The following is a 121896-nucleotide window of genomic DNA, read 5'->3' as shown; positions in this document are numbered from 1 at the left end:
CGGAGACTAATTTTGACTCATTAGTACCACTTCTTCAATAATTTGGTTAATGATGTAAAACAACTTTTATTAATTTAAAAAAAATATTTTTAAAGTATATTAGCAAGAAAATTCTACGCTTATGTTATACGAACTTGTTATACCTAACCTCTAGATACAGTAGTCCGGTCACAGCTTACTTGGTGATATTGCTTTGTTCAAGCCTATCTGCATAAGTAACATCTACTCCTTAGTTTGAAGGATGAGTGGGGCAGAGTATCAGTGTTCAGGCAGCACATAACATCTCAGCCTCCAAGATTGCTTGTTAATATTTCTTACAGCACCAACATCTATGGGGTGGTGACCACTAACTATCAGTACCCCATTGGTACATGTTACCAAATATACATGTTACCTGCTTTATAGTAGTAATTTAATTGACATTGAACCTTCAAAACAAAATACGAGGTCAAAAGACGATTGCTTAAAGTGTATCAACCAGTAACAAAAGATTTGGGAACAAAATTTGCATCATTACCTTAAGGCTCTCAAAAGTGAAGTGATTATTGAAGGATTAACAAGAATATGTGAGCTACAATCAGATCCCGGTTCGACCCAAATGAATTTCATAAATTTATCCAAATGTACAAAAATAATGTTATCATACCTTGTTAAATATGATAATATAATTTGTTGGATTTTTGGTTTAAAGTTTAAAATAAAAAAAATATTCCCAAAATATATAATATATTTTTGCACTATCTACTTTCGTATTTAATTACTAAAGCTACGTTATATAAAAATCAGCGTACCAAATATTTTAAGCGATAGAAGAAAAAGCCAAAATATATTTTAATCATTATCGATCCAAATAATGAAAACATTAATAACAATAAATGTAAATTAATTCGATACAAATCACACAAAACACGAACAAATACCGAACACAAATAGTTGAAATCGACAAATAATTAATAGTGTATAGTAAATAACGACTGAAAAATCGTTCAGTCAAGGAAAAACAATTAAAACAAAAATAGCTCGTGCCGAAAACTCATCCACTTGAAACGATGTGTAATCGGCGCTTTATAGCTCGTTACGTTTTATTACTTATCCTTTTGACTAAATAATATAAACTCAAATTTATATATTATACAGAAACATGCGAATTCGTTACTGACAACATTGTTGAGAATTTAACTAACTTTGCAAAAATTTTATATTGTCTGATAATTTTATCCCTTTATGGTTGGTTGATTGGTTGAAATCCAATAAATTATATCAGCGTGATGCGCGAGCTGAAGACATGCTAGAAAGACATTTAAAGATATATTTATAAAGTGTGTGTCAATAATAATAGGAAGGAGGAAAACTTTGAAATGTTTTAACATCAGTTTTCATAACGAAGCAAATCCGAAGAGTATCACGATTCACGACGCTATTTAAAACATTACAATAACAACAACGATCGAAATTTAAGTCTCCATAAAACATTCTCACGTTAAAATCGTAATTGTTTATGGATATAAGACTAATATTTATTTGCATATAAATTACTTAAACGATTTCTTTGTTTAAGAACTGAAGTAATAAATTATCGAATGGCCAACGAACTTTGACTCTGATTTATCATTGTATAAAAATATCTATAAAAATTCGGAATTATTGCCATGCGGTTTGAGTTAACAATAATAAATTCTATGTTCTAATCCTAATGTCTGGCAAGGGTATATTAGTCTATAATAATGGCAATTAATCCTTCAAGGAAATGCCGTATATCATTTCTTTCCTAACAGATCGTCTAGTAAATCTTGATTGCTCATATTAGCGTCTCCGAGCAAATTTGTTTTGGATTCGATACGAGAATTTTTCCTACTGGACAGAGAACGTTTTCTAGCTATTGGTACATTTTCAGTGAAAACTTGTTCAGATAACATTTTAAAACTATTATTCAACTCTGTTAATGTTTCAGTTGGTATATCTCCGCTTCCATTTACGATCTGATTCAGTTTATCCACAGCTTGTAGCTGTTCAACTATTTTGTCGCCTGCGTATTTAGATTGACTAAATTGTTTCATATGAACATCAATAACTTTGCTGCTTTTTTCAATATCTTGTATGATATCTTTGCAATATTTTTCGATAGGTTTTGCTACTGTCTTCTTATCAACGATACTTATATCACGTTTTAAGTGTACTTTATCGCCTTCATCGCCAGTACTATAATTGTTCCCTTCCGAATATGAATTATCATAGAACGAAACCGTAGAATTCCTTCTTCCTCGAGATTTTGGTCTTTCTGTTGGAAGTTCTTCAACGATTTGCTCTTCAATCGATTCCTCAGTTGACATTCTCCTTAAAGCGCTCGATTTTCTTGAACATGGCTCTTCGTTATTCTTTATTTTATTCATAAGATCCAGTTTCATAGCTTCCATTCTTTTTTGCATTTCATCTGGTGTAGAATTTTTTAAATTATCGTCAATGATTGTTAAATCGGCCATGCCGTCTTGTACAGTTTTTGCAAGTTCTATAATTCCATCTGAATTTTTAGAACTTTTTCTTACTGGATTGGGCGTAGTGCGATTACTTGTTGAAGATCGACTGGAAATGTATCTTGAGCGTGGTTCAGTTGAAGAACTAGTATCTTCCTCGTGAGACAACGAACTACTGACGTTACGTGAATTTTCACATAACTTGGCAAGTATATTTTGTTCCGTTTGAATAATCTGAAACATAAAAGTAAAATAAATTTATTAAAATATTATATTAGAGTATTAATTGTTAAAATATGTGTATAAAGAAAAGATGTATTGTTGTTTTTAAAAAAAAAAACATTTAGACATGACTCACGAAGTAAATGCTCCACTCTAAGCTAGGTAAAAATAAATTAAAGAGCTTAAATCGTGTTCACTACAAAGTAGACATTCATTTTCAATTTCATTTAATACATCCAAGCTTCCTCACGATGTTTTGCCAACATTATTTTGTAAAACATTCTGTGAAAACCGTCGCGAAATATTAACATACAAAACCACAAATACACATTTTTAAGAGTATCATACATTGGCTCTTTCATCATTTCGATTTGTCGCTGCTTTTCCTGTTTTACTAACGGGTCGAGCCAAGTTCATAACAGACGGTACTTTAGTAGGTGATTTACCACCCCTACTGGCCGCAGTGCTGAGCATTTTTTCTTTCATCTGAAAAGATATGTTCAAGAACTTTATTTTTTTTTTACTAATCACATGTCAATATGTAACCCAAAATTAAAAAAAAAAATATTGACTCATTTAAAGAGAATAGTTAGCTTGACATTAAAAACGTTAAACAGTAAACCATACAAACATTTCTTTCATTAACCAATTAAAAAAGAAAAATATTCATCTTTTAAATAATGTTAAGTTTAAAACGGAAAAAGCTGAGATCGACCAAAATTGATTTTAAGTCCAATTTCAAATAGATGAGGAATTATTTTTAGGTTTTCATGTAGGATATACTAAATATTACTTGTGAGATGACGTCCGACAGAGAAGTATGATGAAAATTGGGATAAGGGCAGGAGGATGATGATGATGGTATAATCATAAATAGTTAAGCGTAATTCGTATAAAAACGTAAGCATTGAATTTTGAACCATATACTGTGAAATAGTTGTTAATTTAAGTTTAATTAAATTTGTAAAATGCATGCTATATCTATAAAATCAATAATCTGAAGTGCCTTCATAATATAGATTACACTATCGGCTTCCTACCTCTATAATAGTGGACAGCTTATCAGCGTTGGTGATAGCTAGGTCCAGGTCGTGTCTCGTGTCTTTATGTTTGTTTATTTCAGCTTGTAACTGATGTTTAAAGTTCTTAGCCTCTAGCGCTATTCTTCTTTGCAGCATGCTTATTGTTTCGTTCTGTTGTTGAACTTTCGCCGTTAAATCTGCTACTTGACTCTGAAGTTTTTCACGATCAAGAAGATTTCTAGAAAATAAAGTATTCAATTAACTGCGATGTTAAAGTTACGATTTTATAACGCTCAGGTATATTGTGGTCACTTGTACGGCAGATAAGATAGCCCATTCCGTATGCTGTTCGTTATGTCTGTTTGTTTGCAAACATCGACCGTTTCCGTTATTAACTTCCGTTACTAAAATAGTTCTGGCACATTGCTGCGCATGTTTTGCGGTTATAACATTCTGATTTTTTTCACTAAGCTGCAGGACTTTCCTATGCTTTAAATGATTAAAGTTACTCCGTTTACTAAGAATTTTATAGATATGGTCCGTATTAAATTTATTTGTATCTGAATTGGTTTTACTATTTATTATAATTTACCCATATATACACAAATATACTATGGTACTTAGTAATAATGGTAACTCATAAATTCATTCATCATTACCTGTCCTTACTCAAATCTAATAAATGCTGGTGATCATCTCTTAGCTGTTGCAGCTGTATGTCTTTCTCTTTTAACTTCATCGTCGCTTCCTTGAACTGCTGCTTCAACTGTTTATATTTACTTTGCTGAATTCTCATCTCTTCATTGTGAGAGTTTAGCACCTGAGGCAGTTCTGCGTTGGAGTTTTCGTATCTGATAAAGTTTACATTTTAAATATCTAAATTAAAGGTTTGGTCAAATACATTTTCGTCGTGTTTATTCGTTCATTTTAATGTGTCGTTGTACTACTTTCAAAATGGAACGTTATAACTTTATGTTATTAAATATTTTTTTATCTTGGCTTATTTTTTTTATGTGAAATTAAAGCATACATGTTGGAAATTGGAATTGTATAAAGAGACGATTTGAACTGATTCGATTTTTCACAAAATACCAAGAGCAATCTGCAAAACAAATGACTGGTAATGTTCATTAAACACCAATCATCATAATGTTCTTATTTTGAAAACGCGAAGCTAGTTTCCCTGTAGGTATATTAGATTTATTCTTAATTAACGTTCAAAATGAAGATAATGTTTTCGAGATATGGTATTTTTAGTACCTTTACCTCATTTGGTCCCTAATAAGATTCGAATGGAATGCAAACAAGTTTTACTTAAAAATGTCGTTGCTTAAGAGCCTTTTCCCGAGAACATACAAAAGAAACCTCGCAGATTCCTTTTAAAAATTCCAATCTGTAAATGCTGTTTAATTTTCTCATGCTAATTTACAAAAAATCCAACTTGCTGTTCCATTTTCTCATTCATAACGTTTATATACAAAATGTTATATTACATTTAGCAACTACAAATAACTTATTCGAAAGGTAAAAAATAATACCTCTGTAAGGCTATGTCTTGTTTCTTTTGTAAAGCTCGAAGCACTTTATTCTCATTACTTAGCTCCTGTAACAAAACATTAATTTATTAATCGATTACTATTGTTATATTTGTTAAAGAAGTAACATAATATCGGTGTAAACTAATCTGTTAATATTAACAAATGTAACATAAAAATCGATTATCACTGACATGTAAAATCTTAGACGATTGAGTTCTTCTGTAATCTTTATAACGCTTTTACAATATATAAAACTTATAAATGTACTTTTTTCTCGTTTGTTTTCTTTTCATTTTAGTCTCTATAATATTTTAAAATCCTGAATGATTACTCATTTGAATTATCATAATTCACGATACAACCACATAAAGTAATTTACTGTATTTCCATTAATTAATTAGTTTAATGAGGTTAATTTAATCAAATTATATTCCGGTTAAATATAAATATGTTATAGTGAAATTAAATACATAAAAATATATTGCCTCTGTTTTGATTTAGACGGTGAGTAACCTAGAATAATTTCCAGCACACGAGAATCTTAAATCCTGGGGCTCAGGCTTTAGGCTGTGCTTAATAAATATTTTTTCATTAAAAGGTACACGTCTTTATAAAACAGAGTTGTGTATATCTATTCTTTTTAATGAAATAAAACAGAATAAAAATGAGCTACCAACTTTTAATGTAAGTATGAATATAAAAATAATAATACCTTTTAATATTAATAGCCTTACTTGTAAATGATAATGGGCGTCAGCAAGCTGATTTTGTAATTGTTTGACTCTGTGCGTCTTTGCAGATAAAACACGTTGGGTTACATATTTATCTCCCTTGTTAATAGATTGATTCGACATATCCAGTATTGGGTTCAAACGCTTGCGTTTGTTAAGCAAATTGAGCCGAGAATTGCTGCTGTATACGCTCTCTAGGGAATTTCTGTAATTAAAATTATCTTGTTATCGTTAGATAAGTTACAAGCTGTTTTTAGGTCACGAAAATAGCCTACTAAAAATTTTATATGGCTGGAGTTTATAGTAGTATATATATTTATCGTCTATGTAGTTTCGTCTCCAATAAATATTCTCACTTATTATAAATACTATACTCGTACAACGTATTCGTATCGTAATTCGTAAGCTGTAGTAACGTCACAGTTGCAAGTTTTTGTGTCCTTAGTTTAACCTTCTCACCATAACTTAAATTATAAGCATTTTTTATGTAGCGCAAGAAGAGCTTTTACTGTCACGGACTCTAACAGTACCCGTACCAATGGAACTATTTATTAGATAAGATAGTTATTTTCAATAGAAAATACCGCAATTTTAATTAATCACAGAACCAAATGACCATTAACAAAAGTTATAATTAGTGCGAAGATTGCTAGTAGATTCGCAAAACAAATTTTTTGGGGCATAAATTGACTTCGACTCATAATGTAAGGTAAGGCACAAGTGGATGGAAAACATAAGGCTTATCACTATATATTTTAAGTGTCTGAAATTGTGCGTGAAACACAATTACAAATCACACATAATATTTAGTGAGTGTTTTTTTTAAATAACAAAACAAACCTCTGATCCCTACGTTTTTCTTCCGGCACGAGACTCAACACTGACATTATTTATATTAAAAAAAAAAATCCATTTTCTAAAAGAAAATAGACGATCTCAAAATAGTAATAAATATTTCTACGATTTGTTGTGGACTGTTACCATGGTAACCGAGTCGTAATCGATACCATGATAATGTATACTCTTTGCTCATTCTTTTTCCTTTAAAAAAATAAATTCGAGCATAAATATACTTATATTTTTTTTTTATTTTATAAATTTATATTAAAAAAAAAGTATGATATGGTGAATGATATTTTGATTAAGGGAAATATTAAAGGCGTGCAACCCTTAAGCCGTAAGCCCTTTTTTAAGTCAGTTATATTCGTAGGTATGCAAACAGCACATTATTTAATTAAATACGTTTCTCTCATACTGAAAAATATCTCCATAAAACTTTACAAATAAAACAAGCATATGCTTACATGCGTCCGATGTCTGAATTAAATTATAGTGTTAACGAATAGCATCAAAAGTATAATAAATAAGAAACGCTATTAGATCGGGAAAGCGTTTCTTAAAATATGTCTTTTTTTTATGTAATATGTAGGTGGATCGGCAAATAGGTCAGCTGATGTTAAGTGGTCACCACCGCCCATAGACATTGGCGCTGTTGGAAATATTAACCATCCCTTACTTCGCCAATGCGCCACCGACGTTGGGAACTTATGTCCCTTGTACCTGTAGTTACTGGCTCACTTATACTGTAACACAAAAATACTAAGTATTGCTATTTGGCGACAGAAAATAAAACGGGTAAATAAAACACATCTAAAAATAAAACATAATATACTTAATCAACAGTAACTGTACATAGTACCAACATACATTTATTTACATTTCTTATATATTTCAGATATTTTAATTTTCTATTTATACATATTTTTGGGCGAAATGTAATAAAATCGACGATTGTGAAGACTAAAGAAGTAACAATTTTGTTATAAATATTTTTAAACTAAAAACGTTAAACGTCTTTTAAAGTGAAAATAACGAGGTAGTATCTTTATAGAATTTAATATTTTATAGTTGTACTATATATCAATGACAATTCATATATTATAGACAAGATATATCTTGAGGATGCGGATACACTATGTTCGTGAAATGTCGTTGAACTGCTCCAGCGAAGCGGCTTTTTTTGCGAACAATCACAGCTGTTGGAGTACTGATGCTGTTTAAAAATCGAACGCGTTTTCCTAGAAGATACCCATACACTCTTGACTTGAAAATAATCGGATTTTAATACTCAGAAAATATATATATATAAGAACATCGTGACTGAGTGAAATTCGAGTAAGGAGTTGGAATGTGGATGACGTAGCAATCTTATACAGCAGTTAGTTATCTGGTGGTAGAAGGATACCGTTTTCAATAAAGCAGTTGCACGTGCACGGAACTTATTCGTTAAGAAACATAGTGAACAGGCACCGTTAAAAATTGATATATTGACGTCATATTTAGTAAATAAATAAAAATATTGGATTTTGAGTTATGTTAAGAGGTATTACAGTTTCGCCACTCTCACATAAATAATAAATATTTTAATATAATTCCATATTTAAATTTGTCTCTAAAATATGGGTTCATTCATAAATATTTTTGGTCATATTTAAATTAACCCATGGTTACTAATCATGACTACGGACAAACATCTAGACTGGAACGTTTTTTGTTACCATAGAACAGATCCATAATTACTAAGTCGTAAACTAATCGACCTAGTAGTACGTAATAGCTCGTGAATGTCCCACAGCTGGGCAAAGAACTCCTCCCCTTCTAAAGGATGCTTAGTGGTTACCCGACACATGCAAGTTCCGAGCACAATATGAATTATTGGAGCCACACAACTCATAAAAGTTATTAAGATTCTTAAGAGACAGTGACAGTAACTATGTCACGTAATGTAGTAAATGTCTTTAAAATATCCACAACTGCATACTAGTGTTGTGAGTTGGAGCATTTCAGCGCAAGACGGTACATTTATAGTCACAAGGAAATCTGTATTCCTAGTCGGATATGAAACCGCCCTGTCAACTCGACCAAACCCAAGTATATTGTATACACACTTGTATAGCCTCAGCATTATAGAAAAAAACAATAGCGATCGTATCTACATCTCATAGTCGTTTCTGTGATATCTTTTTTTTTTTGAGTTTTTGATACATAGTACATCTACATTTTTGTTTTGAGTTTGTTTTAACGTCTTTTATAACAACAGTCAAAGAAATAATTTGGTCAAAATCCATCCAATATAATAGAACGCTCTACAATATACACTGAATTACATTCAGCGATCACATTAACTTGTACCAACGTTTGATCCAATCAAAATATTAAATTATTGGTATTCAATAATTGGTAAAAAACATTTCGGATAATATTTGAGTTTTTTATTTCTAAAAAACACTAAAATCTTCTTCAACGCTTGTATTATAACAAGGCCAACGAAAGCGAAATAAAACAGAGAGTACTATATATATTTTATAGTTATTCATTATCTATCATTCAGTGTGGAATTATAAAATAAATAGGTGTTTAATCTTTAAGCTAAAGAGTGTAAGGGTCATTTTACACTGAGATATAAATATTGAAAGTTATTGTAACGATTACATTTATAAACCCGAGTTTAAGCAAACAAAAAACACTACAATTGATTTCCATCAATATTCAGGAATGATTGGATCAAACATTGTCATCAAATATTGGACTAAACATTTGCTCAAAATATTTTTTAAACGTTTTCACACTTTCGGTACAGCGTCTCTATTCTGTTTCTCCCACAATCTATAATACAATGAAGATTTATTGCTTATTAGGTCAGCGTGTTTTCCTCTCTCTGATATTGAACCATTTTCTAGAACAAATATTTCGTCAGCGTCTGCAACGGTCGACAACCGGTGGGCGATACATATCGACGTTCTGCCGACCGTGGCCGCTTTTAGGGCTTGGAGAATTGCCTGAAATGTATAATATAGTTTTTAATCTAAAGATCGACGAGGTGACTCCGTGTCGGGAATAATATTAGATATGTATGTTTAAAAGCCGTTTAATTGATTAAATTTTGATTTCAAGGTCATCGAAGATTTTTTGGTTAGGCCAAAGGAGCAAATTATATCGGAGCAGAGAGACAACCTCTAAAGTTAATCTTCGAAAAACATCGAATTCAATACCCGCCCCCCATCAAACGGAGGCAGGCAAACGACAAGGGCGACATAATTAGGTATAACGCAAAGCAAACGTTGTCTCATAGAAACATATCAAAGCCACGAGAAAATGAGTTTCCATGAGTTCGTCCGTGTGTACGTCCACACGGGCGAAGGGGTCGCGAGTACGCACGTGCTCGGTGAGCGAGTCGAGGCTGGAGGTGGCCTCGTCGAACACGACGACGGGCGCGTCCTTGAGGATGGCGCGCGCGATGGCCACGCGCTGCTTCTCGCCGCCCGACAGCTTCAGCCCGCGCTCGCCCACCTGCGTCGCGTAGCCCTGCGCACGCGCCGCGGGGAGTGTCAGACTAGTCAACTTTTTCTACATCCACTCGGCCGGGCATCGAACCCGGGACCGGAGTGGCGTACCCGCGAAGACCGGTGTACGCTCTACTCGATCGCGGAGGTCTTCGATATAATATTATATTTTAACAGTTTTATACGAATTATATTTTAAAAAAATTTAAAAAATTGAACGTTACAAAAATGATCACTCTTATAAACCTTCGGCCAAGTAACGACAGATTCGTGCAATTCGGCCATTTTGCTCGCCCTGAACACCTCCTCCTCGCTCTTGGAGAGGTCGCCGTAGTGCAGGTTGTGGAGAATGGTGTCGTGGAATAGAACACAGTCCTGAAATTATGCATCCAATTATTATAGAGCAGCTGCCCGATGACGTCACTGTAATACAGTCACTAACATTGCATTTATAAAATGACTAAACCGTTTACAGCAACTCCATAAGTCAAACTAGAGTCACCATTTAAATAAATGAGTCATATTTAAAAAAAAATACTGTATAAATAATACAAAAAAACTGTAATTTTTCTGTACAAACATCAACTCTTATTCAAAATATATATTATTAAGACAACATACTATAAATGTGCTAAATAATCTGATCATATCAGCCCAAAAAGTAGGAGTAAATTAGAATAAATTTCCAAGAACTGAAATTCTATACGAACGTTAGTTGACTTTTTGAACGGCTAATTTAGCATCTTATAAGAAAAACTGTAAGATTTCTTTATGTCGATAATTGGATGCTTTACATTTTTTGTTTAAGCTATTTTTAACATAAAGCTTATCCATTTAGCAAAAAAATCCAGAGAGTTGTTTTTGCGCACTTTGACCTTGCATATAATATATATATAATATATATTTTTTGCACACAGGATCAATGAATACTTTATAAATTTTATAGTAATGGTATTGTTGATGTAAATTTTCAGATTCTTGGAAATTCGTGCAAGAACGTATATTTGGACCGGACTAAAATCCTTACACTCAAAGTATTAATTTCATATAATATCCGTTTTTATTTTTATTTAATAATCGTGTGGCACGTAGTTTTACGTGATTTAAATTTAGTTTTGCATACTTGCGGTACAATAGCGATGGCCTTTCGCAAGCTAGCGAGGTCTACATCTTTGATGTCTTGTCCCCCTATCTTGATATATCCGGATTGAGGCTCGAAGAATCTGAACAGGAGTCGCACCATCGTCGATTTGCTGAAACATATATTATTTAAAGCGCTTCATACTGACCAACGTTATAGTAAACTGTATCATTCCTAAAATTATATATATATATGTATAAATATAATGTTTGGTAGTCAAACAATAAATATCAGAAATATTTGTAGGCAAATGTTCTCAGGATTTATATTTTTCTTTACAAAAGCAAACCCACTTGAACACTCCCTGATTGTAGAAGGTAGTTGCCTAATCGGACCATGACCACGAAAGAATAAAGAAGATAGTTTATTTTAAATCTCATATATGTAATCAGACTGGCAAATTGGCCACCTGATGGTAAGTGGTCGCCACTCCCCCTAAACTTTGGTACTGTATGATATATCAATCATTCCTCATAGCACTAATGCACCACTAACATTGAGAGTTACAATACAGCGATACTTAGTATTGGCGGTAGAACATATGATGAGAGGTACCTACTAGACGGACTAGCACTAGGCCCTAACATCAAATCAAAAACACTGTATAGTCTACTACACACACACACACGTGTTCCACAATATCCCCTACTAAGGTTTCCGACTCACCCACTTCCCGATCCCCCGACGATCCCAATCTTCTTACCGGCCGGTATACTGAAGGTCAGATTGTTCAAAATCGGCTTCCCATTTATATATTTGAAGCTAACGTCTTTGAACTCAATGGACGCAGTTTTCGTGTCCACGTTAAGCTTCGGTGCTCTTTCTTTTTCCTGCAAGGTATTCAATAATTATACGACTTAAGAAATAAACAACCGATTAAATCCTTTAATATATTATGGACACGGTTCAATTGAATTATATTATAATGGCAAAAACTGGTAGTTCAACAAAAAAGTAAAAATTAAATACTCTGGGTATAATATTACCAAATTCATTAGAACTGCATATAAACAAATAAAATAAGTTTTTAAACTAAGCATTTCAAGCGTACATAATGTATCACGTGGTATTATTAAAATATTGTGCAACAATTTCCCGACACAGGTATGTCGGAGACGGCGTACCGCGACGGAGGAGGTGAGCGTCATGAGCGTGAACATGGTGTGCATGTCCTGCAGCGCCTGCCGCACCTCGCGGTACACGGAGCCCAGGAAGCCCAGCGGCACCGACAGCTGGAACACCAGCGCGTTCACCATCACCAGGTCGCCCACCGACATGCCGCCTGCGCCGCGACCGGTAACCAATTATATAATGTTTCTATTTTTTAATTTAAGGAAATATGTGGAACAATATGAGCCGAGATGGCCCAGTGGTTAGAACGCGTGCATCTTAACCGATGATTTCGGGTTCAAACCCAGGCAGGCACCACTAAATTTTCATGTGCTTAATTTGTGTTTATAATTCATCTCGTGCTCGGCGGTGAAGGAAAACATCGTGAGGAAACCTGCATGTGTCTAATTTCAACGAAATTCTGCCACATGTGTATTCCGCCAACCCGCATTGGAGCAGCGTGGTGGAATATGATCCAAACCTTCTCCTCAAAGGGAGAGGAGGCCTTTATCCCAGCAGTGGGACATTTACGGGCTGCTAATGCTAATGCTAATGTGGAACAAAAAAAATACCGAACATTATACGAGACTATCTAGTATTCTATTTTTTGAACCTGTTATTGTTTCCTTTTCATAAGTTAAAGTTACCTTGAGCGATTTTATTGGCCGCCATTATCATTATAAAGCTGAGTCCCGTGCTGAATATGGCGTGCTGGCCGAAGTTCAGTAGGGCCAAACTTGACGCCGTTTTCAAAGACGCTTCCTCGTACTTTTGCAAACTCTCGTCGTACTTCTTCAGTTCGTAGGCTTCGTTATTGAAATACTGAAAGAATATCACAAATTGGATCACTTCCCACTCGGATAAAAAAATATAATATTTTCACAGGTCACTCAAAATAGAGCTGAGATGTCCCAGTTCAAGCCCAGTCGAGCAAAATTGACTTTCCGCGTACCTAATTTGCGTATCTAATTCACCTCGTGCCCCGCGGGGAAGGAAAACATCGCGAGGAACTAGCACGTATCTAATTCGAATGAAATTTAAATAATAATAATAATAAAAATGCGAGCTCCTCAGAGGCCTCGGCGCGTCAGTCCCACCTTGACGGTCTCGTAGTTGATGAGCGAGTCGACGGCCTTGTTCCCCGCCTCGTTCTCGGCGCGGTTCATGTGCACGCGGAACTGCGTGCGCCATTGCGTCACGCCCAGCGTGAACGCCGCGTACACGCCCACGCAGCTCACCGCCACGCCTGAGGCCGACTTTGGGGTGGGTACCATCGCACTAGGTACACTACACTACACTTGTGCCCGGTGGGTAGTGGACGGTCCCCATCGGAGACATTATTTCATCCCCAATTTTAAGGGATGGCTTTTCATGGGCACTGGAGTGACTGCCCTATACTTATATACGAAATCCTTAATACGACGGATTTAGAGTAGGCATGTTCATCAGACAGTATGAAAACCGAGCGTATCATCTTTTTTATAACTACGATGATGTCATCTCAGCCGTATCTGAACATTATAAACGATCTTAAATTTAATTACAACTATCGAAGCAACATAATTATTTACCAATGGTAGGCTATACATCGATTGACTCGATATACTACCCTAGAAGAGTTTATACAGTTCATACCGGCACAATACAATCTAAAGTAAAGCGCGTCAAGTTTGTGCATGTCCGAGCACGCTTGGTCGGACTATTTATGATATTCAGCCTACTCTAAATCTGTAATTAATACCGATTTCCATAATTCAAACATGTAAAAATTACGAACTTCGTTATAAGATTTTTATTTCTTAGTTCCCTATATCCTATAAGACCAACCAGTTTAGGCTGTATGTTTAATATCAATCAGTCATTTTAAAATTTTATAAAGTAGATATGTACTCTATTCCAACCATAATAGGAGAAAAGCCAAATAAACAACATTTGACAGCAAATTGACGCGATATCAAGCGAGAGCTTGATTAATCTATGATATTCACAATGGATTTGCACAAACATGCCGTTTTGAACGTCGGCGATATTGTTATAGAAATATTGGAAATAAAATTAAAGTGCATAAATTTTGTATTATAAATAAATACACATTAATTATAAACACTTAGCAAATTAATTAATTTACTTCTAAGCAAATGGCGTGAAATACGAAATTTAAGGTTTGTTTATCTTTATTCCTACTTCGATTGGAATAGTCTAAAGTAAGATATGAACAGTACAAGATGTATCTGCTAAAACAGAAACTTTAATTTAATTTAGTATTATTAAAAATTGACTTATATATATATATATATATATATATATATTTAAAATAAGATAACAAAATTATCTTTTTGAACAAAATGTCTTCCAAAATACATATAGGTCATATAACGCACCTGCGAAAGCGAGTCCTCCCTTGAGACCCAGGATCATGGACACCAAAGTCAGTTCAAATATAGTAGGCACGATATTGAACACCATAGCTGATAACACGAAGTTTATGGCTCTAGAACCTCGGTCTATAGTCTGAAAATCAATTGAAAAAAAACTGTAAAACAGAATAAATACCTTTTATTTTAAATAAGATGTGCCATTTATTACCTGGACCTACCATGATTACGTCAACAATTGCTGATAATTTTGTAAATTATAAAGGAATTTTTATTTATTAAAAGACTTGCTATCTTTTTAACTTTACAAATAAGAAAGTAATAGCAATATCGTGACTTAAGACTTGTGACGTCATATTACTATTTATGTGAATAAATTCGATTACTGATAAAAAAATATTTTTGCTTCACTATTTTTTGTAAATGTTTAATTTATACAAATAACTTCACTGCGATTCGACTTCTAATATTTTACTGCTATATAAAATGACTCTATTTTACTTTGCGTAGCTGCAAGGCAACTAAAGAAAAGCGTGCTTGTACATAAGATCAATTTGACAACATGTGCCTTGGACATATTTTTAAAATAAAATAAAAAGTTATTTTATGCGGTTTAGAGTGAACTGACCCACGACTATTTCACAGACAGTAAGGTACGTAGGTAAGTAAGGACAAGGAACGGTATGAATATTGCTCAAAGTTTTAGATATTTTATTTACTTGAATAACTACCTACATCGGAACTACTACGGATGTTTTCTTTAGAGTTTCGTCCTCATACGTCGAGGTTCCCTTAAATTGAGGGTCTGTTTGTACATACTAATGTGATACTAATTTATCCTGCTTACAACTTTAATATGTGTAAATAGAACAATTTCTACGAGCAGTAACATTCGACGCGAGTGTAACCGCGCAGAACAGTTAATAATAAAGTCGTTGTCACAGATACAACTTGCAAGTCACACAACTTAAATATAGAATTACCTTCGATAAAGCACCAGTCTGCCTGCCTAAGTGAAAACTGAGATCCAAGTTGTGTAGATGTGTGAATACATTGCAAGCTAACTTCCTGATCGAATGTTGAGCGACTTTCGCGAACACGGCATTCCTCAATTCATTGAATCCTGCAGCTGTAGCTCGGGCTATGCCATCTGAAAAGAAAACATATATTTTTTTAATCTATGACACTTTTCCATTTATAAATCTATTAAAGATCATTTTTTGAACAGATAAGTCTATTAAATTCCATCTACTGTATTTTGATTAGGTAAAATTTTTCAATGTTATTGTACAGACAATAAAAGTGCATTGATAAAAACATTTAATACTTACAGCCCACCAATAAGCTAAAGGCAGTGGTACCCAAAGCCTGAGGTACAGTTGCCATCCCTAATAAAGCATCACCGGTTGGTGTTGTCGTCAACAGATTTACTTCATCCACGGCATATTTGAACAAAAATGGAACTGTTACATTCATCACTTTAGCACCAAACAGGAGTGAAAGGGACAGCATGACTCTTTTTCTTATCATTTCATTGTCCTGAAATAAGGCAAATATTTGCAGTAGCATTAAAATATATCACTGATGTATTATTTGTTTTATTAAAGTGGAAATATTTTGGCAAATATGATTTGTTTAAACAAAGCAATATTGCTCAAAGCAACTCTAATAAGCTATATGAAGTGCCACCTTTGCAGATGGAACCATTTTTTACCTTTTAATGTGTAATATTTATTACCTTAGGCCAGACATAAGCCAGCATGCCCCTAACCATGTCCGTCCCAGTAACCGGCTTCGCACCACCCAGGCTAATATCTTCTCGATCCAAAACAGAAGCGCCTGGATGAAAGCAGTCTCTCTTTTGGATCCCTAGGACGGGGAGACCATATCAGGATATTTTCAGGATAAGGGTTAATAAATGAATGGAAAAGGTGCAAGCGGAGAAATCATTTCAGGAGAGACTGTATCAACCAGGCATAAATAAAACACAAAACAAGTAACAAATTAATTACAAATAATATGCAAATCACATACACATATTCAAGGAAAAATGATAAATTGTGTATTACTATAAATATGCAAAAAAAAAATTACAGTGCACATGTTCTACATTAAAGTTTGATTATTTAACTGAGCATTCATTTGACAATGAATAAGTGTTACAAGATATAATGTAATGAACAAACTAGTCATCAAGAATACTATAAGTGAACTATTAAAACAAGATAATGAAATAGATTTACAGATAAGCATAGTATGTAAAATTTGGTTTTATAATTAATATTGTTTAGGGTGATTAGGTGGAAAATTCGGTATTTTCTTTGAATAGCAAATCATTAATGGCAGATAGCAGAACAAAGTATTTAACTAATCAACAATTAAACAGTTTATAAGTAATACTGCAAGTCAATACAAAGATTTTAATCAATGAGGAGTAGAAAATCATATTATTTTTACTACTTACAAGATAAAGCAATATTAGCATTAGAAATCATGATAATATTAAGAAAAACACAAGCAATTTTGGAAAATATTGAACATAAACAAAAGTTATATCATTTCATAACTCTAATACGAAATCTTTTTTGTTTTTATTTTAACAATTTTATTTACATTTATTTACATTCTTGAAATTTTAAGTGTAATATTGACAAACAGTAATTCAAGGTCAACAATTAATTACGCAACGCTATGTAAACGAATCATAGGTATATTTTTTTAATAACTAACAAATTGATATACAAGGATCTTTTATATTTACTAAATTACTTACCAACTGGAATTTTTCCAGTCTTCGGTTTATTAGCCAAAACTGCCGCTAAAACATTTTTCGCGGAATCTGGACCACCAGGGTTGCTTGGTGGGGAAGAAGAGTAACACTAGAGAAGAAATAAATATTTAGAGCGATAATGACAGAAAAATTGGTTCGATCATAAAATATATCAAAGCTCCAGAACATTATCATACCCTGAAATGGCTCGTAACAGCACATTGTTTAAAAGTTATGTTAAAATAAGGCTTATTGAGAATCACTGATTTTTTATTCGAAAATATTTTTCCAAATTTAACATGATTTTTTAATATTTTATTAAATTTATTATTAGTCAATAGCGCTGCGGCCATTGTCACTCAACCTCCGACGGATGACAAATGTCAAAAAATGTGTGTTTAAATTTTGACTTCTGAGATAAAATAAATGTCAAAATAAAGACAATGTTGCCTGTTTTTTTTTGGTTTGTTGTCTAAATTATTCATTTCATCGCAATCGTTTCTGAAATATAAAATATGTATACTTCATTATTGTTATAATATATTTTAAAGTTAACTTAAAAATAAAAGTGTATTTAATTTTAAATTTGCCGGTACAATTTATAGCAATAACTTTAAAGAATATTCGTATCTAAAATATATTTATTAAATATTGTATTTAATGTAAAGAAACAAAACAGTGTCTTGTTAAGTAATTGTGTATATTTTTAGATATTTGCAAGAATACGTAATAGATATACAAATATAATAGTAAAACATACATAGTCTCGATGTTTTACTTATATGATTATGGTACCTACTATATTATAGGTCTCTTATAGTAACAAGGGTAAAAAAAACGAAACTGATTCTAAGAAATATACTAACATTTAATAAACTTCTCTAATATTTTAACATACTGACACATAAGATTTGTACAATTTTCTAAAGTAAAACACTTACTAAAATTGCTTAATTTACTAAGAGCAGCTTGAATATTTACAAGTCTATCATTGACCATTGGCTTTATAAATTCTATTAGGACTCTATCATTAGAACAAATAGCAGCGGAATATATTAATCTACTTATATCTACATTTTTGTCATAGTAATATTTAATGACCATTAATAGACCATAAAAATTAAAACTTAGGCCTCTTAAATCAATATACAAATCCTTATTCAGTCCGTGGTTATTGATAAATGCTAATTGATCATTAGAAAGTTTTATACCTACTGCATTCAAAAATATATTAATTTTATCAAATTGAAACGATACAAAATCTATATCATTTGAAGGTAAATAAAATCCATACTCTGTGATCAATTTTAAGTTATGACTGTCTCCATAACATATAAAAACTTGTGTATATGGATCAAAATTATTTTTTGTGTATATAGAAAATCTTACATCAGAAAATATACTCTCATCTATTTTAGTAACGGGAATTACACCTACTTCTTTATTTATCATGAGTTTTGTTTCGTTTCTCGCACTTGGACTATGGTTTATCATATCTAAATAAGGACATAAAGATATTTTAGTATTATCATTAATCAGAGATAAAATGGAATTATTAATATTTTGTAAGTCAATCACTTTTGTTAAGTCCATATAGACACATCTTGTATTAACAGTAAAATAGGCCCATTCATAATGGGATATTGAATAATAAGATTTAAACTTTTGAAGAGTATTACATAAGGTATTTTTTAAAATTTCATCAAAAATATGAAATGAATGTTCAATTATATTTGTTTGCTTAGTAATCACATCTAATATTTCATCATCAATATGTTTTTTTATCTCTATTGGCAAAAAATATGGTACTGTATACACTTTTGGCAAACTCTCCAAATAAATGTACCATTTACATTCATTTCCTTGAGATTTTAAGTATACTAGATAAAATGCCATAAGCGATTGAAATGACACTTTGTAATTGTATTTTAGTAAACAAGGAATTTTGTTTTCTAAAAAAATACTACAAAATACAACATCCATTAATAAGCTAGTTACGTTAATAGTTAAATTAAGCGGCAGGTTCATTAGCTCTTCTCCCGCCATTATTTTCTTTTTGGTTAGAACTCCCCGACCGGTGTCACTGAAAACGGCCAATACAAGTTTCTTATTGTAGCGAACTCCATTTTGCTTTAGCCAAGAATTCAATAATATTAAATCCTTTTCGTTATTGCAAGAGTAAAAGTTGAGCAAATTCTTGTGGCGCCTCTTTCTTTGTGTTCTTCCCATCTTGTTTTTATTAGAAGACGGCTTTAATTTTATTTTAATTGACTTCTACTTGTTTTCGTAATTACTGTTGATTCAGTCATTGTTAAACAATGAGCATAAAACGCAGTTACAGATATTATTTTCCATTTTAATTTGATTTATGCCTTGCAGGTGTAAAAATCCAAAACATTAATGAAGAAGTCTTATTCTATTAGTAATTAATTTTAAAAACATTTAGGAAATATAATTCAACTGACAGTGACAATAACAACCATGGCATTTGACATGTGGCTGTTAATCAATATTCAATAATAGATGATAAATGCTAATATTAAATTATTAAGTCACATGTACATTTTAAGCAAAAGTAAAACCAATTAATAAGTAAATTAAACGATAAAAGACATTGCAGATTCAAAAATTTTCGGCCTATTAAAAACATATTGGGTTATACCTTACGGAAAGGACATAACATAAATTTGTCTTACTCTTAAATTATGCCCGTCTAACTTTTATTGCTCTCATAATGAGAGTTAGGAATAGAAATTGAGCATTATAATAATTTGTTCTGCACAGGTAGCTCGATCTTCATGATACCCTTAAACAATGGTATCGTATTATATTTTCTTCTTTACATGAATATGCTCAATAAACCGTTTTCAAAATAAAAATGTACAAATTTATTAACTTAGTGTTACGGCTTTACGCAAACCTGTCTGATTAGGTACGACATCCACCATCATATTCACAGTACATACACAGTACAGTACGTATGTCTATAAGCAGTAGTGATCATTTACCATCGGCTAGCCCATTCGTTGGATTTCGTGTATCAAATAAAAAAACGACTTTTGAAAATGTTAATTTTAGACATTAATCAAAGTGTGTATTTTTCAGCTACAAATCCGTTGTGATCTACCGAGTTTCTTCTATTACTTTACTATTAGTATAATGGTCCTTTGAATTAATTTTTAGCTCCTGCAGCGCCATCTAAATTTCATACAATTTTAGGGACATTTTTTTATACACCAAGATATATCTCCTTACACTCTATTTAAAGTTTTAACAGCTAACCTAACTAAACTGTCAGTAGTGTCAGTTCAAAAGTTAACGGCTTTGTTTAGTTTTCGAAGCTTAATATTCAACTGTTTTTTTGTTTATTTAATTGAACTTGGTGTTCTAAATTTGAGTTATTATATAATCATTTGTTTAAAATTATGTCTCAACAGCAGACGAAAAATTGTATAACGCTTCGGGGTTCAGCACAAATATTGTGTGAATATTTAAGTACGTTAAGTTATACATTATTTGAACAATAACTGAACTTCTGCATCAACAGTCTGTGTAATTTATAATTTGTAATATAATTAACCCATAATTATTGTAGTGTACACAGATCTATAATAAAATATCTATTACATATGAACATTACATTTAAAGAAGGCTCTTTATTTTTACAGATTATGCCATAAATTCAGTACTATTTCAACGAGGTTTATATCCACCGGAAACGTTTAAGGCGGCTCAACAATACGGAATTACTTTACTCCTTTCTGAAGATCCACAAATCAAGAATTTTCTTACAAATCTATTAACTCAAAGTGAAGGTAAATTCATTATTTCAATATTACGTATATTAGCAACCATTATTAATTGTGCTACCTATAGATTATTTATTGTATTTTTTTTTTCTCTAAAGTTATATTACACAAATTATGTACTGTTTAAATGCCACTGTCACATAACTTAATGTTTAACTTAATATACACAAAAGAAAGTTATTTTATAGGTATTTATTGTTTTCGAAAATAGTAAACAATGAATTTTTATTGCTTACAGAATGGATATTAAACAAAAAAGTAAGTAAACTCTCTCTAGTAATATTAAATGTAGCCAATAAAGAAATTTTGGAATGTTGGGATTTCAACGTCCAATATGAAGAAGGTGATGTAGCATTATCTAAGGAAAAAAATGAGACCGTCGGTAGTAAAGATTTGAAGAAAATACAACAGGAAATAAGAGATGTTATGTTGCAAGTTGCGGCCACAATATCATATTTACCTTTCCTAGATTGTAGATGTTCATTTGATGTTCTAGTACATGCTAAGACGGACTGTGACATACCAGAGAAATGGGCAGAAGCCGAGCCTGTTGCTATAGTTAATGCTCAAAATGTACAATTAAAAACATTTTCAACGAGTCTACATAAAATGGAAACAGTAGTTAGTTATAAACTTGTTGATTAGAATGTAGTCTGTGTAATATAGTCCATAAGGTTTTGTAATTTTATTTAGTAGTTTTTTTAAATAAGCGTTTATAATAATAATCAAAAATTTTAACATTTGATTAAAATAATTTAAATAAATTTCGCAGGCAGTATAAATATAATAATGATATATATCTTAATATATATTTATGATGTATAAGGACTTCTACTTGTAACCCCTCTTGATACTCAAGGTGCGAATTATGTTATGAATTCCAAAGTATTGCCACATAATCTGTAGTGGCTACCACAGAGCTCCAGGTAAAAATATATGTAGGTTCTAGACATTATATGTCAGATTCTTAATGAATGTAAAATAAGTTTATGAAAATTAGAAAAGGAACTTTACAAAACAGAAGTTATTTATTTCATGTTCTGATGTTTGGATGGATAGATATATGAGACTCTAATCACGGCAGTACAGTCCAGATTATAGTATGGAATAAAACATAGGTTACTTTTTACCCCCTAATAATGGCAACTCCAAAACCTTGCTCACATCCAGGCCGAAACTAGTATAATTTTCTATGTATAATTCGAATCTAAATTATACACTTATTCAATATGCTTAATTATGTGGATATGTAGCATAATTCGCCCTTTGAGCGCGACGAATGTAATAAATTAACAAATAGTCCAATTTGGAAACAGCTCATTATAATATATATTTTTGAACATTGTAGTAATTTTGTTCTATAAGTTTATCTTTTGATTTTCATTTTATACATCCTATTTTAACTTTTAGACCGTTTTGTTTTGAAATAAAGATTGTAATTGTTTGGTAAGTTTTAAGGGTAAATGTTACAATGTTTAACATGTAGCTAGCATTCTTGTAGTAGTTTGTATTCAGTAAACTAGGATGGTTCATTGAAAATATTGCTAATTTCTGTAGATACATCTGTAAATACTTAATATTTTATAAAAAAATGTCGAAAGTAATTGTAATTGCATACATTTTTCACAATCAAATGTTGCCAATTTTATAAATTTGGAGTTGAGGTATAGCTCGAAAGAGTTAATTATAGATAACATATTTAATCTGTGGTAAGTTTTTGTTTGTCTTTATCCATAACTGATGCAAGTCTAAATAGATTAGGCAAATACAAATTTCAATAAATCATTAAATTTAGCATGCTTTCGTCGACCAAAAATGTTTATCAGCTAATCTTACAGTAAATAATCAAGAACTATAGGTTTGATTAAAAAATAATCATTCTTTACAAAGATGTTTATTTTCTTGATTGGTTAATATTGGATTAAATAATTCGCTGTACGTTATAATATGCGCAGTTTCATATAATCTTATACATTATATTCCGTTTTTTACTACGATCATATACATGCACGTCAAGAGTCAAGACCCGTTTAAACGGGCAAAGATAAACGGTATGATCGCAGTTAAATTTTAGAACATAATGTATGACTGAAAAAGATGTCAATACATTCTCACCTTGTCTTTGTTTTTTGGAATGTATTTATGTTCAAACATTTTATAAAATGCGTTCAAATTATTTATCAGTTATCCTGTTGTATTAATTGTCCGTTCGTTTTAAGCACTTTATGTCTAGACGTTTTTGCAACGTAAAATTTGATATGGTTACCAATTTTATTTTTATTTGATATTTTCAGCATTTGAATGAATAAATACATCATGTTCTTAATTTTTATGCTTTAACAGTGTAGTTTGTATTCAAAACAATTATAGTTCACCAACTGTTGCAAAACCGAATGCTGATAAATGTAAGATCCTTCTTAAATTTATCAATATTCGAGTCGTTTCACCTCTCTCTGTTTGTGTAGTTTTTTTTTAATTTGAAACTTCTAGGGATGCTTTGTCGATGGTTTTAAATATAAACATAAGATTCTAGTTTAATTATTGTTCATGAACTGTGATAGTACAATAAGTGTAGCGATATCGATTTTGCAATTCATTTTGTAGAAGTTATTTTATCTAACTTAATTCTTAGTATCGATTGCAAATATAGTTTGATATAAAAACGTCTTATTATTTATTATTTACAAATTACTGACCCCTACTATATAATTATTAGATTATTAGTGACATTATTTCTAAGTAGGTCCTAATGACTATGTCCTTCAATTTCACACGGTTTCGAAGCGCTGCACTGCTATCTTGTAAGGACTCGCTTTGTATCTAACTCGTGAAATCTATTGTATTATGTAATAATTATAATAGACCGTTTTGCATTACACTGTTAGACATTTCACGATCGTTTTCGTTTTTGAGTGACAAGTAGGTATATCCTTACAGAAAAGCATTACCGAGTCTGATTAAAAAAAAATACAATTATATCTAAAAAAAACAATTTCAAAGTTTCTATAGTTGTTGTTACAACTGATACCTATTTAATGATTTCCGATATAACGACTATTTTTCCTTTACTAAATTTACTATTTAAAAATACTGTGCTGGGATGCCTCGTTGGTCTTGTAACTAGCTTATAAACTCTGTCACTCGCTAACGCGCACTTGATTTCAAACCGAAACAATCATGAGTGATTAGGTATTTTTGCCGAGAGATTATCAGTAGCAGCTCGTAGTTTGGAAGTTAGCAGTATTAGCGTTCTTTTGCCTCGCAAAAACGCAAGGTTTTAAGCCTGGATATATATATAGCCATACGTCCCATCAGATTATGAGAGGGGTATAATAAGCTCTGCGCAGTTGATATAGTGTCCGTTGAGGTTGACCACCTTGACAATAATACTAAAAACTTCCATGCTTGGGGGCGAAGATAAATGAGAAATAAAAATACAAGTAGCTAGAGGTAAGTAGATGCTACCCACTTTTTTGCTTAAAAGTGGAATCAAAATTTAATATCATTTTTCATTCATATTTATTATAACAAAGCACTTATGAAATAGCCTATAAGAGTACAATAAATAATGTTTTTTCAGAAAATAATACTGTACAAAAATTGTTAATACAACTTAACATTTTAGTAATGTGATAAGCCTTAACTATAAAGGAGGTCTTAATTTATTGTTTTCTTAATAAGCCTCTATAAAAATAAATTATGAAAAACCTACTCGTGGAAAATCGTATGTATAATTTAAAAAAAGAAATCTCAATTCTCTTGTGTAATGTACCAAAATGTTATTAAATATCTTAAATAAAGTACATCAAATAGAAAATAGTGATTAAGATCCTGTGCTAAACTGCCAAAGCGTTCGTTATAGACTTCGTTCAATAAGGGCCTAACTCCTACATAATATGTAGGTTACATTGCATTACATTGTTATTACGTATCATTGAAATATAAAGTGCGATAAAGTGTAAAGTAATATAATACATTCATTGTTTCTACATGTTGTAAAGGTCTCATTTTATAGAAATGTCCGTAATTTTTCACTATACCCACAATTTTAAGTTTATTTTCGTAGGAACAGATATATTTTTCAGATACTGATCAGTTATTATATAATTTTTTTTTACAATGACGGGAATATATCTGATTCAAATTTTTTTATTAAAAAATTGTATATTTATATATAGTTAGGAGATAATTTAAAAAGCCGATTATGTAATATTAATTCCTGTACATACGCAACTACAAACTAAAGTATATTTATATACAGACATCTATTAAAAGTTTATTTTTAATTAATTTGTATAAAGTTACAATCGAAGTCAAATTTATTCCAAAAAGAATGTCTCCTATTTTAATGAAATAATAATCGAAAATGTACTTAAACAGAATAACATATTATCAACTCACGTTTTATTTATACAAATTAATTTTAAATGAAATAAATGTACTGTCTTTTGTAATATTTCCATAAATAAAATAAATATATATTAAGCAGATCTCCCGTCTTCACGTAAAGGCCACGAATCAAGGCACTATCAGCCTAGTTATCTTTCATAGTGTTTTTCACACATTCCAAATTATTTTTTAAATTTATTTACCAAAGAGGTTTAACATGTATGTATTGAGTGTTTTAATTAATTTATTTTCAGCCTCAAAAAGTTGTATATATTAGCAAACAGTAATTACGATATTACAGTGTTGTGTCAATTAAAAAAAAAAAATCTAATTAAAACAAATTAAATTCACAAGATTCCATCTTAATATCTACACACACATGAATTACGGAATTTTGATACATAATATGTATCTGAAGCAGTATTTTGAAATCTACAGGCTCGATACTTATCGATATTTTGTTCGGGGAGAAATTACTATAAAAATGAAAACGAATATAAAATGACTTCTTGAGGCTTATTATACATATATATGGCGTATCAAAATCAAATCGTATTATTCGATATAACTCCAATTTTATAGATATACACAATAATTTTAAAATCGTATACATTTAACTTTTACTAATTTCTTTGAATATTAAGCTAAACATATTTTAAATGCGGGAATGCTTTACAGTATAACTACTATATTTTATCGACCAGTTCGTTCCCTTTCGTCGTTTCGCTTTCTGACATTTACCAAAGTCGCTCTCCTAAACCTGAAAATAATAAGAAAAATATTTTTGAAAATTAACTAAAATAACACCAACAAAAAATGTAATATGGCACCAGTATTCCAATTTGTAATTATTAAATATGTACATTTAACCAAAAACGGACTATAAAAGCCATTTTATTAAAAAGTTAAGATTCTAGTAGTCTTGTGTAGCTTTGTAAATGGTCAATGTATTTCAAATGTAAAACCACGATTGATTTTGAAATTTGACAATATACGCTTAAATATATATACGCTGTGGCATCATTAAAATAAAATGGCGCCAAATTTTAACCACTAAAATCTTATCCTTGTATTAGATTATGAAATGCATAGAAATAATATTTTTTCATGCATGGTTATTTGCTAGTTATCTCACAACAAATACTTAGTAAGTTTTATTGATTGCGAACCCATAGACAATCCAAGCATGCTTCCCAAAACATTAGTGAAAGTGATGAAGCATTAGTATATGATGTTAGAGAAATGAAAAAATGTAACTTCAACAAAAGAATAATGAAAAATTGGTTACATTTTTCCACGTGATGAAATGAGTGCGGTCAGCGAAGATTTAGGTGAATAACAAGAATAAAATTTTGAATAAAAATACATACCATTTTCCGTTTATTCCACAGTATTTTCAATTTCTAAGGATTAAGGAGAGTGCAAATGAAAAAAAAAAACAAAATAAATTATCGCCTCTCTGTTAATTCCAACACTCATTCTTTTATTGTGATTTTGGTATATTTATTACATTAAATAACACTGCGTCTTAGTATTTGTTGTGAGACTACAAATTAATTAGGAGAAATGACGTCAAAAACTGCAATAAATTATCATCTGTCGCAACTAGGCTTTGTTTTAAAATTTGATAGACTTTTCTAGAACAATATAACGTCACTTAACCTCAATGTAATGCCCTATAATCCTCAAACTGAATTAAAATAAATAGTCCCTTTTCTAGTTTAATTACATAATATAAATAATGAACTTAAACGAGAACTTTATACAAAAATGAATTATTTAACTATAAAAACCGTGTAATGAATAAATAGGTTCGGTCCCACATAGCGAGTTGATTTGACGTAAGTACATTTAATATCTGAAAGTTAACAGAAAAATACATTTCGCTATATCCACAACCATCCTTCCAACATTCCACACTCGTATTAAAATTATACATACATTTATTTATATAGTCCTATCTAGGGTTTATGTATTAAAACTGCTATTTGACTAGGTGGAGTATAACGATTTTCTGTGTAGTTTTTAAATGGCTCTACTTTTGTTTTTACTTCGCTATATTAAAAACATAAAATAAGTAAATAGTTTTTGATGAGGCCGATACGCTCTGAAAACTTTTTATCACGATAATATTAAGGCAATTATTTTGTTCATTGATATCTTGGCGTTATTTAATTTTTCGGATATTAATACTGTGACAAAAAGGTAACAAGTACGTAATCAACTGATTTACTAGACTATGGTTTCAGTTAAATTTCATATGATAAACGAGTGGATATTTTCTTCATTAAAGGGTAATTAAAAATCTTATCCTAATAGATATGTACAAAACTTGCAAGTCTCTTTATCAGAATAATATTACCTACTACAATGTGTTATCAAACCTTAGAGTTAATAACAATATAAAAATCGCAAAATTACAAATATGTGTAAAATATTTACAACTTTGAATATAGAACGAAACAGTTTTTTTTATTAATATAATGGGCTCATTAATTGTTTGCGAATTTTTCCCTTAATAAATAAAAAATCATTATAAAGGCTATTTCAATTGCCTTTTTTTATAGTGTTTAGTAATAATTTAGTATTTGTGCTAGTAAAAATACTTAAAAATATAATCTCACTGGGCCAGCTATTTATATACAACATTTAAAAATTTCTAATGTAATTTAAAGCTTTCGCTAAAAAGTTTATTAATCAGTGGCAAAAGAATGTTGAACGCATTAGTAATGGAACCTGCATGTCTTCTCGTCATAAGCGCGAGACACATGAGCTTCAAAAAAATAAAACAAAAATGGCCATGCAAACAGCTGGCCCTATTAACAAACGTTGCAACTTTAAAAACGCTCTAATATATTGAAGCATTTCGCTATTTTAGCTACAAAAATCTGTGGACTAAGAAAATATTATACTAATGCAATAAATAAAATTACTTTTTAATAGAATAGGAATAAACGTGACTGGAAATAATTGCGTGACAGGAATATATTCTAAGTCCAACAGTGAGCAGTCATAGACATATATCACGGAATGTACAATGCGTATACTATTTTCGGACCAAAAAGGAGTGAACCAATTAGTTGTCTAGGATCTCTCTTTCGCGCGGTTTTCTAACATTATTTACCTATCACATGCTATATGTCTATGACGCGGCGTGTCCGAACGGTGCTAAAATTTAAAATTGGAACGAGGTGGGTAATGCGCCGGCGCTACGCTGGCTAACAGTAGTAGGACGTTGAGAGGCCCAGTTTGCATGTGTAGGAATGATACATACTGCTCCTGTTCGACACGTCCTTGTTTTCGCACCGTTGCCCATTGAAGCCTTCCGGACACCTGGAAATAAGAAATAATTTATTATTTACAAACGAAAATTGCTTCAATTTTAACTAAAATAGGTGGTAATAACTATTTTCTAACTTCGTTGAAAATATATTTGTACTTACTTGCAAGCTTGTTCCTGAACAACTTCAAAAAATAAACAAGTGCCTCCGTTGAGACAGTAAGAGGCTGGATCGGGCATTGGACATGGGGCACCAGGTGCTGTAAATTAAATGTTAATAATGTACATACTATAATTTATTTTTATATAAGGCATGAAATAATATATAAATAATAATTTCGATATGTCTATTACATTGGAAAGCATTTAGGGTATTCAAGCCTTAAATATATATTTTATATCTTTTGTAAAACCTTGTTTAGTAAACACAAAACTATTTATACAATTCGCAGAGCAACTACTCTGCGAGGTTTTTTCGGATTTCAATATTACAACTCTGCCGTAAATCCTAGCGTGATAGTTATACCTTGCTCGAAAATTGGGACTACTATCTTAAAAAAAAAACTTTTGAAATCGGACGAACGGACAATCCTAGGTGTAAAATACTACACTTCATCGATTGTTGGTGTAAAGTTCCATAGACAAAAAAACGAATAATGCCGATATTTATTAGAATACTCATATAATGTATATTCATCATGGGTAACTCATTCTATCGGCCTTTATATGATTGTTTATTAACATTCTCGGAATATTCTGTGAACTGTTCCCGTATGTCAGTAAACTGAACCGGTATTTAGAGTCGGTAACAATAGCACATGATACCTTCTGGTTTCCAGTTACTACTAAAAGCTGTTAATCGACAGCTACTTTAGTTTTTTATAGTGTAAGAGGTTTTTTGCATAAACATTTTAATTAATTATTTTATTTAATGCTACCGAATAAATAATTTCTGGTCGTCTAAGTAATACAATGTGATATAAATAATCATAGTTAGAACATTTTATAAAATTTTATAATTTTTAAAATTTTAAATATAATATGTACAACATATTTCTCACGTCTATTAGAGATTAATCGTTCGATTAAAAACTAAATAAGTATTAAAAATTATAAGAACAAATAAATAATAAAATATTTGTATATATATGTACTTATAAGATATTGCGACTACTATATGTTGCTTACGTGTATCTGGAGCTGCTGTGACTTGTGGTAAGACGCTAACATTAGCACTTGCTATCGCTGGCGGTCCTACTGCGCCTTGGGCCCTACACTCGTACGTCGCGGCGTCATCACGACGCGCATGCCTTATCACTAGTACCGAGCGCCTCCTGAAACAGATTTATTTACATTAAACTAACTTTTTACGTACGATGATCCAAAATGTTTTATTAGATATTTCCACTACTACTGCAAAAATATTTGGAGAAACTAGTTAAAATATAATTTCATATTGATTTTCAAATCGAAACATAGAAGTTAATAAGTAATCGTTACTTCATTCTCATCAATTATCATCAAACAAACAAAGTCTGTTATTTGTTTCTGTTAAATCACCAATCAGAAGTCAGACATCTGGTGATGTTGTTTAATACGTAACGCTTCATCAGCAAACGACCCGTGAAATAGCTGTTCGTATCACTTCATTACAATTATCCCATACAATTATCATTTCGCTCTACCCCTTTATGAATAAGGACCATTTTGTCTCCAGAAAGATCTATATCACCTTAGGTCAATGACAGTCTGTGTCTGCTATTAATGCAACGTAATATGTTTGCTGTAATTGACCGTTGCACATTCCTAATATAAGCACCACATGAACATTGTCTCATTGTTGGTATTGCACCACGACAATTTCTTTTTAGATCAAGATCAGCGGCTTATTATAGACAAATGAATTAGGTCGTTACAATAGATATGACGGAATTTTGTGCAGTTTTTCCTAGAAAACAGCTTGCTCTAGATTATTTTATGAATTTTAAAAAATAAAACGTGATTCAGTTTCAGATGAGTAAACATTTTTAGATTTAAATTCGGTAATATTGGTAAATTAACAGGATAAAGATGTTTATAGTAAAGTGGAAAATTTCTGGTATGAATAATTGGAAGGCATGCTTAAAGTTCTAGTACTTTTTAACTGCACAACATTATACATATACATATTATAAAATATAAATTTAATTTTTCTTTATGAAAGCGGATATTATAAGAGCTTTCGAATTAATATATTATCAATAAAGTGAATGTCTACCGCGGTAAGTATAAGATTTACTAATATCAGACTTCAAATTTAATTATATTTTCTAGATATTTTTAACGTCATCAATCTTTTTTTTGCATCCCGCTTCATTAATACATTCTGATAGTACATTACCTGAATAGAATTTCATTAATTTTGGATATGGATTGACTAAAACGGTACTAGGACATCAATGTAATCTATCGACTTTAACACAATCGAATTGAGTTAGTTGAGTACCTGTAATTTTGCACCCGGAATCTTCTTAAAGCGATATCGGCAACGGGCTTGCCATCCTTGTACCAAGATATATGTGGCGGTGGACGGGCGCTTGCTCGACACTCGAGCCTCACCCGTTTTCCCTGCATTGCCAGCACCGACTGCATTGGTTCTATTCTTGCTGGACTACCTGTTAAGAGAGAATTTTGTCTTAGTTTAAAAAATACAATTATTAATTAATTATAACTTTACGGCAGATATGTCAAGAATTTTGTTCTTGATTTATTTCTATTTAGATCAAGGACGATGCGTATCAAGACTTATAGCATATTTAAGTAAGACAGTGGCACGGGCGTTCCTGCTTCAATTTATTGAAAAGTGTTGTTTTTCGCAGTAGTGATCCCACTACTTTGTCTTTATTTCATTAACATCAGCGTTTTAGGTGCTTTGTATATTTAGCCTTGTAAATTAGTTAGACTTAAGTGTCACGTTTTATACGATAATTTATCCGAGTTCTCAGAAAACATTTCACAAGAAAAAGTTCGTTTATTTATCACTTTCAGTGTGTACCCATTGTTTACCTTCACTTGCCAAAACCAAAATGCCGTCACTAAATCTAAAGAAAATATACTACCGTGCGTAGTACGAGAAAATTTCCACTTTCGTTTCTCACCTCGCACTTAAAACGAGTCGCCTTCAAAAGTCCCGAACTAAAAATAATTCCCTGTCATTAGGCCAATGGCCTTATTATTTCATCTGACGAGTAACATATGTAAGAACCGAAATAACCTGTATTATCTAAGCAGGAGTCATTGGACAGGCCATCCTGGGTGACAAAAATTTGGCTTCGTTTCAGTGTATGATAATGAAGAAAATTAACAGGTTTTAATTAATCGAAAATATATTGAAAATTAAATAGTCCTTAGATTAATATTTTATTTTAAATGTGCCACTAATTTAAAGTTGAATTATTAACAGATAATTGATGTCTTTGCTTGTCAATATTTCATCATCATCATCAGCCCGCATTCATCCACTGCTGGACATAGGCCTCTCCAAATGCGCGCCACTGTGGTCTTTCTTCGGCAATATTTACCCATATTAAATTAACCAACTTATAATTCCACTCAGCACTGACGGCAATAGTATTTTTTATTGAGTTATACATTTTAATTAGGAGAATAATGCTTTTAACGATTAAAATTTTATTAAATAATCTCAAACTTACGATATGGAATATAAATACACATTAAGAATAGTAAGCGAAATCTATTTTGGCCATCATTTGTTTTATTAGACTAGTTAAAAAAGGCAATAATTTCAATATTTTAATTAATATTAAAGTATATTCAGAACGTTTACTTTTAAATTATTTTTTAATAATTTACCAAATGAATGACTATTTTATATGGAATTCACGAAGCTTTTGTTATTGGAATGATATTTCCCACGCATTTCAATTCATGAAAAGTTCGCTAACTCATAGATTACGCCCACATAAAGAGAGTTAAAGGTCAAAATAGTTAGTTCAATGCCAATTATATGACGTAAGCCCATTGAGGCTGTACTACGATACGTCCATTCATAACTACCTCTAAAACAGAATTTCTTCCCTTGCCAATACTATCGCCTACGTATGAAGTAGATAAAAATATGAATGAAATTCCGTAATCGTTTTGGTATACGAAATACTGAGGCGTTGAAAGTTTGCGTGTTTTATGAGCTCCGGAAACAACGTATACAAATAATAATATAAAGTATTTCAGGTAAGAAGTTTCTTAATTCTTCATATTTAAATAGCAACATGAGGACACAGGCTAAATAATAAAAAATGATGTATTGTAGGACAAAAATCGAGATCTTAAACATGCAAAATATCCCTGTAGAATCATTTTGACTAAAATAAATAATGCCAGAAAATTAAGCTTATTAGTCAATCGAAGTTGACATTTTCATTTGTAACATTTAAGTAGTCCTTCATTACGCATGGGCGATCTGTTTCATCATGCGGTGAAAAATTTACTCACAATTTTTGGAAGCCAATTATCTCGCAGTTGTCATCAGGCAACTCGTCACGCCATTATAAATAGATGCTACATCCTGAGCGGAAACCAAATTGGTACGAGCAGGTAACCTGGACGACGTCCAAGATCATTCGTAACACGATTAAGGACTGGCGACTGTCATTCAGAGATTCGATATTTTCGGTGAAGTTTTAGAATAATTGCCGTGAGTACGTTCACTAATTACGTACTTCAATTTATGTGGCGACGAACTCTTGGTAATGTATGATGTCATTTGAACTGACATACACATAAACTTTGTTTTCGTACATAATAAAATAAAATTAAACTTGATTTTAACGACTGTCTAGCTATAATTACACAAGTGTTGGATGGTCAAGGAAACTTTATCCTGTATTTATTGGATGTTCTGACAAATGTGTATCCCCCAATCTGAATTGAAGCAGCACATTAGATTAAGTTATAATCCTTCTCTCTAACTGTGGCACATACCCTCATTTTATAATGATTTTCAACAAACGTTTTTTTTCCTTTAATTAGATTTTGTACTACAAAGCAGTATTATGTGTTTGTCGTAACTGACTTCAAAGTCGGAATAAATAGTCGCTTTAAATATAAAAAGGTGATTATTATTTTCAAGCAAAAACTTAGTATAATATTTTAATTTTTATTAATTATATTTTCCTACGTTTTCATGCTACTCGCCCAAATAACATTTACACCAGACATAATCTTTATAGTTATGCAAATGATAGCGATAAAATTTACTCGAAATAACTTAATGTTTTTAAAGCAGTCAATGGATCTTGATTGCGCAATTTTAGTAATATCAACATTTGTTTTTACCCCATCTTCATAGAATATTTAAGAGATATGTCCCAATATAAATTTGACGTTAAATGTTAAAGAATCATATTTTTTAATATAAAATGTAATTTAACTTTACTCATCTTGTTCACGTCGGTTTCTAACATCACGTGCAGAATTATAAATTACAATTAAATATAAATCTACTACCAGTTCGATATTTAGGTTTTAACGAAAATAACGGATAAGAAGTCAGTATTTACTATTTTATACATATTTGCTATAGTGCGAGAATATGTTTTTATTCAAAATTAAAAATCTACGGAAATTTATAATAAACTCGAATACATTTTCATTGGATATTTTGCGGAATCCCTTAAGTATACAAAACCATATCATAGAAACTAAAACACGAGAATTTTATTCCACATTCCAGTAACCTTAAGAATTCAAAATCAGATCAATTATGTCTACGACCTCATTGGAGTATTTAAATTGCCAATGTATTTTATAGACACTAGTCAGAAATTACTTTATTGGAAATTATTCTAACGCCAAAGTTCAGGACAGACGAGGAAATAGGCCTTCTGATTTTGTCACGTAGACTCGTACTAAATGTGTGTCACTGCAAAAAGTATATTGAAAAACTCATTTCTTCACTATTCTTTTGTCGTCGATGCGCCAACCAATCGATTTAAGATCTAAATACACTTGTTCTCGTAATTACATAATAACACTGACTCAGTCACCCTTCAAACCGGACACAGCAACAGAGTATTGATATTTGGCTGTTGGTTAATCGAGTTTGAGTTGTTCGAGAATTGGGTACCACCCACCCATTAGACAGACCTACAAAAAGTACTATCTACAATCTCTTAATATTTAGAATTTTCAATAACGAATAATTTGAAAACTCCACATGTACATGTAAGATGTATTATATCTTATCGATAGGCGAAAAATAGATGATTATAAAACATAAAGGGTAATCGTGGTTCAAAACGTAGATGGCGCTAGTGAGTCGAAATATAAATATCCCAGTAGCAATTAAAGACAGACGGTCGGGAGGATTGAAAATAAACTAACGTTACTCGCTTCGTTTGAACATTTGTTGCTATAAGAAGTGTCTATTGTTTACGATCTTTAAATGAAAATAAATTGTATCATATAAGTGGATTTCTTTTTAGATCTTTTATGTAATCTGTCTGTAATGCTCTCTTAGCATAGACAAAACCATATGAATGTATGATTACCAAGACCGCTAAAGTTTATTTTCAAGTGTTACATTGAAATGTCAAGATTATCTGAACTTATTTTAATAAGTTTGTTGATGGTCTTGAATGTTACTATATTAGAAATTTCATATTGAATACAGACGGAAAAAAAAGTTTTCCGATTAGGTAAAATTATGACCTTATTAAATATGTAGACAATACAAGAACTAGACTTCAACAAGCCATTTTGTTTAAATAAAAAATATCTTCACAGCCAATTATTTTGGTGCTATTTAAAATTCTTGTATTATATTGTTCATATATAATACATTATACGATCTTCCTATTATTACATAAATCCCCTAATTTATTATCCTACGAATGATGATTCAGAGAATGTTGTAAGCAATGTATTTTACTAAACGAGTGCAGGTGAATTTCCTTATGTTTTCTTTCGCTACGATTCAACCTCAGCTAAATAATTTATTAATATCTTGGATTCCATATTAGTAATAAACTTTGCAAAAAGTTAATAAACTATAGTCAATATTAAAAATAGTCATTTTTGATCTGAAAACTTAAAACATTCGAATTAGCTGCAAGTTCTTATTAAATCACAATACACTGACTAATAAATCAAAGAAATCATTCCCAAAACCATAATAAAGACAGTCGATCCGAAATCGCGGATCGCGTACAAAGACCGATTAAAAGCCGTACGCCGGTCGAGGCTGAGCGCTATACCAGTTTGTTTACGCTACGTAGTAGCGGGTCGCGGGGGTAGGGGGGAATTCTACTACTACGCCCGATGGTTTCGTTTTTTTACCGCATTCGGGTTACCTTTTGATTCGCTCACTTTTTTCGTTATCGCCCAGTTTGGTGCTGGCGACTCCATAAACAGTTATACTTGAGAGGCAACCCCGCTGAATTGTTTTTAAACGACGTTGGCTGCGCGGTGTGCGTGCACAGACGTGTATAATGCGTTCGGGGAAATCAGGTGCGGTTTACTTAATCCGATATTTGTGTCTGTATTGATACACAATTTTGGGATAACTTTTAGGGTACTGTATTTGGGAACCCTTATAGGTACCTTTCTTTGTGCAACATAATTTTCTCTAATCAAGTATAAATCTAACAAAGAATAAAGATGTGATGTGTGTCATCCACTCGAGATTGCATTTTTTTTATCAAAAACATTACACCAGTTTATTTTGTAATTTATCAAATTAAGTCTTTTGAAGATCCATCTCGTAATTTTCTCACATATTATATTCATTTTAATAATTTGTCTCTATTTCAAAACTTTATGTTATTTTGTAGAAAATGTAAAAAATTGAATGACTCTTTTATACCTATACTCTGTTTACCATTACACACGGTTATAATTGTCGCAACAGTTTTTATAATATTTAATTACGTCCATAGTAAACGTAATTTTTAATTTTATTCGATAAGAAATGGAATATTTCTAAGATTTCCATTATATTATAATGTAATTATAAAATGAAACAAATTCATAAAGCGAGTCTACGAGTTTGAAGTCTACAGAACTACATAACAATATTTAATCAATCTAAAAGGAATTCGATTTTGAATTTCGCCGCACGTTAATCATGCGAGCGGTCTGCAGTCGGCAAAATCAATACGATCTTTTGTTCGTCCCCACATGGCTCGCTACGATAAGCGCATCGCAATATCCCATTCCGTCTGAAGACAGTAAAAGTAACCATTTATTTGTTTTTCTCTTTTCTGTTATGTCTAAATTCAGACTTTCCTTATTCCACGTAGTCATGACGATAAAAACGTTCAAGTTTGCAGGATTAACTCAACGTTGCAAATATTCATGAAAATTTTAGATTGATTTCACGTTTAGGTACAGTTACAAAATAAATTTCATTAAAATGCTATTTAGGTGACATTGTAGATGTATTTCTTTAATTTTTAGACAATTACTTATGTAAAAATAATGATTGAAAGTTTCTACCTTGACATAAATGTTAGCCACCCCGTTTTTCAAAAAATTTACCCAAATTATTTATGAATTATATTCTTGACGTAAGCGTCAAGAAATATTCGAGTATACAGTTGAATTTAATGAGTAGGTATATTACCAATAATAACTTATTTTCCGTTTGCAATTATTGTTACTACTTAAGTGCAATAAAGCTTCTAAGTTTTTCATTAAATTAAAAACATATTTAAACTGCTTTTGCATGTAAATGTGAATTCTTCGCATGGTCATGCGAATTCAAAGAGACAATTATGACCTATCAAATTTAGTATGAAACGTGAAACATTCAATGTTAACTACTCGCTTCGGGCTGTGTTTAAATATTTATAGGCCATGCGTGGTAGCGATGTTTGAAATAATTCGATTATACGAGATGAAAAAAATATATATTAAAAAGTTCAAGCACCTAAATGCGAAAGAATAAATAAGCTTCAAATACTCCTCGTCTTATTTATTTTTTTATATTATAGTTTCGTTGAAATGATGGATAAATAATTGTTTGACAAACCGAAAAATGTCTGGCAGATCTTTATGCAATTTTTTTTTCGTTCGAGATTAGACCGTGATTCAGGTGGCATTATGCACAGAAATTGGATTCCAGTAATTTTTCGCAAAAGTTGCGTGATAGACGGGACGTTAGCCGTTTTAGGAAATATTTTAAGAGTTCGATGACTTTTGTTTAGAGGTCGTGGCCGTTGCTATGCCCAATTTTGCAGGATGAAAGTTATTTAAAAAATTATATTTGATACCATCGATCAGTCGCTATGCCAAAAAAAAAGTGTCAAAATTAGGCGGAGGTAACACGTGGTTTATTAACATAGGTGTTGATTACCAACTGTTATAAAATATTTCAATAAAATAGTAGGTACATATTCAATCATCCGTTGCGTTATTGAAAAGAAAGACACGTTGTCACCTGGACTTTTTTAATGAAATACAACCCACGACGCTGGTAAGCGTAATTAATGTTTATTTATACATGTTGAAAACGTACGAACAGATCTCAATGATTTTCGTCAGGGTTTACGGAAAGTCCCAACAAATATAAGTAATGTGCTTTAATCAGGCATAATATAAGACTATTTTCCTCCGTAAATGTAACTTTATATCATACAAAAGAAATATTTGGAGAATTTCAACCCTCGTAACACACATATCAATATTGTAAGTAACAATTGTATGTCATTTTAAAACAAATTTAAAATGGAGCTATTCAAATTATGTCATCTGTAAACAAACATAAGGCGGCGAAGAAATCAAAAGGACCGAAGTATTTTCAAAGCATACAGCAACAATTGTTACTGAAAGACAATTTTATACACAACTTACGCCTATTTGCACAGCGATTGATCACAAAACGAGAGCTACCGTTTGTTTAATTTCCCGATACTTAAATGGATTGGGCATATTATAACAAGCGAGATGATGATATAGATGAAGCAAAAGAAAGAGAGGGATAGAATATAGAAACACTTGAGACCACAGCGGTCCGTGATGAAAGAACGAGCGGAATACCAATGAGGTGGTGTGACAATGCTAAGGAATCCACACAACAAGTGGGTTAAAAGGTGACTCTTACATGTATTACTGTAATTAGAGGTATGTTGGCATAATGCAAATGGAGATGGCGATTCCATTATGCGAAGAGGAATTTTCGAATAAATATCGACAATGGAATGCAATCCAATTCATTGTACTGTTAGATGCACTCATGATCACTAGCTTGTAGCATTGTACCATTTTGTGATATTTGAATTTAGTAAATATCGTATGAGTAATAGATTAGATTTATTCAAATAATTTTAAGTTAATATTACATACGCTGTTCGAAAAATATTTAAGAAATTTAACCGTCCAAAATTATGTTGTATGTTCTTTTGTGATCTAATTGAATAAGTAAAATAATAGTATTTATTAAATATATCCAGAGTTAAAACTGTAAGTGTAAGTTTATAATAATTGATATAAAAAACTGACAAAAAATAAATTATTAGAAAATCCAGTTGTAAAAATATTTAAAAGAAATACTCTACTATAAATTCAAATTAAAGCATATCCCTTAATCACATTTAAATGTAGACGGTTCTTTTAAATTCGGCCCACATGCAGTGGCGGTATTTGTCGCTGGTCTTAAATCGATACGATCGCTTTAATTGTGGTCCGATTAACGTCGATTATGGTCATCGCAAAAACAAACGAAAACTGTGTAATTAGACCTCTCCGCCTGTTACCGTTCGGAAATATTTTAATTACTAAGTCAATGTGACTGCAAGAAGTATCTGATGGTAAAAGTTTAGCTGAATCTGCTATTTGCTGAATTGAAATGATGGTGATGGCAGCTCGCAATTTGGTGTATATTTTAAATATATCAAATTCAATATCAAAGTTAGGCTTTTTATAGTATGGTTTCTAAAAAGTTTTACCATAATATTATTTTAGCCGCCTCGTTGGTCTAGCGGCAGTCCTTCTGCCTCGAGTTTACTTGAAAGGTATTTATGATAACAAAATCACAATAGCGGCTCTGAATTAGGCAGTTGATCATGTTACGCTTCCTTGCCTCATTTAGTAGGTAAATCCGTTTGTCTTGCTCTTGATCTCTTTCTGGTAATATTATCCTGTCTAATATTTGCTCAGGATGACTTTAAGTTAACTGTAACTGGATCCCGTACATGAATTGTTTTGTCTATAAAACTGTTTGACAGCTTCGCATAGTTATACCTGAAGACACTTTAAAATTTTTAATCGAAGAATCAAAATGCATCGAAATGTCGCTAAAGTATGTCTTTCTATAGAAAATACTAAAACACGGGCAATGGAAATCGTGACAGTAAAAATTATTCAATTAGATTTGAGTGAAGCATCATTTAAGATAATCTTATTATTGGATGATATTAAATGAATATAACAAAACGATGTTCAATTAATGGTATTCGTTGTCTTCCCTCAACATTTTATCAAAGTTCGCGCCGACGGATTGACGTTGATGATATTAGGCGCATAGCTTCATGCATACAAGGGAATTTATCCACGACACCGAAGCGTCGCGAATCGAATACAAAGTCTGATGAAAACGAAAGCCTAATACGAATTGCATACAAACATCGGCTACTGTAATTTACGATATCAACTGCACCTGCTTGGTAATGACTGAGGTCATTTATTAGATTTAAATTTTAATTATTTCATTGTCATTTTAACCTACTTATGTAGTATAGGTAGTTGTCTCTCCTGTTTGACTTCTGTGTATGAGATCGTAATGTTAGTTGAATTTATATGTATTGAAAGTCCATTTGTTTTGGTCTATAAATTTATTGTTTATATTTTACATTATATTGATTGTTATATTCACATTACAGCTGATATGCTGTATAATATTTTATAACGTCATTATTTATTGTAAAATGTATGTTATATTTACTTTTAAAATTTAACTCTATTGAACATTATTTTGTAATAAATCAGTCCTCAGTTCAGATTTCAAGTGGTAAAAAGGAGGTTAATCGTAATTTATATAACCTCTTTTACTTTCAACGTCTAACCGATCTAGGTTGTCTTCTAAATTCAAATGATTTTGTTCTCGATATCTTAAAATCATTTTTCTTCTGTAAGATATTTCGCGCTATAAAACAATAAAATAAATAAGGATCACTTCCCATTTTAAATACGATCATATGCATGTATTCATAGTAGTTTTAACGTACCTACTAACACAAACAAAACGTTTTATCCTAAACATGTTATCTCCGAACTCTTAAATCAAAGATTAGGATCTTTGGGAGCAGACAAAACAAAACATGCAAAAAGCAATGGACAATAAAATTAAGATACTGTTAACGCAAAAAGAAATCAGCTAGCCTTGTCGGCAGCGCCGCCGTCCGAAAACTTAGGAATTCTTTAGGTAATAAATTGCAGTTTTCATTAAAATTGCTTGTTTAATTAAGCGTATTATCAAATACTAATTGACGTATTATAATTCATTAAAATAAATAAAATATTTCAATTTTTAATGCTCTTCACATTTTTTGGTTGGTTTTTATTACAATAATATAACTATATGTTTAAAATTATTATTTAAAACAGTTTTAATGAGCAAAGAATAAAATTTTCAGTGAAGGTGTGTAATTTAATAAAAATAATAGGGTCGCGTAAATCGACCGAATGCAAATTTTTCCAACCCGAAAAATTTAAACTTTCGCCGGCTTTTTTCGACATCTCATTGTTTTTGCGGAGCATTTACGGAATTCAACCATTTACATAAATACCGAGGTCTTTGTACAGCGTCGCAGGCGCCGACAACCGATGGGTCGCATTCACACGGTGCCTTGGAAATGGTGATCACGTTTACTTTTAGGGTTCTCTCAGGCATCCCATCTTGTCACTCGTAAACTTAGTCAACAAGAGCCTACCGGAACATTAGCTGAGCGCGTTCATATCTAAATTATAGCATTTAATTTTTATTTATAATTGTAATTCTCCTAATAGTCATTGAAATAACAAACAAGAATACAATTTCGAGATACGTACTTTTAAATCGGAATGATACAGGATTAAATAAAAGAAAAGCTTACAACAGGTAAGTAGTACCGCTTTTTTACCAATTCAATTATAAAGATATGACAATTCAGTTCAGTTAAATAAATATTAATACTGCATGAAAAGCAAAGAACAATAACTTCAGCTTGTTATCATCTATAAATAGTATTTTATTGTTTTATGATAGTCGGCTGTAATGAAGCATATATGTAAGTCGTCTTTACGGTAATACCTAATTATTTTTTGTGCGTCTCATATCAGAAGATCGAAGGTGCAAATTACGTACTAGGTTTTAGAAATTCTTTAAATGTATTTGCACAGATTATATAAATAAATGTATAATTTGTATATTTATAAGTTTTATAGATACTCTAAACAAAAATCTAATTGGATGTGTTTCTGTAATCTCAATACAATCGATACCGATCTCTGGAAGGAGCCCGCATGGGTCATTAATCTTGCCAGCCATGGCGCCATTTTTTCACTGACCCTAACACCCCGATCTCTAATACAAAAATTATACATTAATTCTGTCTGTCCATAATCCTTCGCAAATCAGACAATATTCTTTCAGATGTAATAAAATAATTACAAAATTACTTTTTAGTTTAGTCATTAGACTAGATCACGATAGAATAGTCTTAATTTTGTTTTCTTATCACTAGTTTTATAATATGGCCAAATAATCAACTTTAAATAACATAATCTAATATGTATACTATATAAATATTCAGGAGATCTTGGACAGGCGTACTGGGTTACTTCGTATTAGAGCCTGTACATTCCCTCTGACCAATTTCAATTATTACCTACATATCAATTTCTTTATATTTATACATTTGTGATGAAATGTTTTAATTTTTTTTTGAGTTTTATACCAATTATGTTGTAAGATTATTAAATCATATAATCAAGTATGGCTTGAATGTAAAATTAATCAATTTTCATTATTAAATTGTACGTTTAATAAGTTAATCGAATACAAAATATAATTAATTAAAGTGTGATTTTGAAAGGCTGTTATACAATTCAAAATTTTTAAGTTACTGCCGTTTCGGAATGTGGATTCTACCAAGAAGAACCGACAAGGAAGTTAATGATACAAGTATGTTAATTCAATTAAATTTTATTTAAAATAGCTATTACATGGTTTACATAGGTTTCAATAAAAGCTTAAAGAATATTTAACAATAATTCTCTAAGCAAACGCCACGAAACAAGCAAATGTCTTAGACGTAAAAAATAAATGCCTCCAGAAAGCGATGCTACTATAAAGAATGAGCCGCAAAAACCATTGCAAATTCCTTAATAAATCTGAACACGTAAACTATGCCTTCGGACCTTGTGTTAAAGGCCTTAGTACCAGAAAATAGAATTTTAAATTTGGTAATTAGATTCTGACAGGTTGAAAACTGTAAAGGAGCCGACTGTCAAAAACTCGGCGCCAGTGCAAACGCGTCGTAAATAAAACATAACGTATAACAATAAAAATGTGATATTTTTGATTTAGCACAGTTTGGCTTATACCCTTTCTAGACTTTAAAATGTTTTGAAGTTCGAAACAAACATGGGTGTCGGGGATTAAGGCAGTTTCAGGAGATTATTTGAAATTTAACATTAGTAATAGGCTGTGATAAAGTTTATTGTTCACAATATAAAAAAAAAATTGTATCTAAATATCGTTTATGTAACAGAAAGTACCAAAGCTAGAAAAGTCTTCGTTCAATTTAAGAGAAAGAGTACTTCTCTAAGTGTTAATTGCCTGCGTATTTTAACTATTTCAAATCCGTAACCTTAGCTAAGTCATATATCGTATTGAATATCCCGACTCGTTTCGTTTTTTTGTTTCTAAAAACATTTTTACGTATTTTATTTTTAAAAGATTTACACATTCTGGCGCGTCTAGACGGCTGTAAATTCACTAGTATTTTTTTTATATACATACTATGGATTATATTTCCTACTGCTTTGACATAATTTTAGTGCTCCTGTTTAAGATCTCATAAATATTATAAAACACGAAAGATTGAGACGGTCACATATAAGAGGTGATTATTGTTGATTATTCGGATTTTATTTATGTTTTTTATCGAGGAATGCTCGACATTTATCGGATTACGGAGTCCACCATCGCGTCGATGACATTCAAAGATATTTTTCTAAGTGGTAATGATGTATGAAATCATTTAAAACAGGTGCGACCGATTAATTTATTACTTTTCTGTTCGCCTTGTAACTTATTAGATTTTACATTCGTAATAAGAATATTTAAAATATGTCGCCTATTATTTAAATGCCTGTGTCTTTTCGTCTATCCGTTTGTGTCAGGTTTATATATATTTAAAAACTAACATGTCAAATAAAAAAGTCAGTAAAAAGACAAAAACCAAGGGCGATACGGAACCTCTTATCTGAATCACACTCGTTCCGTTTGTTATATCTCATAAAATCGACCTAAACCTAATTATAAAAATAGTCCTACTTTGATGATCACAATTAATAATCTGAAATCATTTTTTTTTAATGAACACTTATTCCTAATAAACCAGAGTATGCACTTGCTCTTACATTTGGCACAGTTGCAACTTCATATCGTTTTATTGAAGCGTAAATTTGAAGACGTTTTATCATTACGTAAAGTATGATTCACGTAAATGAAAGATTTAAACTGAACGCCGGCGAATATTGAAAAGTTTAGTCATATTTACATATGAAGGAAAGAATGCCACCACTGGGTTGAAATAATTCATAAGGATTGCGAAATTTTATATCAAGTCAGTGATTTATTTATTTTTTAATATTCAACAATAAGTTTGTTATACAAAATTGAACCTTAATTGATCCTAGATATTGATAACGCCTGCATATTCAAATATCACAAGGAGGCTTAAGTGCTCATTGACCTATGCTTTCAAATAACTGCAGTTTTAAAATGTTTTTGTGATGAATCTGTTGAGTTCGAAACTTATCAACGTAGGTATACCATACCTAGTGTATAAGTACTCGATAATCTAGCACGTGTTTTATCTCAGGAACTAAATTTGGTTTCCACGACGTATCACACACAGGAGCTCAGCCTGACAATATTTTTGGCTAAGAAATATCTACGTAATAAAGTCCATGACATTTTAATCTAAAAAAATATTATTGTACACGGAGTTTCATGAGTAATATCAAATATAATAAGAAAACATTTACTTTTGACTTAATAATTTAAATTATAATAAATTACTAATCTTCCAAAACATATATTTTTACGTAAAAACGAAAACAGTCATAACTAAGCATTAAACTAATCCACTCACAGAAGATATAAAATTTCAATAACACTGCAAGGAGAGAAAAAGTATTAATTACATTTAATTCGTATTACGCATATTTAAAACAAAACTATTTTGGTGGAGTCGATGCGTCATGGTATGACAATATAAATGTACTGGTAGTGATACCTTTTATTTCTTAGACTTTGGAGGACCTTGTGCAGGTCGACCTGGGTATAAACTATTCCTTAAGTATTATATTTTTAAGCAACAGTAGAGGCTATTCATAGTGGGACGAGTGAGCCGGTGTAATTATAGGTACAAGAGCCGTAGTTTCCTAGTTTCCATGTATAAATTCAACTACAACTTGACCCATTTGACTGATCGTCTTATTAATGTTAACTTTAAAAATAGCGCTATAAATATATAGGTATATTTATTTTTCAATTAGTTTTTGCTAATTATTTCCTTAATCTAAACTGAAAACTGATTCAACAAAGAGAAACAATTGCAATGAGCCTCTGCAACCGTTTATGTGTACTAGCTTGGCTGAATGGCTCGACAATTACTTTGTGTACTAAATAATTACCGAATCAAATGTTTGTATTCATGATTATGACCATCGTTACATACGAGGAACAATAACATTTTTACAATAGTAAATATATTTAACGAGAACAATTTTATTTTTATTTGTTATTGGTAGAATGTCGAGCAAATTGACCAAATGTTGGGAAGTGGTGGAATGTTGGTTCTCTAACGTTGGCAACGTTAGAGAAATTAATCACTAAAAACGTTGGCAATGCGTTGGCAATCCCTACATTTAAGTGCTATGACTAGTAATTACATATAAAAAGGTGATTCGAAATTGACACTTAACTTAAACTGTAAAAGATCGATTTATATTTATATTATATATATTGGACAACATCACATACATTACTCTGATCCCAATGTAAGTAGCTAAAGCAATTAGAAGTAACGACGGTACCACAAACACCCAGACCCAAGGCAACATAGAAAACTAACGAACTTTTTCTATCGACTCGGCCGGGCATCGAACCCGGGATCTCGGAGTGGCGTAGCCATGAAAACCGATGTACACGCTACTCGACCAAGGAGGTCGTCAAAATCTTTACATATTTTTGACAAAATGTTGTGATCACCCTTCATTGATCACCTTTCATATCTAAACAAACCAATTTAGCTGATTCATATTCGCATAACTAGCGGTTGGGTATAATCATACAATTGTGATACACAGACAGGGTGGCACCTCACCCTTACAACGGGTGAATTCCTTAAATGACCATTTCGTTTTATTACAACCAAATTAAGGTCAATATTACATTAAATCCTTTTTAGCTTTAATAATAATAAAATAATCAAACGCTATAATTGTACGAGAACTGTATAAAATTAACGATTTCAAACAATTTCCAATTCCTTCAAATATTGTTTATATGAAATATTTTTTACAAGCAAAGAACCATTGATGCACTGTGCGTTTTCGAATCTCATTCACAATTTTCTGTTCCGAGTCACTCATATCCGTCGAATAGCTTAAGTCGCGTAGAAAATATATTTTTAGAGATTGCTTCTTTTTACGTCTCGACGAGGTATTTTCGTTGCAAAGTTTCGAGACAAATGGAGAAAATACGGAATTCAGCGTTGCTCTCAGATTAATTTCTATATCGTTCAAATAATAAAAATCAACGGTATTGAGTTTTATTTTGCGTTCCTAATTTGAACATAACTTTTTAAATAACTATATAAGATCATAGATCTTGTAATATCATACACGACAGAATATCAAATTGCAAGACGAAATTATTGATTTTCACTTTCAATATTATCGAACATTTATATAACGTGTATTTGATGTTAATTTAAACGTCTAAAATAATGTCAAATTTTCTCAAAATATTCTATATTAATTTAATCTAAATTAATCCGAAATAATCACTATAGCTAAGATTATTTTTTTTAGTTCTACAACAATTTTCTCTGCTAAAATTATCATCTTGTATTGCTAATATTACATATATCAGTAATTTTATACTTTATTCATATGACACAGAATACCTGGCTATTAGCCTAATGTACAAATCCGAGTAATCACATCAGCCTGGCGGAAATATAATATATATTATATTATACAAGTTACATAACTGAGGTGGTTTTTCTCCCAGGTATGGGAAATAGCGTGTTATTACTATATTTTATATATTTAAAACAATCGTTGACAAAGTTAAGTTTTAATAGCATCTATTTAATAGCGCCGCGTATTATCCTCATTTTGATTCCGCTGAGAGTATTTATTTTTACGCAATCCGAGAAATTGGGATAAATGTGCCGACAACGTAAAAAGCTTATAATTTGTCGTGTAAGTTGTACAACCGTGACATATACAGCTGGCGAGAGCCTCTTGACCCGAAATTTTATACGATTCGAAGAATCACTACTGAAAAAGATTAAAATTTTTATTCGAAAAGACTAAAATGGGATGATTTGATAGTGCATTAAATGTACATACATGTCGCATACTTAATTATGTAGTTTAATTATTTTTAATGTTGAATTACGGGTGTTGACTCGTTCAATTAATTTTAATCTTACGACTTGTCAATGAAATTAAGATGAATTTGCGTATAAATGCAAATTCTTTTTGACCGATGCTGACATTTAAGTGAAATATTAAAATACTCGTCGTATTTTAATATTTCGTTACGTTACGAACTTAATTTATACTTTGACAATTCATCTCAAACATCGTCTAAGAATTAAAATAAATGGTTTATGTACTCAGTCGTTTCCGGTGAAATAAAATTGTAGTCACAAAACCTAGCCTAGATCCATGTGTGTCGTAAGGGCTGCTGGTAACTTTTTGGTATTAAGTCAATCTGTCACTACTACAGCAACCTGTTTAGTTTAGCTTATACTCTGATGGTTAAAGTTAGCCAAATTCTTCTCCTAAATTCCTAACAGCAATAAGGCTTTATAATGAAGCTAAATTATTTGTACAAGAAAATTATTGTGCCTATTGTGAATCTTATATGAACTAGACAAAAGCATTAAATATAGTGCTTCTAATTTCAAACATATATATGTTTTTTCTTCTTCAAAAAAAAAAGTCCTATGTCACAATATTAATTTCAAACTAAATTGAGATAACAATTAACGATCCGGTTGATCGTGCGGAGTTTTCATTATACACCACAGGTCTTCATCCAGTGGAATCAGACATAATACAACTAAAATCAGAATTACGTATGAAAAAATAAGAAACTGTAAGAAACTGCTCGCGTTTAGTAGATACTAAACACGAGCACATAACACCTGAATCCGGCACTGAAATCTAGACAGATGTTAATGTCTGACGCATTATCGAACAAACACGTAATACTTAAGTGGTGTTCCTGAAAACCGTCTGTAAGAGGACACCCACTCGTCCCCATTTGTATGAAAGCATGTAATGTCTCAATCCGAATACGTGCTATGGGAAAAAAGAAAGAGATGAGGTACAGTCAACAGAACAATTGATATTCGATTTTTATTTTGCTATTTGTTAATCTCAAATCGATGACAGCTGTGATTATTACACTAGTTCATAGTTTAAGAGTTTTCTTTTCTCAACGTCAAATTGTCAATAAACTTGTAAAAAATTGAATTAATTGTGTATAATTTTTTAACTAAATTAATTGCAGTATTGTTTGTTAAGAATTTTTGAAAGTTTCATTCTAGCTGTGTGGGAATTAATCAAGATATTCACTAATTGTGTAAAAATATGCTAGTAATTTGCCAAAAGTATTTATATTGATAATAAAATAAATATATTTTATTTATTTTAAAGAATTGTTTTTTTTTTTATATTGAACTTGATACTGGTGATACTAAATTTTATTTATAATCTAATATTTGAATTAAGACACTTTTGGTTTAATTACACGAGGTAAGATATTAAACATTTAATAAAATACCGTATATACAGTAAAAAAATTATTACTCTAAATTTAATTATAGAATTATATTGTACCGTCAAAAGTTCGATGTACGAACATGAGTTTTCTTTTCAAAATCTGTTATATTTTAAAACCTACAGTTATAACAGTTATATCGTTTGTGGTCAACTGTTGTTCAAATGAAAATATAGCAAAGGAAACATCGTTAACGTTACGAAATTATGTTACACATCCTCTTTGATATTATGTGGTGTCGAAACATTCAGTTCTTGAAAGATAAAAATATAAATCCTTCGGTTATGTTTATCGCCTTATTAACGCGTTTATGTAACGTCCTGGTCTTATATTGTATTTGATTAATGATGAAGTATTTTTATATTACATAAGTTGTCTATCAACTTAATGCCAATTAATATTTCACTTGAATTAAATTCTATTGAACACTTAGTTCCAAATTTAGGATTGTATATAATTATTTTTGTTTAAATAACTCTCTTTGTCCTTATTTTTATTGCGATTAACTGACACTAATAGTCACATCTTTAAAAAAATATATAAATATGTTATTTTGCTCTTTATAACGATGGCCTCGTGAAGCCTCCAATTTTAGATAAATTATTTAGTACATATAGTACTTACTAGAAATATATATTGAGCTCCTTGAAAATAAATAGGAATATGACGAAGTTTTAATCATAAAACAGACGGAATTCAATACTGACATATATATTTAGATATATGTCAGTATTGAATTCATTATTGCGAGTAGACCTAGTTTGAATCTAAGACATAATAATTTATGCATTAAACGTTATAGAAAAATATAAATTATACTAATTATTTATAAGCAAAATCGCCATTTAGTTGAGAATATGAAAACACTCTGATGACAATTCTAACATTAAATCTAGTTCAGCTGCTGACGGTACACGGCGCGCCGTCTCGCCTCGCTATTTCTAGCGCGCCCGCCCAACCAAGTTTATTGACTCGAGTCGACTCCTCTACCCGGATTTACCACATACTTCAGTTTCATATCGATACTTTGAATGAAAAGCGATGATGAATGATTCTTTGCCGACCGTCATGTGTCAAAATCGTTTGTATTTCAATTGTATACCATTACTCGGGTAAAGATTGTAAAATTGAGAGACACGTGTTTCGTTTGTTAGTCAAAACGCCCATACATTTACGTTTATCTGGTATGACTATGGTTAGTAATATTGGAAATATTTGTCATAATATCAGTGTAATAATTTGCACTTAAGTGGCTCATTTGAAAGTGCATATCTACATACCTTTTTCATAAAATATGTTATGAAAAAGGTATGTAGATTTTGTACTATATATTATAATAACTATACCAGTTTATGAGCGAGCTTATGTTTATGACTGAGATTTCAGATTCAATTACAATTTCTCTCAACCTCAATCAAACTTTCACTTTTGACGTTGAAATATTAGCGTATTCACTAAATCTAGTGTCTTAGTGGCATTGTCGAAATAATCTTTGTATATTGGGAACGATGTAAATAAAAAAAAACTATGAAAAAAATAGTTGTAGTCTTCATTTGTTATTTTGATAGCTCACTTCAAATGAGATTTTTCATTAAGCTAAAAGTAAATTGTTTATTTTGTGGTCATTTCACCATGCAATTCAAAAATATTATCTGTAGTTGGTTCAGTTTATTTACTTTAACTTTGTTATAAAAGTATTACGTCTGTTATATAAAGTTTTATTTACTCTTTATTAGTATTATTGTCTATTGTGCAGATGACTGAGACAACTTCTTATGTAGAAGAACAAACAATTGACCTCATTCTATGCACTGAAAAGTCATAATAAAGATATACTAAATCGATATGGAATTTTTAAAGAGTCTTTTGATAATAAAATACATTTTTTTATGTTATTATAATATTTCGCTTCAAGCTACTCTCTAAGTCATTATAGTATTTACAAAGTCCTTTCTATATTCCTATCTTTTAAAAAATATTATCTAAATAATATAAAAAAATATTATAAAATATTATCTAAAGAGTATTTTTTGTGCTGACGTTATACGTTACGTGATCTTATAGTTGACACTCAAATATAATTTTAACTAGGACTTGTGAATCGCTAAGTTATAAATATTTTAAACGAGATACTTGATGTTAACATCGACAAGTGATTGCGGAATGTAGTTCTTATTCAGAAAAAAACTGCCAAGAAAACTTAAGAGGCTACCCTTTTAAAATCGATTTACTTCAAATGACGTTAATGTTAAGTTTTATTATCCTGTCGGAGAAATTAACTGCTGACTTCACAATTTCTCAGGATCAGTAACTAGTGTATCCGATACTCTAAACTCGGTCTAGTACCTATCATAATATTAAATAATATATATCAGATATATAAGGGATTATATCGTAACTATCAATAAAATAAACAAAGCTAGGCCGGTCTAAAAGTCCAATTAAGTACCGTTTACACCGCGTCGGTTGCGCACGCGCCGGCAGATGCGCGCGCCATCTGCCGCGAGATCCCGTTTTTACCTTTAATTCGTTTGTTTTGCCCTTGGAAATAATTATGTACGGACAGCGGGTTTGACTGTGAACTTTATAAATGAAATGTACATGATTAAATTGTATTTTCATTTGCTAAATACAAAACTGTTATTTATTTTCTTTAGCCGTAGTTCAATATTTATTTTTTGATAAAATATGTAATCATTCTCAATAAGTACTAAGTTCCTCGCGACTTCATCTTCAATTTGTTCCAATAAATCGTTGTATTTATTAAGGTCCCAAGGCTATATAGTCAATGTAAAATGTCATCGCGATAGATTCAGTGGTTTAGCCGTAATAAGAAAACAGACAGGATTATTTTCGCCTATGTACTATAAATGCAAAAATACCCTCTAAATTAATTAATATTGAATATATTAAAATATAAAATGAATATAATAACACAACGTTCGTTGGTTATGCCGTTGTCTGTACATGCAGCAAGGTGTCTGCCGGCGTGTCTAGCAATGGATGAAATTAATAGCCTGAACTACTTACATATAGCGCTGATATTATACAAGTTAAATTATAATTGTCATTGAAGTTTTATTGCGTTATTAATAAAATGATTACTTTTTAATTCTATGCTATGTTACGTAATTTTTTGCATACATACATTCTGCCTAAAAATAATACTTATAAACATTATAATAATACGTATCGCGTATGTTTTATGGTGATATTATACATGTCAAATTGTTACTTCCTATATTTTTACATCATCTTCTTACATCTTACATTCTAGTGAACCCACGCATGTCTGTCAGAAACGGACATGCGTGCAACACACTAAAGTTTAGTAGTAGCTTTACATTTAATAAAGTAGTATAATTACGAATCAAAGGACTTCTAAGAGGCTTCTTTTTTAATTTAACGCAATTTCCTAAATTTTATAGGTAATAATTGTAATGAAGATATATATTTTTTTAAATCTATAATATACAGACTGTAAAAATAGTAAAGTACATTAAGTTCCAATTGAGGTAATATTTTTGAAAACTTTATATCGACCTTATTAAACACGAACAAATGTTACAGTTTGTATCAGTAGCGATATCTGTACGTGCAGAGCAAGGTGTCTCCGCCGCGTCTAGTTCAAAGAAATAATGTTAACTAGATTAAAATCATTAACACGGATACTTGCGTCTTTTATATCTTCGGTTTTTAATTAATGTTTATATTGAGTCGTATTCACGCGATTGATAAAGGCCATGCGATACAGTCAAGGTAAATACCTACTACTTTAAGGAGTCTGTTATAGATTTTTTTGTTACGAAATCTGCATTTTTAGGAAAAAGTCATATTAGATCCTTTAATTTTTTAACATTGAGACTTCACCATGCTCTTTATAAAATGCGTTATCCTATTAGATTTTATCAAAGAGAGGGAATGGATGGGGAAACTGTAATTGCTACACTTGTGCACAATAACTTCTGCGCAGTTTGCTAATCCTTGTCGAGAATGCCGTGGTCGGAGTAAGTAAGGACAGGAAGAAAAATTTAAACATTAAAATCATATATGAGCAATAAATATTTAGCAGTATTAACAACAAACATTTTTTTTCAGTTTTTTTATTTTCATATATTCACGAAATGTCTAAAATTGAACCCAAAACAATGCCAACTTTATTAAGATAAAAAAAAGATACATTATTAAATATAACTTAAAATTCAGTTAAAAAGTGGTTTCGCGTAAAATGTATCGGAATTTTTACAGAGTATAAAATTAAATTACGCAATAACATTCTATTTTTAAAATTATCATAAAAGCTGATAATAATTTATTTATTTCTTCATAAATAATTGAGTCTTTTATTCAAAGCCAATATCTTATATACATTATGTTATTTGAAGAGCAATAAAAACATATAAATAAATAAAGTCCCTTCAGAAGAGCTTAACTAGCGTAATAGTATAAACTTATAAATAATATTAAAAGTGCTGTTAAAACTTGAGTGTGCTCATGAATTTATACTTTAGGCAAGTTTATATTAAACACGCGAGCGATTGCGGAAGCGTTTTTTAAATTTAACATTTGATATATCGTTACAATGAAGTTATATCATATATGTTTTCAAATAGTCGAAAAAATACCAAATAACTCAAATCAAATAGCAAACTAATTTTAAAATAAATAGAAGGCTTTGCAAGATATAGCGAAGGAGTTGAATTTAATAATATTAAAACAAATTAAGTCTAGCCTGGCGAATGTATAAGCGCTTTATTAGAAAAATGTATCAAAGTTTAAAGGTGTAATCCTATATTGATCATACTTATTAATTGTTTGTTTTTAATGGCATGGAAAGAATTTTTTTTTGTGTCAAAGGGCATGACAAATGCCATGACAAATGCCATACTGAGTGTTCTCTGCTGATAGGCCTATACAGGTGACACATTTAGTTTCGTCTCATACGAGATTCACTAACGCATAAACAATAGTCGGTTTGTGAACACTTCCAGCTTTTAGGATCTTTAGTATTATATTTCTGTTAGCCAGGCCAAGGCCTCCCCGCCAACGCCGTCACCATGAAAAGGCATTAACTGAGTTAATTAGTGTTAACAACCGGTGCAAGCGGTTTTTGTCCGCCATTGTTTCAGCCTGTCTCGCTCGGTTCCCACGTCCCGTGCGACGTTACACATTAAATATTTTTTATGTTAATCTCATTTTTTGTTTATCTATTTTTTCTCGTTTGAGAAGGCCGCGAGGAAAATGTGATGCCGATGATGTATCGACTTGTACGACATTTTCATTGTATGTTTATTCGAATTAGGAATTATAATTTTAATCGTATCCACTATTCAGTTTTAGCAGTCTTCATTTCAAATGCGCCATTTAGTCTGCCCTTGTAACTGATAATTTTATTGCTTAATTTCACAGTGTTCTATGATATATTTTATGATTCAATTTATTAAACGCTCATCATAAAACTTAATTTCTAAAAAGAAAATAATATCTGTATCTGATCATATAACGATGAAATATAAAAAGGACTTGGGTGCATTTTGATATCAACGATTGCATCACCATGAATTATCATTAAACTATTCCTATTAGTTACATCATTAAGTTGTCCCTTTTTTTCTTAACAGTATAATCTTGCAGAATAACAAAATTTGAATCAACAGCACTTTTGCACAAGATGAGCCGTCTCGTTCTTATTGCCTATGCCCCGTCTCACTCTTGAGGTGTAGAATTATTTTCTAGTTCGCGTATTTAGGTGCGGACGCCACTAGATTAGTTTGGAGGTAGGTCAAGGGCGAAGCTTGTATGTTGTTGCCAACAAATACTTACCACTGATACGCTATGATGTGTTCGGCTGTTACAAAATATTCATATTTTAGGTACTTTTTTTTAAATTAGATTAATTTAAAGAATTTGTACTCGTAAAATCGTATAGCTCGAAAAATTATTTACTTTTTTGGAAAGGTGATAAACACCATAAGTTTACTTACTTTAATTTCAACAGAGACAATCTGTGCCTGAATAAATATATGACGGTCCATTATATTTGAAAAAAATTAAAGTGTGAACAATCTTACTAATATTACAAATGTAAAAGGATGGATGAATGTCCATCAGAATGTCAGAACAACCATTTAGATGAAATTTGGCGCACATAGATTATAGTCTCGAATAGCACACAAGTTACTTTTTATCCAGGATTTTACCTAACAACTACTCGCTTTCATACGCAGGCGGAATCTAGTGTATTATATAAAAAAAAAAAATAATGAAATATATTATCATCATCAATCATAAGATATTGTTCGTGTTTTAATGGAACGTAGTAATCTAAAAATGTATATTCAATAAAAGTGGGCGACCTAAATTTTTCCAATTTCTCGTGTACTATCTCGACTAAGAGCCGAGATGGCCCAGTGGTTAGAACGCGTGCATCTTAACCGATGATTTCGGGTTCAAACCCAGGCAGGCACCACTTAATTTTCATGTGCTTAATTTTTGTTTATAATTCATCTCATGCTCGGCGGTGAAGGAAAACATCGTGAGGAAACCCGCATGTGTCTAATTTCATCGAAATTCTGCCACATGTGTATTCCGCCAACCCGCATTGGAGCAGCGTGGTGGAATATGCTCCAAACCTTCTCCTCAAAGGGACAGAAGGCCTTTATCCCAGCAGTGGGACATTTACGGGCTGCTAATGCTAAAAAATGCTAATCTCGACTAATGCTCGATATTCATCAATAGCAAATTGGGGAAGTTTTACAAAAAAGGGTTAGGATACATCTACGTATATTTCTTGTGTCGTATCTTGTAAACAATCTTGTAAACCTGGAGACATTTTTTGAACAATAAATTAATAAAAAATACATAATATTCGATCCAATATACAATATTATTATCGCGTATCTTAATATGGAGTTTATATAATATATTAAATAGACCATTAAAATATATCACTTTTAGAACTGTAATAAAATGATCGTTTAGAGACTATGCAAATTTTATTCCAATGAAGTACTCATGCTTCGCACATAACTTAATTACTTGGAATAGTATTTTTTTGCAATTAAATAGTAATTGATTTTGTTTTATTGTTTTATTGTTACAACATAATATCGGCTATTAGTACTATTATACCTTTAACGACAATGCGTATCGTTTAATATTAAACATTTATATCTCTGATGTAAATATCCAAGTAGGTATACGGTAAAGCAACAGTCCGTTGGTAGCCCACTATACATTTTTTAAGAAAAGTATTTGTAGCTTTTTTCATCACTCCAAGGTTAAAGGGCAAGGTAAGTCTTTGGACTAGTCCGTCTGGGTAAGTCCCACTCACTCATCAGATATTCTACCACCAAACAGCAATACGTAGATTTTTTATGTTCCGGTTTAAAGGGTCAGTAAGCCAGTGTAACTCTGCAGTTACAAAAGCACAAGGGACATAATATCTTAGCTCCCAAGGTTGGTTGGTGTGATGTTAGGAATGGTTAATATTTCTTACAGTACCAAATTCTATGGGCGGTGAACATTTACCATCAGATGGCCCTACTTGCCCGTTCGCCGTTATTACATAAAAAATATCATACTAACATCCGACACATAAATTTGGAGCACGAGTTTAAATATTAACTCAAATTAAGTCCATGAAAAATCTGTAGTGTTTGCCCAGATTTCAAATCAAAGTCTCCGGTTATGATCTACATGTCATATCCACTCTACTCACATATCTGCTCTCTTATATCATATTATCTATCGTATCAAGTTTCCGAGTCCTGTCACAGAGATGCTAATGAAGTAATTAGTGCATACTTAAATCTTTGTCTCTGTAACTTAAGTCTTATTGTTTCATGTTACGGGTACTGTATTTCTGGCTCAGATAGATTTAAAATTGTATGCTATATATATATATATATATATATATATATATATATATATATATATATATATACACATAACACTGTACTTTACATATATATATATATATATATATATATATATATATATATATATATATATATGTGTAAAGTACAGTGTTATGTGCATTTATAAGGGCTTAAGAAAACAGAAAGTAAATGTGGATTTACGAATTGGTTACAGATCGGAGTCTAGACTGGAGTGTGAATAAATTGACTGTCTGGGTTTTGAATTAACTCTAATTTTATGAAAGATCTGAAAAATGATCTAGTTCAAGTAGAGATTACTCATCAGTAAGAAACATGAATACGAAATGGCAATAGACAACAGCATCAAAATGTCGTAGCGTTCTGTCTTAACTATACTAATAATACATGATTCGATCTGTTATTTCAATTCGACGTAGCATAGTGGAAAAGTATAATTAATTTGGTTTTCCATCAAAGTTCAGCGACCTACCGCTTACAATTTTAATGCCTATCATAAAACGTCCTCGGCGAGACTGATTAAAGACGCAATACGCGTTTAACGGCCTCAGTGGAGACGACCGATATATTTTCGTTTATTTTGCCTCACTTGCGTAAATTTCAACACAAATCCGTCTATAATGGCCTGCCCGTTTGATGGTTAAATGAACACACCCCAAAATAAAACTTCATGGCGCTATTATAGAACGATCGTTTTGGACTTATATATCGGATATATAGTCCCCTCCGTGTAAACATAATCTATGCCTCAGTCATTGTCTTTCAAATAAACGCTGTGTTTGTCCTAAGTTTATTCGAATTTATCCTAAGTTTTGTAATACGAAATTGTAATTATTGTTTTTCAAATAACAATCATCTTTCCTCTGTTTAGATCAAACTTCCAGCATAGTATAGTACATACTATAATACTATCATCTGGATATCTTCAAAGCAAGTGTAAAAAAATATGTAAGCAAGCGACGTACATTTAAAACTTCATCGATACTTCAGACATAACATCACTGACCTAAAATACTTTTCTCAGACCCTTAAATTATTTGGTAGTTATTTTGTATTATTATATATATTTTCATTATTACATTTATTAAAACAGATATATATATATATATATATAAAGAAATTATTCACGTTAGAAATATTATCCATTCTTTACAATCCACCACTAAAGATGAGATCCAAAAAAATATTGTGATCAGACCTATCTGAAGAAGTTTAATTGGATAAAAAAATAATAATTATAAATTATATTATTTCATTGAAGAATATAAATGTGACTGTTATGAAAATGATTTAAGACAAAAGTTACGAGTATATATAAGGATCTAGCTAATGCCTTGTAAACTATCGTCAAACAGGTTTTCGGCTAAAGTATTATCCGCGCTAAATTCAATTTTCTTTGAGAAGTTGATATGACATGAATTTCCATCCAATAGGCTGTTTGACTGGTTTTTAAAATCCATTTTATATTATTTAGGAAGTGAGGTTAAGGAACCCAGTAAAAGTTGTGTTTTTTAATTCTAGTACATATTTGCTGAAAAATATCAAATTAAAAATTCAATATTTAAATAGCGCGCGAAAATGCTACTTTGATAATATGGCGCTGCAATGGGGTCGATGACGTCACTTGCCTGTATTGTAATCTGTGGCACATAAAATCAGTAGCGTTTTGTGTCACGTGACAAACGTTTAAAAAAATGCATTTTTATTTATGGATTTTTGAATAAATAAATTGTTATTTTCAACTTTCGTTAACAAATAACCATTTTTAAACTCATAATATATATAATGATTACAATAATTGACACTTTATTTTTCGTATTGTCAAATAGCCTATTGTGAACAAAAGTGTAACAATACACAGTATACGTATCAACATTGACATCGTCTATTAATCTCAAAAATATGTTCGAACATCTATATATAGTAACATATTATAGAGGAGAAAATCTTCTGACATTCTAAATATACTCAAGCTCATAATGAAAATCAAAATTATTACAGACATTAAAGTAACATAAATAATGTAATATTCGTTTAAGAACGTTCTTAAATAAAGACGCCTGGTCCCAAATGGGGTTTTAAAGATGGTTTGATTGATCGTTATATTTTATTATGTAATGAAAGTAATAATATTTTAATATGTTACTCGTATATGGTCGTGTTGATTTATAGTTTTTCGATATGACAGCATTTGGTCGGTATTGAAATCTCAAATTTATAATAAAACTTTAACTTTATTTAGAGAAAAGAGAATTTAACTTTCGCAATGGAATAAATAAATCAGTATGAAATAAAATTTCCATTGGCATATAACTTAAAACTTTGATTAAACATAAAATGACCATATTAGGTACTACAACTTTTTTTATATTTACTAGATAACTAATTTTGATACTCTCAAATCATTTAACGAAAATACTTACCTTATATAATTCAATTTTATTTCAATTTCACATATTTTGGGCTCTATTTGTTGGTTAAAAATCATCTAGAATACCATGACGAGAAAGGTCTCGTCATTCAAATTGTAACAAGTCTAGTATCCGTTCATATGAACGGTCCTAATGTCCGTTGTTTGCAAATGAACTAGAAATAATTCAATCTTAGAGTAACAAAATAAAACAAATTCTAAAACAAAATATCTCGTCTTATTGCCTGCACTGGTAGGTCTGTTTGTTTTTTTTTTGTTAGCGTTCTCACCACCATTCTACGCAGTAATCATTTTCCGTTTTTTTTAAGCCCTAGGTTTGTATAATTATTAATAATAATATGTATACATTTAAAAAGAATCTTAAAAAGCAACAACTATGAATGAAAATGTACACAATTTATTATTGATAAGTCAATAATAATTACGTCATAAGTACGCCTGTTTCAGCCGCCTCTTAACTGTAATCGGTTCGTTAGTGATGTGCGTAAACACTCGATAATTTCAAGTGGAGCTACGAGTTGATGACAGTTATCGATAACTTTTTACGATGTACTTGAAAGCGTTTCGAATGAAGGTCAATATTATTTAGTATGTACTATTTTAATACTGACGTTAAGTCTGAAAGTTACTAAAATATATATGTTTTAATAAGAATTTTTTTTTACATTACTATGAAAATTAAGAAAACATTTATGTAACTTGATTGGTATACAGTTAAAATAAAGTTAGTTTTATACAATATCATAATCCCATTTTCCTTTTAAATAAGTATTTTAATCTTGATCAAAGTCGTAAAAACATTTGCACCTTTAATGAAAGGAAATTATAAATAAACCGAAATCTTTTCCGCTTCAACGTATAAACACATTGACACGTGATTTTGAAGAAATAAACATTTTTATCAACAGTAACATATTGTGACAAATTAATTTATGAAAAAAAGTTTAGGTTTATTGACCTATATCAAACAGTTAGGAGTGTGATTCTGTAAGAATTCACTTCGTATCTTAACTCTTGAAATGTTGATACTATTTTTTTTATGGCATTGGTTTGCGGACGAGCACATGGGCCACCGCCCATATACAAAGGCGCTGTAAGAAATATTAACTATTCCTTACATCACCTATGCGCCACCAACCTTGGGAACCAAGATGTTATGTCCCTTGTGCCTGTGATTACACTGGCTCACTCACCCTTCTAACCGGAACACAGCAATACAGAGAACTGTTATTTGGCGGTAGAATATCTGATGAGTGGGTGGTACCTACCCACACAGGCGTGCACAAAACCCTACCACCATACTATATTTATTACTAGTCATTTTGATATGTGTATTCTATAGATTTTGTAATGATTATATTTAATTAAGCATCTCAAAACTGACGCTCGTGTTAGATATGAATAATGTGATGATACGAGTGAGGTTCTATTTTATTTTAACGGGATAGTTCTGCAGTATCTTTTTCTCCTCCGTTTGTTAACCTTTTTCTAAATATGTTTTGCAATAGTGACGAGCTTTAGTGTTACCACAAAAAAAAATGTTCGCAATTTGCGAATTCAAATATGTGTTACTCTAATTTTAATAATAATAATAATGGTCGAATTTTATCTACTAAGCGAATGTACAAAATTCATTGTTTTAGTATAAACAATAAACTTAATAATTAATTTTATTACAATTACATACATCGCTTATGGTAGCCCTACAAAGCATTCCGATAATTGTAGCCGTTTTATGTAATCGACAAATAAACAAGCCGAACGCTATTAATTTTAATCATCCCACACAGATGGGTTCCTGCGTTGGTCTTCGAGTAATCCCATAAAATGTGGAGCAAAGCCACAAACAAGAAACAATAATTAACCTATATTTAGCAAATCAATCTACCTTTCGTTCTGGAAATAGTGAAGACGGCGTTAGTGGTAATTTTTATACTCGACGATATGTACACAAAAGTTATAGTAGCTATCGGAATATACCAGTGACGGAATAGAGATTGCACCTGCGTCGCTCAAACACTGTGTTGTGTACTGTAATATTTTCGACTCATTTAAGCAGCCTACGCTGTGAATAGCCGCCGTGTTCAAAATCAGTTAGGAGATAATGATATAATTGCAAATAAATATTTTCTGATTACTGTCTTTATTAAAAATGATAGCGAAATTAAATCTAGTAAGCTCATTGATGCTAAAGATTCATTTATGGAAATGATTTGACGTCTTAGTATTATACAATACTATTCTAAAATCAAGATAATGTAGATATATTTTTGTCATAGTCTAAAAGAATATTAATTTTATATCATTAATGGTAACACTTAGTTTAAGCCCATATATGATGAGTGAATGGTACCCAGCCATTCACCCATCATATATTATAAGGCAATACTTAGTATTTATGTTCTGGTTTCAGGGGTGGGTACCAGCAAAACGGTAAATAATATCTTAGTTCCGTAGGTTTATAGCGCATTCTAGATGTAAGGGATGATATTATTTGCAGTATCTATGGGCGAAGAAGAACAAGTCCATGACCACGACCACGATGACGGTAACCTCAGGGGCCTATGTACCAACCTGCCTACCAATTTTAAATAAATAAAATATAAAAATAATTGAAACTCTATATAAATAACTGTGTTTATGAATTCTCCAAGACGATATATTTAGAACATAATATTAACAATCTTGTATTACGTATAAAATGTATATTTAAGATCCAAAGTAAATATTAATTCTAACCATACTTTTATTGCAGTGCAAATTGATTTCCACGTCTTTATCGGAAACGTTTAAATTCACAATCCGCAAGCAAGCGATATTTTGCAACTGGTAAACTTTGGAAACTTTCCAATACTATCCGATAAAAAGATTGTCCGTTCTTTCAAAAAAATACTTTTTGTTTCAACCATTATAGATCAAATACTTATTTTTGTATTTATTTTAATATATAGGCATATAAAACGGAACTTTGAAATTTTAAAAGTAAATTATATTCTATAGATATTTAAATATAACTTTTAGGTGTAATACAACTTACACAGGTGTTTGTTTAGTAAACTTTAATGTCGTTATAATAAATAAATGCGGCTTATTTACGTCGTAAAATTAATCGATTTATCGATAGCGTTTTGACATCTCTAGCAGGTGCTGTGTAACTGCGATATCTGTAGCGCCATTTTAATAAAGGCACAGTAGGCAGATGGTCAACCGATGATCACGTTTGCATGTAAACATTGTAATTGGTAAAAACTATTTGATTATACAATTTTAATAATCAACTACATTTGGTCTTTGGACTTTTAATGGGTCCAACAGTTTTAATCCGTAATCTTTCGTATCTCTCCCGGGAAATTCTGAAAACTGACTTTTGGTCGTTATTATAGGCAACACTTGATCGTGTTCAGAGGTAAGTTCGAGCTTGTTTCTACAGAACAGCCCTATTGGACTTGGCAAACACAAATCAAGCAAAATTAAAGTGTTTTTTTTTGTTCCATATTGAAGCGTACACTTTCTTATTGATAATAATCAACACTCGGTGGTCGGTCGGTGGAGTTTTGATTCCGGTGATCAGCAATAAATACATCGGACCTGAGAAGAACCGGCGAAAGAAACTCAGTAGTATTTTGATTAAAGTTATATAAACACACTTATATATACTTTTTTTGGTGTGTTATTAAAAATGTTAAGACTGAAGTTTTATGAGACTCGCGTATAGGGTGACATGCAAACAACAATGAAGTTGCTCGCTAATCCGCCAATTAAGTGTTAAGGCACTTGAAATAAACAACTTCACACCTTATCTTATTGTACTATGTTTATTTATTTTACTAAATTTATACAAAGTTAAATTGTGAAGGAGTGTTATAGTAGTAAAAAAGAAGATATTTAGTTTATATCTTAATAAATCTTAATAATTATTATAACTATTACTAAAGTAAATTATTATTATTTTATTGTAATTTTTTGCGTGAAATAAAAAAAAAATTACTACAGCGAAGAAGTAGCCCTTCTCACACGGGATCATAAGTACACGCAACTGTTTATAAATTTTGAATTTTAGTCTTTTAAGGTTTATTTATAAAACGTATCCTTAAGACTTATCAGTATAGACGTAGAGCCCTTAGTGTATAAGCGTCATGTTGTGACTGCTAGCTTGTTTGTGTGTTTTTTTGAGTTTTTTACTACAGACCGGAAATGTGCCGAGTCAGTCGGCCGTTGCTAATGACTATGGCGCTTGCCGTCGATTCGTTAACGCCTTGTATTATTATTCTAGTTTAAATTAAGTGCTTCGTTTTGCTATGAGTATTGTTTATTTCTTTATATTTATAGTCATATCAATACTTGTGTCATAGCATCAGCAAGACTGATATTATTTATTACAAGTAAAAAATCGATTCGAAAATGTATTTATTATATGTAACATTCAGTTATTATATATTGATTTTAAAAGTTTTTTTAGATACTGTATTTATTCAGAAATCGACAATGTGGTTGAAATATAAAATATTTTTTCATAAATATAGACTATACTGAATCTAACGCGACAATAATTATCATTAAATAGTATAAAAATCGTTCTCAAAGATAATATTCCCGAGCATAACTGGTTGCGGGTGTTTAAATTTTGATTTTTTTAAATGTGTATTTCTAAAAACAAGTCATGGATTATTTTATATGAACATAATTCTTTATATTTGTATTAAATTATCTCATAAATTAGTCTCACATTTTTTCCGATTTACAATTGTCTCAAGTCACACTTGAGTTCTCAAGATGTCGGCGGGTCGATTAATTAATTTCTAATCCTATCCACAGTCGGTAGTAACGAAATCGATAGTCGATGCGGTAGACCGTGGCGCATCACTTTTTGTAAGCTATGAAACAGCAATAGAACTAGCTTTCGCCTTTCGGTGTAAGTTATACATTACATGAAATTTTAGTCACTTATTAGAGAAAAGAGGTTATATTTCAATCAATGATCAGTGAATTATTATTATATAAAATGCAGATATTATACGACAAAAATTAATACACCACGTAAGCTGCAATATGTCACAGTAAAAACGTTGGTCCTGCTTGTCATCTCACTCCGGTCGAACTATACATATGAGTGAGGAAATGAATGAATTTTGTCTGCTGTACCGTCGTCGGGTACAAAGACCGTGCGATCTTATATGCTTCATCTTTCCATTTAATGGATATTTTACTAACCGGAAAAAAGCAGTATTTTCCCGGAAAAAACATCCGTATACACATAAAGCTGAATTTATAAACACCTTCTTTTTATAGCCAGCCGGTTATAGTATTTAATAATACGTTTGTGTACTTGGGAAGTTCTTAGAAATCTATTAAGGAAAATATATTTAAATAATTTGTCGAAGACTGCTTTATGTACAAGTTTTATATCTAGTTCACGATCTATTTTATATATTTCAATAAAATTTATTAACTTATCTTAAATTAACGTATTATTTTATTCAAGTTTTAATTGGTTTAAGAAAATATATAACTTTACATCTAACACGTTTATAACAGTTACTGGACAATATTTAGTACTGTATAAAAAAATAAAAAAATATAGAAACCGTTGCTTTGAGATATATCATCACATAGGAAATACAAATAAAAATACTTAACAGCTCATTGCTTATTAATTTTTATACAATGGGAAACTGCAAGTCCAACGCTGACTAAGTCCCGTTGTCGTTGTTTTGTAACACAATATATAAAATAAATAAATATTGGACAACATCATTACATCACATACATTATTCTGATCCCAATGTAAGTAACTAAAGCACTTGTGTTATGGAAAATCAGAAGTAACGACGGTACCACATACACCCAGACCCAAAACAACATAGAAAACTAATGAACTTTTTCTACATCGACTCGTCCGGGAATCGAACCTGGGACCTCGGAGTGGCGTACACACTTCTCGGCCACGGAGGTCGTCCTCAATATAAAGAAATTTAATACAATAAATGGATTTGAAGCTAGTAGATTGTAAATCAATTTTAATATTCGTTGAATTAAAATTGACGTTTCGAGCAGAATATAAAAACAACCAAATAAAACGTCAAATAATCGTAACGTAAAGTATCCTCTCATTACTAATCCCGCTGTACATTATCCTTGTAATCCTATACACCAGTTCAAAGTAAACAACAACCTCTCCAAATCTCCAAGGCGACTTCAACTAGCCCTGAGTACGTAGGTGATGAGTTACGCCTGTCTATAAATACAGACATACACGTATCCAGTCTATAATTAACCCTCACTCATTGGAATGAGTAACCGAGCTATTGTTAACTCACTTGTCAAATGAAATCGCCAAGAGTTTTTGTTAGCTTTGAACAATTGTATGAAGTTGCTTACTTTCAAGTAAATTTTGGCAAAGAAATATACAATATCGGTCAAGCTTTCAGGGCTACTTAAAACCGAGTACTTACTCGTACGGTGAAAACAGATTATTAAAGTTCTGTATGCTAGATCTGAGGAACTATATGACATTCTTATTCTTTAAATGTGTAGTCAAAATCCAAGGCGTTTGCGTTTAATGAAGTTTTACTATATTATGATCATCTGGATAAATTATCCATTAAGTCTATGCTATCTATATCGTATTTATTTAGCAGTTCATTATCCCTAGATTATTGACCGACCAGAGGACTATATACAGGCTTTTAATATGAGTGTATAAGAAAGAGTAACGTAACTGTCTGTTAAAGTCCCACGCCTGGGCAAATGGGCAAAGGTTCTTTTTTTGACGAGAAAGTTTGGAGTTTCTCCGTGCCATCATCTGCTACGTGCAGGTATCCTCACAATGTTTTACTTATGAGATTAATTATAAATATAAAATGAACCAAATGATTTCAGTGGTGCTCTGTTTGAACTCAGAATCGGCTTAGATTAACATCTAGTAATCTCTGGGCCATCACGGTTTGTTTGTATAAAAGACAACAAAAAAATTTGAAGATATAAATTGTAGAGAATCACCTTAAGTAGGTTATCATATCGATTATTATCATATCAAATGCTTGGGCGTTATACTACTCGTATAGTAGATTCGGCGTAAAGATGGATTGGTATTTATTATGGAAAATGGCAATTAGCATATTTATTAATTCCCACTGCCCGATTAAGTTAACGAATTGACTTCAATATAGTAAAAAAATGATCTTGATATAATTAGTAGGTAAAATTGACAGTAAATTATGGAGAACAATGCTTTTATTAATAAACTAATTGTTTTGTTCATTATTTGTTTTGTTTTGACTTTTGTAAGCATAGTAATTCATAAAAACCAAATCTAAACAGTCTTTATTCAAGTAGGCTCATAAAAGCACTTTTAATTTCGTTTCTCAGTGTTGAGTTAAATGTAAAGCTGTCACCGGTTCGGTAAGTAGATTCTACCTGGAAGCACCGGCAAGAAACTCAGTAGTCACTTTTCCACTATTTTAATTACAGAGTATGTCAGTAATGTACAATTACATTTTTACACCTCGAAATAAATAAATATTAGGTCCACGCTTTTTATCTTTACACGTTAGATAAATAATAGATAACAGGATTTTTATTGTTGAAATTTTGATTGGTGAGCCAGTGTAATTCCCGTGTACAATACAGTTAAGGTGCAAGTTGCAGCATTATTATTAAACGTCGTGGTTCCAGCGAAATATTATTTATCTCAAACTCGTAAAACCCGAATCGGTAGTCAATCTGTAAGAAATGTGTGTACCAATAACCAATCAACAATTATACGTTATCTATACATATAATAATTGTCATAGATCGAATGGTCTGTACGTTTAACATGTGGAAAAACTTTTAGCGGTTAATTATGAAAATAAAATAATCGAAATTTAATTTCTCTTTACGATTATTGATTTAAACATTATATGCGTTTTTTTTGTGTTCATACTAAATTATTTTATTACATAGAAAGTACAGTACATCGCCTACTATTGTGACCTGGGCCCCAATTCGGTTAATAAATTAATAGTTTATCGCAATCGAATATAAACGTAATCATTGCCGTTCAGCCAGTTGCGAATACCAATTCTACAAAAGCAACGATTCAGTTGCGGTTCGGTCAAAGTTTGATCGGAATTTAGTCGGGATCGTAACGTAGCCGATATAAATACTGGTCCTCAGTTACGATTAGGCTGAGGTTAATTTTGGTAAAAAATAGTCAATGATGGGTCGGAATAGAATCGGGAACGTATCATAACTGTTATGAGTATTAGTAGAATCGTCCCCCTGGTATCAGACGGACTTAGACATCCTAAATGTACGAGCGATCTGTTAAATTAAATAATTGGTCTGACAGAACTGTATCACAGAGTTGGTACATAGATTCAACTCGAGGCTAACAATTTCATTAGATGCCGTATTGACACAACACGTACGTTTGAGATCTCTTATTAATATAATTTCTGATAGACGATACTGCGTGTTAAACTAAGTTCGTAAAATATAGAGTAATAAACCGTTTAACACGAAAGGTGTTGAAAACGGCTAGGTTAACAAGGTAATGGGGTAATTTACAAATTGATGTATTATATCGGTCGTCGAATAGTTCAAGGATATTTAAGTTGAGTGGCTTAGAAGGGCCTTTAAGTTGACTGCACAGTTTTTGTGCTGATTTTTAAAAGAGTGCCGTATTGATATTGATTAGTTAATCACTAGTAGTTACTAGTAGTCTCATTGATTCATTATATAGTTTCCTGTGACTTCAATGATATTACAATAAAATGGAAACCCTGATATGATGTTGGATCATAATTTGGAATCAGCCGGAAAGACACACCCAAAATATTTTTAATTGATTTAAAATAAATGCCTAAAAATTCGATGTTGGTGTATTGCTGTCCTATTTCAATTATTTTAACCTGACGTTTTCATTGAAACGTCAGAAACGTAATAAGAAGTCATTATTTATTCTGTGCGGCGTCTTTGTAATGGTTGCAATGTTTATTATTACAATTAATATGTTCTTATAATGAAATATTGTAATAAAAACAATATAAATTTAATTCAATTTTATATAATGACATAATATATTTTTATAATTTGCCAAAATTTTGTAATTACATTATTGCTTTTTAAATTATCTATCAATTTTTTTTTTAAATTACTTCGATTCGGAAATTTCTCGTAGATGTAACGGATAGTAACCAGCAAGTAACTCATTAGTTATTAAAAGACTCTCATTTCAGTGGCCATAAAAACTTCACGTCACGGTTATCCACGTGTCTGTTTAACTAAGATGGTGGTATTAAAAATAAAGGTATAAAGTTAAATGGTGCATATGGAAATCAATTTAATTGATTGATAAATATTATTAACTGAAAATGTGTTGATTGTATGAAATATAATTATGAAAATGAAGTATGATGAAATATAATATATCTATACTATCTATACTTCTATACTAGTATTATAAAAATGAAAGTTTCTCTGTCTGTCTGTCGCTCTTTCACTATCAAACCAATGAACCGAATTTGACGAAAGTTGGTATGAGGCTAACTAGAACCATAAGGAAGGACATTGGCTACTTTTTTTCCTAACACATGAGAATCAATCCCCCTAAAACGCGAGCAAAGCCGCGGGCTACCACTAGAATAATCAAAAATCAATTACGAATATTATATATATTTTTATTTAGATTAGAATAATTTCAATGAACACATCGTTCAATATATAAATATTAAAATGTAAAAAGTGTGCGTATCTGCTCAAATTCAACATTTATCCGAAGCGTTACTTCCCTTGTATTCAATAGCAAAAAAACTAAATTTCGAATATTATTTGAAATATTTTTTTGAAGTCATACGTAGTCGTGAGATTGTATTAGTATCGAGGGAGGCTGTACAGATCCGTCGCAAATGGCTATCAATGATCGTTCTCACGTTGCTGAATCATAAAGTGATCAGCTCATATTGAGTATGACTGTCTTCTGATTTATCATTATGTAGTATGATTTGAATGCCGTTTATATTCAAATGATGCAGAGTAAGTTCGTATATTTAGAATTAGAATATGTATTATTCTTGACGTTGCTTTGCTTGGATGCTTCGCGTTATTACATAGGCTAATTTTTATTATTATTATTAATCATTGATAAATAAAGCATATTACTCAATTTTATTTTACATTAGCAGCCCGTAAATGTCCCACTGCTGGGATAAAGGCCTCCTCTCCTTTGAGGAGAAGGTTTGGAGCATATTCCACCACGCTGCTCCAATGCGGGTTGGCGGAATCCACATGTGGCAGAATTTCGTTGAAATTAGACACATGCAGGTTTCCTCACGATGTTTTCCTTCACCGCCGAGCACGAGATGAATTATAAACACAAATTAAGCACATGAAAATTCAGTGGTGCCTGCCTGGGTTTGAACCCGAAATCATCGGTTAAGATGCACGCGTTCTAACCACTGGGCCATCTCGGCTCATATTACTCAATACAAGATATTACTCAATACAAGATTGTATTAAAGATAAAAAGCATGGACTTAGTATTTGCTGATTTGTAGGCAGTATATACATATATAAAATATTAATTATTCTTTACTGATTTTTGTTCTTCCCGGTAGAATCTACATTCCGAACCGGGGATAGCTTTACATTTAATTCAACACTGTGACATGACGATTCAAAAGTGGTTTAATGAGCCTACTTTAATAAAGAATATGATTTTATTTGCCTACGAGTAAATATATCTTTTGACATTTAATGTACTTTGATTTGAAGTGCTTTAAATGAGTTCGAAATGAAGTTTAACTAAGTGTTCCATATAGAACACTAAATGATTTTATTCGTTGTAAAATGGACCCCCTCACGGTAAGTATTCACATAAAAGCCGTTCAATCTTCTATATCAAATTAATACATGTTTTCTTTCGTATTCTATATGCTTGCGTACAGTACAGTTCGATTGAGTTGAAAGTTTGTAATAGTTGTTTTTGGCACTGCCGTGAAGGGATCTGGTATGTTATTATTACTAAATATATATCGATCATATCGTCAATGGATAAGAAGAAACTTTAAAGCGCCAAAATGGTTCATTCTGAAAATTAGGTTTGCTGAATTTTAAACCATATTTGCCACAAGTACAATTCTGGTACTTCAGTTATCTTTCTTTCGACTGCCAATATGACATTCTTTTGGTGGATTTGATCTAAGGCATCAATTCTCAAGTGTGATTGCCGATTTGCGCATATATATTTCAGAAATATATCAGCCATCACAAGTGCACGCAAATATATTGCACAAAAATGTCAGCTATCACAAGTGCACACTCATGTCCACTGGTTTGAACCCAAGATCTCCTGCGCTCCTCTCATAGTTTAGCCTCTAGACTCATATTGGGTAATTTTTTTATTATATAGCTTGGTGGGCGGGCAAATGGGCCACCTGTAAGAAATATTAACCATCCGTTACATGTCCAATGAGCCACTGACCTTGGAAATTAAGATGTTATATCCCTGTGTCCGTTGGTTTACTGGCTTACTCAACCTTCAAACTGGAATCTGAATCTAGAATGTCTGCTGAGTGGTACAGTGTGAGGTATCAGATAATCTTTTTAACAAAAGTAATTGATTTTGTAATACATCACATTTATTGATACGTGTCATAAGTCATCAGCATGAAATACATCACTTCTATGTACTTAGTATACTTATATGATTTTGAATTCTCAGAAAACGGCGCACGGCGTCGTGGCGCCAACATTCCGAGTATTAGTCAAATAAACAAATGATGTTCAGGATACAGAACTATTATCTACGATATCATAGTACAGAAGTTCCATTAGTGGGACAATCTATGACGTCATCTTGGCATCATTTAAAATAACTTGAGTATTAATTTTACATAACAAGCTGATCATTCAATGACTACGACGACTGATTCGTAAAAATAAATCGCTTTGTTTTTGTTATGATTTAGTGAATAAAAGTAAAATAAAATGTAAAACAACCTTTAAATGTATCGTAGTAGTGTTCTATGCCTCTTATTTTGGAGGGTAGGATCGAAGCTCATTCCTTAATGTGATAGATTTACGTCCAACTATCGAGGAAGTCGTTCTTCAGCCGTGTGACATTTACAGTTCATTAATGACCTTTCAGTTTAGATACTAGTTTCAATTAAGATGCGTGAGAAGAAACGTGTTAAGTGTAAACGTAACACCGTCTTGACCTTGGTTGACTCGAAAACAAATTTGAAATGTATAGATTTACGCGAGCTTCGTGGAATCCACCGGCTCACAATACGTTGACCTACGTTGTTTACATTATGTAAATAAAAATTGCATATAAACTAAATTTTTCACAGCTCTAGAATATTTACGACCGTCTACATAGGTTTACATGTCTATTTTATTTTCTAGGTGTTTTCGTTATAGACGGAAAACTTCTTTGTTAATTAATACGTTACTCAGGAAATTATATATATTTGTTTAACGATTTCGTTTTAGTTAATATCTACCTTTTGACTTTTTTCATCATTTTTTCTTTTTTTTTTAAATTAATGAAAAGTTTTGTCGTCGATTTTTATATTAGGTACTCTTTTCAGAAACACCTTAAATAACCACGGAATAAGAATTTGTCTTCGTTAAACATAACATTATCACCAAAAAAAGATGGTTCGAGTTGACGCTTATTTACGAATAGAAATAACAACCAACACTTTTTTAGGAAATATTATATAATTTAATTAGAAATAATAACAACGAATATTAACTTCAGATCCTACAGCAGAAGACAGAGCTATGAATCAAATTTATAACTTATTATTAAGATTTTAAGTAAAAAAACGATTAATTTTTTTTAAACATTTTTTGATTATAGCTGTCTAATTTCACAAAACGATCATGAAAACTAGCAACACTTTTTTTTAATCTAGGAATAGCTAAGCAAATTTTAGTTCAGTAAAATGTATACTTTAATTATTTTGTTCATAAGATAAAGTAAAGCGCGAGTATTATATGTAATGTTTATTTTTTTAAATTTCATTTTTGCCAGCTGGGTAGAGATTTTTTTCAATGACACGTAAGATAGAAAAGACACGAAGGAGGTTGGTTGGTGTATAAACTTTAAAGCGGCCCTTTATCGGTGATATTGACATTAGACGTTTATATATGAATAAATCGGAACTAATTAATTCGTATTGAGTTATCTATGTAAAGTAACCATAAACCTTAATTAAAATCATAAAATGGCTATTAGTAGCTTAATGTGATTTGCTTACATCGAAATTGTGAAAAAGTTTAATTATTTATGAATATAAAGTAATTTTAACTTTAAAATGAACGAACGCTAACAAAATACTATAACGGCTTTTGGTTGTAGTTCAAAATGAATAATTCCAGTTTTAAAGAGTTATATAGAGTTTATTTTTTCATATAAACATAAAATTATTATATTATTGTTAGTGGTCTTTAGAATGTTTAATAAATATTGCTTTTGAAAATTTTGAAACGGAACACAGTCCTGCTAATGTTATATTAAAGATAAACATTTTTCATCTCGAAACGGAAATCTGTCTAGTTTTACACGCAAAAGTCTTTTTGCACATATTTCTCGGTATGGATGAAAGGTTGTCAGTTTGTTTACTACGCCCGAGTCTAGACAAGTGCGTTATTTAGTCTAGACTCGAAAGATACACAGGAAGCGATGAAATTAAATATCAACGCTTGCCATCTCGCATGACAAAGGTATCAAAATTAGTGCATCCGGTACGACTTAAATATTGAAATTACTTTTTTTTATTGCAACTAAAGAGTTTGTACATATATTATGTATTTAATATTTTCTATTAAATAATTTTAAATTTGGAAATTATTATAATGACTTTTTAAACTCTTAAGTTAGTAAGCTAGTAAGGAATTAGTGCTGTGTTCCGGTATAAAAGCCGTGTGAGTCTACTAGGGATAACATCTCACGACACCAATGTTTATAGGCAGTGGTGACCGCTTAACATTAGGTCAGTCCGCCTAAAAATGCAAAAAAAATAAATCGCAAATCGTATTTGTGACTCAATGCATGTGATCTTTGTAAATTTGTTACAATCGATTAGGTACGACTTTAATTAAAAAAAAAAAAACAAAAATATAGTTTGACCTTGCTGTGTCACATTTTTAAATGTTTTCTTAATGTTCGTCACATCGTTATTACGCGACGAAAACGCTAAAAAGGTTAATGAGTTTTCCTTACATTTATGTTTCTGCGTAGGAAGTTGCATTAAATTCGTAGAAGTTAAATCGAATCTGTGTGTCATATGTCATCGAATATATGTGTATTATGTAATAAATTACTTTTATATCTGCTTTATTTATACTAATACATACCTAAATGATTTTGTTATTTTTAATCAAGTTAAGAAGAAATGTACGAGTCAAATTTAGTTAATTTAAAAGGTATATTATATAAAATATTTTATACAATGATATATAGCAGTGTTGTATAAAACAGTATTTTTTTTAAGTAAAACCTTATTAAAGCAATTGGTGCGTATATAATTTATAAGCAATTAAACAAAAAAAAAAAAAACTAAGTATACCCTTATATATACCTTTGTATGTATATTATATCGATATATATTTCGTAATGTCATATAATTGTATATAAAGTACAGAGAATGATTTTACAATTTATAATTATTTTAATATGTTCCTCATCTTAAGTTAAGAACTATAGCGGTGGACGTAACGTATACAAATATATTAATATTTTTAGTGGATTATCTGTGGACAGTGGGCCTGGCAGTATACACGTCAATGATTTTAAATGATGCCTTATTGATTTTAAGACTTTTTGCGTACGTTTGTTAGGGAGTTGTTAATCTATAATAATTATATCAGTGGACCTGTAAATGATTTTATTCGCATAATTAGCAAATTTTAATTGATCCATTCGTATCCTGATATAATGTCGAATTCGTAAATTTTTGTTTGTGAAAAATTGTTATTTCTCAATCGATGTACTTTTGCTAAAAGTGAGTATATGCATATACAAGTAGCCTTAGATTAAATATCAAGATAGAGCGTCGCACTACAAAATAACTACTACTTGGCTTAGCTACGTTTGACACTCGCCAATCGTCATACCACTTTACTAGTGAGCGTGTTCTTAGTGGTCAATTGTTGGCCAAAATTTTTCGATGCGTTCTTGACTTCCTATCCAGATATATACATAACCAAAGCATGTATGTCTGTATTTTAACGTCTCAGTGATTTACTATCAAGAATTAACGGTAGCAGTTCGGAGTATCGTAGTTGGCAGTGTGTAAACTTTCGTGTTTCCTAAAGCAAGTAAAACCGTTGCTACTTCGCGTGCTCTCTACTTGATTATATCAGATTACAACATATATTTTTTAATCAATCCCCGATTATTATCAAGTAAAGTTTAAATTTGAATATGAAAAATTTGCTCTTTACTCCCAACGAATTTTCCAAGCATACAATTTATGTTTACCATAATTGATCCCCTGATCGATGCTTAAGGAAAATGTTATGAGGCCACAGTCATCAGTCGAACGGACTACATGCTTTCTAAGGCAAATGAGTTAAATCCTAGGTTTTTTAAACTAGCCACTTCACCGAAACAGTCGTTGCGTCAAAATAAAAATAGACTAAACAAAATAAAACCCTGATTTTCCTTAACACTCAAAACGACTTGCAGACACAACGCGGGCAAAGCAACAAGAAATATAGTTACAAATACAAAGTTGTAAATATATAAATATTAACGAGGTATTGAGAAACCACGATTTTTTACCCATGTGTCAGTTTCTTATTGCATGGGCCATACTCTACGTGGCATGGCCGAGGTCAAGACATATTAGGTTATGACCAGGCTATGTGACGCGCCTGCGCAATGAAGCTCACATCTAGGCTAAGGGGAAGTCTTTGTATTTACTACTTATCGAGTATACTTTTAATGTCTTTACAATATATTGATTTAAATTTTCTTGTTAAATATATACGCTCTAATGAATTTATCTGAAGTATGTATTTTTTTTTTCGAGATTGCTTTGTGGTGACCTATGTTATATACCTAATTCATGAGATCTAGATATAATTAATACAAGTATAACGGGTTAAGAAACACTTTCAAAATATTTTAATTATTAGTAGAGATACATTACATGCGTTTTATTATTTTTATATATTTATATTTAAAGGTACTTGCAGGCACTTCTCAATCTATTTATAAATATTTCATCCCAGTTTTACGTAGTTTATTATTCTGTAAGAATACACTAGAAACTTATCGCTAAATACGATTATGAAATATCAAAAAGTGATATGCGTCTATAATAATTACGAAATTTAACGGATAACGAACGAAGCACCGTATTAATTTAATTTAATTTCAATAATGTCACGAGTGACATAGTAATTTCTACCTACCTCTATTGGTGTAGTTCTTTGTAACCCTCTTTGACGTAAACAAACTCAATAAACATTTATTTATATTACATTCATGTATACACATACAGCAAATAAATGACAATTATTAAAGTTGTCTCTAATTTAATTGACTATGGAAAGATTAGTACGAAGTCGGCTGGCTCGTTATGACAAGTGATGACATCTTTAACGGGCTACTTTATATGATCGACAGATACCGAGTCCAGTTCTTTCTGTGTCTAAGCCGAGAGAATATCGAATGTTAGAGGAGGTTAAATTAAAGGAAAACTTGACTATCGCCCTCTCTCTCTTTATTTTTCTAAAAAAATTTCTAAAGTGTCAAATTGAAAGTTGTACACCAATGAATTGTATTGATTTGTGATTAGAGAATGGTAAATAATGACGTTTCTAATATATATATTTGTATTTGTAAACTATGCGTGTAAAACAATATATTGTTGATTAAATAAATGTTTATTAATATAGTTTCATTATTAATTTGCCGATATGTTCATAACATTAAAATCAAATTTGTTATAAGTATTTTGCGCTCATTCCACGATGATGTGAACTGTTGCCTGACAATTATGTCGTGCGAATCTCGTTACATGAAGTTTTTAGAATTAAAAGGTAAAGTGTTATTAAATAATACAAACGCGTTTCTGTATAAGAATATAATATAGTGTATCTACTTTTAAACCTTCTATTAGAGCTTCGTGTATTCATCATAATTTATCGCCTTTGCGAAACATGACAGAATACTTCGAGAGGCATGATGAGGATGATGTCGTCCAATTTGTGAACTCTCTATTCCCTCACTCCCATAATCCGATGGGACGATAAATCCGACGCAACCAGAAATAATTCAGTATCAGGACCAACAACGGCTTTTACTTACACGAATTCGTGTACATTCGTACACGCTTCCAACTTCCAGACTCTGGACGGTTGCTCAGAATTATTCGATGGAAAAATTGAACTAATTTTTTCGGCTCGACACCGATTTTGGACCCAGAATTTCGGGATCTCCAGCCTTACATCTCGCCACTAGACAAACAAGGCAAGCGGATAGTATTATATGGAACAAAGTTACGTACAAACAAAAAAATGACGTCTTACAATTAAGCTATGATAAATTGTTCATATTTTAATAAAATATCAATATTAATCCTTATATGAATAGTACAAAGAAGGTACGCTATGCAGAATTGTTACTACGTATTCTATCTATAAGGCAAGGTATTTATACTTTAGTCATATCTTTCCCGTGTTCCCAACGATATTTTCTCACACAACGTGACATAACATACTAAACATCTCATTTATAAACGATCGTTTAATAAAATTATTCCGGTTCGTAAAATTGTATTTTGTGTAAAGTTTAAATCATACAGAATTAATTAATTAATTTTGATTGTTATCTTGTGAAGAAAGACTTCTGGTCAGAAGGTTTTGTGTGACGTAATCCCCTCTTTGACAAGTAGACCATCAAGGAATCGTCATCATTATACTAGTTCTAAATTTAAGGCTATGATCTAGAGGACGAAAACTAAGTTTATCCGTTTTACCAATCAGATACATTTGAATTAGTATAGCGTGTAAGATAATTATATATTATGAAGACTTTGTCCGGTTGAAATATGATTTTTTTTTTTGCTTCTCACCCATTCAAATAAAGACAAAAAGTTTCATCGAAATCAGTCCAACCGTTTAGGAGATTAGTAACATACACACGAACAGAAGAATTATATAAAGTAATAAGCTATAAACTATATATATATATCGAATCAAATCAAATCAAAATATACTTAATTCAAGTAGGCTTTTACAAGCACTTTTGAATCGTCATATAACGAACTATATTATGGGGCGCTACCACCGGTTGGAATGTAGATTCTACCGAGAAGAACCGGCAAGAAACTCAGTAGTTTTCAACATCTAAAAATACAGTCATGTTAGCATTTGCATTAGCAGCCTGTAAATTTTCCCACTGCTGGGCTAAAGGCCTCCTCTAACTTTGAGGAGAAGGTTTGGAGCATATTCCACCACGCTGCTCCAATGCGGGTTGGCAGAATACACATGTGGCAGATTTTCGTTGAAATTAGACACATACAGGTTTCCTCACGATGTTTTCCTTCACCGCCGAGCACGAGATGATTTTAACACAAATTAAGCACATGAGAACTCAGTGGTGCCTGCCTGGGTTTGAACCCAAAATCGTCAGTTTGCACACGTTCAAGCCACTGGGCCATCTCGGCTCTCAGTCATGTTAGTTAAATACAATTATATATGTATGTAATATAAATATATAGTATATAAATTTTCTTTTGTCTTTTATCACCTTTTACCATATATCAATATCTTATTTGGGATTAAAATTAAATTTTTAAATATGAAATTCTGTAAAATGTGTATCAACCGACATCGTTAAAGCAGCTTGTTGGAAAAAGCTCTAATCGTCCTCTTCAAAAGGAGAGGAGGCTTTAGCCCAGCACTGGGACATTTACATGCTATTACTATTCGCCAGTCTGCCTAACTATATTTAACTAAATGAAAAGATCAGTTATAGATTTCCAATTTATGTTACTCTTATTTATTTCAAAGTTTGTAATTGCCTGGCGACGAAATGTCACCAATTAATCTACTAGAATTAATTTAATATGCATTTTTAACAAGACTCAGTCTTAACTTGGATTAGGTGCGTGTGACTGGTGACTCGATACGTTATTTTGTAGGTCAAACGGAATATTCCTAAGCGATTTAGTTGCCTCGTTGGTTTAGTGGATAGCTTATAAAGAAAGAGATTACGAAAATCTAGATTCAAATTCTGGATTGAGACTGAGAAGTTTTCACTGTAAAGACGAGTATTACATATTGGTAGGGTTTTGTACAAGCTCGCCTGGGTAGGTACCACCCACTTATCAGTAGTCTACCACCAAACAGCAATACTCAATCCGATTTAAACGATGAGTGAATCAGTGTCCCTATTGGTTCATATAACATATTTGCTTCTAAGGTTGGTGGCGCATTGGCGATGTAAGAATGGTTAATAAATCTTACAGCGCCAACGTCTGTGGGCGTTGGTGACCACTTACCATCAGTTGGCCCCTTAGGTAGGTAGCTACCTACAACATATTTTTAAAAAATCTCTTCATTTATTTTTTAATTCATCTGTTCGCACGAGTAAAGAGTAGTTATTAATATTTCTTTGTTGTGTAACGAACTAATTATCTTAATTAAGTTTATAACTTTGAAATTGCCCTTTATTCCGACCTTGGCTTTAAACCCCGGACCTTTCTAAGCACCACTAGACCTCTCCACATACGGCTCAATAATCGTTATCATCTAATATGGCTATAGCATCTTTTTATACCGACTAGTGTTCTGCCATACATTCGATCCCAGCCCGTTACAGGCCGACAAAGTTACGAATACATATGAAATTATTAAATTTCAACCTTAAATGAAATAAAATAAGGTTCAAATTTATAAAATATTTGAATTATAGTAATTGTGCTGCAAGAACGGTTTGTTTTTAGGTTGTACGGAGCATCGAAGCCTGCGTCTGGTGATTATATGGCGTAGAAATAGTATATGAATCTCTTTGCTGTGGCATATAGGGCTATTAATCCTGAGTACTATACTATAGCCAAATCATGGGTTCTGTTAATACAAAAAAAAAACCGAATTCTTCCATAAAATAGTCAATAGGAACCCGTACTTCAACAGTTGGTATCGTTTCATTGCCGTGTCTCGGAAAGCTAGAAACATAAAAAAGTATTGGAAGTGTACATGTGTGGCGCACACACAGCTGCACTACAATATCCCGTGCGCAGGTGCCAAGTCTCCGAGATCGGCCCGCCGTGGCTCGAATTCGCTCAGAAGGACAACATTATTTATTTAACATGAAGATATGTTATACAAGTGTATAATCTCGCTGTCCCAGTTAGTGTTCCGGAAGGTCTAAATAGTATAATAGATAACAACACAGCGATAAAGCATTGCGATCTTTAGTTATTTGCAACAATGTCAATTGTAATTTGAAGAAAAAGTCGCATGCATTTATTGACATGATTATAAAGATTTATCCTTCTAACTATGCCTTGGAAAATATTTTATAAGTCAGTAATAAGACTGTAAGCTACTAGTAGGAACAGTTTATAAAATCAAAATAGTGAATAAACTCAGAATATCCCAGATATTGTTTATTAATATTCATGTTATTGCTTCTTCTTTTATTTTAGTTAATGTCTAACTTATGTTCTGAAATCAGCTCTGAAAATTAGCATTCCATAAAGAACTATAAATATTCTCACTATTATTCAATTTTGATATATCTGTTTGTTGTTATAAATCCGATTCATTATATTTCTTGCAGAAAATTCTATTACGTGATTTATAGTAACCATATAATTTTACAACGCAATTGAAATAAAATATATTATATTAATATATTTAATTTGTATGTTAGGCGCTATCAGACGGTATAAAAATAAGGTTAACTTTTAAAACACTTGTATAGTATCAACTTAAAACTGTCCACCGTATCTCTTAAATTGACGTAACATTAAATGATTTAACAAGCTCGAATTGAAATAATTTCTAATTAAAATAGATACGTTCGCTTAAAATAGTAGATATAATAAAAAGTAAGGAAGTCGGTGATTCTTTCTCAGCCCTGACGTATTTATAAGCAATTCTTCGTAAAAGCCGTTCGGTTTTTCAAATGAATTAAAGAGGTGGATCGTCGACGTATTTTATATTACGCATTAAAACCGTCTGAATACGAGGCGTGCTACTAAACTTTTTTCTTTAATATTGTCCAAAAGGAACCGTCGTGCCGAGTGATATGCGACACGTGGTGCGCCCACAGCGAAACGTCACAATCGCCACGTTAATACTCATCGCAAAATAAACTCTAACAGGTGAATTACAAGGTCGATATATGTTTGCCAGCAACACCGGTCTCTGAACTCTGAAAATAATATTTCAGTTTGGGCCACTGGCGTTACGTAACCAATGTTATAATTATAAAGTTAGGACGCGGTTGTAAGGAAGATGGCGATTCCAACTTTGGGGAATTGACTTGTTAAGTGGTTCCTTCGCAGCGTCTATTACATTTATTGCAAAAATTTATAATAACTTGTATATTCATGATTGTATAATATAAAATATTACAGAATCATAACTTACTTAATAATACCTCAGATAATTGGCTCGTCCCGACTTCGGTTGGGTTAAAATCATACAAAGTTACCACTACCATTTTCTCCCTTCAAGTTGAAATTTCCAAAAGTTCCATCTATGCAAGCAGCATTATAAAGTAAATATGCGTTCTAAATTTTAGGTTTCTAAGCTCATTAGTTTTGGAAAATCGTTGATAGTGTCGCAATAAATGATTTTATTTTAAATATAAAATTCTATACGACTTTGTTAGGGATATGTCCTTCCTGATTATAAAAGCCAGGAGTTTTTGACAAACATGTGTTCCAAATTCAAAATTAATGTATTTAGTAGTAAGAATTAATAAATATTTAGTATCTAGAAACGAAAGGAACTAAATGTCAGTTAGAATATATTAATCATTGGACTTTATGCATCTAATTTATTCAAGTACTATGTATCGCCCTAACATTACATCAGCATTTCTAAAGGTTACAAAGTATCTGGCGTGAATTAATTTAAGGTATTTATGTCAAAATCCTATGTAATTATCAACGAATAGTTTTTTTTGCATGTCACTTATTTAACTTAAGCACATAAAAAACATGTAACTTGATTTGAATTATGGCATCAAATATAATGGGTTGAGATCAAGTATCGCTCTTAACTTGTTTGCGAAGCCTCCTTGGCTTCATCGCGGAACACAAGACGAGTTAAATATTTAATTATCGTAATCGCACTGTTCAAAGACTGGATGATCTATGATAGCGCCATACATACAGACGTAATGACATTAATTTTCGAATCAATAGAAAAACATCGAGTCCTGATATGGTGATGGCGCCATTCAGCCCGATCTGGCGGTGTCGATCTGTGTGCTACGTGCCGTGGCTGTTATATGTGCATTTATACATATGTATTGTGTATTTAATTTGGTTTCGAATTGTATATATCATTAAAAGCGTAACACGAGCGAGTCTTCGTATTATTTAATATTTATTTCAATAGTAAAAGAAACTCATTACTGAGTACGTTTTACTAGACAGATTTTTTCATCTTGTTGTTAAGTTTTAATGTTCCACTACTAGGGCATAACATCGTTATGCTGGTTAGAGGTTATTCCACCATGCTGATCCAATGGTGGATGGTATCCACCGATGAATATATTCGATTTTCGCGAAGGTTGTCTTTACTGCCGAGCACGAGATGAATTATAAACGCAAATTAAGGACAAGAAAATTCAGTAGTGTTTGCACGCATTTGAACCCTTAATTTACGGTTAAAACTCACGTATTATAAGAAGCTTTATATTAGCTGGTTATTCTAGAAAATTCGATAATTGTATCAATATCATCCTTTAGAAATGTAGATTGTACGGAGAGCAATTGACATTAAAGTCAACACTTACCCTTTATACTGCTGATTAATATATATTCCTTTATATTAACAATTAATTAAATGTTGGTATATTGCAATTAATTACATGCACGTGATTAAAGGTTTTCTAAATTACAAAAGGTCTTAAGGCGGTGCTCCTTTACATATATAAATAATAGACAATATACTTAATGTAACTTTTAATTCGATTGCGGTAAAGCTTTACTGATTGTTTGTGAGCGCGCGAAGGTTTTTTACAAATTGCGCGAGGCGTTTTTACAAATTTTAAACCATGCTAACGAGATCGCGGGCCAGAACCATTTAAATGATTTTAGATATACACAATGTCACTAGAGATTAAAATGCAATAACTTCATAAAGTATCTTTCATGTGAAAATTAGCCATAATTTATCAGAAGTTGACATTTAGTACCTATATAGTTTTTCTTTTAACGATTAAATTAAAATACAGTCGAATTAAAAATCAGCCCGTGCTTCGGTTAGTTTTAATATTAAATAAAAAATACTTTACAAGTTCATAAAACATTTCTCGTATCTTTTAAATTTATCAGTGACATATCGAAGCGAAGTTAATATCGACCTTTAATCAAATTGGAAGTGATCCCGCCGTTTTGCGGTACTTTCTTTTAACATTATATTCGGTAGACATTTTCACTTATTCGACCGCACCTACCAATTAATTCTAAATGTCATATGAATTGGGTTTTTTTACGCTTGGCGTAGTTTAAAGAAGCACGGCGGTTAGTAGAGCGATTAAATCATAACCCGACACGACCGGAGAGTGTTTACGCGCAGGACAGAATAGCTTTATATTCTATTCCAACCATAATAGACAAAAAGCCAAATAAACAACATTTTCATTTTGACATCAAATTGACGCGATATCATCGGTCGAGAGCTTGATTAATGATATTCACTATGGATTTAAATGCGTTTCATATATTTTGAAATTCAAATACAAATCAGCAGCTGTGCAGAATTACACTACTGAAGCTTATTGTTTAATATTTCAACGCTTACCTTTAACCTTAGCTTACTCGCTCACGCTGTCGTCTATGACATATAACTGTGCCCTCGACATTTGCAATGTGGTAAATTTTACCGAAATCGTCATCAGTCGGTCACAAGTTACACAATATCTCGTCCGTAGGTTATCATTTGCGTTCATTAAATTTATGAACGGGAATTAGAGTGATAAAGATATGTCTTTACCGATATTGTGTTGCCAGAATTAACATTTGACGTATGTATTGACGTGGGACAGATTGACCTGACTGTTTTTGTTTAATTAGGTTAAGCGATGTTTTTATTTGAAGGAGTGTTGGTAGCTCGAGGAATAAATTATAGTTTTAATTAATTTAATTATATTATATACAATAAACGCTGGTTCTTCTTCGTTCGTACGTTTAAATATTGTTATTCCGATGATAATAATAATAATGTATGTTTATGAAAAATTATATGGTTGATCTAGGATATAATAGATCAGACACTGGCTATCTTAAATAGGCTAATTTTATACCTGTGTCAGACATAATTAGTAATCTCCCGAAAGTAGAAATTATCGAAATACATCAGAAGTATCGCCTACATTATATGATGTAGAAACTTTGTTGCTGGCACACGTATGAAGGCTGCTGGGGGTTATAATCGTAAATATCAACAAAAATAGGTTTAAGAGATATTGGTAGGTTAATATAAAAATTCATGAAATATAATGTTAGTGTTTACACCTATATCTATGTTCCTTTTCAATCTTCTATATTAGGTTTTGATTACACTTCAAGTTGAAATTGATAATTAATTAAATATAATATAATTTCAATAATCAAGAAATACTCAAAGAAGGGAACGGGACTGTTACTCCCTATTATAGATTATTTTATAACCTAGCGAGGAGTACAGTATTACACCAAATTAATTGATAAGATTAATTTGTACAAACCAATTATAAAACTAAACTGCTCTGTTCAATCTCTTTTTTAATTAATAAAGATTTATTATTATATTATAAAATTTTATTATCGCTCAGACACTTGATAGTGAGCCTACATTTTGTTCGAAACGCTGTGTAACATAAGTAATTATATGAACACGTATAAAATTCATAATTTTACCGATACTAATGAATAAAAAAAAAAGTCAAAGTAGGTTTATATAAATTCGTACAAGGAAAATTGTATGAAAACTAACATCGATAAGAAAATACTCGACACCGTTCGCCTTGCAAGCCTTACCGTGTGAAAGGCCCTTACAGCCTCATTACGTATGGGTGGCCGCTAATGTCAGTCTACCTACCGCAGGATAACGGCTGATGATTGTACATATATCTCGATTATTATCAATTTATTGATATTTATCACGTTTTCTTAATTATAGTACCGGGGATTGAAAGAACTTCTCGACTTCGAAATTGACATACTTTTATTATGATTTTGGAAAAAGAATTATTTTTTTTTGCTTCCAGTACTTTTTTTTTTGTAAATGTGTTGACAACCGTATTATAATAAAATAATTTGCGCTGTGATTTTAAGTAGGTAGAATACATTTTGACACGATAATAAGGAATGGTAAGATCAAAAATCGTGTTTTAATTTTTTAACTTAAAAGCAAATAGGCTTCTTGGCGGTAAGACCTACGTCACATATTTAATTCCACTCAAAAGTTTTGGGAACTAAGATGTTAGGCCCGTATATTGGTTCACACACCGTTCAAATCGAAACAAACCAAGTATTTATATTAGATAGAATACGTGCTTCGATTATTTGTCCTGCGCCCATTCCGGGCATGTAGGTTTGCCGTCCTATTGTGTTATTAGAGTGAAGAAGTACAGAGTGTACCTATATTTACGTTAGATACGTAGAATATCTGAGTGTGAGTGAGAAGTGGGGGCTATCTACAGGTCATACTACCAATTAATTTAGTTACGGTCTGAAATTAATTATATTTCTCTCATGATATATCCTGTGGGAAACTATTTCTTGTTATACACATTAAATTAGTTCAACTTAGTTCTGTTTCCAATAAGACTATACACCAATACTAAAATCTTGTCTAGAGGAAACGGCTAATTAGCCATAAGACGATCTCTTGTACACACTAATTAAGTTCAAAGCATTTTTTCTGTACTATTTTCAAATATAGTCCAAGCGATGCACATTGTGTCTGATGCTCTTCGAAAATTATCAATAATACAATTATAAACTAATTAAACTTTAAAGTCAAGTAATTATTTTGATGTATTGTTTGTGTATTAGACACACAAACAATACATCAAAATCGGTACAGTCGTTTTAGTATACTTCAGTTACCTACACGTATAGAAGAAATTATATGTACAAGGTTTATATGTAAGTAAAGAGTATTCTTTATATATTGTATATATAAAAAATACTCTTTATTGTATATATACATACAGTGGAATAGAAGAAAAGCTAAAGCGACAAAATAGTACTTTAGGGAAATGAGGTTTAAGCTTTTACCTTAAGTCTCATTTTCCTAAAATATAATATTAACGCTTTTCACTTCTTTCTTTGTAAATAAAATTATCGATTATCGAGTTTATTATCGAGTTACTTAGTTATATAATTACGTATGAAAGTTATGTAAGCTTTAACAAATATCAAGATTTTTGACATTAACGATTTCAGCATACTTGCCCTTTGCCACAATTCAACGCGGTCATGATTAATTTTGATTCATGTAGATTAATATATTTAATAAAAAACAATGAATTATTTTAACAAAGTTGGCAGTTAAACTAACGCGTTCAAATTCATTTTGGCAAAAGGAGGTGTAGACCTTTTTTCAATAATTTAAAAAGGCAGACGATCTCATGTAAATATGATGGTAAGTTGTACGTCTATATTTGCACTGCATGGAATATAGACCACTCCTTGTACTACGAAGTAGTCGTGATAAAAAAATGGCAATTACGTTAATCAAGGACACAGGCTAGTCTTTGGAGATTAACTAATATATAAACACACCTCACAGCGCCAATACTTCGATAACCTTGGGATCCAAAATGTCATATCCCTTGTGCCTTACACAGACACACTAGCATAGTGATGTTGGTGGTAGATTCGTTAATGAGTAATATAAATGTTCCACACTATAAAACGTTTCATATAAGACGAGGCACTTTTTCCTGTGCTCTCAACAGAGGTGACTTCTTAAATTTAGTACTTAACGTTCGTATAGTGTAATTAATCAGCCTATATAGAATGCCTCATTCCCGTCCGTCTCCGGCGGTTGGCACGGCAACGAGATCTTAATTTAAAGAATTGCATTTTACCGGAACATTATTTACTTGACGTGACTCAAATGTTTATTCATAGCACCGGGCTAGACGTAGGAAATTTCTAGTCGACAAATAAGAAAATTCACGCCATCTTGTCTGGGTGGATTAGTTTATTTTCGTAATTTAAATCATGAAAAAAATCATTTTGATACCTCGCCCGTACAATGTGCTCTCGCTCGGGAAGTTACAAGTCACTAATCAGTTAATCTACCTAAAATCATCAATATTTTGTACAGCTTTGGTGCCGTTTGAAGGCTGAGTTAGTGTAATTACAGCACGAAAAAACATAATATTTTAAATGAGGTCAGGTTGGTGGAAAATTGAAAGCCTCACGGGAGACCTGCCAACTACGCAGGACATAAGCACAAGTTAGTGCGCAAACTCAGGTGCACTCGCATAATCCGATGGGACGGCAAATCCGACGTGACCGAATAGAGTTCAGGCGCAAGACCAAAGACTTAATTGCTTTACGTGGCACGGGAGTGTAGATACTTCCAACTTCCAGACGTCGAGCTGTTATTGAGAATTTTTCGACAGATTTGTCAATAACTTTTTATCGACCCGACCTGGTGTTCGAACCCAGAACAAAAAATTAATCTGTGGCCTTACTAAACCTTTAATACAGTCGTTATATATTTGTTCAAAATATACATAAGTGATTGTGGTACTTACGTACCATACGTAGCTTTTGGTTTTTAATAAAATCAATTCAATAACAAAATTAATTATAATACCCGGGTTCGCACGAGTAGGTCTCTGAAGCTTCCAGTCGGCATTTTTTTTTTCCGACGTCTTCAACGACCATCGTCATGTTTCAGTCAATTTATGCAAAATTTAAACCTTTCTCACACATTCACTGGTGAAAACTTTATGAAACCTTAGGCAGTTTTTGAGTTAATCACGTTCAGACAGACAGACAGACAGCGGGTTTATCTCTGTTTTATAATAATGTAGAGATTGTTTGTCCATACCCAAATCAAATGAAAACAATGGACGATCAATCCACGTCGGGCAAATATATATATTATATTATGTTTTCAGTTAAAAAAATCGCATTAGCCACTCTAATAGCGTGCGTTAGTTGGTACCGTTGTACACCCAAAAGCTCGTTAAGCCATTGGTCTCGCGTCACTCTCCTATCGATAAAGATATTATGATTTAAAGACCGAAGAAAGACTGCCCCATTGCTTACACTTTCGCACTGTAAAATCTTGTACACTGCCTACTAGTTTGAGATTTTTCGCCGTTTCTGTTTACGTTAAGTAGCAGACAGTTAGACTACTGATATATTATTTCCTGTCTTTACAGTTACTAGACCATACCGTCTATGTAACTCCATTGTAACCTTTAACCATGGCTACTTAAATCCTTTCCGCGAAATAATAATGGTAAATATAATGTAATTACCTAAAAATATTCATATCAGACATTTATAATAATAGCCATGCAAGTCCCAAGTTCGTCTCAAAGTACATATATATCTAATTGTTGTAAATGACATTTAGTAACAAGTAAAGAGGTGAAACTATTACTGATAGAAAACTTGAGATATATGAGTTGTTGTGGTCCAGTGGATCTTCATTTTTTTTAATCAAATTTTTTTTTGAGAAATTGTAATCTAACCAAAGAGTTATCATCTGTTTAATTTGTGTTTGTAATTGATTTCTTGATCTGTGATAAAGAAAAACATCGTGCGCAAATTTGTATGTGTTGGATGAAATTATTTAATGGAAATTTCATGATTTACCTAAACGCATCGACATTTGCATAGGTTCGCACATTTAATTTACTACACGTAGATATAAGGTAAGCTTAAATTTGGGTTGTTTAGCAGTGAGGTAATAAATTTACATTACTACACATATGCCTCAAATTTTTGTTATTACAACAATTAAATTAGCCGCAATTAGGATTTATGCGAGTTAACTTTTAGCCGTTTACACGCACGCGTTTATCTGTGCAAACGGGTTCGTATAAGCTCGACGTGATACTCGAGCATGTAGCAGAGCTTTAATCGTAACACAAAAATACCAATCCGACGTTAGTGTCGGCCGAGAATTCCACGCGGCGAATATATGAGAGTTCATAAATTAATGACCCATTCAAAAAACTATTTTAACTAAATTTCATCGCTGTTATATAATTTCAACATCCCAAACGTAGGGGATAGCGTTGTGAAATAGGTTTGTTTAATTATAAATCTAATGTTATTTATTGTAATGCTTCGATTTTTCAAAATAATCATTCCATTTTAGTAAAATTTTGAAATTGTTAAATAGCATCTATTAAATAATAAATAATAGGAAATTGCAAGTTGAAATTTAAAATAACACCTCTGACTCGCAAAATCATCGAGTGCGCGATATTCAAACCGCGTGTTTAAAATCAATTACCCTTTTTGGTTATAGGAGTTTATCAAAATTTTCATACTTGGAGAGGAATTTCGTCAAAATGTCCTTTTATGGGTGGCATTAACTTTGATTGGTTAAATTCACATATCTATTGACATTGCTTCTTTTAATTACAATTTGATAAAAATAAAGAACAATGACGTAATTATTTCAAAATAATATAAAACAGAGACGTATAAATTAAAAGCATAAAATATTTTGTCGTTAGAGAGAACTTTATTTAAAATTCTTTCTAAAGCCATCACCAACATAAAATCTCAATTAGATGGTTTAACAAAAAAAAGGTTTACTTTATACTTCATCTAATTTTCCCTCCGATTCGATTTTAACCACTCGTACAAAACACATAATTAACCAGGAGGCAATGAATCGAGACTGTTATGTCGTGCGGATGCACGCGTTAATCACAAGGACGATCCAATACTCCACTCCAGCCATTGTTCGACGCCAACCATCGATGTCGAGTCAAATGGACATACATAGGTTAGACGATGGATAAAACCTACATTATATTATTAAATTGAAGTATTGGTATCGATTGGAATAAATAATCTGAAATCGAAGATTCTAAGCCATGTAGCAATCAACCCAACTAGGTAGAAGCTGCAGATCTAAATATTTATTATAAACGTGTAAAAAAAAAATCCTTAAACTTAGTAAAATGAAATAAAATAAAATAATGCAACTTTCATTATCAAAGACTAAAGAAATAATTGTGTAAGCTGATGCTATATAAAATATTATAACAACGTACGTTAATATTTCTGATAGGACAGTAAAGTCGGCAGAGCGCGTCGAGTATAATGGTGAGCCGGCAACCCGTAACGCCGCCATTATGAAATAAAAGCTTTTAATAAGACGCCGTGTGACTTCTCGAATGAAGGTCGACCGCACCCATGGAGATAATGTTTGTATTGTCGCAATAATTAGTGATAGGACTATTAGAGCAAATATTATCATTTTGTTCTTAGTTGAATAATATGAAAACAATTCATTAATTTCTTATTGAAAGGGTAAGGCATGCGGTGATCTTATTGATCTTATACGAACATTTTATACTGTGTTTGATTTTATTTTATACTATCTGACTTAATAAAAAAAAAATCCAGCGATTATTTGATTCCAAAGTGAAACTCTTTATTTTTAGTTTTAGTCAATATAAAAAAGCAGTCAAAATGGTAATTGATTAAGTTGAAAAGTGACATAGAAATGATTAAAATTCAAATCAGTAATGTTTTTTCTATCGCCTATTATCAAGTCAGTGATGACTAATCCGCAAATTAGTAATACCAAAGTTTGTTGACTCGCGTATTAAATGCCACCATAGACAACAATGCTAAAAATTCAAACATCGTAAACACATCCGATAATGTTTATAAAGAAGCCGAAAAAAAAACACAAACAAAGTTGAAATCGAAAGGAATCTTTGATGAGTACTCGATGCGTAAAATTTTGATAAACCGTGTAACCGGCCTGTAGATTATGCTGAGAAAGATTTAGAAGGCAATAATGAGAGAAAGAACATTAACAAAGGAAAAACGACGGATAACATCCAGATAGATAAACATTTTGAACAACCGAACGCTGAACGTAAACATCGCGGCAAGCGCCACTCTCCTACCGAAAACAGTTCGCTTATGAGTAATTAAACTTTAAAGAACTTTACAGGTTAGAAAAATATAACCAGGATGACCCTGGAATATACATTAAAAACACATTAGTATATACTTACAGTGTATACTTATGTGCTATGAGTAATTACACTTGTCTAAATTTGATTTGATCATGTATTGAATGGAGATGATAGTTAATCAATAGACAAAAACTATTCGCTTGATTCGATCTAACGCATCTATCACATTGGATTCGCGGATTGCGGAGGCGTATAGATGGGATCGGATCCGTAGTTGGTGACGTCATGACACGCTCCAGTTCATACCTGTCGGTGCCTGTCTGTCAAATGTAGCGTAACGTCTCTTACGTGAACCCTGCGCTGAGTTTTTTTTTACACTTGTTCCGATATTTCCGGATCGTCTTAATTTTCTACGTCTGGTAATTCGTCACGATTAAATTTGTCTAACTTATCGGTCTTTTTTTTAAAGTAAATTAAGTAAATTTTGAATATTATTAAAATTAAATATTTTTCTTTACAATATAGTAAAATTAAGTTAAAAATTATCTATCTCAAGATATTTGTACTCGAAACTCCGTGTTTATAAATAAAATTTAAGGCCGACAATTATAAACACGTTAATAACTCAACAGTTAATTTTTTGCTTACGTATTACAATTTTGGTACGAGTAATTTTCTTAATTTATTCTTGATATCTCTTCTCAATTAATTTCTTTGAAATTTGCGACCTTACGGTATATTTGTTTTTTCTTTGCAAAATTACAATTACAGTTTATTTCTTAACAGTCGTGAATCCATTTATGTTTCGCGAAGTATAATTATTTTCACGAGTTCAAAGCTCTTGAAGTTGCGACGCCTTTAATCTGTTTTCCCAAAACATTAACAGATATTGTATCAATTCCTGTAGCGCAGAACATATCATCAATGACTTTTGTGACATAATTATATAATACGTAAGTTATCTTGTAATTGGCATCATGATTAAAATTATCGTACTCTGAATGATTTAACGAAAGACACGCATAGTAACGTTACGATCTCGTTTGAAAGGAATTATATGTTTCCTTATGCTTCTGACCGCTTATGAAGGGTGCATAAATGAGATCGAGCGAAATGCACACATTTAGTGGCTATGTTTTGCTACAGTGGCCACGCTCGATTATTTACACTGCACCTAAAATGGATTCCTAATGGCTACTTGTTCGTACGATACACCTGCCATAGCATATTTGTTAGCAGTTAAATTTATTGGTGTCTTTAACCATAGTGATATGTTACGCATTGTGCGGCCTCCTTTAGTTACAAATCGTAAATTTAAACTTAAATATAATATTCATCGTGAAGAGCTTTTCTATTTTAAAATAAATGAAAATAATTTTGTTATCAATGTCTATGATCGCGAAACCGAATAATTGCGTGAGTTAAAATTAAAATCTTCACAGACAGTAAACATATAAATATCTAATGTTAATTCGATATTCAAACTAATCATGCAACAGCATAGAAGTTGATGTACAATTGAACCTCGAGGAACCCAGTGGCAAACGATACCTTCACGTGTTCGCATTCGAAGAGTTCAACTTCCATGCACTTAGAAAACACAAAGCACTCACTGTAACCAGCCTTGTAGACCGCGCGGATCCTCCTAATCAATTTGCCAGTCCTTCTGAGAGGGGGTCCGAGCGCCACCGCGGCGTGGCCTCTCCTCTCCGCGAACACGATATAGTTCTTTCGATTCTGTAGGGGCACTTCGAAACGTCCTGCACATTCGAGGGCCTCCTGCGGCAGCTTGAGGCGGATAATGGCATCCTCGCGGGGCCAGCGGCCCTGGCGGTGGAAGACACGGCGCACCTGCACGGTGGCGGCGTCCCTGGCGAGCGACTGCACGCGCACCTCGAAGGCGGCGGGGGCTCGGTAGGCGCGCCAGGCGACGTCCGCCCGCTCGCAGTAGAGGCGGCGCGGCGCCGCCAGGCTGCCAGCGAGGCACAGCAGGGCCCAGCAAAACGCCGCGCGCCCGCACGTCTTCATCGCGCCATCGCAGCGCTCGCGCGTCGCTCACTCGTGCGACCCTCGCACGTCGGCAGCCGGGGCGCGACTGGACCCGCCGCTGATTCACGCCCCGCCTACACCGAAATAGTCGCGACTCGCGGTACTGTGCAGTGTGCGGGCATCGGGCACGCGCCGATTTATCTCGTGAGATGATTAATTTGCGAGCTCTCGATTGTAATTAGCGGTGGGTTAGCGCCTGATCGGGGTGCGCTCTGCGGGTGCCGGTGCCTTTATCCGTTACGAGTTACGAGACGTGTAACGATAGTTGATATCGTACTAGGTGTTTTTATTCGCGCGTAGTTATGTTTAATTTATGGCGTACCTATATTTATACCATTGAAGTGGGGCTTATTTTACGATATATTTTTTATTTACATTATTTTATGATTGAACAGTCTATAAATATAAAATTTTAATAAAATTATTCAACTTCAGAATAGTTAATTTTAAAAATATTTAAAACAACATAATTTCCTTAAAATTATTATGTAAGAAGATAATAAATTGTAGATTTATTTATAAAATATTATATTCATAAATATAATTAACATTATAAGTATATTATTACAAATAAAATAATAACGTATTGAGTCGCTGTTTGCTAATATTATTAATAAATGAGCCATGAATCTGTGTTATCCAGATCCGGGTTGGCAGTTCTAAGAAGGAATATTCAGAAGCTATCTATTTTAAGTGAGATTGATGGGCTTCGATCTTTCGAAAATAACTTGGAAAAACTATGAGTACTTTGATGATTTGAAATAGCATCGACGATAATTTAATATTAAAATAATATTATCACAAACTGTTTCGAAACTGTTATGAAGTTTTTTTTTTAAATGGTTGAGCAAGAAAACATTAATTATTTTTTGTTTAATATAAGTGACAATATCACAGAAGAATTATATTATACTTACTAAGAATAGGATTATTATGTCACTTTATAGGTGTTGTCGATCAACTTAAGATAGCTCTTATTGTTATTGTATTAAAGTAAATTTTCATTGTTAATGCATAAAACTCAGACGTCGTAGCGAAGGTTTTCGTGTAACTTTCTCGCGTAGCCGCGTCTACGGTACGTAGCGCGTAGAGTCGTAGCCTTATAAGTTTTTATCGTTATTTTTGTACTAATTAAAACATTATCATAAATATGATATAAGTATAAATATTAATAATTAGTTTATGTTTTTTATAAAATAATGAAAATTTTTTGAAGTAGCACTTGTTTGGACCCGATTCAATTTCAAGATCAATCGAGTGTATTTTGTTTTAAATAAAAACAATTTAACGCAAAATAGATGAATGTATTCCTGTCACGTGTAATGGAATTGTTTGTACTTATATATTTCATTAACACATAATTAAGTTCTAAAAATAAATTTGAAATAACATGCATTTAAATAACAAACAAGACAGTTATAACTATATTATATTCATAATTACCGTTTAACAAATATAAAAAAATATGTTTATTTCACGATAACACGATACAATATAAATTTAGGCTACTAACTAAATTGCCTTGAGAGAACTCTTAGATATATAATACTTCAATTTCCACTATCAAAAAGTAATAATTTTCTAAGCTTTTTTATGCTATATTATTTTTGACGTGTTGGCTTTAGTATTCTTTATGTACTGGTACAAACGTGGTAAATATTGATATAAACAATTACTCATACTCCAAATATATCAGTAATACCGATAATTATTAAATAGTTTCACGTATCCTCTCGGGTTTGAACTCCACCTGCGCTATATTAATTATCAAAACAAATGAAGCACGTAATTATTGCAGTTGCCTGTCCGGATCTGAGATTGCAATATTCTGTTAAAATCCACCTGTTTTATTCTTACAGATTTATATAAAATCAGATTAATTAATAACAGCTTACATTTCTAACCCTACAAATTAAATAAATCATTGGTCTCGTTGGTGTAGTGGCCCAATATAAAGCTACAGATCTCAATGTCGGGGGCATAAACTCCAGGTCGGACTGATTAAAAATGATTGAGGTTTTCAGAAAAGTTCGCAGTAGCTAGTGTGTAGAGTATTGTACTTCAGAAAGGACGTAAAGCAGTTAGTCCAGTGCCTGACCTCCTTCCGTTCCTATCGAATTTGCAGTCCTACCGTATTATAAGAGTGACCTGCACTTGTGTTTGCGGACACATGTACACTATAATATGTCTTGCGAAGTTGGAAATCATAAACATTAAAAGACATAGATGAAAATAAATGTACACTGATCTTTATAAAACGCAAAATTAAAACGTACTTTATTAATTAATTAATAAATAATCTGTGTCGAAATACTTGAGTCCTCACAAAAAGACTCAGTCCGATCCACGTTCTTTTTTCAAAATTTATGCGTAATGTTTACTTTATTTTATATAACCACGATTTGAAGATTACTTAGAGCTTGAACTACTTGAACGCACGGGTAGGTCCTGCAACGTGACGATGCGTCGAATAGAGCGAAGTCGAAACCAAATACTGGGCAGACAGACCTCACCATTAGATTGAAATAATAAATGCACAGAGTGAGAGTGAGCGACAAAGGAGTTATTCAACCTTACATCACCAATGCACCACTAATCTTAGGAACTAAGATGTTATGTCTCTTGTACCTCTAATTACCAGTGTAATTAGAGGTACAAGAGACATAACATCTTGTGTGAGTCAGTACTCACCCCTTAAAACCGGGATATTAATGAGTGGGTACATAACCAGGCGGATTTGAACAAAGCTATACCACCATGTATAACATTTATTTACATAATGACATTATTTTAACAATAATATATATATATATATATACAATCGACATCATCATTAATCTAATCAACTAAAATAAATTTATTTCAGTATCCATCAATAATAAACAATATTTTACCTTAAATTAACATTTATAATCTGTGTCACTTGGGATGATGTATAGATTATAACTACATACAAACCTGAGTAGGTATTTAATCGTTACGAATGAATAAAGAAAGTCACTTACACACATGTCATATCATATGAAAAGTTAAAACAATAACTCCTTTTTTGGCCAGTCGTGTGAAAAACAATGTTTTCCCACCAGTTATATTTAAGGAGTCAATAAACAATCATACAGTTTAGAAAGTAAAAACAATTATTTAAATAGTATACGTGTTTTGGCAAATACAAATATGCAAAGATTCTAAAACTTCAATTTGTTTACGAGTAATCCTTCTTAAAATAGACAGGTATATCAAGAATATCCCACAGTATCCGCTGTTAAGTTCGAAAATATTTAACTTTGCAATGGTTCCGTACATATACTTAATTTATGACTATTATATTTGTAAAATAATATAATTTCAATGTCATAGAAGTATACATAAGTTTTTAAAGATATATAAAAACATCTCATTGTACAAGAAAATATAAATAAGTCTAAAGTGTAATTATTGTGATCAAGAACTTTGCTTTAGAAAAAAGTGTTTTTTAAATTTTAAAAATTAAATTCTAACTCATGTTAGAATTTAATAGGACACAATATACATTTATGTGTTTTTATACATACATAACATACATAAGCAGCCCGTAAATGTCCCACTGCTGGGATAAAGGCCTCCTCTCCCTTTGAGGAGAAGGTTTGGAGCATATTCCACCACGCTGCTCCAATGCGGGTTGGCGGAATACACATGTGGCTGAATTTCGTTGAAATTAGACACATGCAGGTTTCCTCACGATGTTTTCCTTCACCGCCGAGCACGAGATGAATTATAAACACAAATTAAGCACATGAAATTTCAGTGGTGCCTGCCTGGGTTTGAACCCGAAATCATCGGTTAAGATGCACGCGTTCTAACCACTGGGCCATCTCGGCTCTTTGTTCTTTGTGTTTTTATAGAACTTCAAATGTCTACTTTAAGCCGAAACCATTGAATAGGTTTTAATATAAAATTTATTTTGTCAAAGAGTTTTCAAAGAGTTTAGAAAACGTTGGCTTTTAAACGCCAATTGCTGGGTTCCACAGTGCAGATCCGCATCCATTGCATCCGCATACTGTGGAATGAGCTTCAAACCTTCTTCTCATAACAATTGGCTGTCTTTGTTTCTCGTTCATACAATTACAAGTTGTTATTTGACTTATATTCAAGTAAAAACTTTATTTAACCATCATTAATCAATATCGTAATAAATTTAGTTCGTCGGAATAATTTACCTTTAAATTTTTACGGAACTCTAATGAGCGTACGACCTAACGGTCAACGCCAATTTGCTGCACATCCGGACTGCAAGTAGAAAAAAGCAAACAAAAATATAAGCGGAAAGGCAGCCCACACCGACACCCTTAAATACGTTACTTAGTGCAGGTAGCGCCCATTCATACTTCGCTATGAATGAACAGTGTGAGAAACATTTTTTACACGAAAGTGAATAACAGATTTATTTAAAGATAAGTAATATTGCAAGCAACATTCGACCTTAATACCTGCAATATTTAAGGTCGAAATAGTTTCAAGATTTTTGAAAGTTCGGCTAAATTGTGTCATCAGGTGTAAATCATCGGACGCACGTGCATTCAGGCGGCCAGTCACACCGCCACGTAATACAAATTGTATGATTTTTTTTTTCATGTATTAGTCATAGATCTCGTAATATTTGGTGAAAATATTTGTGTCTGTATTAACATTTTAGACTACAAATAGTTTATATAGTCGAGTAAACGCAATGTTATTAAGCATAATTTTATAAAAAGGCTAGTTTTGTTTGGTTTTCAGTGACTTAAATTACCCTGACATACGCTGTGATGTATATTTTTAATAATTTATTTGAAAAGGTCGACGTTTAAAAGCCACTTGACTGCAAGTCAGATGACCTTCACTCTTAACACTGTCACTGCAAGAAGTATTCATACCTTAAAACCCAAATTGGATGGTTGGGTGGTTAAGGAGATGTCATCGTCAATCTGTCAATTTCCTATGTCTACTGGGCGATAGGGCTAATAGTGTATTGTATAAGTCCGTATGGGTACTACCCACTAATCATGTTAAATTCTACCGCAAACAGCGAAACTAAATATTATTTTATTCCATTTAACGGTGACTAAATCAGTGCAATTAAAGGCACAAGGGATGTCTGTAGAACTATTCTCTTAGAAGAAACGCAAACTCTATGAACACGGGTTCATCGGTGAGTTTGCGTGAAATATCAGTATGCCGTATACGATAATTATAATATTGACAAACGACTTACGGTATTCCTGTGTGAATATCGTACGTCTTTTGTGATTTTTACACTCCCACTGCTGTATACAACTTTATTTGTATAAGTGAATATAAATCAAGTAAATATAGTAAGTAACATAAACAAAACTACAAAAGTGAATACTTCTATAATATCTATAAAATAATCAACCTTACTGAGGAATTTATAAATAATACATTCGTCAGTGTGACAAACAGAATAACTAACACCTTTACCTGTTTCAAATAAAAAAGGCACCGATCATTTAAAAAATATTATCTAAGCAACAAAAGATCAGCCTACGTTAAAGGTTTTGTAGTATTAAGTTTGTGTGTTAATACCTTTTGTTGTTAACACGTGAAAGTAATTATTAAAAATACGGAAATATTTTACTTGCTGGTAGGTCTTCGTACAAGCCCACTAGGGTAGGTAACACTACTCATTACGTTTTTTTATCGCTAAGTAGATTTACCTAATATTGTTGTGTTCCGGTTTGAAGAGTAAGTGAGCAAGTGTAATTACAATCATGAGGAACATAATTATTTTGTTCCTAAGGTTGATGTCATTGGGATACTAGAAATTATTGATATTTCCGATGTCTATCTGTGTTGACAACCCTATTAAATGTCACATTGACTCGTTAACCTACCGATTACAAATTAAAAGAAAATATATTCCGCGATTTCTTCCTTTTCAATTGAGAATAAAAGATAAAATACGTTTCCATATTTGATATTTATTTCATAAGATTTACAATCCATACAAACTATATTTTTATAGTATAGTTAGGTAGGACGGTATATCTGTAACTTGATGTTAAGAGATCACCACTGCAATCAAAAATTATATTTATACTTATTTTGTGTTTGCATAGATTTCCAGAGACACGTGACGTATCTAAATTTTAAAAATATATAAAAATTAATCCAAACATGTTCATAATAAACACAGTTTATATTAGAACGTGAGCCGAGATGGCCCAGTGATTAGAACGCGTGCATCTTAACTGATGATTTCGGTTTCAAACACAGGCAAGCCCCATTGAACTTTCACGTGCTTGATTTGTGTCTTGAATTTTTAATCCATTTTCAAACTCAAATTTCTTTGTTCAATATAGAAGATTTACACCTTCTTATATACAGTCAGTAGTTGGGTCTTGTATTGACCCAAGATTAAAAACCGGAACCTCTTGATCTGCTCTTAAAAGCTAAACACAAGATCAACGTGGTAGTTACATTAAATGTATATATAAACTTCAACTAAAAACCTTTTTGGTTTGTTTTTGTATCTGTTTAAATTTTCAACTTCTGCAATTGTAGGTGAGTACTAAAAGTTTCGATACAAAAGATACGCTTATCGGTGTAACAGATGTTTCGGATTGTTAATGATTTTAAACTATTGTTTTATTATGGACTCATTGTTCAAGGTCCACCAGGTGTTTCGGATTAAACCCCAATAAACTTACCTTAATAATTTTGTATCTTAAAAAGAATATAATTTAAATTCTTATCATTTAAGTTCTACACCTAGTTTTGTGACTCTCCGCATCTTCTTCTTTACATAGTATATAACAAAGTCGCTTTCTATATCCCTATGTCCCTTTGTATACTTAAATCTTTAAAACTATGTAACGGATTTTGATGCGGTTTTTTTTAATAGATAGAGTGTTTTGAGGGGAAGGTTTTTGTATATAATACATAGACAATATAGTTAAGTAACACTGATAATTTTAAAAGTTTCTAATGTGATGTCGTAAATTTATACATTTTTTGCGCTTACATTGTAAACGCTGGCTGAACCCAACGAGATAGATCAAAATAATGTACTTCTATTGTACACCTTAAAACGGTCTTCAAAAAAGTCCGCGATGGTATATGGCTATCTCTTAGGGATTACCCACATTGCACCCGTGCGAAGCCGGGGCAGGTCGCTAGTAATAAATAAATTGTATTCGTTACTTCAATAAAATTATATCGACATTTTTCGAATTAAATAATTAATTCGCTTAAATTGTATAAAAAAATACATTAATGAGAAATACAAAATAATATGGATAGTAAAAAGTGCGAAATTAGTATTTGTTACACAGGTTGTATGAATTAAATTGTATTTTATTAAAATATATATGGTCTTTAATTGAACGAAGAATAACTTGCCGTTGCTGGTGAGTATTTTGCCGCATCTTTTCGGTTATAATCAACATTCTAAAGTGATTACAGATTTCAATTTAATATTATCTTATAACAACTTACCTTTTAATATATGTGCGTTTAGATGGATGTACTAGAAAATAGAATGTCGGCCTACAGAGAAGTCAGCGATATAGCTACTTATAGTATGTGACTTCTGTGATAGATCTTCTAAGCAAAACTTATAATAACTATTTTTTTGTATCTACTTTGTACCTGATGAGCAAAGAAATATTTATTGTTTCTTAAGCTATATTATCCAATTTATTATTAATCTATATTTAAATAAATACGTATATTAATAAGCATTTAATATTAATTACAAATGCTCTTAAGAGCCGAGATGGCCCAGTGGTTAGAACGCGTGCATCTTAACCGATGATTTCGGGTTCAAGCCCAGGCAGGCACCACTGAATTTTCATGTGCTTAATTTGTGTTTATAATTCATCTCGTGCTCGGCGGTGAAGGAAAACATCGTGAGGAAAACTGCATGTGTCTAATTTCAACGAAATTCTGCCACATGTGTATTCCGCCAACCCGCATTGGAGCAGCGTGGTAGAATATGCTCCAAACCTTCTCCTCAAAGGGAGAGGAGGCCTTTAGCCCAGCAGTGGGGAAATTTACAGGCTGCTAATGCTATAAAAAAAAAATGCTCTTAACACAATAAAATTCAAATTAGTTCTTTAAAAGATATCACTGCTTCAAAATTATGTGCAACGAAATTTACAATATTCATATTATTATATATGATATACTAACGAGTAAATAAACTAACGAGTTATTAAATAAATACTTACTTAATATTTTATTGCTACTTACTTTATTTATTATATATATTATATTTATTTATATATATTACTTTATTTTCTTTATTAATAAATACTTTATTAGTTAAATATAAATTGGGTTAAATAAAATTTTATTTGTAACTTGTATTACAATAGCTTTGTATGACGTCACAATATTCATAATTATGTTACGCATTCGCTTAGTTCAGCTTTTAAAAAAACATTAAAAATATAATGTATTAAATTTTATTTCTAAGAGTATTTTAATTCTGGAAAATAATGTCTTTATTGCATATCTGCGCAATTATGAGATGTTAAGTCACTAGGTGAATGTTGCTCTACTTGGTTTATTTTTTTAATTTTATACGAATTAATTTTTTTTTTTTTATTTCAATATCGCACACAATTTAATGTCACTTCTTTACACAACTATGAGTCAAATATGAGAATTTATTTTAATGCAAGTATCAAGAGTTTTTTTTTTCATATAACTTTATATATAGAAATATTTGACTATAATTTATATGGAGGTTATAAAAACATTTATACATAATAATAATATAATTTAACAGAATCGTGTTTTAATAAATAGACAAAGAATAAATTGTACTTAGTTTAATTGTACAAAATATTTCGCTATGAATATATTATAAGAGGCGGGACTAAATCGTGAAGTAGACTTCTCTCCCGTCGGGAGTCATCGGCCACCCTCGTTGGCTTGTTTCTTGTTAAGTATGTAATTGTCAAAATTGTCATAATTTCAGCTCGACGTACGACACCGATATTTATCTGCTCGATAATGATTATTATTGATGTATTCGATTTATAACTGATGTTTGCGAGTCGCTTGGACATTCGAATATTGGTTGAATAATCTTTTAACGGTTTTGATTTATAACGAATCGAGAAGTCATATTCGACGCAGGATTTTGCCTTTTCATTAACTTAAAAGAAATCTTTCAATGCTGTTTGGTGCGTTAGTTCGCACTGGTCCGGGATGTGGATTAGGATCATTGGTAAAATTCAGTCTAGTTAGATTCAGATGGCAGTCGAAAAAATGGGTCACGTGACGGCAAGTCATTAAGGCCGCTTATAGACATTGACAATAAAATTAATTTATGTTGTATGTAGTTGATGTATGATATTGTGATGTCTTATTTGTTTTAGATCGTGCTACTGGTCATTTGGATGAACGAAAAAGTGCTGCTTTAAGTAATCACGTGTATTTTTCAACCCTGACACTGGCAGAATTGTCAACCTATTGACAGAAGCCATAAATATGAACATTTCAGGTCAGGTCTCTTTTTGGCACGAGAAGGAGTCGGTGCGGTTTGAAAGCAGTAGAAATTTGGCTCTCAAGCATGCAAGTTTCATCGTTACTAATGAATACGGACATAACATCGAAATACCAGCGGGATGCGAGCTAACTTTTGCGTTGCAAAACGACAGTCTCCATACTGGACTATGTGCTGCTTTCTAATTATTTGAATCTATACTGATTAATAAATTATATATACAAAAGTCACTCTGTCTGTCTATTGCTCTTTCAAAGCTAAACCTCTGAACCGAATTTAATTAAATTTTATATGAAGAAATTCCTAGGAACGATATAGGCTACAGATTACGTAGACAGTTTTTTGATTAGCGCTCGACGATTAACCCTTAAAACGCAAGCGAAACTGCGTCGACTACTATATTATATTGAGAATTACTTCAATCCGTCATCATAAAAATAATTGAACGAGGATTTTAGTCACAAACCGATACGATTTGTAAAACGGGAAATACGAATGACGTATGAGAGACATTTGTATTCTATCGACGATATTTTCCCTGTCTATTAATAAAGTGTTTTGTTATAATAGCTATATTGATAATAAGTAATAATGTATTTATATTACGGACGTAAATAAAATCAACTGAGACCTGTTATTATAAATTCATTTAAATTATTTATTGATTTAATTATACGCATCTCTGGTGATGCCTTCAAATTCTAATAAACATCACGGAGTTTTCATTATCAGTCACAGTTGTCACAGTGCGTTTTGCTTAATATTCATGTTGATGAGAAGCTATATGACCTGGCAGCGCGTGCGGAAAAATCTCCAGTCACTCTCTTTAATACGAGATGTTTTGATAGAATAATGTAGTCCCCATTGGATAATATCGTATTTAATTGAGATAAACATTCATATAGTCAAATAATATTTATAACAATTATTAGGCGACGTAAATAAATTGACACATTTTAATTGAATAAATAGAGAACAGATAAACTCGTTATATCCTATAGGACTATGATTTGATTAATATGTTTAATTTGGCCTTGACTTTAATATATGATTTTGTATACTACGAAGAGATATTGTCATGTACCATTATATAAGACGTACACGTGCCTATTGTTATGTATCAGATTAAACATGCCTACTGACTTTTTTTATTTATATAATAATTAAAAGAATACACAGCGTGTAAAACAAAAGGTTGTTAAAAAGAGGTTGTTGTTGCTGTTGTGACCTGACTGGTTTCGGCAACGGTGGACAAATTCAAGGGAGATCGGCCCACGGAGCGCACACAGATGCACTCTCTATTTTCACTCTTATAATCCGATGGGACAGAAAATCTGACACACTTGGAAGTAGTTCAGGTGCAGGTGCAGGTGCAGGACCATAGGCTATACGTTCTTTCCGAGACACACTTCTAACTTCTAGACTCCGGATTGGTATTGAGTATTTTTTTATATAGATCCAAAAACTCAATAACTTTTTATCGTCGAGATTTGGGTTTTGAGATTAAGAAGACAGATTAAGAAGATATTGAAAAAGAAAAAAACAAAATTGTTAAAGTTAAATGGCGTGGTATATGCCACTGTTGAAGTTGATGATTTTTAGAGTGCTTGGGTTGTAGATATAGGTACCTACATACTAAATAAATAGGTACCTACGTATTCTCAAACAAGCTTTGAACTGGAATCCCCAAGGGAAAATAAAGCGTGGCCGTCCCCGTCAAACCTGGCGACGCTCCGTGTTGGCAGAGGCGGCGAGCATCGGAATGACGTGGAGCGAGGTGAAGCGTGAAGCTCAAGACGAAGGAGGATATATGTGGACGCCCTCTGCCCTATCTAGGGGACATAGGATATTTATCATCATCATCATACTAAATAAACAGTTACGTTAATAAACGTGTAGTTCAAATCCTGGAGGAAAAGTGATTGAGTTTTTTTTCACAAATAATTTAAAAGAAGTCATTCCGAGTTTGGTAGTTGGCCATTTTTTCACAGTTTCATTCCATTTGACTATTTGAGTGGGGAAAAAGAAAAAGAATCTGTGTTGCATTCACTTGTCAGTCTTAGAACGCTATAGCTGAAGTTTCAGATACCTGTTCCATTTTATACTTTAAACCATTGATATTATATATATTATATGTTAAAGATAAGGTTGTTTAACATAAAAGACAGGCAGAATTATATCGAAACCACGATGTGTTTTTCCTCAACTTCAAAAAAAAAAGTCATATAGTGTTAATACAATAAATGTTCCGTTTCCAATATAATTAATGTACTTTGAATTGTATTAAAAGCAACTGATACCGACAGTTTTCCTTTATAATACGTTAAAACTTTTCATAGTCATCGCGATTCAAGACGTATTCAAAAGAAATGTTCAATCTAAAATTTCACACTACACCTACGTGCGGTGTCGGGTGGGTAGGTCGAGTGTGGTTAATCTCTTTCACGCCTGCTAGTAAATATAACTCCGACGGTGCTAGCACTACCGTTGCAACTCGTAAGACTAGTATTGTTTGATTCGACTTTAGTTCGAGTTACAGTCCATATTGTGATTTGTTAAAACTATTAGTAATTATGACATTTATAAATAATTTAAATCTAATCTATCTTCATAAACGTTACTGTTGTCATATTTACAGGGTCTATTAAATTGATTTATGGTCATAATAATTCTCAGAGCGTCTAAATTGGAGTGCCATTCAACATTGATTAAAGAAGACTTTAATAAGCATAAGAATGCTTTAAGATAGTGATCGTCTATTAAAACGCACAGATATCTCAGCACCACTGTTTGACGTAACGGTTTTAAAAAGTTATCTAGAATAACACTCCATATTTATACGTACACATAGGTTTCAGTCTCAGAATTTGACGCGGACTTTAAATAATCGCACGGAAGCCGAACATACCGCACATTAATCGCTTAGATACACGAATTTAAAACGACAATTTTATGAGAATTTGGCACAAGTGGTAGGGGTTTAGTATAATATGAGTACTCTCACCTTTATCTCGTGACACTGACGCATCGCAACAACGCAACGTGTTTAACTGCTATTTAGAACAATTTCGATTTAAACAGACAATAACATTAACAATTTCCGATCAATATTGACTTATATGCCGACTAATAACATTGGAATGAGTTCATTTGTAGCCTAAATAGAACGTTAGACTATTAGTCTTAAGTGCTATATTTGTGTTTACGTTATAAATTATATTATGCGCTGAAGGAAAACATTATGATGTAGCTCCCATTACATGTGTCGGAAGAAATTCTGAGACTTGAGAATTCGATTACATTTGTAGAAAAAAAAATAGGTAAAGGCATATTATTCGATACAAGATTATGTAGATGATAAAAAAGCGTGGAGTTAATGCTTGTTGACTTCCAGACAGGAGACATAACATACATATATAATTGTATTTAACTAACATGACTGTATTTTTAGATGTTGAAAAAGAGTAACTACTGAGTTTCTTGCCAGTTCTTCTCGGTAGAATCTACATTCCGAACCGGTGGTAGCTGTACTTAATATAGTTTGTTAAATGACGATTCAATAGTGCTCATAAAAGCCTACTTAAATAAAGTATATTTTGATTTTGCATTAGGAATTATATGAATTTAATGAAATTCTTCTTTTATTCAGTTTAGAAGTTTTTTTTAGTAACAGTTGAAGTAAAAACTTTCACCGATTCGGAAAAAAGGTATCTTGAACTGCGAACCGGGTTAAGAAACTCCGGGACTTTTTTGCCGTATATTTTTAATTGTGTACAATTTTCAATGTAATAGAGAACAGCCAAACATCGTCATACAATTTCCGATTCTCAAGGTGTGAATATTTACCATAATTATTTATAAACTCCCTTACCAAAGTATTACCAATTTACATTTGAAAACTGAAAATCGCCGTTAGATTCTAAATTAGTTTTGTAAAAGTATGCATAGCTCTGAAACACGAAGCTACGTATTTCGTCTTGAAATTAAACCGATTCAAAATTATTTATTTATTAGATCCCACTAGAAAAAGTATAATTTTCTCTACGTCTGAATACGTTTGACACTTTGGACAGGCTTTAAAATCGGGAGAAAATTCTACAAATAAATTGTCACTTTATCGTAATCGAATCGGAAATTTTTTTAAATTATACCGATTACTCTATTAATACTACAGTCCAGTTGCGATTCCGTCGAAGTTCGTTCGAAATAGAGTCGGAAACGTATCGTAATCTTTATAAATTAATTATTAGAATTGGTCCCTTGGACGTTTGATCCAGATCTATCGTAAGGCCGTTCACGATCTATTTTCGAATTATAAGAACCTTATCTTCAGGGATCGGTATTTTGCAAAGGTGTCACCTTCAATTCGGAGCCACCAACGTTGTTAGTGTGCGCCGTTCGTCCAAAAAAAGTATCAGAAGATACTATAAATTCTTGATAATTTATTTGAAAGCAACCAAGAAGAATTTTAATTAACGGGCGGAGTCGACCGTTTAATTTGAATTTTATGTATTTGTTTGATATTTAGATGAGGAGAATATATATATAAATGTATATACATACTTGTGAGTTTCTTGCCGGTTCTTCTTGGTAGAATCTACACCGGTGGTAGTTTTAAATTTATTTTCATCCAGTAAAATGACGATTCAAAACTAACATTACTATCGACTTGGGAATCTTCAAGAAAAGAGCGTACCTCCTTCCTCAAAGGCCGGCAACGCACGCACACAAGCGCCCCGGTGTTACAGATGTCCATGGGCGGTGGTGGTTACTTTCCATCTGTGAGCCTCCTGCTCGTTTGCCACCTATCAGATAAAAACAAAACAAAACTAACTACCTAATAAAGTAGTATTAGTAAGTACTGAAGAGGTAAAATTTGTTTGTATACGTAGGGGGTAAATCTCCGGAACTAAAAATAAAATTCTAAAACACTGATAAAAAGCTACATTATCACTGAGTTTCTATATTCATAACATTGCACCTGTGCGTAACTGGGGCGCGTGCTCGAATCCTCATGAAAGTGAAGTTCTATCGTAATAGTTCTATAAGAGTTAACTTTTAGGAAATGTAAAACGGTGTATAGTATATACTCGTATATATTTTAATCTTACTTTTTCTTTCTCTGTAAAGAATGCTAACGACATAGAGTTGATTTAAACATCTGAGATAATAGTCTGAGTCATCTGAGTAGGTAAACGTACCACCCACTCGATTTATATTCTACCGAAAAAACAGCAATATGTATGTTCCCTTACGAAGGTGCGCCCCTCCATGTTCAATTATGGGCATGTTATGAGAACTCATTGGTGTAGTGGCTTTGCTTATATAGCTGTAAATCCTATAGTCCTTAGCTATGTGTCGTACAAAAAAAGGGATTAGTGGTTTCAGTAGAAATAATTGCAGAAATAGGCTGAAGTTTGGTTATTGTCAGTATTTATATCACAAAGTACGTAAATCTGTTGATCCTAAGACTTGAGAGAGAGGGAAAATGTATTGCACTAGTCACTTAATTTTCATGTACTTGATATGTGTATAAGTCATCTTGTGCTCGATGGTCAAGAAAAAAATCGTAAAAAAACTTGCACATGTCATTGAAATACGAACCTGCACTGGTGCGTCGTGGTAAAATGGAGCTTCTATTGCTCTTCAATATAGGGAGGAGGAATGAGCCGTCCGATCTGTATAGGCTGTTACGATAGACTATTAACGTGACAATCGAATATCATGTCCTCGTATATTATATATCTAAATTAATAAAACTCTTATAATACTAAGAGAACTAAAGTATTCTGGGAAGAATCACTCTTTATCTCACTCGCAAAATGGTGAAAACCGAGTTACCCGATTTGATCCGTGCTCATTTAATATTACAAATAATATTATAATCAATTCCAAAATATATTTCTGACTTTACATGACCATATTTGTTCCTACAGAACATCTCTACAAGTCTCATACACGTGGTCCATTGTTTCGACAATATTAAACTATATAAATACGACTACACAACAAAATTATAAAAGTAGGTTAAATACATTCACGGTAATCTTAACGTATTAGTTAAAATTAACTCTCAGTGATCCTGTTTAAATTCTAAGAAACACCATACTAAGGCTTGTTGTTCGGTAATAAATATCATAATATACTTAATTTTGTATGCACCAGTAGCCTTTATAAGCAGCCGTGTTAATTATATTTGAGTTATGAAATAAAATAAACAAGTATTAAGATCGAGAATAAATGTAAAAATCAATCGAGTTATTTTCTTTGCATCGGTCATGTTCGTTGCGGTCAATGCTTTCAACCTATTTTTTATTATTGTATTGAATTAATATAATATTATAAAATATATCTAATAGTGTTAAATCGTATCTTTTGGTATTTGGCCTCTTACTTGTACATTAAAAATAATTATCGATATATTTTAGCTATTGCTAAGTTATATCTAATTTTTGATTTACAGTTTATGTAATATATTTTATATTTATCATAGCTTTTATATGTGTTGTTTTAATATTAAGAAAGATTTAATATTTTTTAAATTACCATTATATATAATATTTTGAGTGGCTTATGACCCTTACCTTCTGTGTAAAAAAGTTCAAAATCGATTACAGAATTAGAAAAATGATGTAAGTATAACCTTTTTTTCTTCATATATTATATCAAATATCATAATTAAAATATTAAAGACGATTTTTAATTCATTAATAATTGCTACCACGTATAAATTATTTTATTTTAGCCATTTTTTGAACAAACGTTTTATCTAATTTTATAAGTACAGACGTATCATATTTTATCATTCTATTACTCATATTAACATGACATAAAATTTATTCGAAACTAAAACTTGTTTTATTTTGCGTTGTAATTTGTATGCAAATAAATATATAACTGAGTTAGTATTTTATTGTAACGAAAGTATTTCTCACTATAAATCATACTCGAGACTCAAAGGTCACAGACAAAGTTTGAGACGTGTCTACTTGACCGCGACCTCGTCACGCATCGCGGAGCATCAGACACGAGCAAAATTATTTTATTCGAAAAGTTATAAATGAAGTGCCTCAGAATTTAGTGGTTTCTATATAGTTGTTATGGCGCTTCAAAGTATATACCACTACAAATCTTATGTTTACTTAGGAGGTGGGCGCTTTTCCATTAAAATTATAGGTATTTGGGATTTTGGTTTAACATAATAGGTCTGTCACCTATGACCTGATACACAGGCTGTCTGTGTAGGTACCATTCACTCATCATATATTATACCGTCAAGCAGCAATAATTTGTATGGTTGTGTTCCGATTTGAAGGGTAAGTAAGCCAGTGTAACTACAGGTACAGAACATAATAACTGAGTTCCCAAGGTTAATGGCGCATTGGAAATGTAAATAATGTTTAAAATGGTGACCAATCAACATCAGGTGGTAAATTTGCCCGTTCGACTATCTGTTTAATAAAAAAGATTAAAATTAGTTAATCTGAAAGTCGTAGAATTAATTGTTATGGAAAATTTAAAGTAATGAAAGACCTATTGTCTCCACGATAGTATTTTTTTTAACTTTTTAAAAGATAACATAACATAAGGTAACAGTGAATAAATTTTCGATTTTGCGGATAGGTTGGTGGCGGTGGTGGTTGGTCCTTTTCTTTTCGAGCAAGAGCTAAATTATAAGCCCAGTAGTGGCAGCCCGGATTTAAGTGTAACGATTCACGTGTTCTAATGACTCGGTCATCTCGGCTTTTATACATAACATAAGAGTGATAATTATTTTCATAAAATAAAATTAGTAAATAATTTCTGAACATAAAGCTTCTTCAGTAATTAATTATTAAAGTTCTGTAGACAGTATCATCGGTTGGTAAGCGGTGCGTTACGCTTTTGTAATCAGTCTGCTACTTTCGTTTTTTACTTTGATTATGATATTATCCTCATCACTTGAACCAATAGACATCAAAAGACGTCATAAATATAAGACACAGATATTGACGGCATTGCTGTTTATCGGTTTGACAACGATATTATTTTGAAGATTTTTAGTAAGCTTTGTACCTTTTTACAGGAATATAGTTTTCATTTTTTTAAACAATTTTATGAATGTTTTAGTCACTATAAAGAAATCGAGATCTAATTGTACGACATGTAAATGAAAGTCATTTTGACAGGTCTTGTTGAGGTCTTAGCGCAGACAGCTCGAGACGCCTCCAGTTGAACGCGACCTCGCCACGCATCGCAGCGCTCCCGGCGAACTGATTATATCCGATAACATTCAGAGCGAATGCGCCGACCGTAACGGGAATCTTGATCGAAGAAAGTACTGATAAGCGAATAAAGATGATAAAAATGTTGGTATAATTTACTTAGTTGCATATTTAAATAGTCTCTTATTTATAATACCAATCAGAGAGGATACTTTTTTAAATTAGTATTTATTAATCGTAATTTTCATCACTATGAAAAAGATATTTTTAATTACGATGAAGTTGGGGATGCTTTGAATATATTACTGTGAAGCATAAAACTATTAACTTCGATAAATAACATTTTAAAGCTTACTTTAACGTTAGTACATAGAGTTTCTTGTATTTTAAGTCCTCTGTTTTTATATAGACTAAATTATTACATGAAATTTATACAAAGTTATGTTCATAAGTTATATGAAGGTCTACTTTATTAACATCAATAACTCAGAAATTTGCGTCCTAAATCATTAGATTCTTATTTAAAAAAAAAAAGATTCATTAAACGATTTATCGAAGGGATTTTCCCCAACTACGTAGTTCTTGTCTTTAGGTTCAAATTAAGAAAAAAATCTTTGTAAGAAGAAGAAATAAATAAAGATTATTGTTACGTTAGATAGTTATTGCGGTAGTTTTGCTAGTGGATTAGCTATAGTATCAAGGAATATCCATGGCTAGTTGAGGTGCTAGTATTTTAAATAATTTTTCTATTACTTAACGAATGTTATGTGGTCACCACCGACCATGAACATTGGCACTACCTTATATATAAATAGCGTAAGCCGCTTATTGTCCCAGTGATTTTAGGACGATGATAGTATATAAAAATCAATGATGATGCTCCAGTTGTAGATGTGCAGAAAATTAAAGAGGATTCTTGATTCTAAATTGTTACGATTTAACAAATAATTAATTTTAGAGAGCGGAAAGATGTTACTAGCCGGTACCACGGCTGCATAAAAAAAAATGAAAACGTTAATTTTGCTGAACTAATGTAGTATACATTTGATATTAAAAATTGCATTTAAAAGAGGTTTCATATTTTTGGCGCGAAATGTAGATGAGTGACATCAGTTTACAATGAAATTAAATCAAATCCTGTCGTAGATTACGTTAACTTCCTAAAAAATATTTTGGAATAAAACCGAAGTTTCGCGTGAAATTATTCCTTACACCCCCAATTACACTCTATGAACTTAGAACTTATGTCACCACTCACTCACCATTCAAACCAGAAAATAACAATGCCAAGTAGTGTGTGAATGGGTGGTACTTAGCTAGATGTCTCACTTCTTTGTGACAACGACATTTCAACATTTCGTGGTCGTTGTGGCCATCGCATGTCAGTTTATGAAACATTTTAACCTAAACATTACTTTGTCCAGGCAACTTCAAGGCTGAGAGAGTATCGCGAATTCGTGACGTCACGGTCGGCTCGTTGGGGGAGATGATGAGATAGGAAAATAAGGGGTTGTTCGTTTTCTCTCAGATAAGAGAATTGGTTTGTGGGCTTGGGAAAGATATGTGGGTCTCTGTTCTCAGCCTGCAATTAAACAGAGCGTTACCGCAGAAATCCATATTTATTTTGAACTAGATACATCGTAAGACATATAATCTATTGGTTAACGCGGCGCAAGGCACTAAAGCTCGCAGACTGTATGCTTTCTTCCAAAATCTTCAGCGAATGTCGTCACATATCTGTCAAATTACTTTTGAGCCAAAGTAATGAATAATTAGCCATTAGTGAATTATAAACTTCCTCAGAAATCATTCCGTCTATTGGTGAAAACCATATGAAAATCTATTCGTTAGTTTCTTAGTTTATCGCGTACAGACAGACAGACGCGGCGGGGTGATTTCGTTTTATAATTGTGATAATTTTCGGGTAAAGTCAGAAGTACTATTCAGTTAATATGATTGATGACATTAGACATGTTTATCTATGTAAGAATTTGTTATGATACGAAGAAACAACTAAACCGTTGACTTGGTAGTAGGGCCTTGTGCAAACCTGTCTGTGTTGGTACCACCCGAGCAAGTATAACTACAAGCTGGCTTTTTCTGCCTATCAATTTTATACTAAAAAAACAACTACCGAAGTTAAAGAAAAACAAATTCATTCGTATTCTGTAGTACTAAGAGCATCAACAATTAATAATGATAAGTAAGCGGTTAACGCTTACTTTGCAAACGAATTCATCGAGGAATCACGTTTTGGTAGGAATTGAATAATTTAAGTTGAACTTGAATGAGTCCGTAATAATAATATTATTAAGATAATGTCTGTGTGTGACAATAACCGACTTAACTTATTATCATAATAGGCCTTAGTTATTATTCTGTAAAAAACTACATCTTATCAGTAATATAATTTAGGTAGTATATTATAAGCTCATGTTTCATACAGCCGACGTTTTCAATCTATCAAGCTATCAAGATGCTGATTCACACAATTTGAAACGTACGCGAGCGTAGACCGTTTTATTGCTGAGGTTACATAAAATACGCAACATTAGAGAGGTCCGGACGTAGACGCGAGTCTCAGCGGCGCCAGCGGACGCAGGCGACTCGGCGCCGACGAGAACGCCCGGACTCGTTCGTACATAAAGCAATACTAGAAGGAGCAAGGCGCTTTATGGTGAAAAAGGAAGGTCGTTTGTCATATGCTAGAAAACAGTTTTTTGATCAATTAGCACGCGAGACTGGTGTCAGTAGTATACACAAGGAACTACATCAACGAACCGAGGGGCCTTCCTCAGTCACTCTTAGTAAAATCTTATCTGACAAAAGTGATTCTGAGCAAATAAATAGAGGAATTTACCATATATTCGAAGAACTTCGGATACCTCTACCACCTAAATCGCTCGAAATATATATCCTTAATAAAATACAAGCTGCAGTCGAAGCTGTCACTTATAAATATTAACAACGACATAAGAATGACAAGGTTCTAGTGTTTTCTGTGTTACACAGATAGATATTTTTGATACTTAATTATATTGAGCTAATTATCTGATAGCAAAACTAATAAATAAAAATAGTTATCAACCATCTCTCACTAAAATATATAACAATGAAAACACCCTTATAATTATCATAGAAAAAAAAAACATATAACTCATGTCAGTAAAATAGAAATAAATAAATTTCGATACCACATTCAGTTTATCTATATCCGCATTATCTTCATAACTTTACATATTCAAAATAAACGAGTGATTCTATATCCATTACCGTGGTACTACTACTCACATATTAAAATGTTCACAGACCTGTCCGAGCCGCACTGATAACATCGGATGACTCACACTACTATTGTATTAGATTGAGTTTTATTTGATATAATAACATTAGTGTTCCACTACAGAAATCCACGAGATTTTTTGGTAGAAGTGTTTTCACTTATACTTATATATTTTTATCGTTGATGATATTTATGATTCCTTAAGATGTCACTTGTGCATACTGGATAATTCTTCTGTCGAACCGGAACAGAGCTCAACTATATATTGGTTGTTAAATGGAAGAATAATTGTGGAGTCAGTTATACCCAGTATTTAATGTAGTATTAAATAGTACTACAGGTAGCCATGAACATATGGGTGCTAGATATCATTAACTAATCCATTATTCCAACTCAAAATAGAATTACTTTCTGATGGTACATTCTTGTTTGAAAAATCTTGGTGGAAGGGGTTTGTGTAATCCCTCTTGGATACCACTAGTACAGCAGACATTCTAACAAAGCAGCGATACTAAGTATTGTTGTATTCTGGTTTAAAGGGTAATTTTGACTACTGCTACAAGGAATATAATATCTTATAGTCATATTGGTGGCGCATTGATGATGTAACTCGTTAGGATTGTTAATATTTTTTGTATTGCCAATGTCTAGGCGGTGGTGACCACTTCTGATCATGTGGCCTATTTGTCGTACCAAATTTAAAAATATAAAGTCAAGAACCAGGGTCATAACATCTTAGATCGGATGGTTGACGGCGTATGGATTGTGTAAGATCTGGCTTCACGTATTATCTTATACAATGTTAGTGTGTATGGCAAAAATGGCCACTTATAACACTAAGAATAAGTAACATATTGGTTCGTCAATTTTTTTTTATAAAAAACAACGAAAGGAAATCGCCGGCGATGAATCACCGCGGGTGATCGGACGAAGAAAAATCTGGACACGAGTCGGATTATGTCATAACATGTAATTATGTCATGTGACGTAATAAAAAATGTTTTTGAATAAAACTTTTTCAACCAATAATATGTCAGTGATGGGGCGTCAGTACTATTTTATTCGGCTTCAATTTGAGATTTGAGGTTTGAAAATCGAAGACATTGATTATTATTACGTTTATACACATAGCCGAGATGGCCCAGTGGTTAGAACGCGTGCATCTTAACCGATGATTTCGGGTTCAAACCCAGGCAGGCACCACTGAAATTTCATGTGCTTAATTTGTGTTTATAATTCATCTCGTGCTCGGCGGTGAAGGAAAACATCGTGAGGAAACCTGCATGTGTCTAATTTCAACGAAATTCAGCCACATGTGTATTCCGCCAACCCGCATTGGAGCAGCGTGGTGGAATATGCTCCAAAACCTTCTCCTCAAAGGGAGAGGAGGCCTTTATCCCAGCAGTGGGACAATTACGGGCTGCTTATGTTATACACATAATCAGGAAGTTTCAACTGGAACGCGGCTAAGTTTTCGATCGTGGTTGACAACTTGTCTGCATGTTCGATGGTCACTGAACCATGGAGTCATAAATTTTGAAAATAAGGTCAATAAATTACTAAGAAAAGTGATCTGAGAAATATGAAGGAAAATAACATTAATAAATCTATATAAAGCGATAACGGGAATAATGTCCCTGCAAAAAAATTCCATGATTACAAGCGTTTCCCACGTACGCGAATGCGCTCGTAAAATCGTCAATTTGGGCAAACTCTGAAATGACCGGTAGGACCACCCAGAGTCATTGTGCGGTGTCGCTCGGCCGAGCCCCGCGTGTGTGTGTGCCCAGATAACGTACACACGGTAGCGCTCATACGCGATTTTGAATTATAATTTTTTTAATTTACTTCAAGTAAAACTTTTAATGGTCGTGTTTTTTATCGATATTTAATTATTATAGTGATGTACGTTGCGAATATTTTTATACTACAATCGATTTAAATTTTTACTGTCAACTCATTAAGAATTAATTGAAACATTATATTGTAACAATTAAAGCCTTAATGTATTTCATCAGTAATAACGTAGTTAGTTTTTATTATGTGTATAAATATAAATGTATCTATTTATATTTTATATAAATTTATTAATTAAAACAATTTAATCAATAAATAGTTTCAATACCACCGTCGCTCATGTATTAGGAACGCGCGGCTGCCTCACGGAACCGTGGGAACCGACGTTCTGCGGGCTTAATCCATCGGGCGACGCTTCTCCTGTTTTGCATAGTTTATTTGTGTCGCCAGTCCGCGTTGTTCATACACAAAGGTAACTTTAATGTAAGATATAAAGGTATTATAACACCCAAGTCGATTAGGTGTTAGTTGAAATACAGTTTAAAGTAACGATCTTTTTTTAAATATCGAAGCAATCCACTTTTTTATCGATTATTTAGTAGCTTTAAATTAAACATAGTCCCATGAAAAAGTTAGCTTGAATACAATAGGAATTTGATTGCCAAATATACCTACTATTCTTCAAACGTGAGAAGAACCGGTGATAGTAGTTTTACAGCATTAAGGACCTGGTAGTCTGTCATACAGGTCTAGGCGTATGATAGATACCAGCTCTGGAAAAACAGGTTGAACGCAAATTGTTTTCATAATTTACTTTGCAATTTATATTGTAACATCGTCATGTTAACTGTAAACTAACAAATGACGTCTCATATGTTAGTTTACAGTAATATGATATTATTGGAATTTGGTTGATTGTCTTTCAATTTATACGCGAAGTTATTATCATGTTCTAAGTCTTATAAGGAAACATTTATATCTATATTTGTTTGAGTAATATTTCTTGTACTGTTTTCAAAATGTTCCAAGGGTTAGTAAAGCAAGTCGTAGAAGGAGCTCAAGATGAAGAAGATCGGGGAGAAGTCGTCGGTAGGAGTAGGGATCTTCTCTGCACCCCTTTAATTTATCTAGCTTGAAGGTACGCATAGATAGGCCAACCGTACAAAGTAGTCTGCGATAGCAATTCCGTGATACCCAAGAAAAGATTAAATGGTACCGCTAGTCTTTTTGTAGGTATTACGGCGCACCGGCGAGCCACATACCCTTATACCATTTCATAAGCGAACTGATTTTTGCCTGATTTTCATCCAACACGTGCATACTTCCTCACATCCCGTGCTAAGAAACACAAATGAAGCACACAATTTAGTGATGTTAGCGTATTTCAACCCGTAATTTTTACCACTGGACCATCTAGGATAATATTGTATGAAAATAAGATTTTAGCTAACACTATATTATACAAAATAAGATGATCAGTTAATATATTCAACTGATAATACATTAGTATTCTCTTCTCAATAACGAACAACATTGTAATGTGCAAATGTCGCTTGTTCTAAATGCTTAGTACATACTCGTTGGAACTTTGGAACCTCCCTTCATTAATTTAAATTTCCGTAAAAACCGTAAATATCAAACAAGCTATTTATTTAATAAAGAAAAACACTTTTAATTATTTATAAGATATATTTTTTTATAATTATTCTTATATCATTGAATGTGTACTGATTTTAAAAACTTCTCTTTCTTATCGTTAAAGTATTTAAATTCAAATGAATCAAGAAGTCATAAGAAATAGAAGGAGAGATTTAAATCTAACCCAGTTTCCACACTAACATTGATACGGGTAATACGATATATACGTATCAGAACCACAGAAACAATTGCCAATCGATCGCATAATCCCTCACTGGCTAACATCGCTATTTAAAGTCGACTCTTACACCATAGAAGCGAATATTGCGTTCCATGCATACCTTGCACGATGGTATAATTTAAAGGTTACCACGAAACTTAAAAAATAATCTGGATGTTATAATTGGGAATTGTAATCGATTTCATATAGAAATAAATACATTTAAAGCGTCTGTTCGTGTTGTGTTGCAAGCTAGCAAAACCAATACAACAATTATTTTTATTTTTGTCTGTTAGTTTGGGGTAGCCACAGGTGAAAATTAAAGATCATATTATCGAATTATTACGCGGAGTATCATAATGTATTGCTTAATAATTTATTTTTTAATGTATAATACAAAATCTTAGGAATATATTTGTGTTAGAAAAAAAAGGAGTAAAATTGTCTATGCCTAGATCTCATTGTCTATGAAACAAGATTAAGAATTAAATAGTGATAATTATACACAAAATATATAAGTGTGATGGTGGTAGAGTTATGTTGTTTCTTGTATTATTAAAAAACACAAAAACATTAACAAAGTATTTTTCGCCATTGATTTTTAATGTTTACAACTTCGTTTTTAGCGCACTTTTTTATTTTACAATAAAATTGGAAGGTGTTTGGGGTTGTTTTCCATACCACTAATGATAGTCTTCTAAAAATTCAGACTGCCAGCAAAACCTTTTTAGGAAGAATACTAAAAAATATGACATTCATTTATATTTATTTCTTAAAAACAAACAATAAATCGTTTAATCTTTAAATGATCCGAGAATGTTCATCAACGAGATCATTTAAAACGACGAGGTGTTTAAAATACTTTGCATTAAAATCGATTTAAAATATCTTACGAGCTATCAAAAAATAAAAAAAAAATTACCACAACATTTATTTAATTTTGTTATTAATAATATAATAATAAAGCAGCATGTTTTGATAACATAATAATCTCGGATTTTTTGTAATACAAAGCAGAGAGATCTATTTATAATGAGCTAGAGAATCATGATGAGCCGAGATGGCCCAGTGGTTAGAACGCGTGCATCTTGACCGATGATTTCGGGTTCAAACCCAGGCAAGCACCACTGAAATTTCATGTGCTTAATTTGTGTTTATAATTCATCTCGTGCTCGGCGGTGAAGGAAAACATCGTGAGGAAACCTGCATGTGTCAAATTTCAACGAAATTCTGCCACATGTGTATTCCGCCAACCCGCATTGGAGCAGCGTGGTGGAATATGCTCCAAACCTTCTCCTCAAAGGGAGAGGAGGCCTTTATCCCAGCAGTGGGACATTTACGGGCTGCTAATGCTAGAGAATCATGAGACACTGTATTTAAAGATCAAAGGTATATCATCTATAATATATCCGATCTTATTCTAACAGTCAAAATGTCTTTGAATCAAACTAGCAATCGTGGAAATCAGTAACAATTACATAGCTTGTGACTTAAACCACGTGCAAATACGGTCGATGTGAGAATTTGCATCGAATGGAGTTGGGAAGATCGTCCGCAACCTCCAGCGGGACACGGAATATATCTTATAAGCTATTATATACGCGTATAAGGATACCCGCTTTGTATTCATGAACATTTCGGACTTGAAATTTCAATTTAATTTATAACTATTTTACGCACGCCCTGAGGGCTGCCGTTTGAATGCCTACATATAAATACATTAAATCGTAATGTTTTATGACTTTAGGGAACGAGTTTAACGAATGACTTCAATTTTCTGTATTTTTATTTCTATGCTTTAAATACGCATTGTACGTGGTTATTTTCAATTAAATCTTGTTTTTTTTTTTTTTCTTTTATATTATAAATTATTATTATACTTATTAAAAAACAAACATTACGATATTTTTTTATAGTAAGGATTACGTTACAACTAGGTACTTAAAATATTTATAAACTCAATTGTTAATAATAAGAACATTTTTTTTTTGTATAATTGAAAAGATTTGCTATAGAAGTTTAATTAATTATTAACTAATGTCTTATGTAGTGTCAGCCTTCAGAGTCGATGTCCGTGAGTTCGATTTCCATTCGGATCAGGCATCGTCCTTGTAAATTCCAAAAGTTAAAAGTCGGGGCCATATTCGGAGGTCACATGGCAACCGATACAAGTAACCTGGCCGTAAACTTAATATTAAGCTAGAAATACGATTATTATAATTTATTATACAATATTTACGCACTGGTACGTGACCGCCGACGCTTGCGGCGGATTAAACAGTAAAATGTTCATTGCGAGGGACGCTTTGTCCAATAAAAGGTAACCTATTCGATAAAAGACACGTCTGGACGTCCCGAGGTGTCTTTGAATGTTTTTTGGACGTTTCTCCGTTTGTCGGAAGTCACGATTCGACTGCAGCTTTGTGGGAAACGGCGAAAGTGTTTTTGAACAATTTTTTGTTGCAATTGACGACTATATTCATAGTATCGTGCGAAATTGATTAAGCGTTTGTAAATATTTTTCTTTGTTTAAACATTAAATAGCAAAATATGATGGAAAACAATGACGAAACGATTCATTTGGCTTATTTTTATCGAGCAAAAAGAAATCGTTAAACGTTTTAAATCAGAATTGGAATACAGTACAGAAGTAAAGTAACAGTGATCTACTGGAAAAATGGTCCATGAGGAGAAGGCTTGGAAATGTGTGTTCGTGATATATACACATGACAAAACTTCGTTGGATACAAGCAGATTACCTCAAAATATTTTTCCTCGCCGCTGGACTCGGGATTTTTTTTGTACAAAAATTCTTAATAGCAGCCCGAAATCTGGAAATTAGAAGTGTGTATACTCCCATGCACAATGCTCCCAAGAAAACACATAAATCTATCGGTCCTGCGCTTGCTGCTTCACTAGCCAGTTGATAAGATAAATCGTTCAAGACGACATCAAGATTAAGTTATCATTTTATAGTTCGTTTTTGGCCTCCTCTAACACGTCTTTGAACAACTGCACCATTTCGGCTACGCTATATTTATAGAGATGACTAGCTAAAATTGCGACCTTTATTAAATAAAAACGCCGTTTTATCCCTTAAGGGTGGAATTTCGTAAAATCCGTTCTTAGCGGATGTTTACACCCAATAAGGAACCTACCTGTCACCTGTCAAATTTCAAGTTTGCAGATGTGAGTAGTATTTGGCTTTAATTTAGGTATATAGATTATATTTTTTTATTGTGAAGTAATTTTTTGTATTTAAACCCGTTGAAATAAATGTAAAAGCGAAAATGCTGAGTTTTTTACCAGATCCTCTCGGTATACATCAACGTTGGTGGTTTGGCTGTGTAGGGAAATACTTATTGGACAACAAACATTCAAAAGCACACATAAATACCTACACGAGTAAATTTTATTCAATACTTTTGACTCGATAAATACTTTTTACAATTTCATACGTCATTCTCTGTCTACGCGAAGAGAGAGAGTAAGATATCGATATGAATATCGCTTAATTTTTGTTTGAAACTAAAAGGTCACAAAAATAAACACTCAATTGTTTTTTTTTGCTATAAAGCAGTTGTGGTTCCGAATACTTTCGAGTTTCTTACCAATCGAATCAAAAACTCATACAGTGTAGTACATGCCCTTAACGCGGCCCGCAAATTAATCGTCCCTTCGTTAGGTGGGGGACCACCGTCGCGCGCCGCTTTGTAATACTGTGAGTCTTTGTTACTGTGTTTTCAATATTTTTTATAACTTTATTATAATATTTGATAATGTACTTAATACTTTTAATGAAATAGCTGGGAAACTGCCAATCATACTTGTATTTTTTTCCAACAGATTGAATTCATAATAATTAATAAAGACTCACAATTAAGTCATTTAACTATTTTCTTAGTAGGCTAGTGTGTTTTTATGTGAACTCATATTTCAAGTAAATCATAAGATTATCTATTATTAAACCTTTTTCTCAAAAGTAACCTAACTGTACAATATATTAATCGCAATATAAAACAATCCGTGTACAATACAATGTAATTAAACTACATAAACTTCAAAATTTAA

At 32.0% G+C, this 121896-nt stretch overlaps 5 protein-coding genes across 7 annotated transcripts; 1 reads left to right on the top strand and 4 right to left on the bottom strand.

Moving 5' to 3' along the window:
- Positions 1–1150: 1150 nt before the first annotated feature.
- LOC125064204 (lebercilin) lies at positions 1151–6886 on the bottom strand. The gene is made up of 7 exons (XM_047671142.1): positions 6825–6886; positions 5988–6189; positions 5254–5318; positions 4375–4566; positions 3734–3953; positions 3042–3179; positions 1151–2705 (listed from the first exon to the last, which is right to left on the bottom strand). Exons 1-7 carry the CDS (start codon positions 6869–6871, stop codon positions 1758–1760), a joined length of 1812 nt encoding a protein of 603 aa, XP_047527098.1. The 5' UTR covers positions 6872–6886; the 3' UTR covers positions 1151–1757.
- Positions 6887–7635: 749 nt separating this feature from the next.
- On the bottom strand, positions 7636–18090 carry LOC125063969 (iron-sulfur clusters transporter ABCB7, mitochondrial). 2 transcript variants are annotated; one of them, XM_047670714.1, is made up of 14 exons: positions 17921–18090; positions 17727–17832; positions 16692–16822; positions 16285–16492; positions 15937–16103; positions 14960–15089; positions 13676–13824; positions 13226–13400; positions 12593–12750; positions 12135–12298; positions 11451–11580; positions 10574–10702; positions 10203–10349; positions 7636–9823 (listed from the first exon to the last, which is right to left on the bottom strand). In XM_047670714.1, exons 1-14 carry the CDS (start codon positions 18074–18076, stop codon positions 9608–9610), a joined length of 2166 nt encoding a protein of 721 aa, XP_047526670.1. In that variant the 5' UTR covers positions 18077–18090; the 3' UTR covers positions 7636–9607. The 2 variants fall into 2 exon arrangements, with proteins under 2 accessions (XP_047526670.1, XP_047526672.1); XM_047670716.1 differs by having other exon boundaries at positions 16692–16768.
- A 494-nt stretch (positions 18091–18584) lies between these two features.
- Positions 18585–20183, bottom strand: LOC125064184 (SET domain-containing protein 4). Its single transcript, XM_047671106.1, has one exon. The coding sequence runs from the start codon at positions 19950–19952 to the stop codon at positions 18585–18587; it is 1368 nt and encodes a 455-aa protein (XP_047527062.1). The 5' UTR covers positions 19953–20183.
- Positions 20184–21015: 832 nt separating this feature from the next.
- On the top strand, positions 21016–24198 carry LOC125064189 (mitotic spindle assembly checkpoint protein MAD2A). The gene is made up of 3 exons (XM_047671114.1): positions 21016–21218; positions 21392–21538; positions 21771–24198. Exons 1-3 carry the CDS (start codon positions 21149–21151, stop codon positions 22175–22177), a joined length of 624 nt encoding a protein of 207 aa, XP_047527070.1. The 5' UTR covers positions 21016–21148; the 3' UTR covers positions 22178–24198.
- Positions 24199–27402: 3204 nt separating this feature from the next.
- LOC125064333 (protein vein) lies at positions 27403–93234 on the bottom strand. Of its 2 annotated transcripts, XM_047671314.1 has the most exons (6): positions 93163–93234; positions 92755–93102; positions 31687–31855; positions 30390–30535; positions 29365–29461; positions 27403–29254 (listed from the first exon to the last, which is right to left on the bottom strand). In XM_047671314.1, exons 1-6 carry the CDS (start codon positions 93167–93169, stop codon positions 29140–29142), a joined length of 882 nt encoding a protein of 293 aa, XP_047527270.1. In that variant the 5' UTR covers positions 93170–93234; the 3' UTR covers positions 27403–29139. The 2 variants fall into 2 exon arrangements, with proteins under 2 accessions (XP_047527270.1, XP_047527269.1); XM_047671313.1 differs by having other exon boundaries at positions 92755–93230.
- Between the last annotated feature and the right edge of the window lie 28662 nt (positions 93235–121896).

Source organism: Vanessa atalanta, chromosome 5 (assembly GCF_905147765.1).
Source record: "Vanessa atalanta chromosome 5, ilVanAtal1.2, whole genome shotgun sequence".
NCBI classification, from domain to species: domain Eukaryota; kingdom Metazoa; phylum Arthropoda; class Insecta; order Lepidoptera; family Nymphalidae; genus Vanessa; species Vanessa atalanta.
This window is presented reverse-complemented; position numbering and strand designations above follow the sequence as displayed.

Bases quoted from the DNA above. Each gene is read 5' to 3' on its own strand.
- LOC125064204 (XM_047671142.1), bottom strand. From the start codon at position 6,871: ATGTCAGTGTTGAGTCTCGTGCCGGAAGAAAAACGTAGGGATCAGAG. The intron at 4,567-5,253 runs GTATTATTTTTT...AAACTTTATCAG, and splicing joins CAAGACATAGCCTTACAGAG to ATACGAAAACTCCAACGCAG. The intron at 3,180-3,733 runs GTAGGAAGCCGA...ATATCTTTTCAG, and splicing joins AGCTGTCCACTATTATAGAG to ATGAAAGAAAAAATGCTCAG.
- LOC125063969 (XM_047670714.1), bottom strand. From the start codon at position 18,076: ATGGCCGCAGCGCTATTGACTAATAATAAATTTAATAAAATATTAAAA. The intron at 12,751-13,225 runs GTAACTTTAACT...GTCGCGGCGCAG, and splicing joins GGCCAATAAAATCGCTCAAG to GCGGCATGTCGGTGGGCGAC. The intron at 12,299-12,592 runs GTACGCCGTCTC...AATACCTTGCAG, and splicing joins CGCTCACCTCCTCCGTCGCG to GAAAAAGAAAGAGCACCGAA.
- LOC125064184 (XM_047671106.1), bottom strand. From the start codon at position 19,952: ATGGGAAGAACACAAAGAAAGAGGCGCCACAAGAATTTGCTCAACTTT.
- LOC125064189 (XM_047671114.1), top strand. From the start codon at position 21,149: ATGTCTCAACAGCAGACGAAAAATTGTATAACGCTTCGGGGTTCAGCA. The intron at 21,219-21,391 runs GTACGTTAAGTT...TTATTTTTACAG, and splicing joins AATATTGTGTGAATATTTAA to ATTATGCCATAAATTCAGTA. The intron at 21,539-21,770 runs GTAAATTCATTA...TATTGCTTACAG, and splicing joins TCTATTAACTCAAAGTGAAG to AATGGATATTAAACAAAAAA.
- LOC125064333 (XM_047671313.1), bottom strand. From the start codon at position 93,169: ATGAAGACGTGCGGGCGCGCGGCGTTTTGCTGGGCCCTGCTGTGCCTC. The intron at 31,856-92,754 runs GTGAGTGCTTTG...CTCTCTTAACAG, and splicing joins GGTCTACAAGGCTGGTTACA to GTAGTCCAGCAAGAATAGAA. The intron at 29,462-30,389 runs GTAAGCAACATA...TTTAATTTACAG, and splicing joins CACAGCAGCTCCAGATACAC to CACCTGGTGCCCCATGTCCA.